The following is a 144179-nucleotide window of genomic DNA, read 5'->3' as shown; positions in this document are numbered from 1 at the left end:
TGCCTACCATGCTAGATTGGCGTGAAAGAGAACACGAAGATGTCGATTTGGCCGCAATAGGTCATCAACCTTCCATTGATGCTTTAAAGGCATGCAGTTTTTACAATTACTGGGCCATACCTGGCATGAGGGTCCAGGTGCCATTCTTAGAGTGGCTGGTTGAAAGGTGGAATATTCAGGATCAATGTTTTTACATCGGAGAACACCAGCTCGAGATAGAGCCCTCCGACATATACTTTCTCACTGGCTTGCCTAACAGGGCGAGCAACTCTCTCTATTCGGGACTAGGCCGGGTGGCCAATCCCTTGCTAGTCTCCGGCTAGAGTGGTGCAACAATCAAAACCAGGATAAGGGGATAGAAATCAAATACATATCCCGACCTGAACTTATGGTAATTGCCTTTACAGTTACCAGACTTTGCGGTGCTGCCGCTTTGCACATAGCCACTGGTTCCCAAATGCGGATGGCTATAGATTGCTTCCGAGGTACCATTTTCAACTGGTGCGATGCTGTGCTGGCCAATATGAAAGGCCAACTGACTAGGGCAAAGAACGGACAATTGAAGACCTTTGGATATGGGCCTTTAGTTGTGAGCTTTGCCCTAGAGAGAGTTCCAATGCTGATCCCCTAGCATCTTACTGTTCCAGTTGGGCCTCCTCGGGAGCCTAAGTTGACGCGATGGGTTTCGGTAATGGCTCGGCATCCTGATGAGGGAGCGGGGGTTGTCCGATTTCCTGCGGGTTACTTTCACTGGTTGGAGGACAAGGTCTTTACGATTTAGGATTTTCCTTATGCCGGAGTAGATTTTCGCAATGATCCGGACATGGTTCTTCCACAGGGAGAACAATGGGACGACAGAGGTACTTCATTTTTCACAAGTTTTTAAATTATCTTTTTTTTTTTTTTTTATATATATCGTCTCAAAACTGACAGCAAAAAATTTTCAAAATGCAGATGTAGACCCACGGCGTCCGGCCAATCTCCGGTCTTTTGAGAGAAGAGTACCAGTTGCACCAGCACCAGCCCCACAGGATGCGGCCGAAGAGACCTTAGCCGAGCTGGAACAGGACCTAGAGCGTCTCACAGCGGACATACCAGAGACGACTATAGACGATATTCCTATCCGACTTCAGCGCTATGTGGTCGCAGTCCCAGGACCTTTCAGGAGGTTCCTGTGTAGGGTAGCGCGGGCAGTGGTCTCATATAGAGAGCACCACCAGTGATTGGTTAGTCACTTTTTGTAGACACATGTGACATTTTTGGTTTTTTGTACTTATCATTTTTGCCGATCATAAGGTTTTTTTCAACCTATGATCGAAGACGATGTATATTTTTGACACACTCCTATCTATATATATCATTATTACCGGCTTATTTTGTTAAACATGTGTGATGAAATGTTTATAAATTTACATTTATGATTGTTACAAATGTTTATTTAACATTCGAGACGCCATTGCATCTGCTAATGTATTTAAAGGCCTTGGAATATGCTGATATTCAATGTAATCAAATTCACGTTCCAAGAGACGCACCCTCAAAAACAATCTTAATAACACTGGATTTCTAATGGCATAGACTCTATTAAGCTATAATACAACGAGTTCAGAAGCTAACCTCACTATCAAACTCCGAATCCCAAATGAAATAGATTCAGATAATAGTTCAATCACTGCACTGTATTCTGCAATGTTGTTTGTTGTTTGACCGAGGCTCACCCCATGCATAGAAACTAACTCGTCAGAGGGCGAATAGATAACCCAAGCTGCGGAAGAGATATTCTGTGTACTACGACAAGCACCATCCGCAAATCCAATGTACGTTTGGAGAGGCGTCGACATCTGCAATATCAAGAGTAAAACCAAGATATGCCAGAATAACGACGAAAAACACACTCTCTAAGCTAAGCACACTGTCTAAACTAAGCAAACATACTAGCTAGAAAGAAAAATTAACCTAACTAAACTAACTGAATCTCCATACCCACCATTTAAGCATAATACCTCCTTAGGTAAAGTCCATTTCTGGGCTTACCCAAAGAGTCCCCATCAAAATCTACCAGCTCATAGGCCCCTTTTGCTAGCTTTCGCTTGACAATGTAGGGCCCATGCCACATAGGGACGAATTTTCCAGCACCTAATTTATCGTTAGCTTGATCATATAATAGCACTAGGTCTCCTTCCGAAAAATTACGAGGGGTCACGTTGCGATCATACTGAGCTTTCATCCTTTTCGCGTGAGTCTCGATTGCCAAAGCAGTGTCACGTCGAGTCTCATCTAATTTAGCTAAGTATAACAGACGCTTCTCCTCTTCGGAAGTAGCTGGGAGTAATTCGATAGCCATTTGAAGTGATGGGATTTCGCATTCAATGGGCAACACTGCTTCCAAACCATAAACTAGTTGGAAAGGAGTGAACCCTGTTGATGTTTTTACTGAGGTTCGGTACGCCCAAAGCGCTGAAAATAACATGTTATGCCAATTCGACTGATGAATACCAATGATTCGTCGGATCATGATAACTAGAACTTTGTTGATGGATTCAACCAAACCGTTTGCTTGAGGATAATAAGGAGTAGAACTATCATGGCGTAAACCAAGCTGGTTTGTAAGTTCTGTCATCATAATGTTTCGAAAATGGCGCCCATGGTCAGTGATTATCGCTTGTGGGACACCAAACCTAGCAATAATATGATTGAATACGAAAATCACGGCTGTCTTGCCATCTGCCTCGAATGTAGGCATCGCCTCGGCCCACTTAGTAAAATAATCAAACGCAAGGATGATATACGCATGCCCCCCGGCCGAGTGAGGGTTACATGTAATAAAATCGATACCCCATTTAGCAAAAGGACCAACGGCAATTATAGGGTGGAGAGGAGCAGGTGGTGCGCGCATCTTGCGATCAAACACTTGACAGTTGTGGCATTTTCAAACTGCAATGATACAATCTTTAAACATGGACGGCCAGAAATAGCCAGCACGCAACACCTTCTGAGCTGTGGCATACCCAGACATATGACCGCCACATGCTCCAAAATGACAGTCATTCAGAACCCTTTCTGCCTCTTCATGAGTTAAGCAACGACGAAAAACCAAGTCCGCCCCACGACGATAAAGAGTATCTCCAATAATTCTGTACTGTTGGGACTGGAATCGAATTTTCCGACGTTCCGACTTTGAAGCTTCGGGCCGAAAGGATTGGGTTTGGAGATAGAAAATTATATCCCCATACCACGGATCTAAAGTGCTGATAAGAAACAAAGATTCGTCCGCAATGGGTTCCTCTGCCACAGTTTTCGTGTCAGCACGCGGGAAGTCACACATCAATTCCGCAAAAACTAAGGATTTCTTAGACTTAGATTTTTCGAACTCCAAATCGAACTCCTGCAGGATAACAATCCATTTGGAGTACTTGCCCCCTAGCAATTGCTTAGTCAAAGTATAGATAATAGGGTTGCAATCCGAAATCACTGTAGTTTTACGGAGAAGAATGTAATGACGAAAACGTTGGACAGCCTGAACAGCTGCCAGGGCCAATTTCTCCACATGCGAATATTTTAGCTCAGTGGGATTTAACGTCCTACTAAGATAATATATCACATGTTCCGTTCCGAATTCGTCTTCCTGAACTAAGACCATTCCAATGGTGGAGTGGGAGGCGGCGAGATACAAAAAGTAGTCCTGGTTGTAGTTGGGAGGATGCAGCAACGGTGCATGGGTCAACGCGTGCTTAAGTTCATCAAAAGATTTCTGAGCTATCTCATCCCAAGAGAATTGTGTGTTTTGTTTCAACACCCGGGTGAAACCCTTTGTAACCTCGGCGTAGTTAGGAATGAATCGACGTAAAAAGTTTGCTTTCCCCTGCAAACTTTGGAGTTGGCGCAAACTCGAAGGAGGAGGCAATTTGATGATAGCTTCAACCTTCGAGGGGTCGACGCGGATGCCGGCTTTTGAAACGACAAATCCTAGCAATCGTCCCACTTCTATGCAGAAGACACATTTGTGTGGGTTCAACCGAATTCGATAATGCCGACACCTCATAAAAATAGTGCGTAAGTGAACAAGGTGATCAGCTCGATGTAAAGAATGAGCAGGCAAATCATCGAGATATGGTTGCACAATGTGTTTGATGTCGTGAAACGCGTAAGACATTGCCCGTTGGAAAGTGGCTCCGGCATTCTTAAGTCCAAAAGGTAATTTGCAATAAGCAAATGTCCCCCAGGGACAAATGAAAGCCGTTTTTGGTTGATCGGCAGGTAGAATATTGATTTGGTTGTAACCGGAAAAACCGTCCATAAAGGAAAATATTTCACTGCCGGCACAATCATCAATTATTTGATCGATATAGGGCGTGGGATGGTTGTCTTTTGGACAAGCACGATTTATATCCCTATAGTCGATGCATATTCTTATTGTTCCTTGTTTCTTGTTAACCGGAACAATATTCAATACCCAATCCGTTAACGGGATCGGATAAATGAAACCTGCTTTCAACAGCTTCTCGACTTCTGCTTTAATCGCAGCCGCTTTCCTAGGGTGTATCTGACGCAGACGTTGCCGAACGGGTTTAGCGTCCGGGTAGGTCTTGATTTCATGAACAACAATGGAGGGTTCAATTCCTGGCATTTCCTCATAGGACCAGGCAAACACGTCGCGGAATTGTTGAAATAGGACCTTGTATGTTTGAATTTCGTCATCTGTACACGAGGCACCTATATGAATGTTTTCAATAACTCCAGTTTTAACTGAGATGTCAATGGCAATAGTTTGGGAAATGTTTCCCAAATTCAACTCTGAATTAGGATGTTTCATGGGATTCTGAGCGTCCTTGACATATTCAGCTGTAAAAATTGATGAAAAATCATTTTCAAAGTCATCACCCTCAGGTAAAAACGAAGATCTATGATGAAGATCTTCCCATGGTAGATCGTCTACACTTAGGATTTCGTGAAGTTGTTCGTCAGATGACACGACTTCAGGAAACGTTATCCGTTCTGACGTTGATGTGAAAAGTGATTCCTCACGGACCACATTCATTTGGTCGATTTGGGTTGAACGCGAGTCGGTAAAAGACTGCACGGCTTCATAAGCAATTTCATATGGACTCAAAGGCATGGCATCACCGAATGAGTCTATCTCAGATTCAGATGGGACAATCCAAGGATCATCGTAAATAATAGTGTCTGAAGTAATCATATGAATGGACGCGAATGAAGGGTCTGCATTGATCGAAGGAAAAGGAAAAGTTCCCAGTAAACCGGAATCTTTAACTAATCCTACACCAACATCCTTGTAAGGGATAATCGTTTTACCGACATGCTGGATACTCTCTGAAGAGGCTGGGTTGGATGAAAAGTAAGCCAGCTGGTCTATCGTTACGATCTTACCATTGTGTGGAAACTTTATAACTCTGAAGACTGATGACACGACCGCTGTCATAGCGTAAGACCAACTGCGACCCAAAAGAAGGTTGTAGTCTAGAGGGGCATCAACCACCTCCACATCCAGACTAACGGTTTTTCCTTCAACCCCTATAGGCAAATCCTGTAGAATGCCAAACGGATGGAACCCACGGCCATCAAAGGCCTTAAGAATCGTCGGGGATTGGTTCAGTGAAGGAGAAACAAGCGATCTCCAACACTGAATCGACATAATACACGTAGAAGCTCCTTCATCAATTACAGTCCGATGAATAGGCCTGTTTTTGACTATCACTGGAATCTGGAAAGCCATCTGATGAGGGAGACGTGGTGTACTATTTTCTAGATCAAAGATTATCAGGTTCGGGTCCTGAATATCAACAGCTCCTATAGCCGACAAGAGTAATTTTCGTTGTGCTGGGCATGATTGCAGCACTTCCAAAGCCGACATTGCTGAGGGTGAAACAGCTAAATCCTCAACAATGTTATAATTCTGAGCTTCTCTCACATGTGGATTGAAAGCAGACTTCTGAAGTATACCCTTGGCGGGCGGTTTGATTACCAAGTCCGGGTTAGGTTTCTCGATCTGTAGTGGATCAGAACCGGGAGCTGAGGTTGATGGATTAGAATGAGAAGATTCTGCTTCTTTACCATCAACGGGACTCTTACTACCATAATCTTGCGATCGAGTCGCAATCCGTACATGAGACATCATCAATATGGGTTCTTCACTGGCACTCGAGGAAGAACCTATCATTTTACTCTCTTGCTTCGGAAATGGATCTTTCAAAACAGCAGGAGTTGGGGAACCTTTAACGATTTTCACAACCTCTGCCCGATGAGGGAAATCTCTTGTAAAATGATCTTCTTCACAAATTAAACAAGGATAGCGAGGTTTGCGCTTTTCGTCGTTAGATTCTGACTTCTCTTTTTTCTCCTTTGGAGCCTTGTCTGCTTTATCCTTCTTCTTGCCTTTCTTCTTACCACCGTTTTTTGATTTAGCCGTAGATGACTCTACAGCGTGAATGTCGGCGGTAATTTCAGGAGAAGACTCTCCTGTGGGGGAGTCTGGTAAGGTTATTATTGGAGAAGAATTCTTTGAGGATTTCTTCTTACTTTTAGTATTCACCGTACCAATCATGCCATCAGCAGCATGAGATCCCGAAGGAGCAACATCGATTTGATTCGACTTAGGAAGATCTGGGATCTTCTCGTGCAACGTACCCGACTGAGTGTAAACTAAGTCAAGGTACTGGGCTTGAGCAATGACTTGCTCCTCAGTAACTACTCCAGCCTTAGCTACATCTTCAGTAATCTTCGGTAATAATGATTTTACAAACCATTCAGCTAAGATTTGGTCCGGGATAAAAACTTTCACTAAACGTCTTCGACGTCTCCATTCATGAATATGATCGGAAATATAAGTAGACGTCGATTGTTTTAATGAAGTTAATAGCTCCGTACCGTTATCGTATTTGACCGGCAACTAAAAATGAGTTAGGAACGAGGTAGCTAACTGACTAAAATTGTAAAAAGAGGCCCGTGGTAACTCAATGTACCACTTGGCCACGAGACCAATGAGCGTACGCTGGAAAAGACGTAAGCGGATTGAATCATCCGAGATGGAATTTGAAGCACACCAGAGGTGGTAAGTCATCACGTGATTGGACGGATCCTCTCCAGACTTACCTTCGAACTTGGGTATATCACTGGGCAACTTATTTGGCATTGGCGGCCAGAACGGAAGATATTGTATTGGATCGTTCGTTAGGCGCGTCAAGTCGGGTAAATCCAAAGTTGCGATAAACGGTAATTGCCGATTAGGATCCCTAAAACTTTGGGTCACAAGACCAGTCCCAGGAGGAGGATATCCAGGATAACTTAGAACAGGAATCTCATTCGGGATATTATATCCTCCTGGAAAACCAGGATTAACCGGACCGTACTGGGGTTGTTGAGGTTGTTGATAAGTGTACCCAGGATACGGTTGATACTGGTAAACTGGTTGTTGGACAGCAGGACTGAATTGGTACTGTCCCTGGTACTGTTGGTAGGTAAATTGAGGTTGACTTGTTACAACAGTACTTAAACCAAGCTGCCCTACAGGCATTTGGACCGTGGTTTGAATCGTAGATCCGGACAACGGTAAAGATGTCTGAGGAGTGGTTGCAGAGACAGTAGAAATCGGAGCTGTCGATACTGATCCAGGTGGATATTGGTGGCCACCTGCCAGGTCCACCTGGACCCCCACCATGGTCTTTCTCAGCATTTTCAGTTTCCTTAATTGTAGCACAGTTTACTATTTTTAGCAGTTTTTCGGGTCCTGAACTTCCGGAGTCGTTTTGAGGCCCTAAACGATGTTTTTTTGGAATTCTGGGGCGACCGAGCCCTATGTTGCCTCCCAAAGTGGTAGTACTCGGATAGATCTTTCTAACGAGCTATCGTACGCGTCAAACGAAGATCGTATGCCAAAGTTACGACCCCGGGAAATTGATGTACCAATTTACCCAAACGGGGCCCACAATTTGGCGTTTCATCTTCTAGGGTTAGGTTTCGGTATGTGAAGGGTTTTCCATTGTTTCTCAACAATAAATAGGCCTTGGAGCCTCATTGTAATACAGTTCAGAACAGTTCAGAGGCATGTAGCCATCACATCTCTTCTCAGAGATAAGCTACCATCGCCCTAGCTAGTTTATTGCCATTTCTGTTTGTAAGCATATGACAGTATTTTCCATTAATGAAATGAAGTATTATTTCCGCTGCATCTTTGTGTATATGGTTATCTCTGTAATTTGTTGCGTTCTTGTTTAAATCTGGATCAGTGGTATCAGAGCGGTCTGCTTTTTCTCTGTTTTTCTTTGCATGTCCCCAACAAGGTCGGGATATAAGGAGTTAGGGCTTGAACTGGTTGAACCTTTGCAAGACCAGCCTCGCAAATCCCGACGGCCTCCCATGGCGGACGAGAAGAAAGACGAGGGGGCAGGAGATCCCATCAAAATCTTGCTCGAAGAAGCGCTCGAGCGACAACGGAACACGATGATGGACAGCTTTGCGCAGATCCTTCTGCGGCTACCCAGAAGCGGCGCATCGGCTTCCAGCAGCTCCTCTGGAAACGCCACACCCTTTAAGGTACAAGTTAATTTTGAAATCCCCATATTCGAGGGTCAGATAGACGCCGATGCCGTAGATAAATGGTTAAATCTGCTAGAGGGTTATTTTTCTGTTCATGAATTTTCGAGTCGGGAAAAGATTGTTTTTGCTCTTCTCAAAGCAGCCCCCCACGTCAAGGACTGGTGGGAAACCTACTGCGAGCAGAAGGATGAAAGTACTGGCTCACTATTTTCAGCCGCACCCACCTGGGATTCGTTCCGGGATGCCATCAAGGAGCAGTACTACCCTGTCGGAAGCTATGAGGATGAATACATAAAGTGGACCACGCTGCGGCAGGGAAGGGACCAAGATGTGCCGGAGTTCACCAATCTTTTCCATACCCTTCGCACAAAGTTGGGTATCAAGGATTCAGAGCAACATTTGATACTCAAATACCGTGGCTGCCTGCACAAGTACATCAAGGAAGAAATACAGTTCCTAAACATCCCCTCGCTCGGCGCAGCATACCGGTATGCCGTCAAAGTCGAGCAGAAGTTTAAACAAAAGAAGCGAGACTTTGGATCTGCGAATCCAAAGCAGGGGAAAGGTGCCCCTAAACCACAGAACAAAGGACAAAGCCAAGGCGGGACAGCCCAAGACAACCAGCTGAAGCTGCAAGCAAAGAGCAACGCCGCGAAGCCGAGAAAGGACACTGGAAAATGGTGCGAGTTCCATAAGAGCTCCACTCACAACACAAGTGAGTGTCGGGCCAAACAGTCACTGGTGGCTGAGCTAAAGGTTTCAGAATCAGATTCATGTTCCGACTCTGAGTCAGAACCCGATAAGGGGTATGAAAAAGGGAAGCAGATCATTGATGCGGATCCCAGCGCCACTGTTGCTACCGCAAAGATCCAGAAAAATGAACCCAAAGATCCAAAGGAGGAGGAGCGTCTCTTCCACTCCCAGATGTGGGTCAAGGGCTCCCCGATACAATTCATTGTTGATAGCGGGAGTCAAAAGAACCTCATTTCGGCAGAGGTCGTGAAGCGGTTGGGCTTACTGACCACAGTACATCCACAACCATACACCATTGGGTGGCTTTACCAAGGGCGAGATCTTCGCGTGAGCCAGCAGTGTCGCCTTCCATACAACATCAAGCCCTTCACGGATGAGGTATTGTGTGACATTGCTCCCCTTGAAGTTTGTGATGTATTACTAGGACAACCATACTTGTGGAAGCGACATGTTGTGTATGAATCAAGGCCCCGTGCTGTTATTATTACATTGGGAAATAAGTTGTTCAGGATACCAGAGGTACCACCACCTGCCGCCATCTCTTTGATTACTGCAAAACAATGCAGTAAGATCATTTCCAAAACCAGGAAATTTGTTTTCCTGATGATACGCCCTCAAGGGAAGAAGAAGACAGTGGCCGCGGCCTCCAAACGAGGTCCCTCTGCACGGCAGCTACAAATGGACAAGATTGTGGAGGAGTACAAAGACATCTTCACCTCCCCGGCAGGGGTTCCTCTGCACTGTCAAGTCAAGCACTCCATTGATCTGACCCCAGGTGCGCCGCTACCCAATGGACCAATTTATCGGCGCTCCGTTCTGGAGAACAATGAAATCAAGAGGCAGATTCAGGAGCTCCTACAGAAAGGTCACATCCGTCCGAGTTCTTCGCCCTGTGGGAGCCCGATAGTGTTGGTACAGAAGAAGGATGGGACGTGGAGACTCTGTATTGACTATCGGGCGCTGAACAAGATCACTGTCCGTAATAGGTACCCGATCCCGCGGATTGATGACCTCCTAGACCAACTAAAGGGGGCGAAATATTTCAGCAAGATCGATCTGAAGTCAGGATATCACCAGGTACCAATTGAACCCTCAGATGTGTGGAAGACTGCCTTCAAATCCAAGGAGGGCCTCTTCAAATGGTTGGTCATGCCTTTCGGATTGACGAATGCTCCTGCTACCTTTATGAGGCTAATGGATGACATCTTGCGGCCATTCACCAACTCCTTTGTAGTAGTATACTTGGATGACATTCTGATCTTCAGCCAGAGTTGGGAAGAGCACCTCCACCACATTCGACAGGTTCTCCAAACACTGCGGCAACACAAGCTATGTGCCAATTTGGAGAAATGCACTTTTGGCATGACCGAGGTCCAGTATCTAGGATACATCATTGATGAACAGGGGGTGCATGTCGATCCAGCCAAGGTCCAAGTCATTCGGGATTGGCCCTCTCCAACCACTCTAACAGAGCTCCGCAGCTTTCTAGGTCTTGCCAACTTCTACCGCAGGTTTGTGTTGGGATTTTCTCATATTTCTTGGCCCTTTAGTCAAGTCACCAAGGGCGGGGCGAAAGCAAAATTCTTTTGGTTTGAATCTCAACAGAAGGCATTCAGGGAGTTGAAGGATCGCCTCTGCACGGCACCAGTGCTCGCGTTACCAGATTTACAACAACCATTTGAGGTCGAGACAGATGCCTCTGACTATGTTATTGGGGCAGTCCTTACTCAACATGGACATCCAGTGGCATATCACAGTGAAACACTTTCAGACACAGTCTGGAAGTACCCCACTTATGATAAAGAGATGTATTCCATTGTACAGGCCTGCCGACAATGGAAGCATTACATTTTGGGGAAGGAAACGGTCATCCACACAGACCACCGACCTCTGCAATTCATACAGACCCAAGGGAAATTGCAGAATGATCGCCATCAAAAGTGGTCTACATACCTGCAACAGTTTCACTTGAATATCAAGTATAAAAAGGGCAGCACCAATAATGTTGCAGATTGCCTCAGTCGACCACCGATCATGGCGCTAACCACCGTGCTCAACTCTTGCGGGAACGAGACTTCTGATTGGCCACTTCTCTACAAAAGCGACCCAAAATTCGGCCACACATACCAGACACTCTTGGAGGGTCGGCAGGTTGCAGATTTTCACCTCCAGGATGCCCTATTATGCCACCTCGGTCACCTTTGTGTTCCTTCAAGCGAGCGTGCCAAGATGATTTGGGAAGCACACTACAGTCGGGGTGCTGGGCATTTCGGGGTCGAGAAAACAGTGGCAGTACTGCAAAACTATTTCTATTGGCCGAATCTTCGACAGGATGTTGGGAAGTACATCCGATCATGTACTGCCTATGCCATTGCCAAACCGACCATTAAGAAGCAAGGCCTCTATACCCCGTTGCCTACCCCTAGTCGACCTTGGGAATCCATCTCCATGGATTACATGTCAGGCCTTCCTTCCACTAAGCATGGAAATGACTGTGTTTTTGTGGTCGTCGACAGGTTCTCAAAGATGGCCATTATGATGGCCTGCAAGAAGAATATCACAGCAGAAGCCACTGCTAAACTCTTATTTGAATGAGTGTGGGTGCACTTTGGGATCCCACAGTCTATCATCTTAGATCGGGACAGTCGGTTTCTCAGCACATTTTGGTCCAGTCTCTGGTCAATGCTGGACACCAAACTCACGAAGTCCACAGCCTTCCATCCTCAAACTGATGGCCAGACAGAGGTTGTCAACAGGATGATTGTGCACATTCTGCGCATGTATAACTCAAAGCATCCACGCACATGGGACGAGAGCCTCCCCTATGTTCAGCACAGCTACAACCGAACTCTTCACAGCTCCACTGGCCATAGCCCTTTTCAGGTGGGTTTAGGATTCCAGCCACTATGCCCCATTGATGTGGCCATGCCACTTGCAGCTACTCACATGAATTCAGCTCATGTCCAGTCCGAAACAGATAAGGCCACCAGCTTCATTGAACGCATCCAACATATTCGCCAGCAGGTCCATGACATTCTTGAGAAATCAAATGCCAAGTACAAGCAGCGACATGATCAACACCGGGTGCCACACAAGTTTCAGGTGGGCGACAAAGTCTGGTTGCATTTGCAAAAGGAACGCCTTACTGGAGCCTATCGGAAATTGAGACCACTTCGATATGGTCCTTACACCATTACTAAGGCTATGGGAGACAATGCATTTGAGCTCAGCATTCCCCCATTCCTTGGCCTGCACCCAGTGTTCAATGTGGACCGCCTTCGGCCATACTTTCCACCATTGCTAGACACATCCGACATTGCAGAACAGCTCAAACCCACAGAATTAAATCCAGATTGCATGGAACAAGCTGCAACTGATCGGATCATGGACACACAGATCAAGAACACTCGCCAACAGCATATCCAACTGTATCGAGTTGTCAAAGCAGGCCAACTCCTTCAGCAGGGCAAGTGGCTCACCAGGGAACAAGTTCAGCAGAGGTTTCCTCATCTCATGGAGGAGCTCAACGCAATGGGGACCATTGCTTCCTAAGGGGGGAGGAATGATCCAGGTGGATATTGGTGGCCACCTGCCAGGTCCACCTGGACCCCCACCATGGTCTTTCTCAGCATTTTCAGTTTCCTTAATTGTAGCACAGTTTACTATTTTTAGCAGTTTTTCGGGTCCTGAACTTCCGGAGCCGTTTTGAGGCCCTAAACGACGTTTTTTTGGAATTCTGGGGCAACTGAGCCCTATGTTGCCTCCCAAAGTGGTAGTACTCGGATAGATCTTTCTAACGAGCTATCGTACGCGTCAAACGGAGATCGTATGCCAAAGTTACGACCCCGGGAAATTGATGTACCAATTTACCCAAACGGGGCCCACAATTTGGCGTTTCATCTTCTAGGGTTAGGTTTCGGTATGTGAAGGGTTTTCCATTGTTTCTCAACAATAAATAGGCCTTGGAGCCTCATTGTAATACAGTTCAGAACAGTTCAGAGGCATGTAGCCATCACATCTCTTCTCAGAGATAAGCTACCATCGCCCTAGCTAGTTTATTGCCATTTCTGTTTGTAAGCATATGACAGTATTTTCCATTAATGAAATGAAGTATTATTTCCGCTGCATCTTTGTGTATATGGTTATCTCTGTAATTTGTTGCGTTCCTGTTTAAATCTGGATCAGATACTCCAGAAGTAAGTGCGGTAGATGTTGTGGTAGTTGCAACAGTCGTTTGAGATGGAGTACTAGGTGCAATTGGCGGCTGAGTAACTACCGAAGTTACAGAATTTTAAACATTTGACTGGACAGGTTGCGGTTGCTGGGGTGAACCAGAAACTACGGGTTGTCCAGTTTGAGGTAACAACTGTATACTTGGCTGCAACACCTGTTGACCTTGTGATGGATCCCACACTATCATTCCGGGGTATTGACCCGTAACAGGTTGAGGATACTGAGATCCATAACCGGATTGAGGATAGGATTGATAACTGAAAGGTACAGTTCCCATACCTTGAACATATGACTGACCTTGAGGTGGTTGATAACCTTGACTCGAGTATTGACCTTGAGGTTGATAACCTTGGGGTAAATACTGATACTGGGGTTGACCTTGACCTTGAGGTTGATACCCTTGAGGTAAATATTGATACTGAGGTTGACCCTGGGGTACATATTGAGGCTGGGGTTGACCTTGAGGCATGTATTGTACTATGGGTACATACTGTCCTTGAGGTTGCCCCCCAGACACGATTTGTGTACCTTGAGGTTGCCCCCCAGGCGTTAATTGAGGCTGCCCCCCAGGCGGTAATTGGCCACCTTGAGGTTGAGAAACGGGAACTGAACTTGACATCATATAAATGTCCCCTACACCCAACGGTTTATTACCATTGTTTCCAGCTAATAACCCATGATCAATGGGTTGAGGAGATGCCCCCGCAAAGGTACCAGAAAGTGACTGATACCCGGCGGGAACAGAAGGACCGCCGTGCAAGAAAGATTCAGGAGATTGAGTGAACACGGACGACTGACCAGACATATTTACAGGAGTATAAATACCTCCAGGTGGGAAAGGAGTACGAGGTGGAGAAAAACTTATCCCTGAGTTGTCTAAATAATTGGTTAACGAAAGGTACCAAGTAGTACTTCTAGGAGGACTGTAAAAGATAGATTCATGCTCCCTTAGATCAATAGTAGGTTGATCTTCAAGGATAGATACGCCTAATTCTTCCTCTGGAGCAAGTTCTTCAATAGCTATCAAACCAGTAGGAAGATTTTCGGTGATGACTCTTTCTACCCTAGGTGAATCTGGTAGACTAGAAGTTGGAGTAACAGGTTCAGATACTTCAGGTTCTTCGCCTATATCACTAGTAGATGAAAAACTACCAGCAAGCTCGGAAACTGCAACTGCTTCAGGATTATAACCTGTTTCTAGACCTTGGTAATCTGGATGGACTACCAATGACGATTCTCCTTCTTCAGGTGAACCTACTTTACTGCCACTAGGAGTAACAAGGACCTTTAAACCTTCGTAATGACTCGAGACGTCTTGAGGAGGTTCACCCCGAAGTCTACGGTATTTCCTCAACAATTCGGCCACAGAAACAACCTTAGGAGACTTGCCCCGAAGTCGACGGGACTGTCTCGGTAATTCCGCCACAGTTAAAAACTTTTAACTACTGCACACGCAAACAAAGTAAAATCTCAAAGAAAACCACCTAAAGTCTCTAAAGAACCAAACAAATTTGAATCACACACCTAAAGAATCTAGGGCGTCAAACCAAGCACAAACAGTATCCTTACAGACCAAAAACGCTAGTTGGAGATGAAACCCAACATCGCCGGATTCAGTACAGAAGTGGCGGGTGGAACAATTACCCCGGCAACCTGCTTAATGAATAGACCGGCACAAGTTCCTCCACTTTAACCGTCTCGATTGAAGTGAACCCCCCGGAAAATCCAAGTGAGTCTAGCCGACGTCTGCTCCAGGTACAGTGGGATCTTCCCTCCACCGTCACCTCAGTAGAATCCTAAAGATAATGGTCACTAAGGTTACCAATAGCAACAAATGCACCTGGGGGAACAGTCTACACTCCGACAGCACGCAAGGGCAGAGTATCAAGCTCAATCCCCTTGCCGGCTCCTTGACAATAATCCAAGGTTTACCGACAAGTGACCCCTCGCTCCTCGACAATGGTTAATCCGAGGTTTACCGTTTGTAATACGTGCATGTCTGGCGTCGTTCCCAACGAGGGAGGATTGATCCCCTCACTGGTTCGGACACGAGCTCGTGCTTCTCCTTTAAGAGGAGCTTTCCCAGAGTACAAATGAAACAATTGGATTTATTCTATCACAAGATAAGCTACTTGTTTGGTTTTGTTGTCTTGGAGAGTTAATTACTCTCCTACTCCAAGACACTAGCCTGATCTAAATTGGTGTTTCAGAGCCCTAGTAAATAAAAGTTACTAAGTTGATTTTACTTTAAGCGTTAATTTTATGGTTTTTTCTTAAAGACAAAAGGTAGTGGAGACGAAACTGGTGGTGTGTAGACTCGACTCGCAACCACTACAAAGATGCACCTAAGATGATTTACACTACTTTTCTTTTTCAATGAATCTCCTAGCTAAGAGAGTTGGAAAATGCAAATTTTATAGAAAACAACTTTCTTGGCAAAGACAATCAAAGAAACAATCTCTTTATCTTTTCAAAACATACAACTCACGACCAACTAATTACTTCACGAAATTTCCTTTTTCTCCCAAAGACTACAAATGCTACCAAAGCAAACTTTTTCCAAAAGAATTTTTTAGTTTTTTCTATATTAATAAAGCATGTAAAACTATTTTATCAAATCAAACTCAACAAATCTAAGACAATCAAATCAAATTCACTCAAAAGCAAATTAAAAGGAAATTTACCTAAAAGCAAAAAATAATGAGGACAAAAGCCTACAAGGATAATTCCCGGATGTTTTACTCAGTCAAAATGTAACTAAGGATCAGTTCATGCAGAATCATAAACTAATCAAAAAACAAAATCGAAATCTTTTTGTTCTTTTTTCTCAAGAATGAAATTCAAGGTTTTAACAAACAAACTTTTCGAGATTCGCAAAGAGAAGACACAAAGGTAGGTCTCTCACAAGGGTGACTTCTATGACAGGCCCGACTCCTAAGAGGACTGACCAAAACCAAGGAGATCCAAAGTTTGACAACCTCTAACGCCAAAGTCACTACAGGACCAGTTAAAAATCAAACCCTAAGGCAAAATCCCTATGAATTCCACCAAAACCCTCGACACTAACGAGACAAGTTCAGGTGAAGATCTCTGACAGTAAACTAATGGATCTGGGTAGTAAAAACAAAGTAAAAACAAAATCTAAAGAGCAAAAAGAGGAAAAATGAAATTTTCTCAAATTTGACAGGGGTACACAGGTGATCTGTTGACACAGGCGCGGGTACGCCCTGTGCGCAAAGACGCAGTGCGTACAAGTACGCACTGTGCCTAACTCAGAGACTGCGTACTGCTGGCAAAGCTAAGAAAAATAAAAATCTAATTTGACTCTAAGCTAACCCACCCAAATACACAGTTAGACAACCAAAAATCAGAAAACAAGCAATTTTTCTCAGACCAAAATATCAAATTAAAAAGAACTCAAACACATTCATGGAGTCCCCAGTGGAGTCGCCATTTTGTCACACGGAAAGAGTCGTTAATGCGGACACAACCGACCTCCCTAGAAGCCTAAGACTTTCTAGTGACAAACAAGACAAATAAGAGCAATCCTTGACTAAATATGCATTTACAATATGAGAAATCAAGTGTTTAGATCCTACCTGTAATCCAACGCTGTTGTAGTAGTCCAACTTCGTTGATCCGGATGAGCTCCTCCTTCCCTTCGAAACCTGCATTCACTAACAATCAAACGATTAAATGGCACCTGAATATCACATAAAATAAAACATATTTAACATATAGACCAAGGAGTATATGAAACAACTCATAAATAACAAATTGTTGAGAAGAATGGACTAATTTGTATTAAAAGGTAACAAAAGGAACCATTACAACCTGAGCCTTGGTGTTGTGCAAGTCCCTCCCAGGGTCCACAAGAGTTCTCCTTTTACTCTGATCAGCTCACCCACTTCCAAATAGAACAAGCAAAGATGGCAATCTCTCCTCACAAGCTTCTACAAGGAAGTCCTAATTCCAACAACATCTACCCTTAGGAATGTTCAGCTTTCAACCTCCCCTCCCTTTGGCCCAATGCCTGTATTTATAGTGCTCTAGAGGAAGTTATTCGGGTCCACCATCAATGGGATAAGCCCCTCTTTGGGTGGGATAGCTCCCCTCTTGATGGGATAAGTTCCTCTTTGGTAGGGATACATGAACCATTTGGAGGCGCTTCATACACGTCAAACAAACTTCTAGAATGCTCTAGAAATGACCACAAGTAACTTTTTTAGAGTGAAACTTGCGCCTTTTGACCTTTACAGGAGTACGCACCCACCCCTTTACATACAGAGCGTACAAGTATGTAGGTATTGTGAACTTGGGTTACGTACACGCAGGTAAGGCTAAGAGAAACTGCGTACCAGAGATAATTGACTTTAAATGACTTTTCTCTCTTTCTTGAAGTTTGACATGAAGAGCAGAGGCATGAGACTTGCCAAGGAGGATAGTATGACAGTGGATGGAGCCATACTAACTGCAAATAGTCATGGTGACATTTTTTAGTGTAACATATCTAGATGGTCGTGCCCATACCATGGATATTTTTATATAGCCTTCATCATCCGAATGGCTGCATCCATGCTGTGGATTCATGTCTTGATCTTAGATATGTATATGTATATGCGTCCTTGATTTGCAAGTCTCCTGACAGTGCGTGTCCAATTCCCTGCAAGAGCTCGTAAAGCATCTCAGCCATCACTCCTCGTTCTGCCTTCATGCTTTAGGGGGCATCTATTACACAATGTTTTGTCACGCCTCTTGCACTTCCCTGTGACATACCCCAAAGTGCCTGAAACATGACCATTATACAATATACTCCTCCATGTATGCAGCTAAGATCCCTCCTAATACTTTGATCGGAAAATACATTGAGTTTTCCCTAAAGAAATAGCTCTTAAAACCCTAAAATAAGAGTCATTGCTATTATGAAGCTTAAAACCGCGATGGTTTCCTGTTGCACTGTACTTGACCAATGACGAAATTGCTTTGTTCCCTTGCATACTCGTGATGGTCCCAAAAATGTAATTTTCCCAAAGGGGATGAGAAGCTTCGTGATCTAGAAGCTTCCAGAGCAACGAGCTGGAGGTTGTTTCACATAGATGAGGTCGAATCCTCTCATATTGGCCTCTTGTTCTTATCCCTATGAGCTACCTCTTTGATATGAGGGCCTAATCCTATCTTTGGAGAAGTCCTAACTCCTTCTCCCAGCCTATAAATTCCTCCTCTCACATTCCCAAATGGTTGGTCTATGTCTATTTTCACCCTTATGCTAAGATTGTGCCTAAGGCTATTCATTTGACTTGGAGAAGGAGCGATTGGAGAGTTCTTGGCTTGGACTTGGATTACCACTCAAGGAGATCCTTTCAACATCAAGGCTTTGGTTGTAAGCTTCCCTTTACTTTCTAATAATATACAATTGCTGGTTCATCTTCCCAAATTATATATGTTCATGTATTCTTTAGCTTGAGATTCCTTGATAAGTTAAGTAGGTTGTTATTGGATTTTCTATTGGTTTTGGCATACTTTGTTGTCTCTTGATCACTTGTGCAGGTACATAAACGCTAAAAGAAGAAGGAACAAGTTTGGGACACAAGCGGTTCGAGGCCCTCAACAAAGGAAATCGGAATAACCTATGAATATGTCTAGTTGATTGTAACTTCAGTTGCTAGACCCACTCATTGGGCTAGAGGGATCATCTATGTCTGCATAGAGGATTAACCTTGTCAATAGGATTCAACATTAGGTTTTATATATTTTTCCTCTATATGTAATCCAAATATTATTGTTTAGAGGCATTACATTAAGCGTTGTAAATCCATAATTTCTTGATCATCTCTTAGAGTTTCCCAAGGTCTTACCCCTTATTCATGGCTCATTTTAGCTATATGTTATTGAAACTATTGGCTAGTGGCATCATATTTTATGGTGCAAATTATGGATTTTGTGGATCATCCTTTTTTAGTAGATTTCTTTAGGGATGCATTTTTTACTATGGGTTTTTATGCCCTAAATAAAAATAACAATATGTTGTATATTTCTTTGAAGTATTGCTATTATTTCCTTCTTTGGTCTACAAAAGGGATTCCTTGAAGAATTTAAGGATACTGCATTTTTGTTAAACCTATAAACCTTAAAATGGTTCTTTACCCTATTAAACATGTTATTTATAGTAGATCTAATATAGAATAATTCTATATGAAATGGTTTTCATATGGCGATATGGATGGGATCAATATAATATTTTTCATCCATATTATTGTTTTTTTAGTGGAAAAATTGGAGGAATCAAGTCATAGAGAATTATTATCGATAGGAACAATTTTGGAAAATTGGGATATGAAAACCTTCTGGGGCCATTTTGAGGCCTTAAATGATGCTTTTTGGGGCTAAAATTGTGTTTCTAGGAACCGTGATATTTCTTCTTTTTTTTTTTTACATTGAAAGATCTTTACAACAATGCAAGAATCACATCAACTAGAGCCATATGCAAATGTTATGCCTCCCATAAGTTGACTTATCGTGATTGATCACCATGATTCAATAGGATGCCATGTCAACCCTTGTTACCTATGGAAAAGTAGTTATCCATGTTGTGGAATATGAAGAAGACTCTAGAAGGGTCAATGTTGTAACACTAGTTGAGAGTTGAAGGAATCAAACTTGACCCCTAGTTATAACTGGGCCACTGGGCTATGTTATAACTAGGCCACTAGGAGGAAAAGGGGTTCCATTCTAATTGTTGGTATCCTGTTCCACATTAGAGAAGAGAAATTAGGAGTGAAAGTGAGAGAATAATAGAGGGATTTAATATTCTATAACATCCTGTCAAGTCACACATCTCAAGTGATTCCCTTGAGAGTTCCTTCTTTGTACTTTTTAATTAATTTGAAAAACAAAAGGGTGTAACTACTTTGGAGATAAATATCAAATCTCTATCCTCACTATGATTAAAAATATTTTGTATATATTGCATGGAGATTACATCCCTACTATCCACCTAATAATTATTGATAATTAAATTAAAATTTTGGAAGCCTTATTCCAAAATAGATGCACCTATAGGCATAATAACAACAACATTTATTCTCCATGTATGTGGTCTTATGGGTATGGGCATGGTGAGTAATAATAACAACATTTATTCTCCATGTATGTGGTCTTATGGGTATAGGCATGGTGAGGAATAATAACAACATTTATTTTTCATATATAGGATTTTTATGTGTATTAAATGGAAGTTACAATGAGAAGGGGAGAACTAAAATTGATTGTAACCTTATTCTCCCTTTAGTAGCATTGGCTTCATATCTTGTTAGGGTTTTACCCATAGTATGTAGAAAGTGTGTTTGTGGTATGCAAAATGAGGAGGTGGTTGTGTTAGGCAAGAAGACTCAAGTCGTGGTACTTCTAGAAAATAGCCAAGCTTCTTGTTACAAGTTTGGTTTCACATTTTTCGGCTTATGGTTATCTATTATGGTCTCATCATTTCATAATGAAGTTTGTTTTGTGGTGTATCTCTTGGTTGTATCTATTCTCAATGGTGTAATTTGTTGTCATGTTTGCAACTACTAGTGTCCATGTGGGAAAGGCCCAACCTTGACTTTCCTTTGTTGGAAAGTATGTTCTTTGTGGTGTTGCTTACAAATGGACAATGAGCTAGTGTGTAATATCTTTGGCCAAAGTTATTACCATATTAATTGGCTTCATGTTAGGGTGTTTTAACATCACTTAGGGCATCTTGTATATGGATTTATGTAGTCTTGGGGTGTGTTCTTCCTTGCATACCTTATTGTCAACATATTGAGGATGATTATTTAGTTTTGATTCCCATGCTCATGTTGTTCACTTGCATTGATACTTAGTCTTTGTCTAGGTATAGTTTTTTTGTAGTCTAATGTTAGCCCAATCTAGGGTTTTGGTCAAACCCTTTTTTATTCTTAAATCTTTCTAAATCCATATGAGGATTGTGGTCATTTTTTTATAACATCTAAATAACGTTTTATCAATTTATTTATACACTAACAAATCAAACTTATGATTTCAATGGAGTGCTTCATTTAACTAAAGTTTGTCATTTGCATTTGAGTTTGTAGGTAATTACAAGATTCATTCCTATTTTCTCCTGAGAAATGTATCTCTTTTTATTTCAAAGAGGAACAAGTAGGGATTCATTAAGAAAATTCATCCTGAATCATCACACTTAAACTCTTGCCAATAATCTTAGCCAAACTATTAGAATTAAACTCCAACCAAGAAAATTACATAGACTAAATTCAAAAATATTTTTTTAATTGTCCATGAATTTACCAACATGGAATCAAATTAAAAACAAAGAAACTATCTCAAGAATGCATACTACTTCCAAAAACTAATGACAAGACTTCCCACATCAAGTAAGGGAGAGGACCAATTCAAAGTTGGATTAAAATATGTCAATGTTGAGGAGTGATACCTCGTGTCTTTGAGATTTGATCATCATCAACATTTCAATTTGTGAGTCAACTACCATTTTAGCAACATTATCAAAGTTTGAGTTGTTTTTTGTAGATATGAATGAATAAAATTGTAGTGAAATAATCCTTGACTTTCTTGGCCATCTTACCTACATATTGGAGGGACAATTTTGTCTATTGAACATGTATTAAGTTATTACACTGTCGACCTTGAGTCTCCAAATTTCTATATTTCCTTTGCATTCCTCTTCCTTGTTGATGCTAGTAGGATGTCAACTACCCTAAGGTTTTCATGATAATTTGTGCCCTATCCAATTCCTAGAGAAAGGAGATCCTGTGATTATTGAAGAGTAAAGGCACCCTCCTAATGAAAAAGAAGAATGTTCATGCACTTATTAAAATTTCATCTTTCAATGGCATTCTAAATCTCCACAGTAGATCGAAACAAGTGCCCTTTACCATTTGTCATGGTTTTGATATAGCCCTATACCACCTTAGATAAATGACAATATAAGGATAGATCATGTACACTTTCTCCATTTTCGTTATGCAACAAACAAATTTTTGGACCCTTCTAGCATCTTCTTTGAATATTATCCCATGCCAAGATTTTGTTACCCAAAACTAGACATAGAAAGATCTCAATTTTTGTTGGTGATTTCAATATCTAAACTTCTTTCCACCGCCATCTATCCTCATCTCTAATATTTAAGTCAAAATCCATGTGTTGTCGCCTTATAGTTATATCTAAAATCTCATAGGATTGTTCTATCCACACCAACTCATCATCTTCTTCCCCAGACTTAAAATAATCATTGGTGAAAGTATGTATGAACACATTCAATTCTTCCACCATCTTCCTTATTAGCTGCAACTCCTACGTGTCTTTCCATATTAAGGATAATAAGTTCCCTTCTGAATGGCCTAATATATATGAAAAAAATAGACATCCTTTTTTAGAAAGAAATATTTGTATGTCCTCCATTAGTGTATAACTTCCTTCTCACCTATCCAAATATCCAAGTGCCACCTTACGATCTTGGCCATTTTCCATCCCAAATAACCTTGTATTAAAGGATATGTCATTACCAATGCCTTCAAAAACTAGATCCGATTGCATAATTTTTTATTAAGTTCCTAGGGTGAGATTTTGTGGACATAGGCTTGATGTAATTTGGTTCATAACTTGTTACCAATATCCCTAATTCAATATTAACATCCATACACTTTTTAATTCTAGTGCTTTTCCATATAATAATGGATTCTTAAGTCCCCATCTCCCTAAATTTTTCATCCTTTCCTAGCTCATCCATTTGACCAATGAAATGGCTCTAGTTTCTTTCAAAGCTTGTTTATGGAAATCATTGAGAGGAAAGCCATCAAAATCTAATACACCATAATCACCTCAAGGAAATATTTCACTTAGATTAATCTCCCACTCAAAGAGAGACACCTATTACACCATATTTTAATTATTTTATTGATCTTGTGATAGATATGCAACCAATATTTGTACCCATGAGCGTTAGATTTAATCCCACATATGTCATACCTAAGTCCCTATTCATCGTTTTCATGGAATATTTTTCCAAATCCCTATTAATGCCATGGTAATGCCTTTTAAAAGAGGTAGAGAGTTGTTAAACATTGATCATCATTCTTATAACTATCAAAAATTGCAAAGGCATGTTCAAAAGATTTAGAATCATTGAATGTTCCATTTTCAAATAAGATGACCTCATCCTTAAATAAGGGGTGATTCAAATTCAATTCCCTATAAAAGTTTATCTTTTTAAAACCCTATATGCTTCTCAAATGAGGAATATAATGACTTATCCCTTATGCTACCAAGAGAAATAAAAGTGGGACAAGGGACATCCTTGTCTCAACCCTCTTGAAGATTTTAAAAAGTTTGATGTGTTTTTATTGATAAGCACATCAAATAAAATATAATAGAGACAAAAAGTTATCCAATTTATGAAGAGAAGTTGAAAATCTATACGAATAATAATTAACATGAGACTAAGTGTGCTTACCCTATCACCTACTTTGGAGAAATCCAATTTGATAATGAAGGTCGACACCTTATTTCTCTTTATCAAATGTAGACCCTCCTAATAAATTCTCACCAAATTCTTTATTTTCCTCCCATTAAGAAACCCAAACTTTTTCTCTAGAGATTTTATCTAACAAGATGAGTTTTATATTCAAATAAATCACTTTATCAATTATCTTGTAGATGGAATTATGTAGATATATTAGCCTAAGGTCCTCAAAGGAATAGGGGCTCTCCTTCTTTGGGATCACTGCCAATATGTTGGATTTAACAACACACAAAATAATCCCACTTACTATTAACTCTTCAATCACTCTGCACATGTGAGATTCCATGAGGTCATGAAATCTAAAATAGGATTCTATTAGCATACTATATCAGTGAAAAGTCTCTTTTCTTGCTAAAATGAGAAAACCACATGTTTGAGCTCCACATTTCTAACTTCCTCAATCAAACTATCACCTCATTCCTAATTTACAAAGTTAGGAAGAAAGAAGAGATTGAAACTATATTCACTATGTTAGTAGTGGAATGTTTTTTAATAGTTCCATAAATTATATTAACCCCTCATTTGCTACATCTTTGAAGAAGAAACTTTTTTACCATTTCATCTCTTCATCTCCCAAATAGCATTATAGTTTCTTCTCATGATCCACGTTAGCAAAGTTGAAAAAGATGGCATCCTTGTCCCCCTTTAATAACCAAACAACCATAATCTTCATTCTCCATCTCTCAACCTCTTCCCATTGTCATTCATTTTTTCTTCTTCTACTACCTTTAGCTCCCTCTACTTATTTTCGGTGGAGATACACCTCCACTATATTGGTATGCAACCTCCAATTTTCCTTCAACTATGAGAAGGCCCTCCTGAGATTCCATGAATTTTTCTTTTAGCCATTCCATGGCCATCCTTTTTATATCTACCAAATTTCCTTGAAACTATTGCATAAAAAATTATTCTTCCTCTTCATTAAAATAATTCCATTCCTAGACCTCCAACTCTCTATAATTATCATATGCAATCCATGAAGGTTATTTTGGAGGTGCAGGTGGCTTTATATCTCCTTTATCAATCTAGAATAAGGTGGGCCTATGATATAGGGACCCCCCCACCCTTATCCAAGATTTGAATTGTCCTACATCCCCCAATGTATTCTCAGAGACCAAAACCTATATAATCATTCCTTCCATATTTTATTATTTCTCCAAGTGAGCATTGACTCAATAAGCTCTACATCACACAATCCTTTCTCTAACAATGTGAAGGTGAGAAATTATAATAATGGATCAGTTCTTTGATCTCCTCCTTACACTTCCCCATTCTTCCTCACAAAATTTAGGTAACCTCCATGGATCATATTGGAAAATGTGGTTGTTGAACTATTTCTCCAAATGTTATTTTCTCTATACACAAGGACTATGAATGTTTACAAGGTTGATTTGCCTTCTTAATTCTTTTCAGAAGAATTTTGTAGAGATGATAGAGATGAAGGAGGTATATTGTTACCTTTCTACAATGTTCTTCCACCCACTTACTAATGCTCTTGACCTTCCAGTTTCCCCCAAAAATTAAAAGTTCTAACGATGAAAAAGGGAATTTAAATACCTCCTAGCTTCTTCCACCCCCATCTTTGTTTCCCATAAAATGAAAATGCATGGACTATTCTTCTTAGCTACCCTCCCAATAGATCATTTTTTGTGGGAAGATCCAAACCCATGAATGTTTAGGAAAATCAAAATCAGTTCTTCACTCTTGAAGAGGCTTTCCATGCTCTAAGGGCCCCAATAATGATACATTCTCAAGTCTCCTTTTCGATTTTTGTTATCTTAGGGTAAGATGAGATCTCGTTCACAACATTGAGTTTGCAAAATATTAACTTGGTCTCTAATCCAAACATCCTCCAATATCATCTTGACCTGTCTTTATTTACCTATATGTTGATTGCATATGACATTTAATCCTCGTGCTTGGAAATCAATATTGATGAGAGTTAAAAGAAGAAGTTTTTGGCTATCTAATCTTAAAAGTTCACCTTCCCTAATCTCATGAAATATAATCCTCCCAGTGAAACAAGTTTTCTTCTCTATCTTATTTTCCTTGTGTAATTCTTCATGTAATTTTCATATTATCTCTATGCTAGGCTCATTTCATAGGTCCTTTCCTTCCTTTTCCTCCTTAGAGAAGTTTTAATATATATATATATATATATATATATATATATATATATATATATATATATATATATATATATATATATATATATTTTTTTTTGCGTTAGGAATTTGTTTTTTCTCTCTCCTTTTTGATTGAATCTTGTTTATTGTCCCTTCAGGGTAACGACCTTAGAGACACATTCTTTTGGGTGTGATGTTTTTACATTAATGGGGTTTTTTTTCCAACTTCTCATTTCCATGCTTACTTCTATTCTGCATTCCATCATACAAATATGCTCTTCTATAGTAGTATATCAACTCAAAGTCCCTACACACTACATCTCATGTGTACTAGGAAATATGACTCATGATGATTTTATTCAATTTGCATGATTTTGTGTGTTGTTTCCTAGGTTAGAAATGGTGTTCATTATTATGAATTATTTGTAAGTGTGGTATGACATTATATATGAACTTTAATCATTTGCAATTAAGTAAAAATGTTACCTTTTGACCTCAACTAATGGTGGGACATAATTATCCTTGAATGATTGTGTCTTAGCCTAGGCCAATAGGTATCACTATGAATCAAGGTAGATAACATAATCATATAATATTCATACTTAACATTTCCACAATTTCCCTTATATTTCCAACACATCCATTAAAAAATTGCATTCATTAATTGTGGATAGTCTATCAAATGTTACTAAAAAGGTTTGAATAAAGAACTCAAAGAAAAATCTATGAAAACTTCAGTGGAATACAACCAAAATAAAAGGCTAAGAGGTAAAGAGCAAACAAAAAAGTTGTACTACTTAAATTAAAAGGCCCAACCCCTGAATTCCTAGAGTTGAATGCCTCTCTAAGGAAGAGAGGGTTGAAAAATTAAAGTAGAATAAAAAAAATGGGAAGAAAAGATGTTGAAGTAGAAAATTTGAATCAAAAAATTCTCCCTCTCAAAGGTTCTGTTGAAGGCTCGAAAATCGTTGCTTCAACATGGGGGAAAACCACGCAGTCCGGACCTTGGTTGGCAGCTCCTTTTCCGTTTGGAGTAGTGGCTCCGACTGGGGATAATGGGACCAATTTCCCAATCTATTTAATGCTTGTGCTAATGGGGTGATATGTGATGTTTTAAAGTAATGTCTAAGCTAAAAGTAATATAATCTAAGCTAACAATCACATGCATTTTATCCTAATTTAAGCACTATCTAATTATAAATATACTGAGGATTAAATTGATATATGCGATATACAATAATATCTAAAAGCAGTTGGTAATAAAGATCATTAAATTGCGACTAGAAGTGAATCCATTTTAACAATAATCATTTCATATAAAAAGTTAGCCAAAACGATTGTGAAAGATATATCACATAAGAAATTATTCATATATTCAACATAAAATATAAATCATCATCATACAGAACTGTAATAATGGTAATCAAGATTCAAACTTTCACACATAAACAATTTGAAAAGAAATCATTGCTTAATACATAAGTAAAAAGGATTAAGAGATAAAAGTACCATTTATAATATGTCCTACTCATGTGTTTCAACAATATTGATCTATCTTCAGTCCATTCAACACCATCTAAGAGTACAAAAGTGCAATTTCAATAGAAGATGCTAAATTAGATAAAAATAAATCTTGTTCCATTATTTCACGAGAACTTCCTCAAAGGGACAAAACTGCATGTTTTGAACACTGTTTCTGATAAAATTCTTGACCCCTCTAAATGCATGAGAGGGGTTTAAATATTTAAACTATAAAACTAAAAATAGATTATTACAAAAATAGTTGAGGAGGTTTAAATGACCTGCCTCAATTTGTGCAAAAATAAAATCAAAATGGAAATAAACAAGGTGACCAACTATCCTGCATTTGGTCCTTTAGATCGCAAATATCCATCATGGGCTTGAGCTGTGTTGGTTGGCCGACTTCAGCTTTCAATTGTCCAGCAAATACGGTATCAGTCAGTGCTGACTCCATTTTCTCCATAGAAGTGGTTAGGCATCGCAGGGTCATCCATTGGCTATGAGGTTTTACCAAATGTTTCCAATATGCCTCCCAGTTTAATCTGGTTGTTTGCCTTATCACTTCTGCTTTATCTTCCGTTGTCTGTTTCCATTGTTGTTCAAGCTGTTTCGCATTACGAAGGAAAGCTAGAATAGACTCTACCACAAGATTGGAAATATGTAAATTCTCATTGATGTTTTCTATGACACTGTTTTTTGCCGCAACTGCGTCTGTTGTTGCCTTTTCTGCTTCTTTATGTGATTCTTCTAGCTTGGGCAGGTCGGCCTTTCTCCCATCTTTTCTATTCTGCCAAGAGATAAAATCGGAGACCTTTTTAAAGATCTCATCGTATTCAAGTCTCATTTCGACGAATTAACTTGTTAGTTTATTGCATGTTTCGCAATAAGATTTCCACTTTGAAATCTTCTGGAAAAATAATTCTTTCTGGTGCATCAGTTGGGAGTTAAGACCGAGTGCTTTGGTAACAAACTGATCAATTTTTGGATCGTATTTGTGTAGATAAATTATTTCCTGTATCTGTGCTTCCTTCTCGGCTAAGTTGGTTCGATGTTTTATTTGCATCTGTTGGAATTCCCATTGTAGCTTGGATAACTATATCTCTGCCTGCTGGTCGAATTTTTCTTGTTGTAATTGTTGCTCAAGCGACGTTATTTTATCTTCCTTTTCTCTAAGCAACATTTGTATTTCTGTTGCTTTGTCCATGGTCGTTGTAGCGTAAGCACCTGCAAAATATGAGAGTCTAGGAAGGTTGGCGGTTGGGTCAACGGGTGAGTCTTTCCATAGAACACCCATTGGTTCATTTTCAAGGGAAGTAGCAGTTGTAGAGTCCAATTTCCTTTCTTTATTTTTCTTTTCACCATTTTCTTCAATTCTCAAAATTATTTCGGAAGTGGGGGTAACAGGGATATGTTCTACCTCTTGTGTATTTGCAGTCTCCTCCTCTGTAATTTCCAGAGTTGTTTTCTATTGTGGATTTTGCAACTTTGGCGCCTATTCCACTGTGTTGTGACTTTTATTAAAATTATCCCACTCTTCCTCTAAATGGATTACTAGGGGTTTTATTGGCTGGGCTGAGGTAGTAGGGATTTTAGCCTGCTTGCTAGTTGAAGTTTCTTCAACTATCTTCTGTGTAGATTGGGTTGTATCCTTTACTGACTCCATGCTTCTGCTTTTCCCATTTTGCGACGACTATTGTGATTCCCTGGTAGATTTATCTCGAGATTCTACTCCAGAGTCGGTCTTGGAATTTTCTTTGGAGTCACCTTCTATAGTCACACTAGGGGTGGGCTCCCTTATTGGTTCAGTCAGTAATTGGTCCAATGGGACCTTTGCTAACCTCCTTTCTCTGTAACTGTAAAAATTTTCCAGATCTTCACGGTGAAAAAGTAGTTGTGCCATATGCTTCACCTTTGTGAAGGTGTTTTTCTGCAAAAAGATGTCATCAAAGGCATCCGCCTCATTGCTAAATACTTTTATTTTCACCAAAGTGGTGAAATTTTCGACAATGCTGAACGGGTCATATTGCTTTCGAGGGAATTTAGGTAATTTCAAAGATAACATGTTCTCTACTTCTTTGAATGCATGCCCTAGGTCATATAATGCAAATGCTCCACACTGTACAGGGAATGTAGGCCAGATGGCATTTTTTGATTCCTTTAATGTCTTGCTCATTCCTCCCTCACTAGCTGTTTGATAGGCTATCTCTCTAGCCATCAATTTATCTAGAACATAGTATGGGAGGACATAGAGGGAGGTGATGTTGCCAAAAACCCTGAAATATGTAAATGTTTCCTCCCCAAACCATTTGGCCACCGGGAGGATGTCTACTTCAGCTTCTTGGGAAAACTTGTGGGCATCTCGATTATAAAGCCGTTTATGAATAGGGAGCATAACTCCATGACAAATCTTGAAAAAATGTGGTTGAAAATTGGATTCCCATATGTCCTTGTGGTATATGTGAATGGGAATTGGATTTCGAACAGTCCATTTCCATCCCATGATAGGGAATTTCAAACTAAAACAAATTGCATCCATAACATAGGCGCTCATAAAAAATGGAGGGTAAACCCTCGAAGCAACACTTCTTTTCCTTCTATACTCGATAATTGTTTTTGCTAAATTGTCAGACAAAATTTGTGCCTAATTCGTTACAGTTGCATTAACAAATGCATCTATTAATGTCAACCTATGGGGAGAACTTAATACTATCATGTCTGCCAAATAGTCTACATAACATGGCCGCTGCAAAACTATGAGGGGGACAAATAGAAAAAGTAGTGTACATATCATTTTTGTTTTTCTTGATTTTTTCCTCATTATTCGACCAGGTCCGGGTGCAGTCTACTGGGTCGTCATTCTCTTTGGAAAACTTCTCCACGAACTGCTTGTTGTAGATGACTTGTGCCTCTGGAAGGTGGTACATAAGTCGTAGGTTGTTTGGGGTAAAAGATCCCATTACCTCTTGGCTTCTTGTCTTGAATTCTCTATCTGAGATATCAACTTCATCAAAAACCCATTTAACCATGTCAGTATAAGGGATTATCTTCGGCCACATGGCTATGCGATGCAAAATTGAGCATGCCATCTCTAACATGGAAGCATCTGAGGAATCTCGTCCGTCAACTATAATTTTTGTTTCCATAATCCTCGGTTGCTCCACCTCTAATATATTATACATAGCCTCCCATGTAGAGGTTCCTCCCTCTCTGTTGTATGTAGTATCTGTAAACAAAGGAGTCATTTTTGACTTCTCAGAGGCAACTGCCTTGCCTTTCTTCACCATTGTTCTCAACGCTTTGCTCTGCAGATTTTCCTGAAAGTGAAGAACAACAGCTATCGGATACACAAAGATGAACATAAAACGAAATAATGTAGATAACTTGTAAAGGTGATAAAAGGAGTTTTATTTGAATGCACGTAAGAAGATGTCATATCACCCTAAATGGATTTTCACACATAAATGCAATCATCTCTTACTAAATGCCCACTAATGATTTGTTATCTCTTAGCTTTAATGCTCATAAATGTTTGCATCGTAAAACGGGAAGAAAGCTTCTAAGGTGATGAGCCTTTGAACTGCGATGATAGCGATTGTGTGATTTGCGAAGCAATATCGAAGATCACAATATCACAATCTACCTTTTTCCTTTCTTACCTCCCACTGTGTTTCTGCGAGATGCAAGATGCGAGCCGCTCGTTAGTTGTTTCAAAAAGTAGCTAATTTCCAGGTTTATCCTATGTAAAAGACCTTTTTTACTGAGTGACAGACCTAAAACATTTTCTTATGATATTTAATGAGTGGCTCCAGGTCTTAATCACATTTTGCAATATCGACTGGTGATAAGTACACGATGTTCGTTTGAATGCCTGAAATGCAATGTGATAAAAGTTACAACACCATTGCAGTTTTGCATCTCGCATGTTTCACAATGACCTTTTTAAAGCGGGCCCTTTATGAATGGTGATATGTGATATGAGACTTAAGCCTAAAAAGCATAAGGACTTAATTTATGTCGTATTTTATTATGATAGTTTTGAGCATAGAGTCCTTACTTAATCATTTTTTCTGATTTTGGAGGTTTAGAAACGTCTTTTGGTGGGTTTTAATCATGCTATATGTGCGAAGGTAAGTTTTTGGTAGTTTTGTAAAAAAAAGGGGTTTTGATTGTTATCTTTGCTTTATTCCAAAAATAAAAGAAATGCCTAGATGCTAAGTTTTGTTTTTTGAATAGATTTTTTGAAGGGTCCCCATTTATTAACGTAATATTAACTACTATCATTAATAAATGGGGGGGTTGTTGAATACCACAACAATTGGCGATTCACTTGGAAGAACCAGTGATATCTGAGAGTTTTTTGAAATTTCTAAAACTTCCAAAATAAAGATAGTTCTGAAAATAAAATAAGTTACATGGAATATAAGGTAAGAAGTACTGCTCTTTATTAATAAAACAACATCTACTTAATTATCATTCTTTTGATTATTCTTTTCTCATAAAAGGTCACTCTGTCTACATGAGTCTTTACTCGGTTTTTTAAAGATAAAAGCAAGAGGTCTCTCCTCATATCAATTTTTGGTATACTTAGTTGTCGTAGGTAGAGCCTCTGCTGCCATCAAGAATTCATAGCCTCGACAGGGTTGCCTTTTAACCAACAATGATCCAGCATCCCATTTAAATCAGAATGCAATTTTAAAGATAAGCTCGTAAGTGTACTTATTGCTTTCTTTATTTTCTGAAGTAATTCATTTTCACTTCAGCTCTTCATTTTTTATTTATTAAAGGATAATGTCTTGGTTTGGTGACCAATATTGACTATTCCATTCACTTGATTTGTAGCTTAACTAAACAAGTTGGCTCGTGATGAGACCCCTTGTCTTTTGATTAATATAATCTTAAGCCATTACCCTATTTTGATATGCAGTATTGGTAATGTTAGTTAGTTATAATCTTATGATCATGGTAAGCCAGCTCTTGATGAGACCTCTTATCCTTTAAATTTAAGTATATTTTAGAATTACACTCTAAAAATGAAAGATGATTAAGTGGGGAGAATCATTGGCTCCTTAAGAATTTCTGGACGACAATTGTAGAGTTTTAAAGATGCCTTTTTGGAGAGGGACTTTGCTTTGTTACAGATACTTTTTTGGACTGATGTAAAGGAGAAGTTTCTTTCTTAAAGCTAAGTTTTCATAAAAAAATCAGATAATTGAGGCAGAAAACAGGTAGTTTAAGAGCAATAGAACTTAACTATATATTTCATATGTGAAGATTACTTTCATAAAAATCTTTAGTTAAACAAGGGAAAAGTCAAAATTAAAAAGAGATTATTCTTTGTGAAACTAAAGGTAAATGCTTTTCAATTGGTATTATTCTTTCTAAAAGAAAATTTTAACTAAAGGCAATAATATACAGTGAACAGAAGAGATCATCTTCTATGGAAAGTATTTCTTTAGAACCTGTCCATTAACAGGTAGAGATTCTCTCTTACCTAATAAATCTTGTAGCAAAAAAGTCGATGGGCCTATTTGTTCCACAATCTGAAATGGGCCAAGCCTCATTTGTTCGAACTTGGCATGCTTACCTTTCTCTTCGTGGGCTTTATCCCATTTTAATACTAGGTCTCTGAGTTGAAAAGACTTTGAAGTTACAAAATTTAAATAAAAGGAGGCTTTGACTAACCGCTGATGATGTGCATGCGTGGTCCTGGCTTTTTCCCTTTCCTCTTCAAGCTTAAGAATGTGTAATTGTCTAACCTGCATAGATGAGGAAGGAGTTTCTCCAATGAATTGAACTAAGGCTAAGGAGGGAATAGCTACATTTTTTGGTAAGACTGCTTCTTTCCCATAGACCAAATTAAAAGGAGAAGTGCCAATAGAGGCTTTCTGAGTTATTCGATCTGCCCACAGAGCAAACACTAAAGAATTATGCCAGTTCTTTTGGCCTTGGTCAACAGTTTGTTTAATAATCCTGATGAGATTTTTGTTTGTGGATTTGGCTAATCCATTTCCTTTTGGATAGTAATTGGCCGAATACTTAAGCTTAAAACCTCTTTTAAGAGAAAATTCTGTCATAGCATTGCCTGAAAAATAAGATGCATTATCAAACATCAAAGCAGATGGTAAGCCAAACATGGTGATGATAAATTGATCTATAAATTCAATAATATTTTCTGAATTGGCTACCTTGAGTGGAATTGCTTCTACCCATTTGGTGAAATAATCAGTGGCTGTAAGGATGTATCTATGCTGCTTAGAAGAATGAGGAACGATCTCACCTATTACGTCCAATCCCCATTGTTCAATGCTGACTGGCTGTAATGGTAGCGCAGGTTTTCTCTGTCTTCTAGTGGCTGTTTGACAAATCTTACATCTCCTTACATAACTGTGTGCATCTTTGAACAACGTTGGACAGTAATAGTCGGCATGCATGATTTTATGTGTTGTAGTATCACCTCCAAAGTGACCACCGGCTGGTCCATCGTGAAGTTCTTGCAACACCTTCTCTACCTCAGATTTTTCAAGACATCTAAGTAAAACAGAATCATAATTCATTCTAAAAAGCACATCATCGATAATTTGATATTGTCTAGCTTTTAATCTCAAGGCTCTTTTCTTTGTGTAATTTAATTGGGTTGGTGCGTATCCATTTTTTAAGTAAAATATGATATCAACATACCTTGATTTCGTGTTGTTAAGGCTTACCTCATAGATTTGTACATCGTCACCTGAATGCTGCAATTCTGATAGATTCTATGCTCCTGCCAACATCTTGCAAAAACCTTGACCTTTTACAATTTTTGTTGGTTTAATTTCTATGTCATATTCTTGCAGGGCTGTCACCCAATTTGCTCTCTTTTCTCCAACATCCCTTTGTATTAAAAGATTTCTCACTGCTGAGAATGGTACTATAACTTTAGTGTGGGTTTTGAGGAAAAAAGGTCTGAAGTGTTTTATAGCTTTGAAATAGCAAAAGCTTGTTTTTCAACATCCGAGTAATTTAATTAAGCTCCTTGCAAATTGGAGCTAAAGAAAGAGATTACGACTTCATCTTTTTCTTGATTTACTTGTGTCAATGTGGCCACATATGATTTCTCAGAAGTGAAAGTATATAGAATGAAATGATTGGAAAAATATAGCGTTGATAAAGATGGGGCGTTTATAATTGCTTGTTTTATCAAGCTAAAAGCTTCATGTTCCAAATGTCCCCATTTAAACAGAAATTTTTTCTTTATCATGGATTGAAAAGGTAAAACAATTCTTAAGAAGTCAGGGACAAATCTTTTAACAAAATTTATTTGACCTAGGAAAGATTGCATTGATTTTTTGTTATGGGGTAAAGGTATTTCAGAAATTTCTCTAATTCTATCAGGGTCAATATGAATTCCTGTTTTGGACACAATGAATCCAAGGAACTTTCCTTCATTTAATGTGAAAAAAGACTTCTTGGGGTTCAGAGAAATTCCATGCCTTTGGCAATGTTCAAAGATTTGTTTTAAATCTCTTAGATGATCACTGCACTTTTTGGAGTATACCGTTATATCATCCAAGTAGATCACTATTGATTTGTTTACCAAACCATTGAAGGCTATATCCATAGCTCTCCAATTGAGTAGGTGTAGTTTGAGTGGATTTTGGTACAGATTCTTACCTGTTGCTTTGTCCCTAGGGGGTGGCATTGAAGCCTTATGTTTCAGATTTTTTTGTGACGATTCGACAGGATTTTTACTTCGGGTAGCAACATGTAATGCTTCTTGAGTTTCTTCATTGGTAAGGATAAAATCCCACATCCCTTGTAACTCTGCTACTTCTTCATCATTCGTTTGTTGAAACTTCGTCCTCCTCTCCATCCGAGTCAACATTTGATATGGAATTTGGGGGTTTAGGATCAACAGAGGAATTCCTTTTGAATGGTCTAAAAGGTTTTTTAGAGGAAGTCTCTACTACCTATTTTTTAATATCAACCATTTCATTAGACATGGTCTTGAGGACTTTCTGTAACCCTTCAAGATCAAAATGATCTTTTGGTGGTTTCTTCTTAGAGTCATCTCTGAAGGTTACCTTCTTAGATTTCTGTTCTTCTAATGCATTTTTCTTTTCACAGCTAAAATGCGTTTTTCCACAACTATTACCTCTTTCATATTTTCTACCAAAGTGGGTTTAGCAGCTCTATCAATGAAGATAGTTGTGTTTGATGGTAGAGCAGAGATGTAGCACTCATTTTGGACCTCATCACTAGGATTAGATGCTGTTGGTATCTTATTCAATAATTTATTGAAGTGAGAGTTGAAGTCCTTAATGGGTTCTTTCAGTTCAACTTTCAAATTGGAGAGATCATTGATTAGGGTAGCCGTAGATCTATCATCTCCAAATTTAGTTAAAAATTTCTCTTGAAAAGCATCCCAACTGTTAATAGAACCTGATGGTAACGAAAAGTACCATGATCCTACTACTCCCTGTAAAGTATATGGGAATAATCTTACAATTGCGTCTTCTTCCACTACTTCATTCAAGTTAATGGACAACATAAAATTATTTATATGTTCCTCAGCTAATAGGCCATTATCAGGATTGAATTTGGGCAACCATTTCTCTGGGTGTGCTGGTAATTGATGTAAAGGTCCAACCATCCTAACAGCCCATGGATTTGTCCATGGCCTTGGAGGATTCTGTGCCATTGCTACTATGTGGGTAGGGGAAGGTGTAGCAGTAGTGTTTGAAGGTGATTGGGTAGAGGAAGATGTAGTTCCTGTACCTTTGTAAATCACGATCTGGAGTGGTGAGGTGGATGATTGATCTTGTGAGGGTATAGATGGATGAATGAAGATTATGATAGAACCTCATTGTGAGATTCGGATGGTGTTTTCTTAGCTTTCTTACAGCTTGGTAGAGGAAATTTGAACAAAGGAATTCCAAACTTTTCGCTCTATGCTCTAGTTATCCATTGAGATGGAGTGAACTGAGAGGTAACACTATCCTGGGATAACTCAGATTCTTCTTGAGATAGCGAAACCCCATATAATTTATGAATCAAAGATTGAACTTCAGGGGCGATCTGGCTTGTTTGGGATTTCAGCAACCGGTTGTATAATATTCTTTGCAACTTCTCACTTAAGATCAAGGGATTTGGAAGACTTTCGAGAAGTTGAAGGTGAGGGTGAGGGAGTTTTACTCTTAGAATGACCTATTAATTTAGATTTACTTGCCATTCATAGTCAGGCCCTCCTTCTACTGCCAAAATGTTGAAGCCTTAAAAATCGTTGCTTCAACATGGGGGAAAATCACCCAGTTCAGACCTTGGTTGGCAGCTTCTTTTCCGTTTGCAATAGTGGCTCCAACTGGGGATAATGGGACCAGTTTCCAAATCTATTTAATGCTTTTTCTAATGGGGTGATATGTGATGTTTTAAAGTAATGTCTAAGCTAAAATTAATTTAATCTAAGCTAACAATCACATGCATTTTATCCTAATTTAAGCACTATCTAATTATAAATATACCCAGGATTAAATTGATGTATGTGATCTACAATAATATCTAAAAGCAATTGGTAATAAAGATCATTCAATTGCGATGAGAAGTGAATCCATTTTAACAATAATTGTTTCGTATAAAAAATTAGCTGAAACGATTGTGAAAGATATATTGCATACGAAATTATTCATATATTCAACATAAAATATAGATCATCATCATACAGAAGTGCAATAATGGTAATTAAGGTTCAGAATTTCATACATAAACAACTTGAAAAGAAATCATTTCTTAATCATAAGTAAAAAGGATTACGAGATAAAAGTACCATTTATAATATGTCATGTAAGTCCTCACAATCTCCTAGGCTGAAAAGGAAATCGACAAGGGTAACCTCAAACCACTTCAGCTCAGTTGCTAGCCCTACTGAGCATGAGAGGGATCTCTCTAAGTCTCTTATGAGTGATATGACTTCAAAGCAAATGAATTTTAGGCTAGATATGTGTATTTGTTTGTTTCTTTGTGAAAATTTGGTTTTTTAAGGATTTGCTAAACTTAGGGTTTGGAGCCACAAGGAGGTCTAGGCTGTGGGAATGCAGGAGAAAACATAAGAAGGAGCTAGATGTCAGAAGCCATGGTGTAATTTGAGTATTTGTTAGTTTATTATATAGGATATAGTGTGGAATAAACTAATGAGCATAAATCAACATGATTTCATTAGCTTAGGAAGACAAAACACATAACTATGAAAACCGGATAACAGAGCTTTAAAATCAAGAATTCTAAGTATTTTATCACAAGGAATTCATAGAAAGAAGAGATATAATGTAGATAAAGATGTTTAGGCCATGAGAAAACAAAAAGAATGAAGTACAAGCACCATGAACTCACTGGGATAGAGTTCCTTGAAAATTGCTGCAATTGTATCTGTATTTGCTGAAAGATGATTACAATGCAAGCCTCCTTCACAAAAAGTTCAACCTCCTTCTCCTGAGGTGATATAGTACTTATAGACTCTCCTAGACCACTTTCCCATCTTCAGGAGTCAAATTCCTTGGTGGAGGAACTAACTCCAAGATTCTCTCAACCAACAGGTGAGAGTGAGAAGGTGCAACTCAAACACTTCATGAAGAGGTTGTTTAGGAGTTTGCTTCTTTTATGAGGCCTAATAAACATCAAAAACAACCTATGATGTAAATTTATTCATGCCTACATCACATAGCCTCGTAATTAATGCCATTACATAGAGAATCTTGACTTTGACCAAGTGAGACTGAAAATTAGAAATTTTACATAGTGAAATTTTCCAAATAAAAAACACAAAAAGTGCATAAGCGCAACGCTGACTTTGAGTTGGTTTTTAGGTGCCTTCCAAGGGTAAAAATGAAAATATGAGAGAATAGTCAACTAGCCCTTCAAGTCTAGTTTCTAGAACAATTTGAATTTCTGAATTTGGAGCATGGGAAGACTTTCAAATATCCATTCTCCCAAGGTCACTCCAGAAGTGCAACACCTGTCAAAAAATGGTCCAGAATGCTAGTTTTTTGCCACTTTTTTGCATTTTTATCCAAAATGAAGCCACCTCTGCAAAATCTGGGAAAATGGGTTTTTAGAGGATATCAAGACCTTTTGTTATGAAACCAGCTCACAGAAAGATAGAAAAGAGAGATCAACGCCTTAGAATTCAACCTCTTCAAGGGGGCAACCTCCTTTACATTACACAAATGAACAATTCTTGGATGATACAAGTGAAAAGACCTCCTTTCTATATATAGGAGTCTAAGGGGTCATAACATAATCAGAGCCCACTCTGTACCTGAGAGACTGCGGTTGCGCCTGAGCGCCCTGTAATCCTGCGCGAGCTAGCTTCAGCGGATCGGCTCTGGCCTGATCCTGCATGCAGAGAATAGGCCGATCTTTGGATCCTTGAAATAATATCTCCTCAGAAGTTCTAGCATTTGGAGGATTGCCTGCGCCTGAGGGACTGCGACTGGCCTAAGTCCTGCAATCGACCTGCACGAGCCTGCTCCAGCGGATCGGCCCTGGTCCTCAGCCCCCCGATCCTGTGACTTGCATGCAGAGAATAGGCCGCCTTATGGACCCTGCCGGGTGTTGATCCTCCAGCCCCTGGGGTTTGATTCAATGGAAGGGTTGGGATCTCCTCCGCCCCCCCCGCCTCCTCCTCCGAGATCGCCTGCTGAGGCCTTCTCCTAGCTCCTGGCTGGCCTTCCAAAGAAGAGAACATCCGATGCAGCAAAGTTCGTCAAAAAACTAGATGAAATCCCGGAGATCTCTCTTCCCCTAGAAACCCCGATCCAAGTTGCACTGTCGTTAGCTGAACAGGCCCTCATCGGCCAGTTTACAGGGCTATGGCCATCACCAAAGTCCACCGAGAGCTGGGTCAATAAGAACTGGGTGCCGCTAATCAAAGAAAATGTCACCTCATACTTTCTGGGGAGAGGATTTTTCCTCTTCGAATTTACTTCAAAGGAAGATAAGGAACTGATCTTCCAAAACGGACCCTACTTCATGGGTCCTCAGGGCCTGTACCTAAACAACTGGACCCCGGACTTTGACCCGACAGTTGATGTACCAAAAGCAGTCCCGGTATGGGTCAGGCTCCCAAATCTTCCGGTTCACTGTTGGAACTGGGACTCACTGAGTCACATCGGAAATGCCCTGGGGAAATTCATAGACCGAGCAAATAACAAGGATCAATATGACTGTGCCAGGATCTGTGTTGAGGTTGACCTGGAAGTGGGATTACCAGAGGCCATCACACTAAAGGTCGGAAGCTGGACGCATCTTCAAAAACTAGATTATGAACAACTACCTTTCAAATGCCAGAAATGTCATGTTTATGGACATTTCGCCAAAGACTGCCCGAACAACAAAGAAACGGTGCGTGGGAGGGAGGAAGGATGGAAACAGGTCAAGAGATCCAAAGCTCAAGCTAAAAACCAAAAATCGGGAGGCCCTACCGGCAAAGAGACTCATCAATCTAATGCCCATCAGATACCGATTAAGGCTGTGCATGCAAATAAATTTGACCCTCTGAGTTCGCAAACAGAGGGCACCCAGGAGATCGAGCTCTAAAAAGAGACAGAAATGGTTCAGGAGACCAAGGTCCACAAAACAGCTCCACCAGAAAAAGGTACCCCCTCAACCTCCTCTAAAGGAGCTGTAGATCCCAACGACAAGAATCCAAAAGCGGCGGAAGAAGAACATGAATCTGAAGAGTCAGAAGAGGAAGGAGAAATAGGAGAGTCCCAATCCTTAGTAAGAAGATCTACAAGAGGACAGAAAACGGACAGAGAAAAAGGGAGCAGGAGACCTACAAAGAAAAACTACAGGGCAGCCAACCAACCTTGGAAAAACTGCTGGTGCCAAAGTCAAAGACGATGAAAAATCAGATCCAAGGCTCCAAAGGAGCCCACCAGAAACACAAATAATGAAGATCATCTCCTGGAACTGTAGAGGTATGGGGAGCAAAGCTAAGGAAGAAGCTATCAGAAGCCTAATCAGAGCCGAATGCCCAGACATACTTCTTGTCCAGGAGACAAATCTAGAAGACACTGTCTTCCTTCAGTTAAGCAAGAAAATTTTGTATAAAAGTGAAGCAAGAGCCATCTCTGCCCGGGGGGCCTTGGGAGGAGTTGGCACTGTTTGGAATATGAGTAAATTTGCAGTTCAATTTGAGGCTAGAAACACCCATTGGTTACTGCTGAAAATGCAGAATCTAGTGACCAAGGAAACCTTCTGTCTATTCAATGTTTACTCTTCAATTAATATTGGGGAAAAAAGGAACTGTTGGGACCCCATAAGGCAACAAGCAGATTTGGAAAACATGGAGAATATAATAATAACCGGAGATCTCAATCTCACCCTTCATTCCTCCGAAAAAAGGGGAGGCAGCATAGTACGAGATCCAACTAAGGAATGGTTGGGGGACATCTTGCAGGACTGGGACATGCTGGACATCAAGCCCTCTTCTGGTAAGTACTCTTGATCTAACAAAAGATTAGGCCCTGGTCATATAGCTGCCAGGCTAGATAGATTCTTTATTCAAAGCTCCTTTTTGCTGCTAGGACTAGAACCAAGAATGCACATTCTGCCTAATAGCACTTCGGACCATAAGCCAATTAAGCTAGAGCTTCTAGCTCAACGGGATCTGGGCCCTATCCCTTTTCATTTTAGCCCGATTTGGATTAAGGAGCCAGGCTTCATGCAAATTGTCAAAGATAGTTGGAATCAGTCGGTCAAAGGCTCGCCTTTCTATGTATGGGAAGAAAAGCTCAGGAGGGTAAAAGGAGCTCTTAAAAGATGGGCCAAGACTCTGTCCAATCTGGCCACTGATAGAAAATCCTTGAAAACCTTGCTCGACTCCCACCAAAAGAGCATGGAGAAGGATGCAATCACTAAGGAAGCGATGGATCAGGAATCTTAACTGCAACAGCGATACCACAAGGCTTGCCTTGCTGAAGAAGAATATTGGAGACTGAAATCCCGCAATCTCTGGCTCAAAGCTGGGGATAGGAACACTACCTTTTTTCACAAACAGACCCAGGCGAGGAAATGTTTCAACATTATCTCAGAGATCAAAGAAGAGAATGACGTCTATAAAGATTTTGAACACATAAATAAATCTGCTTTTTCACACTTCCAAAGTTTGTATAGTGAGGACAAGGATCAGAATCAAAATACAGATCTGCTAGATGTGGTACCCTCAGTAATATCTCAGCAAACAAAGGAAAAGCTTGAGGCTAAAATCACCAAAGAGGAAGTGGAAAAAGCTCTCTTTGACATGGATCCGGATAAGGCCCCGGGACCAGATGGCTTCTCAGCTAGATTTCTCCAAGTATGTTGGCCGATCATAGAAAAGGACTTGCTCAGAATGGTTCAAAAATCTCAGAATACCCAGAAAATAGGAGGTAGCACAAATTCTGCCTTCTTAGCCCTCATCCCAAAGGAAAAAGGGGCCAACACCTTCAACAGATTTCGCCCGATCTCCCTATGTAACAACGGATACAAAATAATCACGAGAATAATTGCTAACAGATTGAAGCCAATCCTCCCCAAAATAATCCCTGAGAATCAAGGAGGCTTCATCCAAGGAAGGCAGATCGTGGTTAACTACTTTCTCGTCCAAGAGGCTATTCACTCAAGTCTGCTTCGAAAAGAGCAAGGTATGGCCATTAAACTTGATTTAGCCAATGCATTTGATAGAGTAAATCATAGTTTTCTGTTGAATGTTATGAGCAAATTTGGGTTTGGAGAAAAGTTCATTAAATGGATCCGGGCATGCATCTCGGAGCCGTGGATCGCCCCTTTAGTGAATGGAAGAGCCACTGATTTCTTCAAAGCATCGAGAGGTCTTAGGCAGGGGTGCCTTCTTTCCCCTCTGCTATTTGTCGTTCAAGCATCCGTCCTTAGCTTCCTCTTAAACAAAAGAATGCAAGATCAAGACATTATAGGATTGTGCATTGCAAGAGGGGCAAAGAACATAAATCATGCTTTGTTTGTGGATGACACACTGCTGTTGGGACCTGCCACAATCTCCTCTGCTTCAAAATTCAAAGTGGTTTTGGATTACTTCAGCAAGGCCACAGGCAGCGCTGTCAACAAGAGCAAATGCCACATATATAGCTGGAACATTACCCCAAGAGTGCTTGCTGATATCTCAAGATGCCTGGGTTACGCAGCCTCCTCCACCTGGTCATCATTTAAGTACTTGGGACTGCTTGTACATCACAAGAAACTCACAAGTAAAGATTGGCTACCTCTGCTGGATAAATTCAAAGCAAAAACTCAAGCCTAGGGCTACTCTTGGTTAGATATTGCTGGTAAATCTGTGTTGATTAAGTCAGTGCTGCAAAGTCTCCCTCTTTTTCAATTCGCTGGCCTCCTTGCTCCAGCAAATATCATTAATAAAATGGAAGAACATATCCGGAGGTTTTTTTGGAAGGGAGGAAAGAACAATGAGAAAAAAATCCCACTCATTAACTGGTAAACCATAACCAGGCCGCTGTGGGAGGGGGGATTAAAGATCAAAAACCTCTGCCATCAGAACGTGGCACTGGCAGCAAAGAACCTCTGGAAAATAACTTCTCCCAATCTGGGCTGGGCCCAAGTCGCCCTCTGGAAGAAATAATTTAGGGGCCCCTGCACCAGGTGTCTAGCTAACATCATCCACAGGCCCAACTCAACATTTCTGAAACTCGATGATAAGGCCGCTCAGTTAATAACAGAACATTCATTTTGGATCCCAGGCAACAGGAAAAAGGTCTGAATATGGAGCGATCAAATTATGAACCAGGAGCCGATAGATAGCAGAGTCTCCCTCATCGATATGCACAGATGGATGGATAGTGAACGACTGCGCACACTGTATGACATTTCGTAGTGGAACGACGACTCCTGGGTAGGATGGAAGCAGTTAGACGTGCCGGATCACTTGCTAAAAGACTATGCCATGCTCATGGATTGTCTGCACGGTTTGGCGCCCACTCATACGAGGCACAAAGATCAGAAAGGGTGGGGCACAAGCGCAAAAGGATACATAGTCGTGCAGGGTTACAAAAAACTAATCGAACGCCCATACGTTCCTCCCAATCCGGCTCCATGGAGAGGCGTATGGCGTATTCCATCACTGCCGAAGGTGGATTTCTTCGCCTGGCAGCTTTGTCATGCTAAAATCATTACCTACGATACCCTCCAGAAAAAAGGCTATTATGGCCCCTCTATCTGCACACTGTGCAGAGATAATGCTGAGACAGTTATTCATCTGTTCCTTGAGTGCAGATTTTCCAAGCAGGTTTGGTCTTCCCTCATATCAAGGCCGAATTTCAAGCTTCCAGGCACCATGGCGGAACTCTTTGCAACCTGGGCGTTCATTTACCCTGGCCCAGCTTCTAAAAATTAGGTAATCAGAACAGCGTGGGCAATACTCCCTAACATCATAAGCTGGCAGATATGGCTTGAACGAAAGAGAAGAATATTCAGGAACACTGAGCATAGTCACAGGATCTTAGAAAATAAAATTAAATGTCAAATTAAGGAGTGCTTGGCAGATACCAAAAATGACTCAAATCTGAGTCAGCATGACATCGATTGGGGATCGACTCTAGGCCTTCGATTCTAGCCAGCTGCCAATTCCACACCAATTATTAAAGACTGGCAGATAAGGAAATATGAAGATGAAATGCAAGGCTGGATTAAAATGCATGAAAGGCATACCCTCTTTTTTGACGGGGCAGCAAAGGGTAATCCGGGCAAAGCTGGGGCAGGAGGAGTCGTTCTAAATCAGATAGGAGAAAAAATTCACTCCTATGCCTGGGGTCTTGGACATGCTTCCAGCGTTCAAGCGGAGGCCTTATCCCTCCTTCAAGGTCTCCAAACCCTCAAGGATCTAAGCATAAAAGAAGCAATCGTCATAGGAGACTCCCAGATAATCATCAGCGCAATGGATACCAAATCCTCAGCTTTGGATCTTAATCTAGCAAGATTGTTAACCAGAATCAAAGGCTTGGAAAGCCATTTCCAGAATTTAAGTTACTACCAAGTGTTGAGAAATCATAATAAAGAGGCGGACAGAGAAGCCAACAAAGCTGTCCTGCTCCCTGTCGAAATCAAGATGAAAGACATAAAAGAAACATGGGAACCCATTCCATAGCCAGTTCAATGTCATGTTCTATTGCTAGTTGTTAAATAAATTCATTTGCATCTTCAAGGGGGGGAATCACTGATCTGGATTTTATGGACCCAACTGTACTCAGGAATTCTGCAAGCCCCAGCTGCACACTCAGTCACTTCAGAGTGTGGCATCAGGGCAATGAGTTCCCCAATGTAACAAGCTTTCCGGCATTCAGGCCAAGATGAATACAATCGTCCCATAACCGTTATTGTTAAAAAAAATAATGTAAGGGCACAATAATAACAATAATGGGCTTATATGGGGCACAATAGTAACAATATGGGCACTACATGGGTACATCAATATAATAAGTGGGTTGTACTAATAACAATAAGGGGTTACACTAGTAGTATAGGGGCCTAACATGCCCCTCTCCTTCAAAAAGCGTTGTCCTCAACGCTTGAGTAGTTCTTGATGCTTCTGTATAAAATTCTTGTCCTCCCATGTGGAATCTTCAGCAGGTAAGTTCCCCACTTGATGAGATACTATGAAATTGATCAATTTCGTAGCTGTTGGGTTCTTGTTTCTGTGACTGCTCCAGGTTCCAATATGATTTTTCCTTCCTCTTCAATTTCTGGAAATATTGTTTCAATTGGGATCTTTTGCAACTTTTGAATAAGTAGCCATACTTCTTCGTCCTTCTTCCATTCATCCCTTGCTTCGTTTATCCAATCTGGTTGGATAATTGAAATAGCACAAAACAATGCTTCCACATCCTCATCCTTGAAGAGTCTTCCCATTCGGTAAGGTAGCCATTTTTTAAGTGCATGTAGTATTGCTAACACTTCCTTCTCATAAATAGTTTTCTTGAGATGTAGCAGTGAAAATACCCAATCACCTACATCAAAACATTTTTCACTACAATGTTGATCTACCCGTTGTTTCGTTTGATTTTGCACCGAAGTGGCGTTATCCTTTAAAAATTGGAGAACTTGTTGTTGATGCTCGATATGATCTTTCACTGCTTGAACCTTTTTCTTCTTGATATGTCCTTCTATCTCTGGAGTTTGAGGAGCGGTAATTTCTTCCAATCCTTTACAAGATATGGTCATATTCATTTCTTAATGCTCGATGTGATCTTTCACTTCTTGATATGTCCTTCTATCTTGATAGTTTGAGGAGTGGTAATTTCAACCAATGAATTACAAGATATGGTTGGATTCATTTCTTCTTTCTCGATGTGATCTTTCACTTCTTGCACCTTTTTCTTCTTGATATGTCCTTCTATATTGAGAGTTTGAGGAGTGGTAATTCTTGCCAATGCTTTACAAGATATGGTCTGATTCATTTCTTCTTTCTCTAGGGTGGGGTCCTGGAGTATATCTTTTTCTTTTGATGTTTCTTGATCCTTTTCTTCCTCCTCTTCACATTCTATGTAAAATAATTTCTTCTCAGCACACTTATGACCTTCAGTGCATTTGCTATCACAATTGTAACAAAGCCCTTTTTTTCTTTTTTCTTCCAATTGTTGTGGTGTAACCCTTGTAGGTTGTGGAAGGCTAGGGAAAAACAACACTTCCATCTTTATAGTTGTGAGGGGTATGCTTCCTGGTTTCCATAATTTTGCTTTCCACTATGTCACAAAGCCCCTTTACTCTTTCCAATTGTTGTGGTGTTGCTCTAAAGAAGGTGTTGCTCTTTGTATCCTCATAATGTGCTATCATTTCCTCCATGAAAATTAACCACGTAACAAGTTGTTTATGAGAACAAAGCCCTTCATACCTTAAAAATTGATCCGATTCTAAATATGAAGATGCAATACATACCTTTCGTAATAGTGGTGCACCATGTAGATCAAAATATTGCTCCATTTGAAGTATCCAATTTATCGGATCCTTGCCATCAAACTTCCTCATCTTACTTTTTCTTGATTTTAGGAGCTCGATCTTGAAACGACTGTAACTCTGTACTTTCGGATCTTTAAGTTATGAAATTGCGACTTGTAGTAGCCCTCTGTGTCCTCTTTCCAATGCCACTAGTCTAATCCAAATTGGATTCTCCAAGAAATAGTTATGCACAATCTCCCAAGATGACCTGATTATAGACCTTTCCAGAAGAGCGAACTTGTATGAAGTGCCACGTGTCACTGTTTCGACCTTTAGCTCTAAACAATATACACAAGAAACTACAGTCCGTCCTCTTTCTGTACCTTCTTACGAAATTTCAATCTGATGCTCAGTGAGAAAGTTATGACGATTTTCCCCAGGTCACCTATTTGGAATGTAATTCAGGATTCTGCAAAAAGACCAAGTTCCTTAGATCATATCTCTGAAAATATATAGAGAAAAGCTCTGAAATTCGGACCCGAGATTCAGCGTGAATTCTTCTCAAATGGGTTTTTTTTAGCCTCTGAAATGTCGCAGAAAAAAAGTTATAGCGAAAATGTCACGATGACCTGTTTGGAGCAGCGAAACCCTAGAATCCAAAGCTCTGATCCCAAATGTTATGAAACCAGCTCACAAAAAGATAGTAAAGAGAGATCAACACCTTAGAATTCAGCTTTTTCGAGGGGGCAACCTCCTTTACGTTACACAAATGAACAATTCTTGGATGATACAAATGAAAAGACCTCCTTTCTATATATAGGAGTCTAAGGGGTCATAACATAATCAGAGTCGACATAACAATAATAATGTAAGGGCACAATAATAACAATAGTGGGCTTCTATGGGGCACAATAGTAACAATATGGGCACTACATGGGTACATCAATATAATAAGTGGGTTGCACTAATAACAATAAGGGGTTACACTATTAGTATAGGGGCCTAACACCTTTCCAAAAATGTTGACCTTTCCTCAAATGGAGACCTGAGGAAAAAGCGTAGCGCCTTTTGGAGCAGCTGAATTTCTGAACTTAGACCAAAAATTCTCAAAAAACTAAAAATGCTCAGAATTTGCTCAAAATTGGAGGGAAGGTGTAAAAATAGGTTTGTTATAGCTTCATGGATGCTTCAGCAAGCATCTCCAAGTTTCCCTCATACTTTTGGTCTTTCTTGGCCTCCTTGAGCTTATCTTCAAGTTGTTTTACCTTGACATTGGCGTTCATGTTTTGAGCTTGATAGTGATGTGCCATGTGTCTAAGTAATTTATTGTTTATGTTTGTCTTCTCAAGGAGCTTCTCCAAGTGTGCATTCACCCTATTAAGCCAATATTCTTTATGTTGATGAACCTCTAGGGAAATCCTTTCTTCTAGGTCAAGGTCTTCATTAAGCAAAATTTGTTCTTGTTCCTCTTGCAAAGCTTTCTTGAGGCCTCTTGTCCTTGGTCTTTTCCTTTTACCTTTCACCTCTGATGTTTCAGTCTCACTTGATGTCATTATCTCTTTACCTTTGTCGACTTTCTGCATTAGCTTAGCTTTTTCCTTTTCTAGGATCAACTCTTTTGCTTTGAGTTGACTGTTTTCTTGTTCGGAGAATGATATAACATACTTTGCCCTTTCTAAATTTATCGCCAGCTCCTTGATTTGGTAGTCTTTGTCCCTGATAGTCTGTATTAGGTTCTGTATCAATTAGCTCAAATTCATGCTCCATTGTATCCTTATCTTTTGCTGTCGATTCCTGCTTTGTCGATGAAGAAGGCTTGGCCCCTTTCTCTTTGTGAGAAGAAAACACAAGCCTCTGCCCTTTCTTATACACTTTGGTCACCTTCGGCTTAGGTAGCTGAGTCTTCTCTGCTGTTTTACTAGACGACCCCATTTCTGTTTATTGTTTTGGTGCACCTGAGGAATGAGACGCTGCATTTTCTTCATGCCATTTTAAAGCTGCTTCTAAAAATGCTTCCCAAGCCATACCTCTCTCTGCCAACTGATGAAGGACAATGGTTTTGATGAGATTGTGATGGAACAAGCTTGGGAAGTGCTCCTTGTCCTTTAATTGTATCTTTTCAGACATTTTTAAAATGCTCCTGAATAGGTAATTACACATGTTGAGTGGCTTTTGAGATGTGAAGTGCATCAAGAGGCGAATATGCTATGCATACAACCTGGAGAATCTACCTTCACAGGTAAAGAACCTCATGATGGTTTTCATTAAAGGGGCATACTTCTCAAGAAAATATCTGAAAGGCATGAGGTGAGTATGTGTATCTCTGTATGGAGTCTCTAAAAAGGGCTTGTAGTTTTCAAGATCTAGACTCATACCCTTGAAGCAATATTCATCATTGTCTGGTAAACTAGTTGCTAGTGAGATGGAGGCCACTAAGAAGCTAAACTCAATACCAGCAATGACAACAATCTCTCCTTTTAGTTGTGTAGCTACCCAATCTATCAGCTGCTCATAAAACCCTACTTCACTTACTCTTTTACAAAACTCCAAATAGTGAACATCCTCAAAGCATTTCTTGATGAAAGGATAGGAGTTGATTTGGTTGCAGTCTGATGGTTCATATCTAAGAATCCTCCCTCCTTTGTGTTGTCCTTTTCTTTCTGGTGAATATTCAACCTCCATAATGACACAAAGTCATGTTTCTCAGCTTTAGAAAGCAATTTGACCGAGCTTGTCAGCAAAAATTTGGAATTCGGGAAAATTTGGGTGAGTTTTGGGTACTCTGTCCTATGCACAGCGCAGTTCTCCTATGCGCAGCGCAGTTCGCCTACGTGAAGCACTTGCTTCCAAACCACTTTTGGAGGTCTTAAACTACTCCAAATTGAGCGCTTGATAGCTCGTTGGAAAGCTCTTGAAGTCTGCCATAAGATGGACACCTCAAGAATGTAATTTGGACACTTCATGAGGGAGAAAAAAATGATTTTCCCAAGGTCACTCCAAAAACTCAGGATTTTTTTGACAAAAGAGAAGCTCCTACTTGCAGAGCACTTTTGGATGCCTTTCACTAATCCAAATCATGATATGAAGGTACCATTAGAAAGCTTAGGATGTCTGCTACACAATAGAGTCCTTAAAAACTGCTAACACCTTCTCCAAACTCCTGAAAATTTGTCTTGAAGTCACGCTGTCCAAAAGTGCATTAACTCTCCCGTAGCAAGTGTATTTTGTGAATTTATTTCAATCATAACACCTGTAGATTAACTGAAGGAGGTTTTTTTCCTTCGACTATAATGGAAACAAACCTATTTCACTTTTATAAAATTATTCTCCATTTGGTCAAAAACATATTTTGGATCAAACATGTCCCTATGAGGAACGATGAGGCAAGGTAGTGTACTGCAACATTGTCTTATTTGAAATTCAATATTACCTTTACCTTTATTTTTCTTTCCCTAAGCTGCTAACTCCCTTTACCCACTGATTCACATGATGGACATGTTTTGTTTTGACATATGGTATCATGACGACACATGGAGTGAAACCCTAGACCATGACCTAAAATGAGAAATTTAACCATTTCATGACCCAAGAAACTTAAATGAAGATATGATACCTCGATGAAGACAATGACCATGATGAATGATGAAGAACATGAGTAAGTGAAGGGAGTAGCAGTTACCTAGACACAACAACCAATGACCAAATTTTTATTTGAAGACTCACTGAAATGAAAAAAATTTGACTTGACACCCTAACAACACCTTGTAAGAGCATATTTGATCACTGGTGACAGGCAGAACTGACTGACACTAACACGTCCTACTCATGTGTTTCAGCAATATTGATCTATCTTCAGTCCATTCAATACCATCTAAGAGTACAAAAGTGCAATTCCAGTAGAAGATGCTAAATCAGATAAAAATAAATCCTATTCCATTAATTTCACCAAAACTTGCTCAAAGGGACAAAAGTGCATGTTTTGAAGACTGTTTCTGATAAAATTCTGGACCCCTCTCTAAATGCATGAGAGGGGTTTAAATACTTAAACTATAAAACTAAAAATAGATTATTACAAAAATAGTTAAGGAGGTTTAAATGACTTGCCTCAATTTGTGCAAAAATAAAATCAAAATGGAAATAAACAAGGTGACTAATTATCCTGCATTTGGTCCTTCAGATCGCAAATATCCATCAGGGGTTTGAGCTGTGTTGGTTGGCCAACTTCAGCTTTCAACTGTCCAACGAATAGTATTAGTCAATGCTGGCTCCATTTTCTTCGTAGAATTGGTTAGGCATCGCAGGGTCATCCATTGGCTGTGAGGTTTTACCAAATGTTGCCAATATGCCTCCTAGTTTAACCTGGTCGTTTGCCTTATCACTTCTGCTTTAGCTTCCGCTGCCTATTTCCATTGTTGTTCAAGCTATTTCACATTAGGAAGGAAACGTGGAATGGACTCTGCCACAAGATTGGCACTATGTAAATTCTCATTGACGTTTTCTATGACACTGTTTGCTGTTACCGTCGCGTCTGCTATTGCCATTTCTGCTTCTTTAAGTAGAGAATCCTATCTCACAAATAGGATTTCATTATGCGATTCTTCTAGCTTGGGCAAGTCGGCCTTTCTCCCATATTATGTATTCTGCTAGGCGATAAAATCAGAGACCTTTTTAAAGATCTCATTGTATTCAAGTCTCATTTCCAAGACTTGACTTGTTAGTTTATCGCTTGTTTCGCAATAAGATTTCCACTGTGAAATCTTCTGGAAGAATAATTCTTTCTGGTGCATCAGCTCGGAGTTAAGATTGAGTGCTTCGGTAACAAACTGATCAATTTTTGGATCGTTTTTTTTCCTCTGGAAAAATCCATAAATATTGCATTAATAAGCCAAAATTTACATGAGAGAATCTGTTTTTTACAAGTATTAGCCGTTGAGCTGTTAAGTTGCACTACCACGCAGGGTATGCAGACTGTTCTATTACAATAGCCTGTTCATCATTTTCAAAATATCCAAAAAAATAGTACGAGTCTATGTAAGTACTACTGTTAAAAAACAGTTCCTATTGTGCTGCTTGCAGACCCAAGGTTGGATATCCCGGGTCTATATACGGTCGGTGGAAAAATTTTTGTTCCTGCTGATCTTTAACCTCTGTGATCTCCCAGATGCCTCTGTCCATCAACGCTGCCTCCTTGGATAATTTGTCGACACCCTTGTTGTGTTCCCTGTAGATGTGAGAGATAGTAATATTGTTAAAAGCTGATTTGAATGACAGTGCTTCATGTAAGATAATGCTGAGTGAGTGCATGTGACAAGTAGCTGTGCCATTTATCCAATTAATGATGATCTGTGAATCCCCATATATATTGATGCTAGTGCAGTGGTGCCTCAATGCAAAGTGAAGTAAGTGGCGGAGAGTGATGAGTTCTGCATAGTTATTAGTTCCAACTCCCAGTCCCGCCTTAATTCTGTAGTGATGATTCTCTGATATATGTAGGATGATGCCTCCACCACATCTTTGCAGGTTTGCCACCGCATCGAAATATGCCCAAGGCGTGCTTGGGTCGATGGTAGGGGGCGGGGCAGGATGTCGAGTTGAGGGAGGGGGAGGGTCGGGTAGTTCCTTCAGGGCAGCTACAATACTAGCCTCTATCAGTGGCCAGTGAATAGGCTTGTTATCGAATATCACGCTGTTTCTTGTTTTCCAAATGGCCCAGTTTACAATGATGGGGAGATTGATAGTTTTTGAACCTCTGTTATTCTTTCCCCAATCAGTCCATGCTTTAATGATATCAGAGCCCGCCCATTCGCCTGCGAAGTTTATGAAAGACTTGAGGTTTTTCCACAGGTTTAATGTCGAACGACAATTTAGGAATAAGTGGTCTGTAGATTCCGAGTCCGCTTTACATAGCATGCACCACGTGGGGCCATGCTGGGCTCTTTTCATAAGCTGGTCTCCGGTGGGAATTTTATTCCGCAGAATGCACCAATTGAAGAGCTTTGATCGAGGGGAAGCGGATAGTTTCCATATACTCTGCCACCAACTAGCATTTACCTCAGGTTTTTTATGTGCAATGAGCTGTATGTATCCATCCTTGGGAGTGTATACCCCGTGTTCTGCCTGGTTCCATACAAGTTCATCCGGGCCCTCTGTGATTCTAATGTGTGATTCTGTTAAGGCATCTCTGTATTCTTCCCATGCTGTGTGCCATCTTCCAGGGAGGTTTAGTTGGTGCGCTGATTTCCAAGCTTGGTGGAAGATATCCGATTGGTCATGGTCCGCAATCTGTGAGATTACCTTTATGTTCCGTGCTGTGAGGTGTGCAACCAGATCTTGAGGTAGTGAATGCCTTCCCCCACTCCCCGTCCAGGGGTCAAGACCTATCCTTGCACTGTTCCCTTCTCTGATACGCCAGACCAGGTTGTCTCTAATGAGAGGCAGTGAATGTAAGAGGGCCTTCCATATCGAAGATATGCCTGTTTTGTTCCACTCAGGGAGCCTTGCCCAGTCATAGATGCTGAGTGGCCATATGTATTTGTGGAATGTAATACTGGTCCATAAACTTTGGGTCGTCAGTAGAGCCCAACCCATTTTTCCTGCTAGTGCTTTTGCGAAGATAGGGAGCTCCTTCAACCCCCAACCTCCCCATTTCTTGGGAATGGCAATCTTGTTCCAGCCAATCCAGGCAAAGATGCGCTTGTCTTGGTTGCCAGCCCATAAGTATCTATTGCATAGCTGCTGTAGTTTAGCCAATATGTTCCGGGGTATCCAAGCTAATGCCATCCAGAATACTGGGGTAGCTTCAAGTACAGATTTTATCAAGGTTAGTCTCCCAGCCCTGGAGAGATATCTGTGACTCCAGCATGTTAACCTTTTTTCTATCTTTGATACTAGCCATACCCAATCAGCTATCTTTTGACATGTCGGCTTTAGCCAATATCCCAGATATTTGAGGCCTCTGTCCAGTGGCTGGGTGGTATAAGGAAACGCCTGTCTGGCCACGAGCGCTTCATTTGCAGTGGTACCCACCGCGGTGATAGTGGACTTTGATCTGTTCACTTCCATGCCCGTAGCTTTTGAGAAGAGATCTAGGATACGAGTGAAAGATGTTGAGTCCTGAACGCTGCCATCCAGTAGAATTAAGACATCATCTACAAATAGAAGGTGAGTGAGGAAACATACTTCAGTGATTTTGAGGCCTCTGATAGTCCCCTCCCTTTTTGCAGAGATGATAAGCCTGCTTAGAGCTTCTATGACCAAAAGAAAGAGTAGTGGCGAGAGGGGACAGCCCTGCCTCAGCCCTCTTTCGGAGTGAAAGAAATGAGAGGCTGATCCATTGATCAAGATACTGAAGGTGGGGGAGGTGATGCACGCCATGATCCAGTTGATTAAGGAGGGGGGAAAACCGATGTGAATAAGGATCATTTTTATATATAGCCAACTGACTCGGTCAAATGCCTTGGATAGATCTATCTTCAGCAGGATACACTTGAGATGTTTAGTCTAGATGGAGTGTATCGCCTGTTGTGCCGAGCCAATGGCTTCATGGATCTGCCTGTTTTCCAGAAATGCAAATTGTTGAGGGGAGATGTGTCTGGAGAGAATGGGCTTGATCCTATTGGCAATGATCTTAGAGATGATCTTATAGAGGACATTCCAGAGGGATATGGGACGAAAGTCATCAAATGAAGATGGGTTGTCTGATTTAGGGATGAGGGTAATGAAAGTGGAATTAATAGCATTGTAGAGACATCCCGAGGTCCTGCTTTCCTCAACAACCTTTAAAATATCTTCTCCCAGCAGATCAAAGAAGGCAATGTAGAACTCTATAGTCCAGCCATCCGGCCCAGGGCTCTTTTCCTTTTGAAACCACTTGATAGTACTTTCCAGTTCAGCCATAGTGACGGGGGCTTCAAGGTCATCAGATTCCTCCTCTTCTACAAATTTGGGGAAGTGTGTGGCCACGTTGATGATTTCTGCCAGATTTGTACCTGCAGGGTTCTTGTATAGGTCTCTGAAGTGTGAGGTACCCAGATTTGAGAGCTTGTTAAAGGAGTCTGCCAGTCCCCCCTCGGGGAGAGGGAGGTTCCATATGGTATTTGCCACTTTCCTTCCTTTGGCAAAGTTGTGGAAGAATCTGGTATTCTCATCTCCGGCTTTAAGCCAAGTAGCTCTACTACGAAGCCTGATAGATTCCTCCCTACCCTTTAGTATATTATTCTTCTGATTTTCCAGCTCCACGAGGCGGGCCTTGTCATCCTGAGTTATGAACCCCATGTTTCTCTCGTCCAGAAGAGCATTCAGGTCTTCTTCTACCTTGATGAGCTGCTCGTCTTCTCGATTCTTCTTCTCCTTGGCCCAATTGATCACTATATGCTTGAGCTCAGTCAGGTTTTTAACAAATCCCCTTGCCATCGAGGATTCTCGATCAATGGGGTGTGCTCTCCAGTATGCTGTAATCAGATTAGAGAAGCTAGGGTCTTGTAGCCACAGATGATTGAACTTGTAAGGTGCTTTTGGTTTCAGATGCGGACCCTGGATTTCCATAGCAATTGGGGAGTGGTCTGAGATACCTCCATTGCTTACCCACTGTTTGTATGTGTGCAGTCGATGAATCAGAGGGCCTTTCATCAGGAATCTATCCAATCTTCGGGCTAGGGCAGCCGATCCTATCCTTCTATTTCTCCATGTAGGATGAGGCTTCTGCAGTGGGATATCAATGAGGTCATGCTGCTCCAATAACCGTCTCATGAAATCTGTGAGGGGATCTATCTGGGCCGATGATCCCCATGACTCACTGAATCCCAGGGAGAAGTTCAGGTCTCCTCCTATGATGATGTGATCAAGTGATAATAGATTACAGCTGAGGAGTTGACTCCAATAATTTTCCCTCTGTTGGCAAGGCCCATATATGTTAACAATGCGGAGGGATAGGCCGAGTTCAATCGAGAATATATCAGCTCCTAGGAATCCCTGACCTCCCCAAGAGGAGTCAAGTCTGATGGAACTGGGATTGTATCCAAACGCCAGACCACCCGATCTGCCCATGGCATCCGAAGCAATGAAGTTCCATCGGGCTCCAACTGAGGCAAGGGCTCGTGTGGTAGACTCTTCAGAACCGAGGGTTTCTTGTAGGAGAATGATATCGGGGAGTTTGACCTCAAAAAGTCATTTTAGGGCTAGCTTTTTTGGGGAGCTAGCCAGGCCCCTACAGTTGAAGGAGATGCACTTCATGGGGGGCCGATCTTTGGGGGTTTTGTTGCTCTAAGGACCCCGTCGATAGTGGCTTGACACCCAGCTGCTACTTCCGTGCCCGCGTGCCTAATGGCTTTATTGAGATATGATTTGCGACCCCGGGTAGTAAGGAACCCATGGCCTAGCGGGACAATACCCAGCCCGGAAAGGGTTTCAGAGACCTCCAGATGTGATGAGCGAGGGCGAAGGGAGTATGGGTGGGATGGGGTCGAACGGGAAGATGATGGCGAGGGGGGCGGAGATGAGAGGGGCAGAGTGGTCGGGGCAGTGGATGACGAAGGAGGGGGAGGGGGGATATCACATTGAACCATAGTGCATGCAGTTGAATTTTCAAGTGCAAATGAGATATCAGATGATTTAGAGAGAGGGATAGGAGAGATACCCGACACTTGCGCGGCCGCTGCTGCTGCCCGAGCCCTGGTCAGCGGGGGCGAAGGCGGGGCAATCTTTCGCTTGTCCAATTTTGCAGGTTCGCCTTGGGGTCCCGCGCTGCTTTGTGGCGAACGAGATATAGATGGGGGGGTTCCGCTGGTGACCGCAGGTGCCGGTTTTGGAGATCCTTCCTGATTGTTGTTCAATGGGCAGTCCTTGAACAAGTGACCGACTTGGTGACATCGGTTGCATCTGAAGGGAACGCCCTCGTAATCCAATATCTGCGATCTGCTGAAATTCCCCCATCTCAGAGTCATCTTTTCTTGTAATCCCTCCCTGGTATCCAGATGGACCAGGATTCTAGCTAGAATTCTTTTGTTGTTCTCCTTGTAGGATCGATCGTGGTCCAAATACGTTCCCAAAGCATTCCCAATCTTGACGAATGCTTCCTCAGACCAGTATTGTAGAGGCAACCCCGACAATCTCACCCAAAGAGGGCCTGCTCCAATCTGTTCGCGTTCCAGATCAAATAGAGGGCTCCACCTTTTCAATAGCACCAGAGCCATTTCTATGTGCCAGTACTGTGCTAGTACAATATTCGTGTGTTCCTCTTCTTTGAAGTGGAGGGAGAACCATCCCCTTGGGAGTTCTTGTACTTCCGACAATTCAGTGAATAGCGCGCCCCAAATTTCTTTCACCCATAGTTTCAATCTCTCCGCCGTGAAGGTACGCCCCCGCACATGTCCAACCAAAATCGTTCGAGCCAGTGCCATGGTCTCCTCGAAGTTTGTGGGATCACCGAATGATACTGTAATGTCTTTGACAGTTGCTCTGATGCACTTCGATCGCTTCTTCGAGCGTGGAGCGGTCGGATGATCTATGAGTGGGTTGGTGACCTCGACCCCAGGGGGGGTTTTGCGGGCTGTGCATTGATGGCCGGCGTGCTGAAGCTGCCCGAGGGTCTAATCCCTTCTTCGCCCAAGGGTTTTTCCGCTGCAGCCCTAGACTCAACAGGGGTGATGGTGTTTTCCAGTGCCTCCTGGAGTTCGGTATGTGTGATGGGGATTTCAGCTGCTGCCCTAATCTCAACAGGGGCAGAGGAAAGTACTCTTCTTGGCGGAGATGGCAAATCGAAGGTTAGAGCGTCGGGTGATAATTGCGATAGGAGGAGGGCAGTACCTGGTGAAAGGGGCGGGGCATCCAGAGCAGGGGATGTGGGAGGAGACGGCAGAGAAACCACAGGAAGGGTGTCCTGGGCGGCGGGGTTTTCAACAGCTGGTGCGGGAGTTTCGTTAGGGTTTCCGAAGATGGCGATCCCTTCTAGTGGGTCCGCGGAGTAGTCCACAAGCTCCGTAGCTTCGAGGCCCTCCATACCGGTCAACCGTAGATACCGCAGTCGCTGTCTGTAGCCGGAAACCAAAACCCTGTTCCCAGTTCTGTGCTGTCCGTTCCGGCGAGCTCCTGTAGCTAGCTTAACCTAAGCCTTTGCGATCGCGACGCGTGAGCTCCATCAGACCCCTCCTATCGGTGTCCATCAATTTTTGGATCATATTTGAGTAGATCAGTTATTTCCTATATCTGTGCTTCCTTCTCGGCTAAGCTGGTTCGATGTTCTATTTGCATTTGCCCGAATTCCCATTGTAGCTTGGCTAATTGTATCTCTGTCTGTTGGTCGAATTTTGCTTGCTGTAATTAATGCTCAAGCGACATTATTTTATCTTCCTTTTCTATAAGAAACATTTGTATTTTTGTTGCTTTGTCCATGGTCACTGTAGCGTAAGCACCTACAAACTGTGAGAGTCTAATATGGTTGGCGGATGGGTCAATAGGTGAGTCTTTCCATAGAACATCCATTGGTTCATTTTCAGGTGTAGTAGCAACTGTAGAGTCCAATTTCCTTTTCTTTCTTTGTCTTTTCACCACAGCCTTATGCTATGGGCTGTAAAAAACATCTAGAGGGGGAATTTCTTCATTTCTCAAAATTATTTCGAAAGTGGGGGTAATAGGGATATGTTCTACCTCTTGTGTATTTGCAGTCTCCTCCTCTGTAATTTCCAGAGTTGTTTTATGTTGTGTATTTTGCAACTCTGGCACCTGTTCCTCTGTGTTGAGACTTTTATTAAAATTGTTCCACTCTTCCTCTAAATCAATTACCATGGGTTTTATTGGTTGTGCAGAGGTAGTAGGGGTATCAGCCTGCTTGCTATCTGAAGTTTCTTCAGCTATCTTCTGTGTAGATTGGGCTGTATCCTTTACTGACTCCATGCTTCTGCTTTTCCCATTTTGCGACGACTGTTGTGATTCCCTGGTATATTTCTCTTGAGATTCTGCTCCAGAGTCAATCTTGGAATTTTCATTGGAGTCACGTTCTATAGTCACACTAGGGGTGGGCTCCCTTATTGGTTCAACCAATAATTGGTCCAATGGGACCTTTGCTAACCTCCTTTCTCTGTAACTGTAAAAAATTTCCAGATCTTCATGGTCAAAAAGTAGTTATGCCATATGCTTCACCTCTGTGAAGGTGTTTTTCTACAAAAAGATGTCATTAAAGGCATCCACGTCATTGCTGAATACTTTTATTTTCACCAGAGTGGTGAAATTTTTGACAGTTCCGAACGAGTCATATTGCCTTCCAGGTAATTTATGTAATCACAGAGATAGCATGTTCTCTGCTTCTTTGAATGCATGCCCTAGGTCATGTAGTGCAAATGCTCCACACTGTATAGGGAATGTAGGCCATATGGCCTTTTTTATTCCTTTAATGTCTTACTCATTCCTCCCTCACTAGCTGTTTGATAGGCTATCTCTCTAGACATCAATTTATCTGGAACATAGTATGGGAGGACATGGGGGGAGGTGACGTTGCCAAAAACCCTGATATATGTAAATGTTTCCTCCCCAAACCATCTGGCCATTGGGAGGATGTCTACTTCAGCTTCTTGGGAAAACCTGGGGGAATCTCGATTATAAATCCATTTGTGAATAGGGAGCATAACTCCATGACAAATCTTGAAAAACTGTGGTTGAAAATTGGATTCCCACATACCTTGTGGTATATGTGAATGGGAAGTCGATTTCGAACAATCCATTTCCATCCCATCATAGGGAATTCGAACTAAAACAAATTGCATGCATAACATAGGCGCTCATAAAAAATGGAGGGTAAACCCTTGAAGCAACACTTCTTTTCCTTCTATACTCGATAATTGTTTTTGCTAAATTTTCAGACAAAATTTGTGCCCAATTCATTACAGTTGCGTTAACAGCTGCATCTATTAACAACAACCACTTTGGGGAGAACTTAGTACTATCAGGTCTGCCAAATAGTCTACATAACATGGCTGCTACAAAAATATGAGGGGGACAAATAGACGAAGTAGTGTACATACCATTTTTGTCTTTCTTGATTTTTTCCTCATTATTCAACCAGGTCTGGGTGTAGTCTGTTGGGTCATCGTTCTCTTTGGAAAACTTCTCCACGAACTGCCTATTGTAGATGACTTGTGGCTTTGGAAGGTGGTACATAAGCCGTAGGTTGTTTGAGGTAAAAGATCTCATAACCTCTTGGCTTCTTGTCTTGAATTCTCTGTCTGAGATGTCGGCTTCATCAATAACCCATTTAACCATGTCAGTATAAGGGATTATCTTTGACCGCACAGCTATGCGATGCAAAAATGAGCCTGTCGTCTCTAACATGGAAGCGTTTGAGGAATCACGTCTGTCAACTGTAATTTTTGTTTCCATAATCCTTGGTTGCTCCTCCTCTAGTATATTATACATAGCCTCCCATGTAGAGGTTCCTCCCTCTCTGTTGCATGTAGTATCCGTAAATAGAGGAGTCATTTCTGACTTCTCAGAGGCAACTGCCTTGCCTTTCTTCACCATTGTTCTCAATGCTTTGCTCTGCGGATTTTTCCTAAAAGTGAAGAACAACAACTATCGAATACACAAAGATGAATGTAAAATGAAATAATGTAGATAGCTTGTAAAGGTGATAAAAGGAGTTTCATTTGAACGCACGTAAGAAGATGTCATATCATGCTAAATGTCTTTTCACACATAAATGCAATTATCTCTTACTAAATTCCCACTAATGATTCGTTATCCCTTAGCTTTAATGCTCATAAATGTTTGCATCGTAAAACAGGAAGAAAGCTTCTAGGGTGACGAGCCTTTGAACTGCGATGATAGCGATTGTGCGACTTGCGAAGCAATATCATAGATCACAGTATCGCAATCTACCTTTTGCCTTTCTTACCTCCCACTATGTTTCTGCAAGATGCAAAATGCCAGCCGCTCGTTAGTTGTTTCAAAATGTAGCTAATTTCCAGGTTTATCCTATGTAAAATACCCTTTTTACTGAGTGGAAAACCTAAAACATTTGCTTATGATATTTAAGGAGTGGGTCCAGGTCTTAATCGCATTTTGCAATATCGGCTGGTGGTAAGTACATGGTGTTCGTTTGAATGCCCGAAATGCAATGCGATAAGAGTTACAATGCCATCGCAGTTTCGTAATGACCTTTTTAAAGCGGTCCCTTTACGAATGGTGATATGCGATACGAGACTTAAGCCTAAAAAGCATAAGGACTTAGTTTTTGTCGGATTTTATTATGATAGTTTTGAGCATAGAGTCCTTACTTAATCATTTTTTCTGATTTTGGAGGTTTAAAAAGGTCTTTTGGTGGGTTTTAATCATGCTATATGTGAGAAGGTAAGTTTTTAGTAGTTTCCTAAAAAAAAGGGGTTTTGATTGTTATCTTTGCTTTATTCCAAAAATAAAAGAAATGTCTAGATGCTAAGTTTTGTTTTTGTATAGATTTTTTGAAGGGTCCCCATTTATTAATGTAATATTAACTACTATCATTAATAAATGGGGGGTTGTTGAATACCACAACAGGTTTGCAACAAACAAAATGAAGAATCGTAGCCAAAAAAGGGGCTATTTAGATTGGAAACAACCATAATACATCACCTCATGACTTTGAAGGTTATTTTATAAGTTTTCCCTAGTCCCCTTTCATAAATTATGTCACTATAGGTATTCCTAACCAAGAAACTTAGTAAATACCTTATGTGCTAGTTAAAGGCACACGTAAAACAGATAAGGTTTTACCACCATGGTTTTGTTTGGTAATTTAGTAATATAACTTAGTTATATGTGATGAATGTAACTATCTATGTCCTGGTGCCTAACAACTTTTTCAAGTTTTGATTCATCATGATAGGTTGGGATGCTACATTGTGATAACCTTGTCTGAACAAAATCCAATTTTTAACAACTACAAATTTAAACAAAAACTCATCAATTAATATACAAATATCTACCTGTTTTTCAAGTTTGAAGTTGATCTCGTGTTGTTGTAGCACTCGATTTGCTCCGGTTACCAAAAGACCAAAATATCCTTGCCAAACTAGGTATAATCTCGATACTCAGCTCCAAAATAAGCTTGCTTATCATTTTGGCTTTAGTTTTTTCTATTTCTATTATACAAATGTTTCATTTTTTCTAAAGGAGAACAAATGGCTTTTGGCATTTTAAATTAGTAAAGGGCGTGGAAAATGGTGGAGATTTCCAAAGGGTATGATTTCTTCTATCTTTTAGCTTTTCTAAGTTTTCTTTAGATAAATTTATGTTTGTATTTTAGAGGAATATCACTTCAAATTTTGTCTTATTAAATCTATGATTGCTTAGAGAAGCCTTTGCTTAATGTAGATTATTTACTTCAACAATATTTAACCCTCTTTATGAGATGCCAACATTTGATTTTAGGTTGATGATCAATAATATATCAAAACATTTATTGTTTCCATAAATACATGTTTCATAGCACGATGAATAATTTATCATTGACATCTAATATGTAGTTGAGGGTATATCTTTTGAACAATATAATTTGCTCACTATATGATAGTTTAAATAACTAACGGTGTATTAAATATTTTGCTTTCAAGCTTATTTTAATAAATATTCAGAGTATGGGGAGTTATAATTCTATGTGGAATGGTATGTACAACTAAATATCTAAAAGGTTTATGGTGGAATAAGAGATTTATAATTCTATGTGGAATGGTAGACAACTACATATCTAAAAGGTTTATGGTGGAATAATTTTTTCTTGACATTTGAGGTAGCATGTTCTCACATACAACATAATGATGTTATGTTTGTTTAACAAAAAGCTTTGATTTTACCAACATTACACATGGAATGTTGAATTATGCCATAGTTTTCTACATTTATCACTTTATGGTTTCATGTTATAACTGGATGATGAATTCCAACAGGGTGCATCTCAATGGTGATTGTCATGTTATGAAGTATTATGTAAATTGTGAGATTCAAGGTTCAAATCCTTGAGGGTGTTTACCTTCCTCTCCCCCGAAAAAAAACCTTGATGATGAATTAGATGTTGGCATTAATGATGCAATTGTTGTTGGATGGCATTCATGTCAACATGGTTTCCTGATGGAAACATGTGTTGAGGGTGTGGTTATGAGATTAGTAATGAGTATTGGTACTGGCATTACCCTAGTATTTGGCACTTGGTACTGGTTTGAGGTTGACTATTATATGTTTGTGTGTGGTCTAGATCGACATTTGGTATTGGAATTACCATGGTATCTACCTATGGTATTGACTTGGAGATTACCATGGTATCTACCTATGTTATTGACTTGGATATTACCATGGTAAAGGAGTTCGTGGTATTGGCATAACCATAGTATTTACTCGTGGTATTGACTTGGAGATTACCATGGTACAAGTGTTTGTGGTATTGGCATAACCATGGTATTTACCTGTGGTATTGACTTGGAGATTACCATGGTACAAGTGTCTGTGGTATTGATATGACCATGGTATTTACTTGTGGTATTGACTTGGAGATTACCATGGTACAAGTGTTTGTGGTATTGGGATAACCATGGTATTTTCCTGTGGTATTCACATGGAGAAATTGTTTAAATAGATGAGAAACTCTATCATTTTTTGGTTACAAAGTGCACATATTGGAGAGCTAAGGTCTGTGTAGAGCCAAGAGGTCAAAATTCTACAATAGGAAAATATTCAGAGACAAATGGTAGTATTAAGAGGATATGAAGATGCATGGAGAGGCCAACATTGGTGATTGAGTGACATAGTTCGATTTGCTAGCAATGACAAAATTTCTAGCAATTGTAGCAAGGATAAATATGAACCTGAATGTGTTGATTAATGCTTGGTAACTGAGAAAAGTTCAAAGCATGTTACTATTGCAAAGTGTTAGAGCTTGATGGCATACAATATGAGGAGAGCATATCTCTTTGGTTCTATGACTGATTTATTTGTGTTTGCAGGGGCAGTGAATTGATATACATGGCTTTAGCAATATTTCATGTTTTATATGGCTATTTTAGATTGCATGATTGAATTTTTGCATCTAGATTATTTACAGCTAATGTATTGTGGCAGTGTGAGTTGAGGATGGTGTTTGGACGTGAGAGAGAGCTATGTATTAAGTTTATTTGCAGCTAATGCATTTGCAATGTTTTTCACGGTCCAGTGATTGATGTTTTGTTTGAGCAGAAAGTGTTTCCTTAAGAGTTTTTGATTATGTTCTATGAAGATATTATTGTTATGATGTTCATGTTGAGCAGCTCTTGGGTTCCAATTTGAAGACGCATGAAAGGTGAACCACATAGAGAGTGGAGTGGGGGCTTCAGAAAAACAAGTATTAAGAACAAATTTCTTCATAAGTCTAATAGGAGTTGGGCAAGGCTCGTTGGTCGTGGAAGCTTCCAGCAGATGGTGTTGCCATTGTAGTGTTGGTATTGATATCAACGGGTTGGAGGTGTTTCTTGTCATGTGTATGTGTGATGAATGCTTGGTTTGATGGTCTTGTATATTTGGAATTGATGTCAACTTAGTTATGACATGACCTAGTGGAGATGATGTTGTGGCTGCTGACTTGGAGATGGATCCACATGTGATGATTGGATTGAGGTTGACATGTTGTGATTGGAGATGTTGTTGTTGTAGGAGGTTGGAGAGTTTCTCATGTTGTGTTGATGGTAGATGTTGTTGCTACAAGTGTTTGGAGTGATACTACATGTATTACATATGCTTATACATGTGATGGAAGCATTGGAGTTGCAGCTACAGGTGATGGAGATGTTGTCGCAGGTGTCAGAAATGTTGAGGTTGTTGCTTCAGGAGCTGAAGGTGTTGGTCTTGGTGTTAAAGTTGGCAGAATAGGTCTAGCATATCACTGACTTGTTCTTAGCATATTTCGTCAGTTGCATACCTATTGCAGAGGTTTGGAGGTGTATTCAGGTGCTGGAGAAGATGATGGAACATGTGGCATAGGTTCAGAGTTGAGAGGTTGATGATTTTATTGAGCTTTGCCCCTAGTCACATGCACAAAGGCCTGTGGGAGCGGTTGGAAGGATCCAGTCTCATGGAGGCTAACCTATGGGAGCGGTTATAGCCCCAGGTGATTTCAGACTATGTCAAAGCTGCGACTAGAGGATTTCTCACGCCGTTGAGCTAATTTTTGGTTTATGGAGACATCCTTGATCTGAAATTTTCGGTTGATGGTCGGAAAAATTCGTGGGGGCCTCGAGAAGTTGATCAAAGTTGAAAATATAAATTAGGCTAATGGTGTTAGTGATTGATTAGGGCGATGAGATGAATCTAGATCTAAATCTAGCATATGAACAAATTTGTGATGCCCAATAGTTTTGAGTAATTATTGAATTGAGCACTTGAGTTCATCTACATATTAGAGAAAGCTCATTGTGAGTTGGTTGATTGTCTAGTTGTGTTGTGTTGTGTGAGAGTGAGCTTGGAGAAGAGCCTACAAACTATTTGAGTTACATTATGAAATTTTTTTGAAGTAATTTGCATTTGTAGTGACAGATAGTTGAAGTTGATTTCAACCATATATTTATGTAGTGAGTGAGGTATTTATGTGTGATATGGATTAGTGTTTGTTGGGTCCCTATAATACTAGTGATTACCCCATTACTATTGTAGTTATACCCCTTATTTATATTGTTGTGCCCCTATTACCCCCATATTGTTATTTCTGTGCCCCATAGAATCCCTCTATTGTTATTTTTGTGGCTTTATATTATTATTGTTAGGTCGGCTGGATTACATGGTGACTCCTTAGACTCCTATATATAGAAAGGAGGTTTTGTCATTTGGATCATCCAAGAATTGTTCATTTATGTAATGTAAAGGAGGTTGCCCCCTCGAAGAGGCTGAATTCTAAGTCGTGGATCTCTCTTTTCTATCTTTTTGTGAGCTGGTTTCATAACATTTGGTATCAGAGCTTTGGATTCTAGGGTTTCGCTGCTCCAAATAGGTCATCGTGGCATTTTCGCTATAACTTTTTTTCTGTAACGTTTCAGAAGTCGAAAAAAAAAACCCATTTGAGAAGAATTGGCGCTGAACTTTGGGTCCAAATTTCAGAGCTTTTAGCGCGATATTTTCAGAGATATGATCTGAGGAATTTGGCCTTTTTGCAGACTCCTGAATTACATTCAAAACAGGTGACCTGGGGAAAATCGTCATAACTCTCTCTCTGAGGATCGGATTGAAATTTCGTAAAACGGTACAGAAAGAGGACGGACTGTAGTTTGTTGTGGGTGAGTTTCAGATTCAAAGGTTGAAACAGTGACTCGTGGCACGTCGTACAAGTTCGCTCTACTGAACCAGTCTAAAAGAAAGTCACTGTGGGAGATTTCACATAACTCTTCCTTGGAGAATCCAATTTGGCTCAGACTTGTGGCATTGGAAAGAGGACGCAGAAGGCTACTACAGATAGCAATTTCAGAACTGGATGATCCGAAATTACAGAGATACATCAGATTCAATATCAGGCTTCTATAAAGTGAAAAAAGGTGTGTAGTTTTTTTTTTAAATTTTTGTGTAAGCTTGGTTTAACGGAATTCAAAGGGCATAGTAAAGCATTATTATCGGTAACTGATGCCCCGAGGAAAGAAAATGCAAACACCTAGTAAGGAACCTGAAAGCTCTAGCATGACTCATGAAGAAGAGGAAAAAATGCTACATGATATATCAAAATTACAAGAACAAGTGCAACAAATGTCACGCTCACAAAAGCTAACAGAAGCTAAGATAAGTGGCGTGGAATCTAAGATAAATGGCGTGGAATCTAAGGTAAATGGCGTGGAATCTAAGATAAAGGGCATGGAAGCTAAGATGGATGGCATGGAAGTTAAGATGGATGGCATGGAAGCTAAGGTGAATGGCATGGACGCTAAAATTGATGGCATGGATGATAAGATGGATGAATTGAAGAAGTTGCTACAAGAAAGGGTCACTAATGGTGAAAAGGTAGTAAAGGAAACTCATGATGAGAACAAAAGAAATGTTAATCATGATTCCATAGACTCTAATGTTGGATCGAAGACTCACCATGTTCCAAAAATCGATATGAGGAATTTTGATGGCAAGGATCCCGCCACATGGATATTACAGATGGAGCAATTCTTCGATCTCAATAATGTGCAAAACCCACAAAAGGTACGTACGACAACTTTATATTTGGAACCAAATCAGTTTGTATGGTATCAATGGCTTTGTTCTCATAAACAATTTATCACTTGGGCAATTTTTACGGAAGAATTGATAGCCCATTATGAGGATACAAAAAGCAACACTTTTTTTAGCCAATTGATAAGTCTCAAACAAAAGGGTTCAATAATGGAGCACATTGAGGAGTTCCAAAAATTGAACATAAGGGTAAAAGATATTCCAGAGGAGCATAGGATTGATGTGTTCATAAGGTCTTTAAAGGATAATATCCAACATGATGTGCGCCTTTGGGAACCTGATTCATTAGAGAAGGCATTCAGATTAGCAAGAAAAATGGAAAGCAAAATTATGGCAACTAGGAAGCATACCGTTCACAACTATAAAGACGGAAGTGTTGTTGCCCATAGTCTTCCACAACCTACAAGGTTGACACCACAACAATTGGAAGAAAAAAGAGCAAAAGGGCTTTGTTACAATTGTGATAGCAAATACACAAAAGGTCATAAGTGTGGTGAGAAGAAATTATTCTACATAGATTGTGAAGAGGAAGAAGAAAAGGAGCAAGAAAGGTCAAAAGAAGAGGATATATTCCAGGAACAAAGCCTAGATGTAGAACAAATAAATCCGACCATATCTTGTAATGCATTGGCGAGAATTACCACTCCTCAAACCATCAAAATAGAAGGACAAATCAAGAAAAAAAAGGTAATAGTGTTGATTGATTCAGGAAGCACCCACAATTTTATTCATTGTAGGGTAGCAAAAGAATTGAATTGCTTCCTATATCCAGCACCAGAGTGTCAAGTGATGATTGCAAATTGAGGAACAATAAATTGCTCTGGAAAGTGCCATAATATCAAGCTATCCATGGGAGAATATGTATTGACTAGCCCAATGCTTTCCATTCCAATGGGAGGTGCGGATGTTGTACTAGGAGTCCAATGGCTACAATCCTTGGGTACAATAGCTTTTAATTTTCAAGAACTTTTCATCAAATTTTCTTCGGAAGGAAAGGAAGTTGAATTAAGGGGTATTGCAGGGAAACCAGGAAAGATAATCAGCTCTCATGGTATGACAAAGCTTCTAAGAAAGGAGCAAAGAGGTGTAATTGCACAATTATGCTCGCTAGATGTTTCCACATTGGAATCATCTATTTCTCCAGATCTCCAAAAAGTCTTGGACAATCATTCCAAGGTATTTGAGACTCCCAAGGGTCTCCCACCTATGCGTGATCATGATCATGCTATTCATCTGATTCCAGGAAGTGTTCCTCCAAACATCAGGCCGTACAAATATCCCTATGTCCAAAAAAGTGAAATTGAGCGTATGGTTGCAGAAATGCTAGAGGCTGGTATAATTCAACCGAGTCAAAGTTCTTTCTCAGCTCCAGTAGTATTGGTGCACAAGAAGGATGGATCATGGCGCATGTGTCCAGATTATAGGGAGCTCAACAAGCTCACTATTAAAGATAAGTTCCCCATTCCTGTTATTGATGAATTACTAGATGAATTGCATGGATCAATTTACTTCACCAAGTTGGATCTTCGTTCGGGATATCATCAAATCAGAATGAAGGTTGAAGACATTCCAAAAACGACATTTAGAACTCATGAGGGTCATTATGAATTTTTGGTCATGCCTTTTGGCCTTACCAATGCACCTTCAACATTTCAAGGTCTGATGAATTCAATTTTCAAACCATTCCTTAGAAAATTTGTGTTAGTATTTTTTGATGATATACTAATCTACAACAAGTCTTGGAAGGATCATGTTGAACATGTTGAGAGGGTGCTACAACTATTGGAGGAGAAACAATTATATGCAAAAAGATCCAAATGTTTCTTTGGAGTCCAGGAGGTGGAATATTTGGGTCATATTGTATCTCATGAAGGAGTTAAGGTAGACCCTAGCAAAATTAAAGCCATTAAGGAATGGAAAATCCCCACATCCATAAAGCATCTGCGAGGATTTCTTGGGTTGACAGGGTATTATCGCAAGTTTGTTAAGAATTATGGGAGAATAGCAGCACCTCTAACAACATTATTGAAGAAAGATTCATTTTCATGGACTCCGGAAGCAACAAAGGCCTTTGAAAATCTTAAAGAGGCAATGTGCCAAGCACCGGTCTTAGCTACACTGGACTTCACAAAAACCTTTATTGTGGAATGTGATGCTTCAGGAAATGGAATTGGTGCTGTTCTAATGCAAGATGAAAGACCCATTGCTTTTGAAAGTCGTCCAATCAAGGGAAAGTTTTTAAGCAAAGCTATTTATGAGAAGGAAATGTTGGCAATACTCCATGCACTTAAGAAATGGCGACCCTACCTAATGGGAAGACACTTCAAGGTAAAAACGGATCATGATAGCCTTAAATACTTTTTAGAACAAAGATTATCCTCTGAAGAGCAACAAAAGTGGGTCACAAAGATGTTGGGTTATGACTTTGAAATCATCTACAAAAAAGGGAAGCAAAATGTGGTGGCAGATGCACTCTCAAGAAAGGATGAGGATGTGGAAGCATTGTTGTGTGCCATTTCTATTATCCAACCAGATTGGATAAACGAAGCAAGGGAGGAATGGAAGAATGACGAAGAAGTATGGGCACTTATTCGAAAGATTCAACAAGATTCTAGTACTTCTGATACATTTAGCTGGAAAAATGATTCGTTATGGTACAAAGATCGCTTATACCTCTATAAGAATTCCCAGCTAAAACAAAAGATTCTTATGGAATTGCACACTTCTCCCTTAGGAGGGCACCTCAGGATTTTTAAAAACTTACCACAGGGTTAAGAAGGAATTTTTTTGGGATGGCCTTAAATCAGATATTCAAAAGTTTGTGGCAGAATGTTTGGTTTGCCAGCAAAATAAAGTTGAAACAATTAAGACACCGGGTCTATTACAACCTTTATCCATTCCAGGCCAACGTTGGGAGGAGGTTTCAATGGATTTTATCACAGGTTTACCCAAGTCTGAGGGAAAGAGTGTCATCATGGTGGTAGTTGACAGACTTACCAAGTATGCACACATTTGTGCATTATCACATCCATTTAAAGCCAGTACAGTTTCTACTGCATTTATGGAAACAGTTCAAAAGCTGCATGGAAACCCAAAGATTATTGTAAGTGACAGAGATCCCATTTTCACTGGAAATTTTTGGACAGAATTATTTTCTTGTCTTGGTACTCAGTTAGCTCATAGCTCATCTTATCATCCTCAATCTGATGGGCAAACTGAGATAGTAAACAAATGTTTGGAAGGATATCTTCGTTGCTTTGTATCTGATAAATAGACACAATGGGTCAAATGGTTGCCTCTGGCTGAATGGTGGTATAACACTTCCTTCCATACAGCAACAAAAATGACCCCATTTATGGCACTTTATGGGTATCAACCACCATCCATCACATCATATTTAAGAGAAAATTCTAAGGTTCAGGCAGTGGAACATCACATCGAACATCAACAACAAGTCCTCCAACTCTTAAAGGATAACCTCATGTTGGCACAAAATAGAATGAAACAACAGGCAGATCAACATCGCAGTGAAAGAAGTTTTGAAGTAGGTGATTGGGTATTCCTACGGCTACAACCATATAAGCAAATGTCACTAAAGCAAGCTAAGAAGGATAATAAATTGTCACCAAAGTATTATGGTCCATACAAGGTGTTGCAAAATATTGGTACTATGGCATACAAATTGGAGCTTCCTGCAGCTTCTCGATTGCACCCAGTCTTCCATGTTTCATGTTTAAAGAAGGTTATAGGTGACAAGCTTCCAATTCAAACAATATTGCCAGAACTTGATGAGGAAGGAAAAATTATATTGGAACCAGAAGCAGTCACAGAAACAAGAACTCGACAGCTACGAAATCGATCAATTTCAGAGTATCTTATCAAGTGGAAGAACTTATCCGCTGAAGATTCCACATGGGAGGATGAGAATTTTATGCAGAAGTATCCAGAACTACTCAAGCGTTGAGGACAACACTTTTTTGAAGGAGAGGGGCATGTTGGGTCCCTATAATACTAGTGATTACCCCATTACTATTGTAGTTATACCCCTTATTTATATTGTTGTGCCCCTATTACCCCCATATTGTTATTTCTGTGCCCCATAGAATCCCTCTATTGTTATTTTTGTGGCTTTATATTATTATTGTCAGGTCGGCTGGATTACATGGTGACTCCTTAGACTCCTATATATAGAAAGGAGGTTTTGTCATTTGGATCATCCAAGAATTGTTCATTTATGTAATGTAAAGGAGGTTGCCCCCTCGAAGAGGCTGAATTCTAAGTCGTGGATCTCTCTTTTCTATCTTTTTGTGAGCTGGTTTCATAACAGTGTTTTAAGGTGATTGTGTTGGAGCTTGTGTGGAGATTTTGTATGGAGTTTTTGATGGAAACTACTATTGTAAATTTGATGAGCTTTGATGATATGTTGTTGCAGTGCTCATGTTGAGCAAGTTTTAGGAGTCTAGTCTAAAAATATATGAAACGAGTCTCACATGGAGGAAGTGAAGGCGTGGAGGCTTTGAGTAGACAATGACTTGGCGAATTTAGTAGAAGGAAGAATTTTCTCAATCCAATGGTGGTTGGATAGTCCAATGGTGGTTGGGCGAGGATCGATTGATCGTGGGAGCCTTCAGCGGATGGTAGTCCGTAGATCCAAGAGAGAAACAATTTCCTGTTTGATAGTGCTAGCATAATGTGAAAGAAGTCGAGTCTTCCGAGTCATAGGAGTGAACTGATCCATGTATAATTTGTTCAAAAATTAATAAAATAATTGAGCACTGTAATAGTAACAAGGTGGTTTTTTGCCTAGGGAAGGGTTTTCCAGCAAACATCTTAGGTCCATTGTGTGTTTTCTTTTTATGGTTGCAAGGTTATTTGTGGTGCTCTAATCTCTGATTATGTGTTTTAGTTTATGCATGTTTGAAGATTAAATAATTGGAGAAATAATATAAAAGTGCCACACTAGTGATTCACTACCCCAAGTAGTGATCTAGGTTCCAATAGACGGTGGTCCGTAGAGTCATGAGATGGAAACCAAATTTCCTTTTAGATAGTTGGAATTTTGTATTTTCTATGTGATGATTTGCTTGACATATAATAAAATATATTAAGCAACGCAACAACATCAAGGGTGGTTTTTAACCTTGGGGGGGGGGGGGGGTTTCCACCAGATATCCTATGTTCCTATGTGATGTGATGATTTATGTCTCATTATGCATGCTTATTTCATATGTTATGGCTCTCATTCGTTGATTTTTGTTGAAGTTTCATGTTCAAATATACCGCTTATTTGTTAATTTATGAATTGATTTATATATTGGAGAAAGAATTTTAAATTTTTGTAATTGTTATCACTACTGATTCACACACCCCCCCTAGTAGTGACCCTAGTTCCAACATTAGATTTCTTAAAATTATAACAATTAGTATCATGTTTTTGATTTCTTTTGAATCATCATGCATGCAATAAAAAATAATGTAACCCTTGATATCTTTCACTCATATCAGGTTGAATAAACTAATCACATCTAAAGCCATTATTTGGGTTTGGACATTACCTTTCCAACAAGTTATAGGATCATCAACATTAAGTAAGTTAGTTGAGTTAAGCTCTTGTCCTATATAAATTTATCCTCTATATCAATGATAAGACTAGGATTAAGGCATGGATTTCCCCCTTTGGTTTGGATTTTTCTAAAACTTGAGAGTGGAATAAGTTGCTAAATGACAAGAAATGACTAGTTGATAACTTGATTAGGCTTCCCCACGAGCAATGTTAGACTTTTCTTTTAGGGAGCGTTTGAGTGATAACATTGTTTGTGGAGATTTTTTTTCTAATTCTTCTAGTTGCATATATTGATTCTCCTTATAACCAAATACCATCTTGATTTTATAATATAATTGAAATCCTTCAAGGTTTTCGAAGAGGGGCCTCTATTCTCTTACTAAGGCTATAAACTAAAGAATTTCATCTAGCATTTTTTTTATGATGACTCCACTGCACCTTCCTATTGAGAATGTTCTAATCATCTCATGTGGCCACAAACATTTCATAATATGTCATTATTGCATTTTGTTAAGCATTAGTTATGGATAAAAATCACTTATTGCAATATTAGGTTATGGTTAAGACCAACTTAGTTAACTTTTTTATGTAGCCTCAATAACCCTCTTGGAGAGTGTGACCTACTTACGTGGTCCTATAACCCCTCTTCAGAGGATGCCTACTTGAGTTGTGTATAAATAAACATCTTATACCTCACTTATAAAATATAATCATCTTGTGTGATCATCTGATCATTCTTTAGCATACAAACATCATTCCTTTATATGAGTAACTAAGCATATATGACTTATATCTTTGACATTTTCTTGTTTTATGGCTATGTTATAGTGCACCATTTAAATATTTTTAGCACACTTTTTCACGCCATTTTGCAGCATAAGTTTTGAGTCAATTGTTAGGTTCTTATTGTGTTATGATATCAACATAGTATTGTTGGTTTTAGTCCCCTATATAGTTAATTACTACAAATAGATTTAAAAAAAAATATAAAAGATGTAATGGCACACACACACACACACACATTTAACACATATATTTTACCCAGTAAAACTAGAAATATTTTTAATATATTATCTCTTTACAATGTTACAATACAATATGTATATCTTGTGACACCCATAAATCACCAACCCATTAATTCTGGATTAAAATACAACCATAGTTCTGTTGACGGTGCTGGACCCACCAACATTAAGGGGATCTCCCCAATATGAAGTCCCAACTAGAACTCAACCCATTTGGAGTAGGATTCCGAACAATGGGTGGCAGTGTAATGCCTTGACCGTGGTAGTGCACAGAGGTAAGTAAGATAAATTTGGGTGAGAGCAAGTGTGTGACCCTGCAGAGAGTCAAGTGCGATGCATGAAGGTTCTAACACAAGGAGGGGAAAGGGAAGTGCACCCCTTAGAAGCCTGTAATAACAAACAACTTGAAAGGAACACATGAGCATAATCACATCACAAGCTAAATGTAGAATAGTCTACAAATTAAAGTGATGAACATGATTCTTACAATTGCATACAAAGTAGTTCATAATAAAATGCGTAAGTTAAACAACATACATTGCTAAAGCAACTAGAATAGTCCAAATACAATAACAACATATGCATGAAAGCATACTGGCTCTCATATTATTATTATAAGTGAAAGTTCCATCCATATGTACACCATTGACAACCACTAGCCCTACTAGTGGAACATTACAGTAAAGAACACCTACTCCTCCAAAGAATATACTCACTCTACGTTGTCGAGAAGCCAAGGCTCATCACAATACTCCCAAGCCTTTTTTAATCCTAAGCCTAGCCAAAATCTTGGCTCCCAAAAGCCCGTTCTATGAGTTACGAGGTTCTATTTATAACAAAGGGTGGGGTGACCCTTGACATTCCCCTTTATGACTCTTTGACTACCTCATGACTCTTCAACTTCTTTATAAATAATTCATTACATAACATGATGACATTTCACATTCCAATAATGACACTTGGAATTTCACTTACAACATATTTACAAATAATATTACATTTTCCACATGTACTCATGTAAGACAAAATAGGCTAGAGACAACTTAACAAGACAAAACACTATGACTCCAAAGTTTGGGGAAAGACCAACTTGGAAACCTCCTCTTGGTGCTTCTCGGTCACATATTGATGCCAAGCTTGGTACTGTGTGATGATGTCCCCAAACTGCTTGATGGTGTCTTTCTGATAGCGAACTCTTGCCTCCATTGCATCCAAGTATATGGTTTTGGAACTTGTATCCAACTCGTTCTGAAGCATGTGCAACATGGTGTTGACAATTATAGGACCACCAATGTACTTCTACTTGTTATGTGCGCTCAACTCCAAGTCTTCCTGGGTGGCCTCTCAGCTTAGCTTTTATGTTACCTGAGAATACAACGTATCGGATCTTTGCATTTATGAATTGATTTGAGTTGGATACAATCTCTGCGTGTAGCGAAGGATGAAAGAATCAAATTCCTAATAAGTTCTCACAATTTGTATTATGTTGTGGTGGATTAATTTTCCAGTGTTGCTCTCTTAAATTACAAACCATTCCAAAATTTGTTACAAACCCTGAATTTGTAAAATGATAACCCCAACAAAACAATTCTAGATCTATTGTGCACTGTTGGATATTTTGAATGATTGGTGTAGAATTGCTTGAACATTCCATTCCCAACCAAACCACACAAACAGTTCTCAAGCATTGGCTTGAAGAGATCAATAGCAATTGAAACTTACTTTGGCAACTACTAATAAATAGTATTAAGTTTCTTTTGGAAGTCAACTGTAGCATTTGGTTTAATGTTGTGGTGTTTGTTTATGCATGCTTTCAACCTTAGTGGAATTTGGCCAATATTTGGAGAGTCTGCCAATTTATAACCAAAGTTTGCACTGTTATTTTAAGTGGAGAAGAATATATCTTTCGCCTACACCATTTGTGGTATCAGAGCAAGAAAAACATCGTGTATTCAGATATAGAAGTGATACTTTGTGTTGATTCATGGCCTATAGAGTCAATAGAGGAGGTTGAGATGGTCAGAGAGGAATACCAATAGAAAATGCAAGGCCATAAGAAGAAATAAGAAGACTACAAGCTAGGTTGGAGGCCATTGAAAGTGATAAACAGAGATATCCTAAAGTTGGAGATGTGAGTGAGTCAGACGAGGAGTCTCCAAAAGAAGTAGAAGTAGCAGAAGAACCAGTTGAACTCAAAATATTGAGAGTGGCCCTTGGATCTACTTCAAGGCCCAAGCCCGAAGTGTCAACTTACAGTGCCAACCTAAATCTGAAAGAGCTTATGAATTGGATTAATGACATGGATAATTTTTTGGATACGAAGAGATGGATGATGAAAAGAAGGTAAAGTTTGTTGTCACCAAGTTGAATGAACATGCAGCTTTATGGCGGGATGGTGTGCAGGCTGAAATAAAAAGAAAGAACAAGGAGAAGATCAAGAGTTGGGATAAAATGATTGCAAAACTCCAATGTAAGTTTTTGCCTAAAGACTACCAGTTTTCCTTATTTAGAAAAATCCAGAATCTTAGGCAAAGATTATTGTTTGTAAGAGAATACATAATAGAGTTTTATAAGGTGAATATAAGGGCAGGTTATATAAAAGGCATTGCAGAAAAAGACAACTAAGTATATGAATGGCCTTTAGGTTGGACATTCGGGATGAAATAAACATGTTTTCTCCTAAAACTATAGAAGAAGCTTACCAACTTGCCCTAAAAGCTGAGGAGAAGCTCATGAGGAAGCAATATAGCAGGAGAAAGAGTTCAGTCAAAGGAAGAGGACCACAATTTAGCAGAAGAAGATCTACAACACAGAGATGGAGCTAGTATCTCAAGTCAACAAGAACAATTAGGACGTGACTCCATGTTATAGAAATTTTTGGGCACTGCAACCCCAATCATACATGTCCATAAACCAAGGGCTCCTAAGTCCCTAAAAGTGTTGCTTCACACCCTAAAAGGACAAGGTCAACTGATTACATCATCTCCCAGAAGTTCTCCACAGAAAACTGCTCAGAACTGGTCAAAGCTGGACCATACAGACTGCCCAGTGTAGAGGGTGAGATGCATCTCACCTACCCAGTGTAAAGGTTGCGATGCATACTAGAAAGCCCTTCTGTAGGGTGCGATGGATGAGAGTAGACAAATGGCAGAGACAGTTTGCAAGGTGGATCGTCATGGAATCTTCCAGAAACTTCTCCTGTGACACTTGCCTCTCTGAATTTGCCCAGGGATGAGTAAGAGACCATCAATCTCCAAGTGGAATCAAGAACTATCAGAGAGAGGACACTAATCAAAATCCCAAAAGCGGAATCACCCCCCTGCAATCATCTATATATGGATCCCTCATCCCAGAGATCGAGAGGCTGGAATTTTGTATATTGTAAGGAAGTGCTGTTGGTTTCTTGGTGGAACATCATAGTGTTGGGTGATCTAAGCTTTTCATGAGGTGAAGAAGGGCTTTCATGCTGGGAGGATGACATTGGGTCAGAACAATTGGTTGTAATCCTCTTTGCTATTCTTGATATTAATAAAGCTATCCAAGTTTTCCTCCACATTCTTGTATGTTTGATGACATATGCATTTGTGTGGTCAATATATATCTGGTCCTATATTGTTTATGATTGTAGATCTCTGTTCTTCGATAGTATTATGCTGCTTTGATTCCACAGGTTCTCTTCGAAGCTGGGTAGACGAAGGCAAAGCGGCAAGGATCTATCAGAAGGGAGAGGAACTAAGCAAGGAACCAAGCGCAAGACTGAGGTTGGTGTCCTTTGTTCCCCTCTTATCTACTTCTCATAAAGGAAAGCGAAAGTAGTTTTAGTTTGTTTGTTTCTAAGATAGCAACCAGTCTTAGTGGGACTAGCAGCTCCGAGTGGACACTAGATTTCCCGATAACACTCCAGGGGTAGAAGATGCTCTTCTAGAGGAAGAAGTAGAGGTATAGGAAGATATTTTAGATGTTAGAAGTGTGGCAAGATGAGACATAGATCATTTGAGTGCCTAGAGAATGAAGGTACAATTCAAAGAAATGTTATTATTTCTCAAATATAAAAATGATATGTGAAGGCATAAGAAGCAGAGAATGTACCTGTGACAAGCGAGTCCCTACTATTGAAGAAGGTGTTGTTGAAGTTTCAAAAGGAAGTGATTGATATAGATTAAAGGAAAGCTTTATATAGGACTATTTGTAAAGTCAAAGGGAAGTGTTGTAGGTTGGTTATTGACAACAATAATACAAATAAATTAGTGTCCATGAAAGTGGTGGAAAAACTGAATTTGAAGAAAATCAAACACATGACACCCTATAAGGTGTCTTGGCTTAAAAAAGGCCATCAATTGTTAGTGAATGAGCAATGTGAAGTGGAGTTGCAGGTGGGTAGCTAGAGAGACAAAAAATTGTGGATGTCATGCCAATAGATGTGTGCCACATACTATTGAGTAAGCCATGGTAGTTTGACAAAAATGTCATGCATGATGGAAAGAGGAATAGCTACAAGTTTCAGAAAGACGGGACAAATCACACTAGTACCACTAAGGAGGGAGGTACAATAGAAAATAACGACCCAAAGGCATTGTTGCTAAATGGAAAGGAGTTTTTGTAGTAGGTTGAGGACAATGAGGTAGATTTTGTTTTAGTCTGCAAACCTAGAGTAATACTTACAACTACTACAATTGCAGATTTACCTATTGAAATCCAAGAATTGTTGAATGAGTGTAGTGATATTATTTTGAATGACTTACTTAATGGATTTCCACCTGTCAGAAGCATAAATCATTTTATTGATTTGATCCTTGGGGCAAGTTTAGCAAACAAGGGTACATATAGAGTGACTCCTTGGGAAAATGAAAAAATTAGAAAGCAAGTTTAAGAGCTATTAGATAAGGGATTGATTAGAGAGAGTTGGATTCCATGTGGCGTGCCAACAATGTTGAGCCCAAAAAAAGATGGTGGATGGAGAATGTGCAAAAACTCAAGAGTTGTTAATATTATCACAAGCGGGTACAAGTTTCCTTTACCTCGTATATGTGATTTATTAGATTGTTTAAGTGGTGTTAAATATTTCTCCAAGATAGATCTAAAAAGTGGATACCATCAGATCAGGATTAGAGAAGGAGATGGGTGGAAGAAAACCTTTAAAACTAATGATGGTTTGTATGAGTGGCTAGTTATGCCATTTGGTCTATCTAAAACACCTAACACCTTTATGAGATAATGAATGAAGTGTTAAAGGAATTCATAGGAAAGTTTGTGATTGTGTTTCTAGATGATATTTTGGTGTATAGTCAATCTAGAGAGGAGAATTTGAGGCATTTGGGGTATGTCTTGGAAACGTTGCAAGAGGAAAAGTTATTAATTAACTTGTTTTTTTGGGCTTTGTTATATTTGGATATGGTTTAAAAATGGATCCCGAGAAGGTAAGGGAAATCATAGAGTGGCCTTCTCCCAAGAATATATTTGAAGTTAGAAGTTTCTATGGACTGACTAGTTTCTATAGAAAATGCATTAGGAATTTTAGTAGGATAAATGCTCAAATCATAGAAACTATAAAAAAGGACAAACAACCATTATATTGCACTGCAGAAGCAAAGAAATGATTCTAGTTGTTGGCGAAAAATATTACAAAGCAACCTATATTAGTGTTTCCATATTTCAATAAACCCTTCTAGAAAAAATGTGATGCAAGTGGTGAAGCAATTGGGGTTGTATTAAGTTGGGAGGAGAAACCCATAGCATATTTCAGTGAAAAGATGAGTGAGGCAAGGAAGAAGTACTCATGTCATGAAAAAGAATTCTATGTTGTCATACAAGCATTAAAAAATGGAGACATTATTTAATGTCTAGAAAATTTGTTTTCTATTTAGATAATCATCCTTTACAATGCATAGTGAACAAACCAAAATTGAGTCAAAAGCATATTAAATGGATAGAATTCTTAGAAGGTTTCACTTTTGTATTAAAACACATCATTGGCTAAGCTAATAAAATTGTAGATGCTTTAAGTAGAATAAGTCTGATAACACAAGACAGAGTAATACAGGTAATGGGTTTTGATTTTCTAAAAGAAATGTATGAGGATGATGCATATTTTAAAGAGGCTTATAAGGCATGTAAAAATCCAATAATCAGGGATAGGAATAAGTGGATTGAGTATATGTTGCAGGATGGTTTACTTTTCAAAAAAAGACAACTTTGTATTCCAAGGTGTTCTATGAGGGAAAACTTAATTAAGAAGAAACATAGTGGAGGACTAATTGGACATTGTGGGCATGATAGGCTTATGAGCAGCTAATTTTTTTTTACTTTCTACTAAAGTGAGGATTGATATTAAAAAAATTGTGAATAAATGCAGAATTTGTCCACATGCAAAAGGGAAGAGTCGAAACACGGGTTTGTATAACTCATTACCTGTCCCAAACAAATCTTGGGATTCAGTAAGCATGGAGTTTGTGTTGGGTTTGCCAAAGACACAAAAAGGTAATGACTATATATTTTTAGTGGTTGATAGACTTTTAAAGATGGCTGATTTTATTCCTTGTTTAAAACTAGTGATGCTACAAATGTTGCTAACCCACTTTTTAAAGAAGTGGTGAGACTACATGGGTTACCCAAGAGTACCATCTCGGACAAAGACACTAGGTTCTTGGGACTTTTTTAGAGAACCTTATGGAAGAAGTTGGGCACAACATTGATTTATAGCTCAACTTACATCCACGGACAGATGGACAAACTAAGGTCGTCAACAGAAGTTTGGGGAATATTTTGAGGAGTTTGGTTGGAGAACATTCCAAACAGTGGCATAATGTACTTGTTCAAGAAAATTTTGCCTACAATGACTCTCCAAATAGAAGTACATTTTTTATACCTTTTCAAATTATGCATGATATGCATCCAAGAGGAGTTCATGAACTTAGAGATTTGGGAAAAGTTGGGAAGAGAAGTGCAGATGGTGAATACTTTGTTATAGTTATGCATAAGTTGCATGAACAAGTGATTCAAAAGTTATAAGAAATGAACAAGTGAATCAAAAGCTACAACAAAGTTATCTTAAATATAAAGGGAGAGTTGATTTGAAGAGAAGAGAAGTAAACTTTGAAGTAGGAGATCCAGTGTTTACTCATTTAAGAAAGGAGAGATTTCCTAAAGGCAAGTATAAGAAACTAAAACTGAAGAAGGTAGGACCTTTTATAATCTTTAGAAATTTTTCATAAATGCATATGAAATTGAATAGCCAATTGATGTAGAAATATCTCTTATCTTTAATATTGTAGATTTATATCCCTACCATGCAAGTGAAACAGAACATTCATTAGAGAACAAAGAAGAAGAAGAACAAATTCAATGGAAGAATTAGTTACCAGTAATAAAGCCTTTAGAACCTGAGAGAATTTTGGAAAATAGAGTGAGCAAAAAGAGAAGGAGCGGGGAGTAGTTTAAATACTTAGTCAAATGGAATGATCGTCCAATTAAAGATGCAACTTGGATGACTGCCACAATGATACAGAAAAGTGGTGGTACCATTGAAGACCTCATGGATAGGAGTTTATGGGTATTTTTTCCTTGGGAGTATGATGTAGGAATATCATCCAAATTCTACAAATCAACTTCTAGGAAATCAAATTAGTTTTACCAATGGGGGTTGGTTCCTTGAATCTAGGAATTAGATTTATATTGATACTAATAGGTCGTAGTTTCTTGAAGCTTTAATTGAATAAAAAGATTTGATCTCTTTCGAATCATATAGATAATTAGTAATTATGAGGTGGATGTGGATAGATGGGGTTTTACTATATTTGAATGGAAAATCCTATTTCCATGGATCCATATATGTAGAGAGTCTTTTTATATATTTGTAAATGTTTGTTGAAAAAACATTAGGAAAAATTGTAGATGGGGAGAACGAATGCATTGATCAATAAAAACTCAGATTGCTTTGTTTCCCAATGAAGTATTATCTTGTCTTTAGAATATTTTCATCCTATAGAAATTTAAAAAGCTTATGTGTTACTTAAGGGTACAACATATCAAATCTTATCATTTATGCATCGATTTGAGTTGGATACAATATATGCATGCAATGAAGGATGAAAGAATCAAATTCCTAGTACGTTCTCAAAATATGTATTAAGTTATGGTGTATTGATTTTCTAGTGATGATCTCTTGAATTACAAAACCATTCGAAACTCTATTACAAACCTTGAATTTGTAAAATGATAACCCCAAGAAAAAAATTCCAAATCTAGTATGCTTCATTGGATACTTTAAATGAATGGTGTAGATTTGATTGAACATTCCATTCCCATCCAAACCACACAAATAGATCTCAAGTATTGATTTGAAGAGATCAATAGTGATGAAACTTATTTTGGCAATTGTTAATAAAAAATGCTAAGTTTGTTTTGGAATTCAATTGTAGCATTGGGTTAAAAGTTGTGGTGTTCGCTTATGCTTGCTTCAACCTTAGTGGAATTTGGCCAATACTTGGAGATTCCACCAATTTATAATCAAATTTTGTACCACTATTTTATGTGGAGAAGAATATATTTTTTGCTTGCACCAATTGAGTTAAGCTCTTATCCTAGGCAAAATTTTCCTCTATATCAATGATGGGACTAGGATTAATGCAAGGATTTTCCCCTTGATTTGGAAATTTTAAGACCTTAAGAGTGGACTCAGTCACTGAGCGATAGGAAATGACTAATTGATAATTTCCTTAAGCTTCCACATGATGAGGTTAGACTTTTCCTTTAGAGAGTGTTTGAGCGATAACATTGTCCATGGATATTTTTTTTCTTCTAGTTACATATATCGATTCTCCTTATACCCAAATACCACATTGATTTTCAGATCTAAGTGAAAACCATAAATGTTTTTGAAAAGGGGTCTCCTTTCTCTTACCAAGGCTAACAACTAAGGAATTTCATCTAACATTTTCTGTGATGATGACTCCATTGCTCCTTCCTATTGAGAATGGTCTAATCTTCTCATGTGGCCATGACCATCTCATATTGTGTCATTAATGCATTTTGTTAAGAATTATTTATGGAAAAGAATCATTTACTGCAATACTAAGTTATGGTTAAGCCCAACCTAGTTAACTTTGTTATGTAGGCTCAATAACAGGGCCACTGGGCTATGTTATAACTAGGCCACTAGGAGGAAAAGGGGATCCATTCTAATTGTTGGTATCCTGTTCCACATTAGAGAAGAGAAATTAGGAGTGCAAGTGAGAGAATAATAGAGGGATTTAATATTCTATAACATCCTGTCAAGTCACACATCTCAAGTGATTCCCTTGAGAGTTCCTTCTTTGTACTTTTTAATTAATTTGAAAAACAAAAGGGTGTAACTACTTTGGAGATAAATATCAAATCTCTATCCTCACTGCGATTAAAAATATTTTGTATATATTGCATGGAGATTACATCCCTACTATCCACCTAATAATTATTGATAATTAAATTAAAATTTTGGAAGCCTTATTCCAAAATAGATGCACCTATAGGCATAATAACAACAACATTTATTCTCCATGTATGTGGTCTTATGGGTATGGGCATGGTGAGTAATAATAACAACATTTATTCTCCATGTATGTGGTCTTATGGGTATAGGCATGGTGAGGAATAATAACAACATTTATTTTTCATATATAGGATTTCTATGTGTATTAAATGGAAGTTACAATGAGAAGGGGAGAACTAAAATTGATTGTAACCTTATTCTCCCTTTAGTAGCATTGGCTTCATATCTTGTTAGGGTTTTACCCATAGTATGTAGAAAGTGTGTTTGTGGTATGCAAAATGAGGAGGTGGTTGTGTTAGGCAAGAAGACTCAAGTCGTGGTACTTCTAGAAAATAGCCAAGCTTCTTGTTACAAGTTTGGTTTCACATTTTTCGGCTTATGGTTATCTATTATGGTCTCATCATTTCATAATGAAGTTTGTTTTGTGGTGTATCTCTTGGTTGTATCTATTCTCAATGGTGTAATTTGTTGTCATGTTTGCAACTACTAGTGTCCATGTGGGAAAGGCCCAACCTTGACTTTCCTTTGCTGGAAAGTATGTTCTTTGTGGTGTTGCTTACAAATGGACAATGAGCTAGTGTGTAATATCTTTGGCCAAAGTTATTACCATATTAATTGGCTTCATGTTAGGGTGTTTTAACATCACTTAGGGCATCTTGTATATGGATTTATGTAGTCTTGGGGTGTGTTCTTCCTTGCATACCTTATTGTCAACATATTGAGGATGATTATTTAGTTTTGATTCCCATGCTCATGTTGTTCACTTGCATTGATACTTAGTCTTTGTCTAGGTATAGTTTTTTTGTAGTATAATGTTAGCCCAATCTAGGGTTTTGGTCAAACCCTTTTTTATTCTTAAATCTTTCTAAATCCATATGAGGATTGTGGTCATTTTTTTATAACATCTAAATAACGTTTTATCAATTTATTTATACACTAACAAATCAAACTTGTGATTTCAATGGAGTGCTTCATTTAACTAAAGTTTGTCATTTGCATTTGAGTTTGTAGGTAATTACAAGATTCATTCCTATTTTCTCCTGAGAAATGTATCTCTTTTTATTTCAAAGAGGAACAAGTAGGGATTCATTAAGAAAATTCATCCTGAATCATCACACTTAAACTCTTGCCAATAATCTTAGCCAAACTATCAGAATTAAACTCCAACCAAGAAACTTACATAGACTAAATTCAAAAATAATTTTTTAATTGTCCATGAATTTACCAACATGGAATCAAATTAAAAACAAAGAAACTATCTCAAGAATGCATACTACTTCCAAAAACTAATGACAAGACTTCCCACATCAAGTAAGGGAGAGGACCAATTCAAAGTTGGATTAAAATATGTCAATGTTGAGGAGTGATACCTCGTGTCTTTGAGATTTGATCATCATCAACATTTCAATTTGTGAGTCAACTACCATTTTAGCAACATTATCAAAGTTTGAGTTGTTTTTTGTAGATATGAATGAATAAAATTGTAGTGAAATAATCCTTGACTTTCTTGGCCATCTTACCTACATATTGGAGGGACAATTTTGTCTATTGAACATGTATTAAGTTATTACACTGCCGACCTTGAGTCTCCAAATTTCTATATTTCCTTTGCATTCCTATTCCTTGTTGATGCTAGTAGGATGTCAACTACCCTAAGGTTTTCATGACAATTTGTGCCCTATCCAATTCCTAGAGAAAGGAGATCCTATGATTATTGAAGAGTAAAGGCACCCTCCTAATGAAAAAGAAGAATGTTCATGCACTTATTAAAATTTCATCTTTCAATGGCATTCTAAATCTCCACAATAGATCGAAACTAGTGCCCTTTACCATTTGTCATGGTTTTGATATAGCCCTATACCACCTTAGATAAATGACAACATAAGAATAGATCATGTACACTTTCTCCATTTTCGTTACGCAGCAAACAAATTTTTGGACCCTTCTAGCATCTTCTTTGAATATTATCCCATGCCAAGATTTTGTTACCCAAAACTAGACATAGAAAGATCTCAATTTTTGTTGGTGATTTAAATATCTAAACTTCTTTCCACCACCATCTATCCTCATCTCTAATATTTAAGTCAAAATCCATGTGTTGTCGTCTTATAGTTATATCTAAAATCTCATAGGATTCTTCTATCCACACCAACTCATCATCTTCTTCCCCAGAATTAAAATAATCATTGGTGAAAGTATGTCTAAACACATTCGATTCTTCCACCATCTTCCTTATTAGCTGCAACTCCTACGTGTCTTTCCATATTAAGGATAATAAGTTCCCTTCTGAATGGCCTAATATATATGAAAAAAATAGACATCCTTTTTTAGAAAGAAATATTTGTATGTCCTCCATTAGTGTATAACTTCCTTCTCACCTATCCAAATATCCAAGTGCCACCTTACGATCTTGGCCATTTTCCATCCCAAATAACCTTGTATTAAAGGATATGTCATTACCAATGCCTTCAAAAACTAGATCCGATTGCATAATTTTTTATTAAGTTCCTAGGGTGAGATTTTGTGGACATAGGCTTGATGTAATTTGGTTCATAACTTGTTACCAATATCCCTAATTCAATATTAACATCCATACACTTTTTAATTATAGTGCTTTTCCATATAATAATGGATTCTTAAGTCCCCATCTCCCTAAATTTTTCATCCTTTCCTAGCTCATCCATTTGACCAATGAAATGGCTCTAGTTTCTTTCAAAGCTTGTTTATGGAAATCATTGAGAGGAAAGCCATCAAAATCTAATACACCATAATCACCTCAAGGAAATATTTCACTTAGATTAATCTCCCACTCAAAGAGAGACACCTATTACACCATATTTTAATTATTTTATTGATCTTGTGATAGATATGCAACCAATATTTGTACCCATGAGCGTTAGATTTAATCCCACATATGTCATACCTAAGTCCCTATTCATCGTTTTCATGGAATATTTTCCAAATCCCTATTAATGCCATGGTAATGCCTTTTAAAAGAGGTAGAGAGTTGTTAAACATTGATCATCATTCTTATAACTATCAAAAATTGCAAAGGCATGTTCAAAAGATTTAGAACCATTGAATGTTCCATTTTCAAATAAGATGACCTCATCCTTAAATAAGGGGTGATTCAAATTCAATTCCCTATAAAAGTTTATCTTTGTAAAACCCTATATGCTTCTCAAATGAGGAATATAATGACTTATCCCTTATGCTACCAAGAGAAATAAAAGGGGGACAAGGGACATCCTTGTCTCAACCCTCTTGAAGATTTTAAAAAGTTTGATGTGTTTTTATTGATAAGCACATCAAATAAAATATAATAGAGACAAAAAGTTATCCAATTTATGAAGAGAAGTTGAAAATCTATACGAATAATAATTAACATGAGACTAAGTGTGCTTACCCTATCACCTACTTTGGAGAAATCCAATTTGATAATGAAGGTCGACACCTTATTTCTCTTTATCAAATGTAGACCCTCCTAATAAATTCTCACCAAATTCTTTATTTTCCTCCCATTAAGAAACCCAAACTTTTTCTCTAGAGATTTTATCTAACAAGATGAGTTTTATATTCAAATAAATCACTTTATCAATTATCTTGTAGATGGAATTATGTAGATATATTAGCCTAAGGTCCTCAAAGGAATAGGGGCTCTCCTTCTTTGGGATCACTGCCAATATGTTGGATTTAACAACACACAAAATAATCCCACTTACTCTTAACTCTTCAATCACTCTGCACATGTGAGATTCCATGAGGTCATGAAATCTAAAATAGGATTCTATTAGCATACTATATCAGTGAAAAGTCTCTTTTCTTGCTAAAATGAGCAAACCACATGTTTGAGCTCCACATTTCTAACTTCCTCAATCAAACTATCACCTCATTCCTAATTTACAAAGTTAGGAAGAAAGAAGAGATTGAAACTATATTCACTATGTTAGTTGTGGAATGTTTTTTAATAGTTCCATAAATTATATTAACCCCTCATTTGCTACATCTTTGAAGAAGAAACTTTTTTACCATTTCATCTCTTCATCTCCCAAATAGCATTATAGTTTCTTCTCATGATCCACGTTAGCAAAGTTGAAAAAGATGGCATCCTTGTCCCCCTTTAATAACCAAACAACCATAATCTTCATTCTCCATCTCTCAACCTCTTCCCATTGCCTGAAGTGGAGAAGCATGATCGCGCGCTGGAGAATGGAGCTCTCCCGCCCCTGGACGCCCTGATCGCCTTCGTCCGAGCTTGGCAGCTCTGCTGCCGGGCTGCAGCCCCCGCTGCGGGCTTCCTCCGCTGGTGCCTCTCTTCTCTGCTTCCCGGGCCTTCTGCCCCGCCTCTGGGTGAACGCGCTGCCCCTGAGGGCAGCCCTCTGCTGCATCTCTCTCTCTCCCGGGCCTCCTGCCCCTCCCTCCCTCCCCTTGCTGTTCGATGAGCGCCCCAGGCTCGATGGACTCTCCCGCCTCGGAACAGAATGATCTAGAGAAAGCCTTTGCTACTCTCATCCCAGAGAATAACTCTGAAAGGATCCGACCTTCTGCCTCAAAATTTATCAAGAAGCTTGACGAAATCCCGGAAATCCCTCTTCCTCCAACTCTGCCAAGGAGATCCGTTGTAGCCTTGGCTGAACGCGGCCTGGTTGGACAGTTCACGGGGTTATGGCCCTCCCCTCGAACTGTTCAATGTTGGGTGGAAAGAAACTGGAACGCCATGGTCCAGGGGAAAATTGCGATAAGGTTTTGTGGAAGAGGCTTCTTCACCTTCCTCTTCGAAACAGTGGAGGATCGCAATCTAATTTTCAGGAATGGACCATACTTCATGGATACTAGAGGCCTTTATCTCAATCGCTGGACCCCGGACTTCGACCCCGAAATGGATGTTCCCAATGCAGTCCCTGTATGGGTTCGCCTTCCGCATCTTCCGCTTCACTGCTGGGCCGATGAATCTGTTCGAGCAATTGGAAACGCAATAGGTAAATACGTGGATAGATCAGAGCCAAAAGAAAATATGCATGCATGTGCGAGGATCTGTGTGGAAGTAGATTTGGGCAAAGGTCTACCAGAGGCAGTCAAGCTCAGAGTGGACCAGTGGACGCATATTCAACAGGTGGACTATGAGCAACTCCCTTTCAAGTGTAAGGTATGTCATGAGTATGGTCATTTTGCAAATAGGTGCTCTAAATCTAGACCAGAAGTTAATAACATCTCTGAATCCCCTGAGGAAGCATGGGAAATAGTGAAGAAAAAGAAGAAGTCAAACCCCCCCCCTGAGCCAGAGGAGCCCCACTCCACCGTTCCAGCAAGCATGGGTCAATCTATCCCCTCATCCTCCAACCCCTTTGGATCCCTTGCCTCTGAGGATCTCCCATCCCCCCCTCTTTCCCCCAAAGGCCCCAGAATCTCCCCCTCCTCCCCCCTCCAGGCTTCCCCTCCTCAATCAGTGGAGAGGACCTTAACAAGAAACAAAACAAAGGAACCCTCTGTTGATCCTCAGGCTGATCAGCCATCTTTGAATCTGATTGAGCCCCCCTTGATTTCTTCGACCCCCTCCCAGCCCGTCATTAATCCTCCCCCCCTCAGAACCACCAGAAGCTCCTCCAAAGACTTTGGCTCCTCCGGTGATATCCACAAGAAACCTGGACCAGGCAGAAAGTCAGCCAAGCAGCATCGGGAAGAAAGCACGCAAAAGGACATAGCCCTAGGGATCCAAACTCCTATGGAATCTTTCATTACAGGTTCACAAGAGAAAGAAACAGCAGGTAAAGAACATGAGAGGCGAGCACCTCCTCGCTCGAACGCCTCATGATGAAGCTTTTATCTTGGAACAGCAGGGGTATGGGGCACCCCTCCAAATCAGCTGCCCTTCGAGATCTTCTTCAAACAGAAAGACCTGAAATTGCTCTGATACAGGAAACCAAGCAAAGTCAGAGCGAAATGCAAATAATTATAGAAGCCCAAAAAACCTTCTCAGGGGCCAGTAGCAACTCCAGAGGAGCCTCTGGAGGAATCACAACCATGTGGAATAAGCAGTACTGGGACTGCAAATCCTCTGTCCTCAATCAAAACTGGATTAGGACCAACCTTATCAACAAGGAAGAGAGCTGTGACTTAATCATTTATAATGTCTATATCCCCAACCACTTCCGGGAAAAGGAACAATGTTGGAAGGATTTGAAGGAAGAGATAGACAAGGAGCAGAACCCAAATGTTATTCTTGCTGGAGACTTCAATTTAATTCTTCATGCGAATGAGAAAAGGGGGGGCACCTTCACCCCCGATCCCTCCAGAAGACAGCTGGAAACGATAATGGCTGAGCATGAACTGATGGATATCATACCAAAAAATAGGAAATATACTTGGAATAACAGAAGACTGGGGCCAGGCAACATTATGGAAAGGTTGGACAGAGTAATGGTCAATGTTTCCCTTCTCTCCTCCTTTGCCGCAGGCCACACCAAAATTCTCAGTACCACAGCCTCAGATCACTTCCCCATTCTCTTAACGTTGGACTCCCACGCTCCTTTGGGACCAATTCCGTTCAGGTACAATCCCTTGTGGAGAGACAGTGCTGAGGCCGAGGCTATCATAGAAGAAACTTGGAAGCAACACGTCGAAGGTTCCCCAAATCATATTTGGGAAACAAAACTTCGAAACATAAGGAAGGCACTCAAGGATTGGGCAAAAGCCAGCTACCAAGAGCCAGAAAAAATAAGGAAAAAAATACAGCAGGAATTGGAAGAGATCCACAAACAAATAGAGGACCATGGATTCACTAATCAGCTGAAAAGTAAGGAATGGGAGGTTCAGGGGCAGCTAATTCAAATAAAGAGAGCGGAAGAGATCAAATGGAGGATCAAGTCAAGAGAATTATGGTTAAAGGAAGGTGATAAAAATACGGCATACTTCCATAAACAGGCCACAGCAAAAAAAACAAGAAACAATGTTACCACTATCACTGATAGTCAAGGCAGCCAGCATAATGACCAAGAATCTATAAAAAGAGCAGCCTTCCTCCATTACAATTGTCTCCTCACTGAAAATCAAGGAGACGCTGACTACTCGGCCTTCCTTAAGTATCTTCCGGGAAAAATCTCTGCTGAGGAGAATGACAGGTTAAACAGTGAAATAACAGAGGAAGAGATCAGAAAAGCCATCTGGACATTACAACCAGACAAGTCTCCAGGTCCAGACGGTTTCCCAATAAATTTTTACAGGGACCATTGGCACTTGATAAAAAAAGATCTCGTTAAAATGATGAAAGGAATCCAAAGGAAAAAGAAAATGGGGGGCTTCACAAATTCAACTTTTCTCGCCCTCATTCCTAAGGAAAACCGCCCCACTTCTTTCTCCAGATTTAGACCTATTTCTTTGTGTAACACTTCTTACAAGATCTTTGCAAAAATTATAGCAGCCAGGCTCCAACCTCTTCTCCCTTCCCTTATATCTGAAAATCAGGGAGGCTTCATGTCCAACAGGCAAATTCATGACTCCATCACTCTGGTTCAAGAAGCTATCCACTCCAGCACATCTAGGCAGGAGAAAGGCTTCGTTCTTAAGCTAGATTTAGCCAACGCATTTGATCGAGTAAGACACTCCTTCTTGTTCGCTGTCTTGAGGAAAATGGGATTTAATTTTGACTTCATTAGTACCATTGCTGCTTGCATCTCTGGCCCCTGGATCTCGCCGCTCATAAACGGCCGCCCTTGCGATGCTTTTCAATCCTCAAGAGGGCTAAGGCAAGGTTGTCCTCTTTCCCCCTATCTTTTCATCTTGATGGCTGAATCCTTTAGCAGCATCCTTGAACACAACAGAAGAGTTGGCCTCATCTCTGGTATCAAGTTTGGAAACGGAGTGAAGAATATCAATCACTCACAATTTGCTGACGACACTCTGCTTATTGGTGGGGCATCCACAACAATAGCAAGGCGCTTTAAAAGCCTCCTCGATCAATTTATGGCGTGCTCAGGAGGAGAAGTTAACTTCCAAAAAAGTTGCATCTATGGATGGAACATCTCCAATCAAACAACCCACAGTATTGCTAACATCTTTGGAGTTGCCTTCAAAGCAACCTGGGACCACTTTACCTACCTTGGGATGCCGGTCACCATGGGCTCTCTAAAAGCCACCACCTGGAATGAAATAATTGACAAAGTCAAAAGGAAGGTTCAGCAATGGGGAACTCAATGGCTTAACCCAGCTGGCAGATTAATTCTGCTTAAATTAGGTATATCCTCCTTACCTTTATACCGATTCACTCTTTATCAAGCTCCTGCTTCTTTTCACTATAAGCTGGAAGCCGCCCTCCGCAATTTTTTATGGCAAGGAAGGAAAAAAGAAAAAAATAGATTCAATTTGGTCAATTGGAAAAGTGTAATTCAATCTCCAGATAGAGGTGGGTTGGGAATCAGAGCCCCTAAAATTCTAAATCTCGCATTTGGGATTAAAATGGCTTGGAGGCTAATTAATGAACCAAAAGCCTGGTGGAAACAGGTCATTGAATGCAAATATCTCTCTGACAATAGACAAAGACTCCTTGAAACTGATATTCCCAACAGAGATTCAACCAAAATCTGGCACCTCTGTAAGAAAGCAATCCCCACTCTCATTCAAAACACCTCAAAGATTCCGGGGGAAGGGAGCAGTATAAACTATGCCACTGATAAAATTATGGGTTTCCAACCTCTAAATACTGTTGAAGAAGCCATTCCCTTCATCCTCTATCTTAACAGCAAAGGCATTCAGAGGCTGGACCAAATTTCTAAATGGGAAGCTGATACTGGAGCTTGGACTAGCTGGGACTTTCCAGTTATTCCCCCACACTTGGAATCAAGCTATCAAGCCCTCCTTAAAAATCTTCAGAACAGAGCCCCCATAAAAAAAGGAGCAGCAGATGGGTTTAGATGGGACCCCACGGGCTCAAGTTATACCATCAAATCTGGCTATCAATTCATTTGCAACAACACTTATCAGACCCCTGTCTGGAATCAATGGAGAACAATATGGAAATCTGAGGCCATCCCCAAGGTCAAATTTTTCATCTGGTTGCTGTTAAAGGGCAGAATCCTCACCTCGGAAAACCTAAGAAAGAGAGGGATACATGGACCTTCAATCTGCCCTAATTGTTACTCTGAGGAGGAAACCATTCACCATCTATTCCTTGATTGCATCTTCGCGAAGAAATGCTGGACCATCATGTCCAACTTGGGCAATATAACATGGCAGCCTCAGCAAGACATTGCAGAGACAATCCAAGATTGGAGAAGGAATTGCCCTTGGAAAGATAAAAGGAGCAAGATAGTCAAAAGAACTTGGGATATCATACCTCACAATCTTCTTTGGAAAATCTGGCTCACAAGAAACAAGAGAATATTTCAAAACAAAGAGGGCAATGTATGGAAGACATGCAGCAATGCTCACCTCTTGGCGCAGGAGACGATGGCAGCCAAATGCTCAGGAACAATTAAAGCAACAGACTATTCAGTTGAGGAGAGGCTCATGATCAAGCATATTCTAATTTGTTCAGGTCATCAACAGAGTATTCAGAGAACTGACAGACAGCATCAACATCAGACCAGGGATTGGGAAATTAGACTTCCAACCCAGGAATTCAAGAGGTGGATCCTGAGTAACAATTGCCCAATTCTATACTTTGATGGCGCCTCAAAGTCCAACCCAGGACCAGCAGGCGCAGGAGGTGTTATTATTGATGAATTAGGAGAAGAAATCTGCAACTACGAATGGAGTTTGGGGGAAAAAACAAATAATAATGCAGAGGCTCTCGCTCTGTATCAAGGGTTGTTGCAATTAAAAAACATGGGGATTAGAAAAGCTCTTGTCTTAGGAGACTCCTCCATAGTCATTGGCCTCATGAACCATCACCGGAGATCCCCAAACTGTAATCTACAGCAACATATCCAACGCATCAATCTCCTCACCAATACTTTGAAAAAATTAGATTCTGCCACATCCTCCGCACGCTCAATGGGGAAGCGGATAAACATGTGAATAATGCAGTTGGACATCCGGAAGGTGCATTGAGGCACAGTCACAGAGATTTTTTCAAGCCTCTGCCATGAAGCAGGCCTCCCCTGACATTGCCCAGGCACGCAGATCTTGCAAGCGTGTGACGGGCATGGCTACAATAGTCCCAGGACACCTGACAGAGAGTATAAAGCGCATAAACAGTCTCATTCAGGCCTTGATACAAAGAATAGCTGACATCTCGAGAAAAATCAATCACCTCAGCGAAGGACGGAAGAGCGATTGCACTGCTTCAGCGAATCGTCTTAGAGATTTAGGAAAAAATCTTAATAATACTGAGGATCCGATTTCTGCTATGCATTCAGGCCATGGTTGGTTCCGTTCCATAAATACAGGCAGAGGAAAGCAAAGACTTGTCATACATTACTATGAGCAAGAGCAGCTCCGCTGGAACGAAGAAGGCGCACCTGTCCAGAGTCGAAGACGAACTCAACCTCTGGTATCGCCACTCCTTGCTTTGATTATCTCTTCTCTAATCCTTATCGTGGTGTTTTTCAGGAATAGGTTCAGTGGGAAGGTGAGAACTACAGTGCCATTTTTTCAACAACCTCTGTTATATTCACTGCATCTCTGCTGGCCTTCCCTCATCCTTCCAACTTGCCCCTTTAGCACGCCCTTCTCTGGGTCCTTCTCTATAATCTCCAGCAACTCCCCTTCAAGTTTGTGCACCATCATCCAGTCTCTTTTTTACTGCCCTTCTCTCACCTAGAACGCGAGAGCTGTTAGCTCGAACCCCTTTTGTTTACTCTCCCTAACCTTCAGCATTCTTCCTTCAACCCTGCGCATCACCATCCGGCCCTTCTTATTCTTCTCCCGCAGCAAAGAGGAGCTAGCTGCCCACCACAGTGAAATCGGCCCTCAGAGAACCCAAGCCCAGGAAGTGATGGATCGTAATGAGCAATGCTTTCATTGCCGTGACCTTCAGGCCGAATTCGAAGAGGTCAGAGCTCAACAAAGGATATTGGAAGATCAAGTTCGGAACATGGAAGCCAGGCACGCTGAACAGATCCGGAGCCTGGAAGCCAAATTTGACGAGCAGTTCAGAATTTTACACAGCAAATACCGCACAGAAATGAACCTGTTTCTCCACCGAGTTCACTCACTTCATGAGCAGTTCAACGCACTCAGCAATAGATGCATTCACGCTGAGGAATCGCTGGCAATCCTAAGGGAAATCATGGAAGAAAAGCAGAAAGATAAATCAACATCCTCAAGTGCAAAGCCAATGGAAGCAGACCAGAACCCAGAGGATTCCACAGCGAGAAAGATCAGTCGTATTGACATTGATTAACTATGTGCTGTAAATGCAAGTTTTGGTGCCACCAGTATGTCCGGATTTATAGTAGCAATAGATGTTTTTTAGCTAGAAGTTATAGAAATCAATTCAAGGACAGGAACCTCATGCTTTCTCCTTGGATTTGTAATGCTTTCGAAGCAACCTATGTATGGCTTCATGCCTTATCCCTTTTTTCAATCAATATATAGCAGCCGATCTTGTCAAAAAAAAAAAAAAAAGGAATAATCTCATTTTTGAAAACAAGCAACCTAATTTGATTCATGCCACCTCCAAAGTGTTAGCCTTCTTGAAACAATATCCTACTAAGTTAAAGGCTTACCACAGAAGAAAAGCGATCAACCCAAGTTTCAATCTCCAGTACCTTGTTTCCTTCTTTGACGATGTAGCCCAAAAAGAAAAATGTGCAGGTGGATATATTATCATGCTAGACAGAAAGCATTTTATCAAATGAAGTTTGGGATTCGACCAGGGTACTAATACAAAGGTAGAGTTGTTGGTTGCATGGGGTCTGATGCACTTAGCAACTTCTTTAAACATTTATTTTTTAACAATTGGTGGTGATTCAAAAATCAGTAAAGATTGACTCTCTAGAAAGATCGACTTGCAGCTTTTGAATTTGGCTTACTGGAAGTCCAAAATAAAGAACTTGATCAGTGGTTTTCACAACACTTCCTTCTTTCACATTTACAGAGAATTCAACCTTCAAGCCGACACGATGTCAAAAAAAGGTCTCTTGCTCCAACCGGGGACTTTCCACTTAGAAGAATGGCTTGATGGAGTAAGGATCCATGATGGTCTATATCAATTGTTCTAGTTTTTTCTCAATCGTTGTCTTATGGGTTCCTTATCCTTGTTTACATGGCATCGCAGGCTCTATGTCTCATTTTTGTGAAGTTTTTTGTTGTAATTCCTTAAGCAAATGTTTAGCTCAGTTCTAATGTAATTAAGACATATCAAAGTCTGATTTTAGTTATGAAACCAATGTTGGTTGCCTGGTCAGATGTTGTAATCACCCCTATCGGGGCTGTCAGTGCTTCTTAGTCGCTCCGAGGATCATATATAACTATATTTTTTGGCTTAGTTGAGCTCTCAAGAGAGCACACGGTTTGGAAATATCTTTGATTCTAAATCGAATAGCAAGATATTTTTTTTTTCTCAGTAAAATTAAACTATTTCTATTGAGTAAAATATAGTACAATCCAGAGTGACAAGAAACCGGGCGACCGGAAATGATGAAACTATCAACCTCGGTCCCGGAGAAGGGGTGAACCGATCACGGAGCTACAACAATTAACTTGAGAGAAAAAACTGACAATTACCCCACAGGGGCAGAATTCTCAACACGATGTTTTTTCCCTTTCTTTTTATTGACTTTTATCCAACCATCCTGGGGAGTATGAGCTAAAACAACTTGAAGGCTGGAGTTCTCCAACAGGGGGATATCCTTATCTGATTTAGAAGAGGAGGTCTCATGGACGCGTTTCTGGGCGACTGCTGTGACAGTGGTGTGCGCAGGAGTATCAGTGGACGGATCCATCGTCTGAGGCGCTTGGTCCGGTTCTGCATCGCTCTCCTCATCTTCCGAGCTTGAGGAATCAGAACTCACTACTGGCGGCGGAGGACAAGGGGTCCATCGTTTGGGTTTGGTCTTTGCAAAGTTGCCCTTTTTCGATTTTGCAGGCAGCAATGGGCAAGAATTCTGCAGGTGCCCTGTTAGGTGACAGTGGCGGCAGCGGAAGGTAGTGTTTTCGTAATCCAGATTCTGGGTCCAGACAAAGTCATTGATCTTGAGAATGATTTGGTCTGGAAGTCCTTTGCTTAAATCCAGCTCCACACATATTCTGGCATATGTGTGGAGACCTTTGGTTTCCCGCCAGAAATCTCCACTGATGAAACTGCCCAAGGTGTTGCCTATGGCTCTATATACAATAGTATGCCATAAGTGGGCAGGTAAATTTGGAAGCCTGATCCATACAGGTGTCCTGGTAATGACAGCAGTTGCTGGATCAAAATTTGGGAACCAAGGGGTCAAGAAGAGCCCTGCCGTTCCCATGAACCAAGGGCCTTCTTCTAAAGCCTTTTTATAATGCTTACTGTTATCAAATAGAACAATGAAGTAACCTTTTGAACAGAAACTGATCTTACAATGATGAGTCTAGTTTGCATGGATCCATGCATAGAGATCCTGAGATCGTGGCCATAGTCCGTTAAATCTGCAAATGATGGCTCTTTCCGCAAATTCTTGAAGTTGGGTTGCAAGATCATCATGGGTGATTTCAACAGAGGGGACTTCGTCTATCTTATCAACCAAAAATGGCTTAGATTTATGGACCTCCGGGGGTTTGGGGTTCTCAGAGTGTACTGCTTCTTTGTATGAGAAAGGAGGAGCAGAGGATGATTGTCCCGCTGCACCTCCTCTCAGACGAAGGGTAACCACCAAAGAGCTGTTCCTGGAAATGCTATAAGAAGAGAGGGGAAGAAGGTCTTCAAGTTGCTTGCCTTGAAAGAGGAGTCTCTGAAGGCTTGAAGGGATCCCAATTCGCCGTTCTAGCTCCAGTTTGAGATCCACCACCAGATCTGAAGAACTGACCCAATGCAGGATGGTTCTGCCTGTAGGCTGAGAAATTTGGATCTGAAAGGAGTCTAAGAAGAGCCTAGACCCAGTGTCAGGGCTTCTTGTGCTTCCGGGAGCAGATCTGCCATGGCGACTTTCCATCTGGGGTGTCAGACCTGCAGGAACTTGGCCAATCTGTCTAATGTGAGCCCAATCTGAAGGAGACTTTTTGTTATCTGGAATCCAGAGTAGGGTTTGGTGCGGACTGTTCTGCTTATTGGGCATCATGGCGGATCTGAGTGTCTGACCACCTTCCGTGGTCCAGATACCCGATCCAGCTCTATAAATCGGCCCTGCAGACGCCTCTTGTACTAGATCTGGTATAGAGGGAGGATAAATAAAGAATGGAGTTACCCTTACCGCAGATACGTTGCCTTGAGGTCAACTTGCTTTGGCTTCGTCCACGATCAATATTTCCTCCCACCTCACATCTGCCCCAAGGGTCTGGAAACTCTGATCTGGGCTATGGTTCTGGCCGATCTCCTTAACGTCTGTAGTCCTTTGCATGCAGGAGGCAAAGACGGTTTTTCCAAGGTCGATGGGGTGCGCGGCTTTGGGCCTGATCCAGGTGAGACCAACAGTAATGAACTCGCCTTGCCCATGGCCAGATCGGGCGTCATAGCCATCAGATGACAGAACCTTGCCCTGGACAGGTTGCGTACAGTCAATCAGACTCTGCTGAGGGTTTTCTTGGGTCCCAAGGTCCTTTGCTGGGTCGCTCTGGAAGATCGACTTGTCCGGGGTCGTGCCTATGGGATCCGGCAAGGAGGCACAGTCAGTACCTGCGCCTGTGTGCCCCTTCCTCGTGTCGCTTCGAACCAGGGTTTCCGCCATCGCCGTCCGCTCCATTCGTCTGCTCCAAATTGAATAGCAAGATATTATCTTCCAATTAGAAAAAAAATGTATCCTACAAATGAGAGTTTTAATCTAAAATAAAATCTTAATCATGAAATATGAAATTGTTATGAATATTAAAAAGACAACAATTACAAGTGTAAGATTTGTAAATTTGTGAACATTATTTAAACAACAACCAAAAATTAAAAGGACTCATAAAAATCACATCAATTTCTTGCCAATGTTACTAGTGAAATGAAAAAGATATCATCACATCAACTTGGGACATACACCTCAAAATTTACTAAACTTCTTCAACATTTTTATATTTTATTCTTTTAAATAAAAAATTCTCATATTTTTAATTAAATATATATATATATATATATATATTAAAAAAAATACAATATCAAAATGTTAAGTAAAACTCTCATCGATTTATTATCAAACCACAATGCAATCGAGACAAATTTTTCATAAAAATATGAAAATACAATTCTATTTAAATTTAACATTTTTATTTTTCAAGAAAGATGAATATGTCATTAAATTTCTCTTTTTATATTTTATCTTAATAAAATTAGAAATTAATCATTATATATATATATATATATATATATATATTTTTTTTTTTTCTATTATGTTTTTAGGGAAGTAGTTTAATTGACAATAGTCATGACGTGAAGTATTATATAGGATATGAAATTTAAGGTTTAAATATCTTTTAATTACTTGTGAGCTATATAAGGGGCATTTATAGTAGTGGTCAAAATTGTGTGGTTCACTGAGAGGCTATAATGTTAGTGGTTAAAATTGACCCCGTATCATCGTGTATGAACCCAAAAAAAAAAATCTTAATATAACTTTCTTATTACAATATTAACATCCTTTAAAATGCAACAAATATTAATAGTATTTAATCTTCTTTTTTTTAATTAGGGGAGGCAGGAGCAGGAGGGGTTATCTATTGCCCCGGTGAAAAAATAGAGATTTAATATGCTTGGGGCTCGGGGAGTGCTACAAAGAACCAAGCAGAGTATTTGGCATTATGGCAGGGGCTATAATTGGCCATTTTGAGGAAAATTCGACACTTGATAGTATTTGGGGACTCCACGATTGATCTGAAAATGAGATCTTAGATTAATATTAAGGTATTACAGACTCATGTGCAGGATTTGCCTATATTACTTAGTGCAACGGATCGAAAAGATTGTAAATAATATAGACAATGAGCAGTTAGAGAAACACAATAGACACACACACATAACACAACAAATAATCAAGGACCAACCGGGATCCATCATCAGGACAGTGGATTCTCTGGTAATTTCAAAAGATATAAACCACAGATGTCTTAAATCCAAATAATCAAGGAGTTCACCCAAAACTCTTAGGCTACGTCTCCTGGTCCAGCTTTCAATGGTGACCTCTATATTATGTCATCAAGAGCAGAGTTTTTACAAATGTGAGCTCAAATTGAGTCTCAACACAATAGAAACAAACAACAGGGTTTTGCTTGAATCCCTCAAGCCTTTCTGAGTACACAGACTCTCCCTCTTGCTCTCTATCTATGTTTTCTCTCTGTCTCAGCACTGTCTGCCTCTGTCTCTGTCATTCATGGCTTTTAAGCCAATCGGCGCTTGTCTGTTCGTTTTCCCTTTTGGGCTCTCTGGCTCCCGGCCTCTGTCCTTTCAAATCCCCTCTGAGCATTAAACAATCATTGTTAAATGTCTCCAGGTATGGTGGCCACCTGTTATGAAACGGAAAGGACCACTGGTTCGTTGAAATCCCCAAAAATATCGTTTCTTTGTTTACACATAGAAATACACAGAAAACGTTGTAAAATCCGCCAAACTGCCTTTTATCGGACTTCAAACATCATCAATTCTGCCCTAAACTCCATTGGGTTCACCTTTATATTGCTATCGCAAGTCGCTAGTCGTGGTTTCCTTCGTATTTGGGTTTATAGCGAAAAACCCCCAAATGCACAGAAAACCCAACAAAATGGCTTCATATCAGACTTCAAATGTTATCGTATCGCATTCATAAACACTTTCGGGTCCGGCCATATCGCATTCATAAACCCTTTCAGGTCTGGCCATATTGCATGTTGCATATCCCTTTTGAATTTCGATTGTCGATTGCACCGATCGGCCTTATCGTCTATCGGTGCATCACTATCACATGGTCGCTGGCCTCTCGTCATAACCCCTTACACAATTGCGATGCGATATATCGCAATCGCATATCGCCAATCCTTCAAACCATGGGCAAGTCCTTCTGTATGTATATTAGCGATGCGATAGCGCGGGTAAATCTGGGCCTTTGATCTGCGCGCTTGATCAACGACTCTCATTTAATAGCGCTAGTCGCTATTGCGATTCCCATAAGGCCTCCTTCGATTGACTCTGCTTGCTGCATCCGATTGCGATACGTCGATTATATCTGGACCGTTGATCGGCTAGATCCGATGGTTCTTGTTCAACATTGCTTTAGCGTTCGATAGCCTCTGTTTTCACCATTTCTTCATAAGTTTCCTGTGCGATAGTGTTTTCCGCCTTTTGTGAAGGTTTTTCCCATGCGATAGAGTTTAAGTTTTCGAAGAATTAGAGGGTTTTTAGGATCATTTTTGGATCACACCTTCCCACTGAAAAGCTTTTGGACCACCAAAAGTTGGTTTTTAAGCATCGATCAAGCGGGGATACAACTTCTTCACTTGCCCAATTTATATCCATCGTGCACTGCTTGGTTTTGAACCTTTGAGTCTGATTCTCAGGTACTCAACATCCCCTTTGTGTGTAGTTCTCACCTTCCTGTCCAGAACTGTGTCTTCCTACAACTCATTGAGATATTCAGGCAACAGATCATCAATATAAGGCAACTAACTTTGCTCTTTGGGATCTTTAACCATTGAAGGATCATATAGTCTCAAGTTCTCTGCATTAACGACTGAATAGATATGCATGTAAGCTGGCAAATCAAGGCGAAAATTGTTTTCACCAATTTTCTCAAGTATCTTGAAAGGCCCATACCTTATTGGTTTCAGCTTCTTGCCTTCACCTTGTATTTTGTCTTCGCTGATGTACAACCAGACTTGATCATCAACTTGGAAACTATGCTCAATTCAATGCTTGTCATGCCTTGCCTTGTATTTGGCCTGGCTTCTTTCCAGCTGTTCCTGCACTGCCTGGTGAGTTTCCTGGATCTATTCAATGAACTTGGTTGCTTTGTCCACATCACTGTGTCCATCAACTGCTATGTCTTTACAAAGACAAAATCTAAGGGAGACTTTGGTATAAAACCAATACAAGTCTCAAAAGGAGATCTCTGAGTAGAAGAGTGCTTGGCACGGTTGTAAGCATGTTGCACATAACACAAATGTTCATCCCAAAGCTTGGGATGCTTGCTGCAATAGCCTTTGAGCAACCGGGTCACTGTCTTGTTGACCACCTCTATTTGACCATTTGTTTGTGGATGAAATGTTGTGCTCTTCTTCAATCTAGTGTCCATCAACTCCCATAGACTTGACCAAAACTTCCCAACAAATCGGGAATCTTGATCATATACAATAGAAGTGGGTAACCCAAAATGAACCCATAGCTATAACCTGCTTGTTACAAGGTATCAAAAGACACATTTTGTTGAACCTATCCACAATAACATATAAATTGTTGGGTCCCTATAATACTACTGATTACCCCATTACTATTGTAGTTATACCCCTTATTAATATTGTTGTGCCCCTATTTCCCCCATATTGTTATTATTGTACCCCATAGAATCCCTCTATTGTTATTTTTGTGGCTTTATATTATTATTGTTAGGTCAGTTGGGTTATATTGTGACTCCTTAGACTCCTATATATAGAAAGGAGGTTTTGTCATTTGTATCATCCGAGAATTGTTCATTTATGTAATGTAAAGGAGGTTGCCCCCTCGAAGAGGCTGAATTCTAAGGCGTTGATCTATCTTTTCTATATTTTCGTGAGCTGGTTTCAAAACATTTGGTATCAGAGCTTTGGATTCTAGGGTTTCACTGCTCCAAATAGGTCATCGTGGAATTTTCGCTATAACTTTTTTTTCTGCGACGTTTCAAAAGCTAAAAAAAAACCCATTTGAGAAGACATCGTGCTAAATCTTGGGTCCGAATTTCAGAGCTTTTTGCACTATATTTGCGGAGATATGATCTAAGGAAGTTGGTCTTCTTGCAGACTCCTGAATTACATTCCAAACAGGTGACCTGGGGAAAATCATCATAAATTTTTCCCTGAGCATTGGATTGAAATTTCGTAAGAAGGTGTAAAAAGATGACGGATTTTAGTTTCTTTTATATATTTTTCAGATCCAAAGGACGAAATAGTGACTCGTGGCACGTCGTACAAGTTCGCTCTACTGAACTAGTCTACAATCAGGTCACTGTGGGAGATTTCGCATAACTCTTCCTTGGAGAATCCAAATTGGATCAAACTGGTGGCATTGGAAAGAGGACACAGAGGGCTACCACAGGTTGAAATTTCAGAACTAGATGATCTGAAAGTATAGAGATACATCAGAGGCAATATCGAGCTCCTACAAAGTGAAAAAAAAAAGTGTGTAGATTCTTTTAAATTTTTGCTTAAGTGTGGTTTGAAAATTTATTTTGAAGGAATTCAAAGGGCTAGTAGAGCATTATTATCGGTAACTGATGCCCCGAGGAAAGAAAATGCAAACACCTAGTAAGGAACCTGAAAGCTCTAGCATGACTCATGAAGAAGAAGAAGAAATGCTATATGATATATCAAAATTACAAGAACAAGTGCAACAAGTGTCACTTGCACAAAAAGCAACAGAATCTAAGATGGATGGTTTAAGGAAAGATGTAGAAGCTAAGATGGATGGTTTAAAGAAAGGTGTAGAAGCTAAGATGGATTGTTTAAAGAAAGGTGTAGAAGCTAAGGTGGATGGCATGGAAGCTAAGGTGAATGGCATGGACGCTAAAATTGATGGCATGGATGATAAGATGGAAGAATTGAAGATAAATATGAATAAGTTGCTACAAGAAATGATCACTAATGGTGAAAGGGTACTAAAGGAAACTCATGATGAGAACAAAAGAAATGTTAATCATGATTCCATAGACTCTAATGTTGGATCGAAGACTCACCATATTCCAAAAATCGATATGAGGAAGTTTGATGGCAAGGATCCCACCACATGGATATTACAGATTGAGCAATTCTTCGATCTCAATAATGTGCAAAACACACAAAAGGTACGTATGGCAACTTTATATTTGGAACCAAATTAGTTTGTATGGTATCAATGGCTTTGCTCTCGTAAACAATTTATCACTTGGGCAATTTTTACGGAAGAATTGATAGCACATTATGAGGATACAAAAAGCAACACTTTTTTTAGCCAATTGATAAGTCTCAAACAAAAGGGTTCAATAATGGAGCACATTGAGGAGTTCCAAAAATTGAACATAAGGGTAAAAGATATTCCAGAGGAGCATAGGATTGATGTGTTCATAGGGTATTTAAAGGATAATATCCAACATGATGTTCGCCTTTGGGAACCTGATTCATTAGAGAAGGCATTCAGGTTAGCAAGAAAAATGGAAAGCAAAATTATGGCAACCAGGAAGCATACCACTCACAACTATAAAGACGGAAGTGTTGTTGCCCCTAGTCTTCCACAACCTATAAGGTTGACACCTCAACAATTGGAAGAAAAAAGAGCAAAAGGGCTTTGTTACAATTGTGATAGAAAATACACTAGAGGTCATAAGTGTGCTGAGAAGAAATTATTCTACATAGATTGTGAAGAGGAAGAAGAAAAGGAGCAAGAAAGGTCAAAAGAAGAGGATATACTCCAGGAACAAAGCCTAGATGAAGAACAAATAAATCCGACCATATCTTGTAATGCATTGGCGGGAATTACCACTCCTCAAACCATCAAGATAGAAGGACAAATCAAGAAGAAAAAGGTAATAGTGTTGATTGATTCAGGAAGCACCCACAATTTTATTCATTGTAAGGTAGCAAAAGAATTGAATTGTTTCCTATATCAAGCACCAGAGTGTCAAGTGATGATTGCAAATGGAGGAACAATAAATTGCTTTGGAAAGTGCCATAATATCAAGCTATCCATGGGAGAATATGTATTGACTAGCACAATGCTTTCCATTCCAATGGGAGGTGCTGATGTTGTACTAGGATTCCAATGGCTACAATCCTTGGGTACAATAGCTTTTAATTTTCAAGAACTCTTCATCAAATTTTCTACGGAAGGAAAGGAAGTTGAATTAAGGGGTATTGCAGGGAAACCAGGAAAGATAATCAGCTCTAATGGTATGACAAAGCTTCTAAAAAAGGAACAAAGAGGTTTAATTGCACAATTATGTTCGCTAGATGTTTCCACATCGAAATCATCTATTTCTCCAGATCTCCAAAAAGTCATGGACAATCATTCCAAGGTATTTGAGACTCCCAAAGGTCTCCCACCTATGAGTGATCATGATCATGCTATTTATCTGATTCCAGGAAGTGTTCCTCCAAACATCAGGCCGTACAGATATCCCTATGTCCAAAAGAGTGAAATTGAATGTATGGTTGCAGAAATGCTAGAGGCTGGTATAATTCAACCAAGTCAAAGTTCTTTCTCTGCTCCAGTAGTATTGGTGCAAAAGAAGGATGGATCATGGCGCATGTGTCTGGATTATAGGGAGCTCAACAAGCTCATTATTTAAGATAAGTTCCCCATTCCTGTCATTGATGAATTACTGGATGAATTGCATGGATAAATTTACTTCACCAAGTTGGATCTTCGTTCAAGATATCATCAAATCAGAATGAAGACTGAAGACATTCCGAAAACAGCATTTAGAAGTCATGAGGGTCATTATGAATTTTTGGTCATGCCTTTTGGCCTTACCAATGCACCTTCAACATTTCAAGGTTTGATGAATTCAATTTTCAAACCATTCCTTAGAAAATTTGTGTTAGTATTTTTTGATGATATACTAATCTACAGCAAGTCTTGGAAGGATCATGTTGAACATGTTGACAGGGTGCTACTACTATTGGAGGAGAAACAATTATATGCAAAAAGATCCAAATGTTTCTTTGGAGTCCAGGAGGTGGAATATCTGGGTCATATTGTATCTCATGAAGGAGTTAAGGTAGACCCTAGCAAAATTAAAGCCATTAAGGAATGGAAAATCCCCACATCCATAAAGCATCTGCGAGGATTTCTTGGGTTGACAAGGTATTATAGCAAGTTTGTTAAGAATTATGGGAGAATAGCAGCACCTCTAACAACATTATTGAAGAAAGATGCATTTTCATGGACTCCGGAAGCAACAAAGGCCTTTGAACATCTTAAAGAGGCAATGTGCCAAGCACCAGTCTTAGCTACACTAGACTTCACAAAAACCTTTATTGTGGAATGTAATGCTTCAGGAAATGGAATTGGTGCTGTTCTATTGCAAGATGAAAGACCCATTGCTTTTGAAAGTCGTCCAATCAAGGGAAAGTTTTTAAGCAAAGCTATTTATGAGAAGGAAATGTTGGCAATACTCCATGCACTTAAGAAATGGCGACCCTACCTAATGGGAAGACACTTCAAGGTAAAAACAGATCATGATAGCCTTAAATACTTTTTAGAACAAAGATTATCCTCTGAAGAGCAACAAAAGTGGGTCACAAAGATGTTAGGTTATGACTTTGAAATCACCTACAAAAAAGGGAAGCAAAATGTGGTGGCAGATGCACTCTCAAGAAAGGATGAGGATGTGGAAGCATTGTTGTGCGCCATTTCTATTATCCAACCAGATTGGATAAACGAAGCAAGGGAGGAATGGAAGAATGACGAAGAAGTGTGGGCACTTATTCGAAAGTTACAACAAGATTCCAGTACGTCTGATACATTTAGCTGGAAAAATGATTTGTTATGGTACAAAGATCGCTTATACCTCTGTAAGAATTCCCAACTAAAACAAAAGATTCTTATGGAATTGCACACTTCTCCCCTAGGAGGGCACTCAGGATTTTTAAAAACTTACCACAGGGTTAAGAAGGAATTTTTTTGGGATGACATTAAATCAGATATTCAAAATTTTGTGGCGGAATGTTTGGTTTGCCAACAAAATAAAGTTGAAACAATTAAGACACCGGGTCTATTACAACCTTTATCCATTCCAAGCCAACGTTGGGAGGAGGTTTCAATGGATTTTATCACAGGTTTACCCAAGTCTGAGGGAAAGAGTGTCATCATGGTGGTAGTTGAAAGACTTACCAAGTATGCACACTTTTGTGCATTATCACATCCATTTAAGGCCAGTACAGTTTCTACTGCATTTATGGAAACAATTCAAAAGCTACATGGAAACCCAAAGATTATTGTAAGTGACAGAGATCCCATTTTCACTGGAAATTTTTGGACAGAATTATTTTCTTGTCTTGGTACTCAATTAGCTGCTCATCTTATCATCCTCAATCTGATGGGCAAACTGAGATAGTAAAGAAATGTTTGGAAGGATATCTTCGTTGCTCTATATCTGATAAACAGACACAATGGGTCAAATGGTTGCCTCTCGCTGAATGGTGGTATAACACTTCCTTCCATACAACAACAAAAATGACCCTATTTATGGCACTTTATGGGTATCAACCACCATCCATCACATCATATTTAAGAGAAAATTCTAAGGTTCAGGCAGTGGAACATCACATCGAACATCAACAACAAGTCCTCCAACTCTTAAAGGATAACCTCGTGTTGGCACATAATAGAATGAAACAACACGCAGATCAACATCGCAGTGAAAGAAGTTTTGATGTAGGTGATTGGGTATTCCTACGACTACAACCATATAAGAAAATGTCCCTCAAGCAAGCTAAGAAGGATAATAAATTATCACCAAACTATTATGGTCCGTACAAGGTGTCGCAAAAGATTGGTACTATGGCATACAAATTGGAGCTTCCTGTAGCTTCTCGATTGCACCCAGTTTTCCATGTTTCATGTTTAAAGAAGGTTACAGGCGACAAGCTCCCAATTCAAACAATATTGCCAGAACTTGATGAGGAAGGAAAAATTATATTGGAACCGGAAGCAGTCACAAAAACAAGAACTCGACAGCTACGAAATCGATCAATTTCGGAGTATCTTATCAAGTGGAAGAACTTATCTGCTGAAGATTCCACATGGGAGGATGAGAATTTTTAAACAGAAGTATCCAGAACTACTCAAGCGTTGAGGCATTGTTGCTAAATGGAAAGGAGTTTTTGTAGTAGGTTGAGGACAATGAGGTAGATTTTGTTTTAGTCTGCAAACCTAGAGTAATACTTACAACTACTACAATTGCAGATTTACCTATTGAAATCCAAGAATTGTTGAATGAGTGTAGTGATATTATTTTGAATGACTTACTTAATGGATTTCCACCTGTCAGAAGCATAAATCATTTTATTGATTTGATCCTTGGGGCAAGTTTAGCAAACAAGGGTACATATAGAGTGACTCCTTGGGAAAATGAAAAAATTAGAAAGCAAGTTTAAGAGCTATTAGATAAGGGATTGATTAGAGAGAGTTGGATTCCATGTGGCGTGCCAACAATGTTGAGCCCAAAAAAAGATGGTGGATGGAGAATGTGCAAAAACTCAAGAGTTGTTAATATTATCACAAGCGGGTACAAGTTTCCTTTACCTCGTATATGTGATTTATTAGATTGTTTAAGTGGTGTTAAATATTTCTCCAAGATAGATCTAAAAAGTGGATACCATTAGATCAGGATTAGAGAAGGAGATGGGTGGAAGAAAACCTTTAAAACTAATGATGGTTTGTATGAGTGGCTAGTTATGCCATTTGGTCTATCTAACACACCTAACACCTTTATGAGATAATGAATGAAGTGTTAAAGGAATTCATAGGAAAGTTTGTGATTGTGTTTCTAGATGATATTTTGGTGTATAGTCAATCTAGAGAGGAGAATTTGAGGCATTTGGGGTATGTCTTGGAAACGTTGCAAGAGGAAAAGTTATTAATTAACTTGTTTTTTTGGGCTTTGTTATATTTGGATATGGTTTAAAAATGGATCCCGAGAAGGTAAGGGAAATCATAGAGTGGCCTTCTCCCAAGAATATATTTGAAGTTAGAAGTTTCTATGGACTGACTAGTTTCTATAGAAAATGCATTAGGAATTTTAGTAGGATAAATGCTCAAATCATAGAAACTATAAAAAAGGACAAACAACCATTATATTGCACTGCAGAAGCAAAGAAATGATTCTAGTTGTTGGCGAAAAATATTACAAAGCAACCTATATTAGTGTTTCCATATTTCAATAAACCCTTCTAGAAAAAATGTGATGCAAGTGGTGAAGCAATTGGGGTTGTATTAAGTTGGGAGGAGAAACCCATAGCATATTTCAGTGAAAAGATGAGTGAGGCAAGGAAGAAGTACTCATGTCATGAAAAAGAATTCTATGTTGTCATACAAGCATTAAAAAATGGAGACATTATTTAATGTCTAGAAAATTTGTTTTCTATTTAGATAATCATCCTTTACAATGCATAGTGAACAAACCAAAATTGAGTCAAAAGCATATTAAATGGATAGAATTCTTAGAAGGTTTCACTTTTGTATTAAAACACATCATTGGCTAAGCTAATAAAATTGTAGATGCTTTAAGTAGAATAAGTCTGATAACACAAGACAGAGTAATACAGGTAATGGGTTTTGATTTTCTAAAAGAAATGTATGAGGATGATGCATATTTTAAAGAGGCTTATAAGGCATGTAAAAATCCAATAATCAGGGATAGGAATAAGTGGATTGAGTATATGTTGCAGGATGGTTTACTTTTCAAAAAAAGACAACTTTGTATTCCAAGGTGTTCTATGAGGGAAAACTTAATTAAGAAGAAACATAGTGGAGGACTAATTGGACATTGTGGGCATGATAGGCTTATGAGCAGCTAATTTTTTTTTACTTTCTACTAAAGTGAGGATTGATATTAAAAAAATTGTGAATAAATGCAGAATTTGTCCACATGCAAAAGGGAAGAGTCGAAACACGGGTTTGTATAACTCATTACCTGTCCCAAACAAATCTTGGGATTCAGTAAGCATGGAGTTTGTGTTGGGTTTGCCAAAGACACAAAAAGGTAATGACTATATATTTTTAGTGGTTGATAGACTTTTAAAGATGGCTGATTTTATTCCTTGTTTAAAACTAGTGATGCTACAAATGTTGCTAACCCACTTTTTAAAGAAGTGGTGAGACTACATGGGTTACCCAAGAGTACCATCTCGGACAAAGACACTAGGTTCTTGGGACTTTTTTAGAGAACCTTATGGAAGAAGTTGGGCACAACATTGATTTATAGCTCAACTTACATCCACGGACAGATGGACAAACTAAGGTCGTCAACAGAAGTTTGGGGAATATTTTGAGGAGTTTGGTTGGAGAACATTCCAAACAGTGGCATAATGTACTTGTTCAAGAAAATTTTGCCTACAATGACTCTCCAAATAGAAGTACATTTTTTATACCTTTTCAAATTATGCATGATATGCATCCAAGAGGAGTTCATGAACTTAGAGATTTGGGAAAAGTTGGGAAGAGAAGTGCAGATGGTGAATACTTTGTTATAGTTATGCATAAGTTGCATGAACAAGTGATTCAAAAGTTATAAGAAATGAACAAGTGAATCAAAAGCTACAACAAAGTTATCTTAAATATAAAGGGAGAGTTGATTTGAAGAGAAGAGAAGTAAACTTTGAAGTAGGAGATCCAGTGTTTACTCATTTAAGAAAGGAGAGATTTCCTAAAGGCAAGTATAAGAAACTAAAACTGAAGAAGGTAGGACCTTTTATAATCTTTAGAAATTTTTCATAAATGCATATGAAATTGAATAGCCAATTGATGTAGAAATATCTCTTATCTTTAATATTGTAGATTTATATCCCTACCATGCAAGTGAAACAGAACATTCATTAGAGAACAAAGAAGAAGAAGAACAAATTCAATGGAAGAATTAGTTACCAGTAATAAAGCCTTTAGAACCTGAGAGAATTTTGGAAAATAGAGTGAGCAAAAAGAGAAGGAGCGGGGAGTAGTTTAAATACTTAGTCAAATGGAATGATCGTCCAATTAAAGATGCAACTTGGATGACTGCCACAATGATACAGAAAAGTGGTGGTACCATTGAAGACCTCATGGATAGGAGTTTATGGGTATTTTTTCCTTGGGAGTATGATGTAGGAATATCATCCAAATTCTACAAATCAACTTCTAGGAAATCAAATTAGTTTTACCAATGGGGGTTGGTTCCTTGAATCTAGGAATTAGATTTATATTGATACTAATAGGTCGTAGTTTCTTGAAGCTTTAATTGAATAAAAAGATTTGATCTCTTTCGAATCATATAGATAATTAGTAATTATGAGGTGGATGTGGATAGATGGGGTTTTACTATATTTGAATGGAAAATCCTATTTCCATGGATCCATATATGTAGAGAGTCTTTTTATATATTTGTAAATGTTTGTTGAAAAAACATTAGGAAAAATTGTAGATGGGGAGAACGAATGCATTGATCAATAAAAACTCAGATTGCTTTGTTTCCCAATGAAGTATTATCTTGTCTTTAGAATATTTTCATCCTATAGAAATTTAAAAAGCTTATGTGTTACTTAAGGGTACAACATATCAAATCTTATCATTTATGCATCGATTTGAGTTGGATACAATATATGCATGCAATGAAGGATGAAAGAATCAAATTCCTAGTACGTTCTCAAAATATGTATTAAGTTATGGTGTATTGATTTTCTAGTGATGATCTCTTGAATTACAAAACCATTCGAAACTCTATTACAAACCTTGAATTTGTAAAATGATAACCCCAAGAAAAAAATTCCAAATCTAGTATGCTTCATTGGATACTTTAAATGAATGGTGTAGATTTGATTGAACATTCCATTCCCATCCAAACCACACAAATAGATCTCAAGTATTGATTTGAAGAGATCAATAGTGATGAAACTTATTTTGGCAATTGTTAATAAAAAATGCTAAGTTTGTTTTGGAATTCAATTGTAGCATTGGGTTAAAAGTTGTGGTGTTCGCTTATGCTTGCTTCAACCTTAGTGGAATTTGGCCAATACTTGGAGATTCCACCAATTTTTAATCAAATTTTGTACCACTATTTTATGTGGAGAAGAATATATTTTTTGCTTGCACCAATTGAGTTAAGCTCTTATCCTAGGCAAAATTTTCCTCTATATCAATGATGGGACTAGGATTAATGCAAGGATTTTCCCCTTGATTTGGAAATTTTAAGACCTTAAGAGTGGACTCAGTCACTGAGCGATAGGAAATGACTAATTGATAATTTCCTTAAGCTTCCACATGATGAGGTTAGACTTTTCCTTTAGAGAGTGTTTGAGCGATAACATTGTCCATGGATATTTTTTTTCTTCTAGTTACATATATTGATTCTCCTTATACCCAAATACCACATTGATTTTCAGATCTAAGTGAAAACCATAAATGTTTTTGAAAAGGGGTCTCCTTTCTCTTACCAAGGCTAACAACTAAGGAATTTCATCTAACATTTTCTGTGATGATGACTCCATTGCTCCTTCCTATTGAGAATGGTCTAATCTTCTCATGTGGCCATGACCATCTCATATTGTGTCATTAATGCATTTTGTTAAGAATTATTTATGGAAAAGAATCATTTACTGCAATACTAAGTTATGGTTAAGCCCAACCTAGTTAACTTTGTTATGTAGGCTCAATAACAGGGCCACTGGGCTATGTTATAACTAGGCCACTAGGAGGAAAAGGGGATCCATTCTAATTGTTGGTATCCTGTTCCACATTAGAGAAGAGAAATTAGGAGTGCAAGTGAGAGAATAATAGAGGGATTTAATATTCTATAACATCCTGTCAAGTCACACATCTCAAGTGATTCCCTTGAGAGTTCCTTCTTTGTACTTTTTAATTAATTTGAAAAACAAAAGGGTGTAACTACTTTGGAGATAAATATCAAATCTCTATCCTCACTGCGATTAAAAATATTTTGTATATATTGCATGGAGATTACATCCCTACTATCCACCTAATAATTATTGATAATTAAATTAAAATTTTGGAAGCCTTATTCCAAAATAGATGCACCTATAGGCATAATAACAACAACATTTATTCTCCATGTATGTGGTCTTATGGGTATGGGCATGGTGAGTAATAATAACAACATTTATTCTCCATGTATGTGGTCTTATGGGTATAGGCATGGTGAGGAATAATAACAACATTTATTTTTCATATATAGGATTTCTATGTGTATTAAATGGAAGTTACAATGAGAAGGGGAGAACTAAAATTGATTGTAACCTTATTCTCCCTTTAGTAGCATTGGCTTCATATCTTGTTAGGGTTTTACCCATAGTATGTAGAAAGTGTGTTTGTGGTATGCAAAATGAGGAGGTGGTTGTGTTAGGCAAGAAGACTCAAGTCGTGGTACTTCTAGAAAATAGCCAAGCTTCTTGTTACAAGTTTGGTTTCACATTTTTCGGCTTATGGTTATCTATTATGGTCTCATCATTTCATAATGAAGTTTGTTTTGTGGTGTATCTCTTGGTTGTATCTATTCTCAATGGTGTAATTTGTTGTCATGTTTGCAACTACTAGTGTCCATGTGGGAAAGGCCCAACCTTGACTTTCCTTTGCTGGAAAGTATGTTCTTTGTGGTGTTGCTTACAAATGGACAATGAGCTAGTGTGTAATATCTTTGGCCAAAGTTATTACCATATTAATTGGCTTCATGTTAGGGTGTTTTAACATCACTTAGGGCATCTTGTATATGGATTTATGTAGTCTTGGGGTGTGTTCTTCCTTGCATACCTTATTGTCAACATATTGAGGATGATTATTTAGTTTTGATTCCCATGCTCATGTTGTTCACTTGCATTGATACTTAGTCTTTGTCTAGGTATAGTTTTTTTGTAGTATAATGTTAGCCCAATCTAGGGTTTTGGTCAAACCCTTTTTTATTCTTAAATCTTTCTAAATCCATATGAGGATTGTGGTCATTTTTTTATAACATCTAAATAACATTTTATCAATTTATTTATACACTAACAAATCAAACTTATGATTTCAATGGAGTGCTTCATTTAACTAAAGTTTGTCATTTGCATTTGAGTTTGTAGGTAATTACAAGATTCATTCCTATTTTCTCCTGAGAAATGTATCTCTTTTTATTTCAAAGAGGAACAAGTAGGGATTCATTAAGAAAATTCATCCTGAATCATCACACTTAAACTCTTGCCAATAATCTTAGCCAAACTATCAGAATTAAACTCCAACCAAGAAACTTACATAGACTAAATTCAAAAATAATTTTTTAATTGTCCATGAATTTACCAACATGGAATCAAATTAAAAACAAAGAAACTATCTCAAGAATGCATACTACTTCCAAAAACTAATGACAAGACTTCCCACATCAAGTAAGGGAGAGGACCAATTCAAAGTTGGATTAAAATATGTCAATGTTGAGGAGTGATACCTCGTGTCTTTGAGATTTGATCATCATCAACATTTCAATTTGTGAGTCAACTACCATTTTAGCAACATTATCAAAGTTTGAGTTGTTTTTTGTAGATATGAATGAATAAAATTGTAGTGAAATAATCCTTGACTTTCTTGGCCATCTTACCTACATATTGGAGGGACAATTTTGTCTATTGAACATGTATTAAGTTATTACACTGCCGACCTTGAGTCTCCAAATTTCTATATTTCCTTTGCATTCCTATTCCTTGTTGATGCTAGTAGGATGTCAACTACCCTAAGGTTTTCATGACAATTTGTGCCCTATCCAATTCCTAGAGAAAGGAGATCCTATGATTATTGAAGAGTAAAGGCACCCTCCTAATGAAAAAGAAGAATGTTCATGCACTTATTAAAATTTCATCTTTCAATGGCATTCTAAATCTCCACAGTAGATCGAAACTAGTGCCCTTTACCATTTGTCATGGTTTTGATATAGCCCTATACCACCTTAGATAAATGACAACATAAGAATAGATCATGTACACTTTCTCCATTTTCGTTACGCAGCAAACAAATTTTTGGACCCTTCTAGCATCTTCTTTGAATATTATCCCATGCCAAGATTTTGTTACCCAAAACTAGACATAGAAAGATCTCAATTTTTGTTGGTGATTTAAATATCTAAACTTCTTTCCACCACCATCTATCCTCATCTCTAATATTTAAGTCAAAATCCATGTGTTGTCGTCTTATAGTTATATCTAAAATCTCATAGGATTCTTCTATCCACACCAACTCATCATCTTCTTCCCCAGAATTAAAATAATCATTGGTGAAAGTATGTCTAAACACATTCGATTCTTCCACCATCTTCCTTATTAGCTGCAACTCCTACGTGTCTTTCCATATTAAGGATAATAAGTTCCCTTCTGAATGGCCTAATATATATGAAAAAAATAGACATCCTTTTTTAGAAAGAAATATTTGTATGTCCTCCATTAGTGTATAACTTCCTTCTCACCTATCCAAATATCCAAGTGCCACCTTACGATCTTGGCCATTTTCCATCCCAAATAACCTTGTATTAAAGGATATGTCATTACCAATGCCTTCAAAAACTAGATCCGATTGCATAATTTTTTATTAAGTTCCTAGGGTGAGATTTTGTGGACATAGGCTTGATGTAATTTGGTTCATAACTTGTTACCAATATCCCTAATTCAATATTAACATCCATACACTTTTTAATTATAGTGCTTTTCCATATAATAATGGATTCTTAAGTCCCCATCTCCCTAAATTTTTCATCCTTTCCTAGCTCATCCATTTGACCAATGAAATGGCTCTAGTTTCTTTCAAAGCTTGTTTATGGAAATCATTGAGAGGAAAGCCATCAAAATCTAATACACCATAATCACCTCAAGGAAATATTTCACTTAGATTAATCTCCCACTCAAAGAGAGACACCTATTACACCATATTTTAATTATTTTATTGATCTTGTGATAGATATGCAACCAATATTTGTACCCATGAGCGTTAGATTTAATCCCACATATGTCATACCTAAGTCCCTATTCATCGTTTTCATGGAATATTTTCCAAATCCCTATTAATGCCATGGTAATGCCTTTTAAAAGAGGTAGAGAGTTGTTAAACATTGATCATCATTCTTATAACTATCAAAAATTGCAAAGGCATGTTCAAAAGATTTAGAACCATTGAATGTTCCATTTTCAAATAAGATGACCTCATCCTTAAATAAGGGGTGATTCAAATTCAATTCCCTATAAAAGTTTATCTTTGTAAAACCCTATATGCTTCTCAAATGAGGAATATAATGACTTATCCCTTATGCTACCAAGAGAAATAAAAGGGGGACAAGGGACATCCTTGTCTCAACCCTCTTGAAGATTTTAAAAAGTTTGATGTGTTTTTATTGATAAGCACATCAAATAAAATATAATAGAGACAAAAAGTTATCCAATTTATGAAGAGAAGTTGAAAATCTATACGAATAATAATTAACATGAGACTAAGTGTGCTTACCCTATCACCTACTTTGGAGAAATCCAATTTGATAATGAAGGTCGACACCTTATTTCTCTTTATCAAATGTAGACCCTCCTAATAAATTCTCACCAAATTCTTTATTTTCCTCCCATTAAGAAACCCAAACTTTTTCTCTAGAGATTTTATCTAACAAGATGAGTTTTATATTCAAATAAATCACTTTATCAATTATCTTGTAGATGGAATTATGTAGATATATTAGCCTAAGGTCCTCAAAGGAATAGGGGCTCTCCTTCTTTGGGATCACTGCCAATATGTTGGATTTAACAACACACAAAATAATCCCACTTACTCTTAACTCTTCAATCACTCTGCACATGTGAGATTCCATGAGGTCATGAAATCTAAAATAGGATTCTATTAGCATACTATATCAGTGAAAAGTCTATTTTCTTGCTAAAATGAGCAAACCACATGTTTGAGCTCCACATTTCTAACTTCCTCAATCAAACTATCACCTCATTCCTAATTTACAAAGTTAGGAAGAAAGAAGAGATTGAAACTATATTCACTATGTTAGTTGTGGAATGTTTTTTAATAGTTCCATAAATTATATTAACCCCTCATTTGCTACATCTTTGAAGAAGAAACTTTTTTACCATTTCATCTCTTCATCTCCCAAATAGCATTATAGTTTCTTCTCATGATCCACGTTAGCAAAGTTGAAAAAGATGGCATCCTTGTCCCCCTTTAATAACCAAACAACCATAATCTTCATTCTCCATCTCTCAACCTCTTCCCATTGTCATTCATTTTTTCTTCTTCTACTACCTTTAGCTCCCTCTACTTATTTTCGGTGGAGATACACCTCCACTATATTGGTATGCAACCTCCAATTTTCCTTCAACTATGAGAAGGCCCTCCTGAGATTCCATGAATTTTTCTTTTAGCCATTCCATGGCCATCCTTTTTATATCTACCAAATTTCCTTGAAACTATCGCATAAAAAATTATTCTTCCTCTTCATTAAAATAATTCCATTCCTAGACCTCCAACTCTCTATAATTATCATATGCAATCCATGAAGGTTATTTTGGAGGTGCAGGTGGCTTTATATCTCCTTTATAAATCTAGAATAAGGTGGGCCTATGATATAGGGACCCCCCCACCCTTATCCAAGATTTGAATTGTCCTACATCCCCCAATCTATTCTCAGAGACCAAAACCTATATAATCATTCCTTCCATATTTTATTATTTCTCCAAGTGAGCATTGACTCAATAAGCTCTACATCACACAATCCTTTCTCTAACAATGTGAAGGTGAGAAATTATAATAATGGATCATTTCTTTTATCTCCTCCTTACACTTCCCCATTCTTCCTCACAAAATTTAGGTAACCTCCATGGATCATATTGGAAAATGTGGTTGTTGAACTATTTCTCCAAATGTTATTTTCTCTATACACAAGGACTATGAATGTTTACAAGGTTGATTTGCCTTCTTAATTCTTTTCAGAAGAATTTTGTAGAGATGATAGAGATGAAGGAGGTATATTGTTACCTTTCTACAATGTTCTTCCACCCACTTACTAATGCTCTTGACCTTCCAGTTTCCCCCAAAAATTAAAAGTTCTAACGATGAAAAAGGGAATTTAAATACCTCCTAGCTTCTTCCACCCCCATCTTTGTTTCCCATAAAATGAAAATGCATGGACTATTCTTCTTAGCTACCCTCCCAATAGATCATTTTTTGTGGGAAGATCCAAACCCATGAATGTTTAGGAAAAGCAAAATCAGTTCTTCACTCTTGAAGAGGCTTTCCATGCTCTAAGGGCCCCAATAATGATACATTATCAAGTCTCCTTTTCGATTTTTGTTATCTTAGGGTAAGATGAGATCTCGTTCACAACATTGAGTTTGCAAAATATTAACTTGGTCTCTAATCCAAACATCCTCCAATATCATCTTGACCTGTCTTTATTTACCTATATGTTGATTGCATATGACATTTAATCCTCGTTCTTGGAAATCAATATTGATGAGAGTTAAAAGAAGAAGTTTTTGGCTATCTAATCTTAAAAGTTCACCTTCCCTAATCTCATGAAATATAATCCTCCCAGTGAAACAAGTTTTCTTCTCTATCTTATTTTCCTTGTGTAATTCTTCATGTAATTTTCATATTATCTCTATGCTAGGCTCATTTCATAGGTCCTTTCCTTCCTTTTGCTCCTTAGAGAAGTTTTAATATATATATATATATATATATATATATATATATATATATATATATATATATATATATATATATATATATATATATATATATATATATATATATATAGATATATATATATTTTTGCGTTAGGAATTTGTTTTTTCTCTCTCCTTTTTGCTTGAATCTTGTTTATTGTCCCTTCAGGGTAACCACCTTAGAGACACATTCTTTTGGGTGTGATGTTTTTACATTAATGGGGTTTTTTTTCCAACTTCTCATTTCCATGCTTACTTCTATTCTGCATTCCATCATACAAATATGCTCTTCTATAGTAGTATATCAACTCAAAGTCCCTACACACTACATCTCATGTGTACTAGGAAATATGACTCATGATGATTTTATTCAATTTGCATGATTTTGTGTGTTGTTTCCTAGGTTAGAAATGGTGTTCATTATTATGAATTATTTGTAAGTGTGGTATGACATTATATATGAACTTTAATCATTTGCAATTAAGTAAAAATGTTACCTTTTGACCTCAACTAATGGTGGGACATAATTATCCTTGAATGATTGTGTCTTAGCCTAGGCCAATAGGTATCACTATGAATCAAGGTAGATAACATAATCATATAATATTCATACTTAACATTTCCACAATTTCCCTTATATTTCCAACACATCCATTAAAAAATTGCATTCATTAATTGTGGATAGTTATCAAATGTTACTAAAAAGGTTTGAATAAAGAACTCAAAGAAAAATCTATGAAAACTTCAGTGGAATAAAACCAAAATGAAAGGCTAAGAGGTAAAGAGCAAACAAAAAAGTTGTACTACTTAAATTAAAAGGCCCAACCCCTGAATTCCTAGAGTTGAATGCCTCTCTAAGGAAGAGAGGGTTGAAAAATTAAAGCAAAATAAAAAAAATGGGAAGAAAAGATGTTGAAGTAGAAAATTTGAATCAAAAAATGCTCCCTCTCAAAGGTTCTGTTGAAGCCTCGAAAATCGTTGCTTCAACATGGGGGAAAACCACGCGGTCCAGACCTTGGTTGGCAGCTCCTTTTCCGTTTGGAGTAGTGGCTCCGACTAGGGATAATGGGACCAATTTCCCAATCTATTTAATGCTTGTGCTAATGGGGTGATATGTGATGTTTTAAAGTAATGTCTAAGCTAAAAGTAATATAATCTAAGCTAAAAATCACATGCATTTTATCCTAATTTAAGCACTATCTAATTATAAATATACTGAGGATTAAATTGATATATGCGATATACAATAATATCTAAAAGCAGTTGGTAATAAAGATCATTCAATTGTGACTAGAAGTGAATCCATTTTAACAATAATCATTTCATATAAAAAGTTAGCCAAAACGATTGTGAAAGATATATCACATAAGAAATTATTCATATATTCAACATAAAATATAAATCATCATCATACAAAACTGTAATAATGGTAATCAAGATTCAAACTTTCACACATAAAAAATTTGAAAAGAAATCATTGCTTAATACATAAGTAAAAAGGATTAAGAGATAAAAGTACCATTTATAATACATCCTACTCATGTGTTTCAACAATATTGATCTATCTTCAGTCCATTCAACACCATCTAAGAGTACAAAAGTGCAATTTCAATAGAAGATGCTAAATTAGATAAAAATAAATCTTGTTCCATTAATTTCACGAGAACTTCCTCAAAGGGACAAAAGTGCATGTTTTGAACACTGTTTCTGATAAAATTCTTGACCCCTCTAAATGCATGAGAGGGGTTTAAATATTTATACTATAAAACTAAAAATAGATTATTACAAAAATAGTTGAGGAGGTTTAAATGACCTGCCTCAATTTGTGCAAAAATAAAATCAAAATGGAAATAAACAAGGTGACCAACTATCTTGCATTTGGTCCTTTAGATCGCAAATATCCGTCATGGGCTTGAGCTGTGTTGGTTGGCCGACTTCAGCTTTCAATTGTCCAGCAAATACGGTATCAGTCAGTGCTGACTCAATTTTCTCCATAGAAGTGGTTAGGCATCGTAGGGTCATCCATTGGCTATGAGGTTTTACCAAATGTTTCCAATATGCCTCCCAGTTTAATCTGGTCGTTTGCCTTATCACTTCTGCTTTATCTTCCGTTATCTGTTTCCATTGTTGTTCAAGATGTTTCGCATTACGAAGGAAAGCTAGAATAGACTCTACCACAAGATTGGCAATATGTAAATTCTCATTGATGTTTTCTATGACACTGTTTTTTGCCGCCGCTGCGTCTGTTGTTGCCTTTTCTGCTTCTTTATGTGATTCTTCTAGCTTGGGCATGTCGGCCTTTCTCCCATCTTTTGTATTCTGCCAAGAGATAAAATCGGAGACCTTTTTAAAGATCTCATCGTATTCAAGTCTCATTTCGACGAATTAACTTGTTAGTTTATTGCATGTTTCGCAATAAGATTTCCACTTTGAAATCTTCTGGAAAAATAATTCTTTCTGGTGCATCAGTTGGGATTTAAGACCGAGTGCTTTGGTAACAAACTGATCAATTTTTGGATTGTATTTGTGTAGATAAATTATTTCCTGTATCTGTGCTTCCTTCTCGGCTAAGTTGGTTCGATGTTTTATTTGCATCTGTTGGAATTCCCATTGTAGCTTGGATAACTATATCTCTGCCTGCTGGTCGAATTTTTCTTGTTGTAATTGTTGCTCAAGCGACGTTATTTTATCTTCCTTTTCTCTAAGCAACATTTGTATTTCTGTTGCTTTTTCCATGGTCGTTGTAGCGTAAGCACCTGCAAACTATGAGAGTCTAGGAAGGTTGGCGGTTGGGTCAACGGGTGAGTATTTCCATAGAACACCCATTGGTTCATTTTCAGGGGAAGTAGCAGTTGTAGAGTCCAATTTCCTTTCTTTATTTTTCTTTTCACCATGGCCTTATGCTATGGGCTATAAAACACATCTATAGGGGGAATTTCTTCAATTCTAAAAATTATTTCGGAAGTGGGGGTAACAGGGATATGTTCTACCTCTTGTGTATTTGCAGTCTCCTCCTCTGTAATTTCCAGAGTTGTTTTCTATTGTGGATTTTGCAACTTTGGCGCCTATTCCACTGTGTTGAGACTTTTATTAAAATTATCCCACTCTTCCTCTAAATCGATTACTAGGGGTTTTATTGGCTGGGCTGAGGTAGTAGGGATTTTAGCCTGCTTGCTAGTTGAAGTTTCTTCAACTATCTTCTGTGTAGATTGGGTTGTATCCTTTACTGACTCCATGCTTCTGCTTTTCCCATTTTGCGACGACTATTGTGATTCCCTGGTAGATTTCTCTCGAGATTCTGCTCCAGAGTCGGTCTTGGAATTTTCTTTGGAGTCACCTTCTATAGTCACACTAGGGGTGGGCTCCCTTATTGGTTCAGTCAGTAATTGGTCCAATGGGACCTTTGCTAACCTCCTTTCTCTGTAACTGTAAAAATTTTCCAGATCTTCACGATGAAAAAGTAGTTGTGCCATATGCTTCACCTTTGTGAAGGTGTTTTTCTGCAAAAAGATGTCATCAAAGGCATCTGCCTCATTGCTAATTACTTTTATTTTCACCAAAGTGGTGAAATTTTCGACAATGCTGAATGGGTCATATTGCTTTCGAGGGAATTTAGGTAATCGCAAAGATAACATGTTCTCTACTTCTTTGAATGCATGCCCTAGGTCATATAATGCAAATGCTTCACACTGTATTTTTGATTCCTTTAATGTCTTGCTCATTCCTCCCTCACTAGCTGTTTGATAGGCTATCTCTCTTGCCATCAATTTATCTAGAACATAGTATGGGAGGACATAGAGGGAGGTGATGCTGCCAAAAACCCTGAAATATGTAAATGTTTCCTCCCCAAACCATTTGGCCACCGGGAGGATGTCTACTTCAGCTTCTTGAGAAAACTTGTGGGCATCTCGATTATAAAGCCGTTTATGAATAAGAAGCATAACTCCATGACAAATCTTGAAAAAATGTGGTTGAAAATTGGATTCCCATATGTCCTTGTGGTATATGTGAATGGGAATTGGATTTCGAACAGTCCATTTCCATCCCATGATAGGGAATTTCGAACTAAAACAAATTGCATCCATGACATAGGCGCTCATAAAAAATGGAGGGTAAACCCTCGAAGCAACACTTCTTTTCCTTCTATACTCGATAATTGTTTTTGCTAAATTGTCAGACAAAATTTGTGCCTAATTCATTACAGTTGCATTAACAAATGCATCTATTAACGTCAACCTATGGGGAGAACTTAATACTATCATGTCTGCCAAATAGTCTACATAACATGGCCGCTGCAAAACTATGAGGGGGACAAATAGACAAAGTAGTGTACATATCATTTTTGTCTTTCTTGATTTTTTCCTCATTATTCGACCAGGTCCGGGTGCAGTCTACTGGGTCGTCATTCTCTTTGGAAAACTTCTCCACGAACTGCTTGTTGTAGATGACTTGTGGCTCTGGAAGGTGGTACATAAGTCGTAGGTTGTCTGGGGTAAAAGATCCCATAACCTCTTGGCTTCTTGTCTTGAATTCTCTATCTGAGATATCAACTTCATCAATAACCCATTTAACCATGTCAGTATAAGGGATTATCTTCGGCCGCATGGCTATGCGATGCAAAATTGAGCATGCCATCTCTAACATGGAAGCATCTGAGGAATCTCGTCCGTCAACTATAATTTTTGTTTCCATAATCCTCAGTTGCTCCTCCTCTAATATGTTATACATAGCCTCCCATGTAGAGGTTCCTCCCTCTCTGTTGTATGTAGTATCTGTAAACAAAGGAGTCATTTTTGACTTCTCAGAGGCAACTGCCTTGCCTTTCTTCACCATTGTTCTCAACGCTTTTCTCTGCAGATTTTCCTGAAAGTGAAGAACAACAGCTATCGGATACACAAAGATGAACATAAAACGAAATAATGCAGATAGCTTGTAAAGGTGATAAAAGGAGTTTTATTTGGATGCACGTAAGAAGATGTCATATCACCCTAAATGGATTTTCACACATAAATGCAATCATCTCTTACTAAATGCCCACTAATGATTTGTTATCTCTTAGCTTTAATGCTCATAAATGTTTGCATCGTAAAATGGGAAGAAAGCTTCTAAGGTGATGAGCCTTTAAACTGCGATGACAGCGATTGTGTGATTTGCGAAGCAATATCGAAGATCACAATATCACAATCTACCTTTTTCCTTTCTTACCTCCCACTGTGTTTCTGCGAGATGCAAGATGCGAGCCGCTCGTTAGTTGTTTCAAAAAGTAGCTAATTTCCAGGTTTATCCTATGTAAAAGACCTTTTTTACTGAGTGACAGACCTAAAACATTTTCTTATGATATTTAATGAGTGGCTCCAGGTCTTAATCACATTTTGCAATATCGACTGGTGATAAGTACACGATGTTCGTTTGAATGCCTGAAATGCAATGTGATAAAAGTTACAACACCATTGCAGTTTCGCATCTCGCATGTTTCACAATGACCTTTTTAAAGCGGGCCCTTTATGAATGGTGATATGTGATATGAGACTTAAGCCTAAAAAGCATAAGGACTTAATTTATGTCGTATTTTATTATGATAGTTTTGAGCATAGAGTCCTTACTTAATCATTTTTTCTGATTTTGGAGGTTTAGAAACGTCTTTTGGTGGGTTTTAATCATGCTATATGTGCGAAGGTAAGTTTTTGGTAGTTTTGTAAAAAAAAGGGGTTTTTATTGTTATCTTTGCTTTATTCCAAAAATAAAAGAAATGCCTAGATGCTAAGTTTTGTTTTTTGAATAGATTTTTTGCAGGGTCCCCATTTATTAACGTAATATTAACTACTATCATTAATAAATGGGGGGGTTGTTGAATACCACAACAATTGGCGATTCACTTGAAAGAACCAGTGATATCTGAGAGTTTTTTGAAATTTCTAAAACTTCCAAAATAAAGATAGTTCTGAAAATAAAATAAGTTACATGGAATATAAGGTAAGAAGTACTGCTCTTTATTAATAAAACAACATCTACTTAATTATCATTCTTTTCTCATAAAAAGTCACTCTGTCTACATGAGTCTTTACTCGGTTTTTTAAAGATAAAAGCAAGAGGTCTCTCCTCATATCAATTTTTGGTATACTTAGTTGTCGTAGGTAGAGCCTCTGCTGCCATCAAGCATTCATAGCCTCGACAGGGTTGCCTTTTAACCAACAATGATCCAGCATCCCATTTAAATCATAATGCAATTTTAAAGATAAGCTCGTAAGTGTACTTATTGCTTTCTTTATTTTCTGAAGTAATTCATTTTCACTTCAGCTCTTCATTTTTTATTTATTAAAGGATAATGTCTTGGTTTGGTGACCAATATTGACTATTCCATTCACTTGATTTGTAGCTTAACTAAACAAGTTGGCTCGTGATGAGATCCCTTGTCTTTTGATTAATATAATCTTAAGCCATTACCCTATTTTGATATGCAGTATTGGTAATGTTAGTTAGTTATAATCTTATGATCATGGTAAGCCAGCTCTTGATGAGACCTCTTATCCTTTAAATTTAAGTATATTTTAGAATTACACTCTAAAAATGAAAGATGATTAAGTGGGGAGAATCATTGGCTCCTTAAGAATTTCTGGACGACAATTGTAGAGTTTTAAAGAGGCCTTTCTGGAGAGGGACTTTCCTTTGTTACAGATACTTTTTTGGACTGATGTAAAGGAGAAGTTTCTTTCTTAAAGCTAAGTTTTCATAAAAAAATCAGATAATTGAGGCAGAAAACAGGTAGTTTAAGAGCAATAGAACTTAACTATATATTTCATATGTGAAGATTACTTTCATAACAATCTTTAGTTAAACAAGGGAAAAGTCAAAATTAAAAAGAGATTATTCTTTGTGAAACTAAAGGTAAATGCTTTTCAATTGGTATTATTCTTTCTAAAAGAAAATTTTAACTAAAGGCAATAATATACAGTGAACAGAAGAGATCATCTTCTATGGAAAGTATTTCTTTAGAACCTGTCCATTAACAGGTAGAGATTCTCTCTTACCTAATAAATCTTGTAGCAAAAAAGTCGATGGGCCTATTTGTTCCACAATCTGAAATGGGCCAAGCCTCATTTGTTCGAACTTGGCATGCTTACCTTTCTCTTCATGGGCTTTATTCCATTTTAATACTAGGTCTCTGAGTTGAAAAGACTTTGAAGTTACAAAATTTAAATAAAAGGAGGCTTTGACTAACCGCTGATGATGTGCATGCGTGGTCCTGGCTTTTTCCCTTTCCTCTTCAAGCTTAAGAATTTGTAATTGTCTAACCTGCATAGATGAGGAAGGAGTTTCTCCAATGAATTGAACTAAGGCTAAGGAGGGAATAGCTACGTTTTTTGGTAAGACTGCTTCTTTCCCATAGACCAAATTAAAAGGAGAAGTGCCAATAGAGGCTTTCTGAGTTATTCGATCTGCCCACAGAGCAAACACTAAAGAATTATGCCAGTTCTTTTGGCCTTGGTCAACAGTTTGTTTAATAATCCTAATGAGATTTTGGTTTGTGGATTTGGCTAATCCATTTCCTTATGGATAGTAATTGGCTGAATACTTAAGCTTAAAACCTCTTTTAAGAGTAAATTCTGTCATAGAATTGCCTGAAAAATAAGATGCATTATCAAACATGAGAGCAGATGGTAAGCCAAACATGGTGATGATAAATTGATATAAATTCAATAATATTTTCTGAATTGGCTACCTTGAGTGGAATTGCTTCTACCCATTTGGTGAAATAATCAGTGGCTGTAAGGATGTATCTATGCTGCTTAGAAGAATGAGGAACGATCTCACCTATTACGTCCAATCCCCATTGTTCAATGCTGACTGGCTGTAATGGTAGCACAGGTTTTCTCTGTCTTCCTGTGGCTGTTTGACAAATCTTACATCTCCTTACATAACTGTGTGCATCTTTGAACAACGTTGGACAGTAATAGTCGGCATGCATGATTTTATGTGTTGTAGTATCACCTCCAAAGTGACCACCGGCTGGTCCATCGTGAAGTTCTTGCAACACCTTCTCTACCTCAGATTTTTCAAGACATCGAAGTAAAACAGAATCATAATTCATTCTAAAAAGCACATCATCGATAATTTGATATTGTCTAGCTTTTAATCTCAAGGCTCTTTTCTTTGTGTAATTTAATTGGGTTGGTGCGTATCCATTTTTTAAGTAAAATATGATATCAACATACCTTGATTTCGTGTTGTTAAGGCTTACCTCATAGATTTGTACATCGTCACCTGAATGCTGCAATTCTGATAGATTCGATGCTCCTGCCAACATCCTGCAAAAACCTTGACCTTTTACAATTTTTGTTGGTTTAATTTCTATGTCATATTCTTGCAGGGCTGTCACCCAATTTGCTCTCTTTTCTCCTACATCCCTTTGTATTAAAAGATTTCTCACTGCTGAGAATGGTACTATTACTTTAGTGTGGGTTTTGAGGAAAAAAGGTCTGAAGTGTTTTATAGCTTTGAAATAGCAAAAGCTTGTTTTTCAACATCCGAGTAATTTAATTCAGCTCCTTGCAAATTGGAGCTAAAGAAAGAGATTGCGGCTTCATCTTTTTCTTGATTTACTTGTGTCAATGTGGCTGCATAAAATTTCTCAGAAGTGAAAGTATATAGAATGAAATGATTGGAAAAATATAGCGTTGATAAAGATGGGGCGTTTATAATTGCTTGTTTTATCAAGCTAAAAGCTTCATGTTCCAAATGTCCCCATTTAAACAGAAATTTTTTCTTTATCATGGATTGAAAAGGTAAAACAATTCTTAAGAAGTCAGCGACAAATCTTTTAACAAAATTTATTTGACCTAGGAAAGATTGCATTGATTTTTTGTTATGGGGTAAAGGTATTTCAGAAATTTCTCTAATTCTATCAGGGTCAATATGAATTCCTGTTTTGGACACAATGAATCCAAGGAACTTTCATTCATTTAATGTGAAAAAAGACTTCTTGGGGTTCAGAGAAATTCCATACCTTTGGCAATGTTCAAAGATTTGTTTTAAATCTCTTAGATGATCACTGCACTTTTTGGAGTATACCGTTATATCATCCAAGTAGATCACTATTGATTTGTTTACCAAACCATTGAAGGCTATATCCATAGCTCTCCAATTGAGTAGGTGTACTTTGAGTGGATTTTGGTACAGATTTCTTACCTGTTGCTTTGTCCCTAGGGGGTGGCATTGAAGCCTTATGTTTCAGATTTTTTTGTGACGATTCGACAGGATTTTTACTTCGGGTAGCAACATGTAATGCTTCTTGAGTTTCTTCATTGGGAAGGATAAAATCCCACATCCCTTGTAACTCTGCTACTTCTTCATCATTCGTTTGTTGAAACTTCGTCCTCCTCTCCATCCGAGTCAACATTTGATATGGAATTTGGGGGTTTAGGATCAACAGAGGAATTCCTTTTGAATGGTCTAAAAGGTTTTTTAGAGGAAGTCTCTACTACCTATTTTTTAATATCAACCATTTCATTAGACATGGTCTTGAGGACTTTCTGTAACCCTTCAAGATCAAAAGGATCTTTTGGTGGTTTCTTCTTAGAGTCATCTCTGAAGGTTACCTTCTTAGATTTCTGTTCTTCTAATGCATTTTTCTTTTCCACAGCTAAAATGCGTTTTTCCACAACTATTGCCTCTTTCATATTTTCTACCAAAGTGGGTTTGGCAGCTCTATCAATGAAGATAGTTGTGTTTGATGGTAGAGCAGAGATGTAGCACTCATTTTGGACCTCATCACTAGGATTAGATGCTGTTGGTATCTTATTCAATAATTTATTGAAGTGAGAGTTGAAGTCCTTAATGGGTTCTTTCAGTTCAATTTTCAAATTGGAGAGATCATTGATTAGGGTAGCCGTAGATCTATCATCTCCAAATTTAGTTAAAAATTTCTCTTGAAAAGCATCCAACTGTTAATAGAACCTGATGGTAACGAAAAGTACCATGATCCTACTACTCCTTGTAAAGTATATGGGAATAATCTTACAATTGCGTCTTCTTCCACTACTTCATTCAAGTTAATGGACAACATAAAATTATTTATATGTTCCTCAACTAATAGGCCATTATTAGGATTGAATTTGGGCAACCATTTCTCTGGGTGTGCTGGTAATTGATGTAAAGGTCCAACCATCCTAACAGCCCATGGATTTGTCCATGGCCTTGGAGGATTCTGTGCCATTGCTACTATGTGGGTAGGGGAAGGTGTAGCAGTAGTGTTTGAAGGTGATTGGGTAGAGGAAGATGTAGTTCCTGTACCTTTGTAAATCACGATCTGGAGTGGTGAGGTGGATGATTGATCTTGTGAGGGTATAGATGGATGAATGAAGATGATGATAGAACCTCATTGTGAGATTCGGATGGTGTTTTCTTAGCTTTCTTACAGCTTGGTAGAGGAAATTTGAACAAAGGAATTCCAAACTTTTCGCTCTATGCTCTAGTTATCCATTGAGATAGAGTGAACTGAGAGGTAACACTATACTGGGATAACTCAGATTCTTCATGAGATAGCGAAACCCCATATAATTTATGAATCAAATATTGAACTTCAGGGGCGATCTGGCTTGTTTGGGATTTCAGCAACCGGTTGTATAATATTCTTTGCAACTTCTCACTTAGGATCAGGGGATTTGGAAGACTTTCGAGAAGTTGAAGGTGAGGGTGAGGGAGTTTTACTCTTAGAATGACCTATTAATTTAGATTTACTTGCCATTCACAGTCAGGCCCTCCTTCTACTGCCAAAATGTTGAAGCCTTAAAAATCGTTGCTTCAACATGGGGGAAAATCACCCAGTTCGGACCTTGCTTGGCAGCTTCTTTTCCATTTGTAATAGTGGCTCCAACTGGGGATAATGGGACCAGTTTCCAAATCTATTTAATGCTTTTTATAATGGGGTGATATGTGATGTTTTAAAGTAATGTCTAAGCTAAAATTAATTTAATCTAAGCTAACAATCACATGCATTTTATCCTAATTTAAGCACTATCTAATTATAAATATACCCAGGATTAAATTGATGTATGTGATCTACAATAATATCTAAAAGCAATTGGTAATAAAGATCATTCAATTGCGATGAGAAGTGAATCCATTTTAACAATAATTGTTTCGTATAAAAAGTTAGCTGAAACGATTGTGAAAGATATATTGCATACGGAATTATTCATATATTCAACATAAAATATAGATCATCATCATACAGAAGTGCAATAATGGTAATTAAGGTTCAGAATTTCATACATAAACAATTTGAAAAGAAATCATTTCTTAATCATAAGTAAAAAGGATTACGAGATAAAAGTACCATTTATAATATGTCATGTAAGTCCTCACAATCTCCTAGGCTGAAAAGGAAATCGACAAGGGTAACCTCAAACCACTTCAGCTCAGTAGCTAGCCCTACTGAGCATGAGAGGGATCTCTCTAAGTCTCTTATGAGTGATATGACTTCAAAGAAAATGAATTTTAGGCTAGATATGTGTATTTGTTTGTTTCTTTGTGAAAATTTGGTTTTTTAAGGATTTGCTAAACTTAGGGTTTAGAGCCACAAGGAGGTCTAGGTTGTGGGAATGCAGGAGAAAACATAAGAAGGAGCTAGATGTCAGAAGCCATGGTGTAATTTGAGTATTTGTCAGTTTATTATAGAGGATATAGTGTGGAATAAACTAATGAGCATAAATCAACATGATTTCATTAGCTTAGGAAGACAAAACACATAACTATGAAAACCGGATAACAGAGCTTTAAAATCAAGAATTCTAAGTATTTTATCACAAGGAATTCATAGAAAGAAGAGATATAATGTAGATAAAGATGTTTAGACCATGAGAAAACAAAAAGAATGAAGTACAAGCACCATGAACTCACTGGGATAGAGTTCCTTGAAAATTGCTGCACTTGTATCTGTATTTGCTGAAAGATGATTACAATGCAAGCCTCCTTCACAAAAAGTTCAACCTCCTTCTCCTGAGGTGAAATAGTACTTATAGACTCTCCTAGACCACTTTCCCATCTTCAGGAGTCAAATTCCTTGGTGGAGGAACTGACTCCAAGATTCTCTCAACCAACAGGTGAGAGTGAGAAGGTGCAACTCAAACACTTCATGAAGAGTTTGTTTAGGAGTTTGCTTCTTTTATGAGGCCTAATAAACATCAAAAACAACCTATGATGTAAATTTATTCATGCCTACATCACATAGCCTCGTAATTAATGCCATTACATAGAGAATCTTGACTTTGACCAAGTGAGATTGAAAATTAGAAATTTTACATAGTGAAATTTTCCAAATAAAAAACACAAAAAGTGCATAAGCGCAACGCTGACTTTGAGTTGGTTTTTAGGTGCCTTCCAAGGGTAAAAATGAAAATATGAGAGAATATTCAACTAGCCCTTCAAGTCTAGTTTCTAGAACAATTTGAATTTCTGAATTTGGAGCATGGGAAGAGTTTCAAATATCCATTCTCCCAAGGTCACTCCAGAAGTGCAACACTTGTCAAAAAATCGTCCAAAATGCTAGTTTTTTGCCACTTTTTTGCATTTTTCTCCAAAATGAAGCCACCTCTGCAAAATCTGGGAAAATGGGTTTTTAGAGGATATCAAGACCTTTTGTTATGAAACCAGCTCACAGAAAGATAGAAAAGAGAGATCAACGCCTTAGAATTCAGCCTCTTCAAGGGGGCAACCTCCTTTACATTACACAAATGAAAAATTCTTGGATGATACAAATGAAAAGACCTCCTTTCTATATATAGGAGTCTAAGGGGTCATAACATAATCAGAGCCCACTCTGCACCTGAGAGACTGCGGTTGCGCCTAAGCGCCTTGTAATCCTACACGAGCTAGCTTCAGCGGATCGACTTTGGCCTGATCCTGCATGCAGAGAATATGCCGATCTTTGGATCCTTGAAAGAATATCTCCTCAGAAGTTCTAGCATTTGGAGGATCACCTGCGCCTGAGGGACTGCGACTGGCCTAAGTCCTGCAATCGACCTACACGAGCCTGCTCCAGCGGATCGGCCCTGGTCCTCAGCCCCCCGATCCTGTGACTTGCATGCAGAGAATAGGCCGCCTTATGGACCCTGCTGGGTGCTGATCCTCCAGCCCCTGGGGTTTGATTCAATGGAAGGGCTGGGCTCTCCTCCGCCCCCCCCCCTCCTCCTCCGAGATCGCCTGCTGAGGCCTTCTCCTAGCTCTTGGCTGTCCTTCCAAAGAAGAGAACATCCGATGCAGCGAAGTTCGTAAAAAAACTAGATGAAATCCCAGAGATCTCTCTTCCCCCAGAAACCCCGATCCAAGTTGCACTGTCATTAGCTGAACAGCCCCTCATCGGCCAGTTTACAGGGCTATGGCCATCACCAAAGTCCACCGAGAGCTGGGTCAATAAGTACTGGGTGTCGCTAATCAAAGAAAATGTCACCTCATACTTTCTGGGGAGAGGATTTTTCCTCTTCGAATTTACTTCAAAGGAAGATAAGGAACTGATCTTCCAAAACGGACCCTACTTCATGGGTCCTCAGGGCCTGTACCTAAACAACTGGACCCCAGACTTTGATCCGACAGTTGATGTACCAAAAGCAGTCTCGGTATGGGTCAGGCTTCCAAATCTTTCGGTTCACTGTTGGAACTGGGACTCACTGAGTCACAACGGAAACGCCCTGGGGAAATTCATAGACCGAGCAAATAACAAGGATCAATATGACTGTGCCAGGATCTGTGTTGAGGTTGACCTGGAAGTGGGATTACCAGAGGCCATCACACTAAAGGTCGGAAGCTAGACGCATCTTCAGAAACTAGATTATGAACAACTACCTTTCAAATGCCGGAAATGTCATGTTTATGGACATTTCGCCAGAGACTGCCCGAACAACAAAGAAACGGTGCGTGGGAGGGAGGAAGGATGGAACCAGGTCAAGAGATCCAAAGCTCAAGCTAAAAACCAGAAATCGGGAGGCCCTACCGGCAAAGAGACTCATCAATCTAATGCCCATCAGATACCGATTAAGGCTGTGCATGCAAATAAATTTGACCCTCTGAGTTCGCAAACAGAGGGCACCCAGGAGATCGAGCTCCAAAAAGAGACAGAAATGGTTCAGGAGACCGAGGTCCACAAAACAGCTCCACCAGAAAAAGGTACCCCCTCAACCTCCTCTAAAGGAGCTGTAGATCCCAACGACAAGAATCCAAAAGCGGCGGAAGAAGAACATGAATCTGAAGAGTCAGAAGAGGAAGGAGAAATAGGAGAGTCCCAATCCTTAGTAAGAAGATCTACAAGAGGACGGAAAACGGACAGAGAAAAAGGGAGCAGGAGACCTACAAAGAAAAACTACAGGGCAGCCAACCAACCTTGGAAAAACTGCTGGTGCCAAAGTCAAAGACGATGAAAAATCAGATCCAAGGCTCCAAGGGAGCCCACCAGAAACACAAATAATGAAGATCATCTCCTGGAACTGTAGAGGTATGGGGAGCAAAGCTAAGGAAGAAGCTATCAGAAGCCTAATCAGAGCCGAAGGCCCAGACATACTTCTTGTCCAGGAGACAAAGCTAGAAGACACTGTCTTCCTTCAGTTAATCAAGAAAATTTTGTATAAAAGTGAAGCAAGAGCCATCTCCGCCCGGGGGGCCTCGGGAGGAGTTGGCACTGTTTGGAATATGAGTAAATTTGCAGTTCAATTTGAGGCTAGAAACACCCATTGGTTACTGCTGAAAATGCAGAATCTAGTCACCAAGGAAACCTTCTGTCTATTCAATGTTTACTCTCCAATTAATATTGGGGAAAAAAGGAACTGTTGGGACTCCATAAGGCAACAAGCAGATCTGGCAACCATGGAGAATATAATAATAACCGGAGATCTCAATCTCACCCTTCATTCCTCCGAAAAAAGGGGAGGCAGCATAGTACGAGATCCAGCTAGGGAATGGGTGGAGGACATCTTGCAGGACTGGGACATGCTGGACATCAAGCCCTCTTCCGGTAAGTACTCTTGATCTAACAAAAGATTAGGCCCTGGTCATATAGCTGCCAGGCTAGATAGATTCTTTATTCAAAGCTCCTTTTTGCTGCTAGGACTAGAACCAAGAATGCACATTCTGCCTAATAGCACTTCGGACCATAAGCCAATTAAGCTAGAGCTTCTAGCTCAACGGGATCTGGGCCCTATCCCTTTTCATTTTAGCCCGATTTGGATTAAGGAGCCAGGCTTCATGCAAATTGTCAAAGATAGTTGGAATCAGTCGGTCAAAGGCTCGCCTTTCTATGTATGGGAAGAAAAGCTCAGGAGGGTAAAAGGAGCTCTTAAAAGATGGGCCAAGACTCTGTCCAATCCGGCCACTGATAGAAAATCCTTGAAAACCTTGCTCGACTCCCACCAAAAGAGCATGGAGAAGGATGCAATCACTAAGGAAGCGATGGATCAGGAATCTCAACTGCAGCAGCGATACCACAAGGCTTGCCTTGCTGAAGAAGAATATTGGAGACTGAAATCCCGCAATCTCTGGCTCAAAGCTGGGGATAGGAACACTGCCTTTTTTCACAAACAGACCCAGGTGAGGAAATGTTTCAACATTATCTCAGAGATCAAAGAAGAGAATGACGTCTATAAAGATTTTAAACACATAAAGAAATCTGTTTTTTCACACTTCCAAAGTTTGTATAGTGAGGACAAGGATCAGAATCAAAATACAGATCTGCTAGATGTGGTACCCTCAGTAATATCTCAGCAAACAAAGGAAAAGCTTGAGGCTAAAATCACCAAAGAGGAAGTGGAAAAAGCTCTCTTTGACATGGATCCGGATAAGGCCCCGGGACCAGATGGCTTCTCAGCTAGATTTCTCCAAGTATGTTGGCCGATCATAGAAAAGGACTTGCTCAGAATGGTTCAAAAATCTCAGAATACCCAGAAAATAGGAGGTAGCACAAATTCTGCCTTCTTAGCCCTCATCCCAAAGGAAAAAGGGGCCAACACCTTCAACAGATTTCGCCCGATCTCCCTATGTAACACCGGATACAAAATAATCACGAGAATAATTGCTAACAGATTGAAGCCAATCCTCCCCAAAATAATCCCTGAGAATCAAGGAGGCTTCATCCAAGGAAGGCAGATCATGGATAACTACTTTCTCGTCCAAGAGGCTATTCACTCAAGTTTGCTTCGAAAAGAGCAAGGTATGGCCATTAAACTTGATTTAGCCAATGCATTTGATAGAGTAAATCATAGTTTTCTGTTGAATGTTATGAGCAAATTTGGGTTTGGAGAAAAGTTCATTAAATGGATCCGGGCATGCATCTCGGAGCCGTGGATCGCGCCTTTAGTGAATGGAAGAGCCACTGATTTCTTCAAAGCATCGAGAGGTCTTAGGCAGGGGTGCCTTCTTTCCCCTCTGCTATTTGTCATTCAAGCATCCGTCCTTAGCTTCCTCTTAAACAAAAGAATGCAAGATCAAGACATTATAGGATTGTGCATTGCAAGAGGGGAAAAGAACATAAATCATGCTTTGTTTGCGGATGACACACTGCTGCTGGGACCTGCCACAATCTCCTCTACTTCAAAATTCAAAGTGGTTTTGGATTACTTCAGCAAGGCCACAGGCAGCGCTATCAACAAGAGCAAATGCCACATATATAGCTGGAACATTACCCCAAGAGTGCTTGCTGATATCTCAAGATGCCTGGGTTACGCAGCCTCCTCCACCTGGTCATCATTTAAGTACTTGGGACTGCTTGTACATCACAAGAAACTCACAAGTAAAGATTGGCTACCTCTGCTGGATAAATTCAAAGCAAAAACTCAAGCCTGGGGCTACTCTTGGTTAGATATTGCTGGTAAATCTGTGTTGATTAAGTCAGTGCTGCAAAGTCTCCCTCTTTTTCAATTCGCTGGCCTCCTTGCTCCAACAAATATCATTAATAAAATGGAAGAACATATCCGGAGGTTTTTCTGGAAGGGAGGAAATAACAATGAGAAAAAAATCCCACTCATTAACTGGGAAACCATAACCAGGCCGCTGTGGGAGGGGGGCTTAAAGATCAAAAACCTCTGCCATCAGAACGTGGCACTGGCAGTAAAGAACCTCTGGAAAATAACTTCTCCCAATCTGGGCTCGGCCCAAGTCGCCCTCTGGAAGAAATAATTCAGGGGCCCCTGCACCAGGTGTCTAGCTAACATCATCCACAGGCCCAACTCAACATTTCTGAAACTCCATGATAAGGCTGCTCAGTTAATAACATAACATTCATTTTGGATCCCAGGCAACAGGAAAAAGGTCCGAATATGGAGCGATCAAATTATGAACCAGGAGCCGATAGACAGCAGAGTCTCCCTCATCGATCTGCACAGATGGATGGATAGTGAACGACTGCGCACACTGTATGACATTTCGCAGTGGAACGACGACTCCTGGGTAGGATGGAAGCAGTTAGATGTGCCGTATCACTTGCTAAAAGACTGCGCCACGCTCATGGATTGTCTGCACGGTTTGGCGCCCACTCATACGAGGCACAAAGATCAGAAAGGGTGGGGCACAAGCGCAAAAGGATACACAGTCGTGCAGGGTTACAAAAAACTAATTGAACGCCCATACGTTCCTCCCAATCTGGCTCCATGGAGAGGCGTATGGCGTATTCCATCACTGTCGAAGGTGGATTTCTTCACCTGGCAGCTTTGTCATGCTAAAATCCTTACCTGCGATACCCTCCAGAAAAAAGGCTATTATGGCCCCTCTATTTGCGCACTGTGCAGAGATAATGCTGAGACAGTTATTCATCTGTTCCTTGAGTGCAGATTTTCCAAGCAGGTTTGGTCTTCCCTCATATCAAGGCCGAATTTCGAGCTTCCAGGCACCATGGCGGAACTCTTTGCAACCTGGGCATTCATTTACCCTGGCCCAGCTTCTAAAAATTTGGTAATCAGAACAGCGTGGGCAATACTCCCTAAAATCATAAGCTGGCAGATATGGCTTGAACGAAAGAGAAGAATATTCAGGAACACTGAGCATAGTCACAGGATCTTAGAAAATGAAATTAAATGTCAAATTAAGGAGTGCTTGGCAGATACCAAAGATGACTCAAATCTTTGTCAGCATGACATCGATTGGGGATCGACTCTAGGCCTTCGATTCCAGCCAGCTGCCAATTCCACACCAATTATTAAAGACTGGCAGATAAGGAAATATGAAGATAAAATGCAAGGCTGGATTAAAATGCATGAAAGGCATACCCTCTTTTTTGACGGGGCAGCAAAGGGTAATCCGGGCAAAGCTGGCGTAGGAGGAGTCGTTCTAAATCAGATAGGAGAAAAAATTCACTCCTATGCCTGGGGTCTTGGACATGCTTCCAGCGTTCAAGCGGAGGCCTTATCCCTCCTTCAAGGTCTCCAAACTCTCAAGGATCTAAACATAAAAGAAGCAATCGTCATAGGAGACTCCCAGATCATCATCAACGCAATGGCTACCAAATCCTCAGCTTTGGATCTTAATCTAGCAAGATTGTTAACCAGAATCAAAGGCTTGGAAAGCCATTTCCAGAATTTAAGTTACTACCAAGTGTTGAGAAATCATAATAAAGAGGCGGACAAAGAAGCCAACAAAGCTGTCCTCCTCTCTGTCGAAATCAAGATGAAAGACGGAAAAGAAACATGGGAACCCATTCCATAGCCAGTTCAACGTCATGTTCTATTGCTAGTTGTTAAATAAATTCATTTGCATCTTCAAGGGGGGGAATCACTGATCTGGATTTTATGGACCCAACTGTACTCAGGAATTCTGCAAGCCCCAGCTGCACACTCAGTCACTTCAGAGTGTGGCATCAGGGCAATGAGTTCCCCAATGTAACAAGCTTTCCGACATTCAAGCCAAGATGAATACAATCGTCCCATAACCGTTATTGTTAAAAAAAAATAATGTAAGGGCACAATAATAACAATAATGGGCTTCTATGGGGCACAATAGTAACAATATGGGCACTACATGGGTACATCAATATAATAAGTGGGTTGTACTAATAACAATAAGGGGTTACACTAGTAGTATAGGGGCCTAACATGCCCCTCTCCTTCAAAAAGCGTTGTCCTCAACGCTTGAGTAGTTCTTGATGCTTCTGTATAAAATTCTTGTCCTCCCATGTGGAATCTTCAGCGGGTAAGTTCCCCACTTGATGAGATACTATGAAATTGATCAATTTCGTAGCTGTTGGGTTCTTGTTTCTGTGACTGCTCCAGCTTCCAATATGATTTTTCCTTCCTCTTCAATTTCTGGAAATATTGTTTCAATTGGGATCTTTTGCAACTTTTGAATAAGTAGCCATACTTCTTCGTCCTTCTTCCATTCATCCCTTGCTTCGTTTATCCAATCTGGTTGGATAATAGAAATAGCACAAAACAATGCTTCCACATCCTCATCCTTGAAGAGTCTTCCCATTCGGTAAGGTAGCCATTTTTTAAGTGCATGTAGTATTGCTAACACTTCCTTCTCATAAATAGTTTTCTTGAGATGTAGCAGTGAAAATACCCAATCACCTACATCAAAACATTTTTCACTACAATGTTGATCTACCCGTTGTTTCGTTTGATTTTGCACCGAAGTGGCGTTATCCTTTAAAAATTGGAGAACTTGTTGTTGATGCTCGATATGATCTTTCACTGCTTGAACCTTTTTCTTCTTGATATGTCCTTCTATCTCTGGAGTTTGAGGAGCGGTAATTTCTTCCAATCCTTTACAAGATATGGTCATATTCATTTCTTAATGCTCGATGTGATCTTTCACTTCTTGATATGTCCTTCTATCTTGATAGTTTGAGGAGTGGTAATTTCAACCAATGAATTACAAGATATGGTTGGATTCATTTCTTCTTTCTCGATGTGATCTTTCACTTCTTGCACCTTTTTCTTCTTGATATGTCCTTCTATCTTGAGAGTTTGAGGAGTGGTAATTCTTGCCAATGCTTTACAAGATATGGTCTGATTCATTTCTTCTTTCTCTAGGTTGGGGTCCTGGAGTATATCTTTTTCTTTTGATGTTTCTTGATCCTTTTCTTCCTCCTCTTCACATTCTATGTAAAATAATTTCTTCTCAGCACACTTATGACCTTTAGTGCATTTGCTATCACAATTGTAACAAAGCCCTTTTTTTCTTTTTTCTTCCAATTGTTGTGGTGTAACCCTTGTAGGTTGTGGAAGGCTAGGGAAAAACAACACTTCCATCTTTATAGTTGTGAGGGGTATGCTTCCTGGTTTCCATAATTTTGCTTTCCACTATGTCACAAAGCCCCTTTACTCTTTCCAATTGTTGTGGTGTTGCTCTAAAGAAGGTGTTGCTCTTTGTATCCTCATAATGTGCTATCATTTCCTCCATGAAAATTAACCACGTAACAAGTTGTTTATGAGAACAAAGCCCTTCATACCTTAAAAATTGATCAGATTCTAAATATGAAGATGCAATACATACCTTTCGTAATAGTGGTGCACCATGTAGATCAAAATATTGCTCCATCTGAAGTATCCAATTTATCGGATCCTTGCCATCAAACTTCCTCATCTTGCTTTTTCTTGATTTTAGGAGCTCGATCTTGAAACGACTGTAACTCTGTACTTTCGGATCTTTAAGTTCTGAAATTGCGACTTGTAGTAGCCCTCTGTGTCCTTTTTCCAATGCCACTAGTCTAATCCAAATTGGATTCTCCAAGAAAGAGTTATGCACAATCTCCCAAGATGACCTGATTATAGACCTTTCCAGAAGAGCGAACTTGTATGAAGTGCCACGTGTCACTGTTTCGACCTTTGGCTCTAAAAAATATACACAAGAAACTACAGTCCGTCCTCTTTCTGTACTTTCTTACTAAATTTCAATCTGATGCTCAGAGAGAAAGTTATGATGATTTTCCCCAGGTCACCTGTTTGGAATGTAATTCAGGATTCTGCAAAAAGACAAAGTTCCTCAGATCATATCTCTGAAAATATAGAGAGAAAAGCTCTGAAATTCGGACCTGAGATTCAGCGTGAATTCTTCTCAAATGGGTTTTTTTTAGCCTCTGAAACGTCGCAGAAAAAAAGTTATAGCGAAAATGTCACGATGACCTGTTTGGAGCAGCGAAACCCTAGAATCCAAAGCTCTGATCCCAAATGTTATGAAACCAGCTCACAAAAAGATAGAAAAGAGAGATCAACACCTTAGAATTCAGCCTTTTCGAGGGGGCAACCTCCTTTACATTACACAAATGAACAATTCTTGGATGATACAAATGAAAAGACCTCCTTTCTATATATAGGAGTCTAAGGGGTCATAACATAATCAGAGTCGACATAACAATAATAATGTAAGGGAACAATAATAACAATAGTGGGCTTCTATGGGGCACAATAGTAACAATATGGGCACTACATGGGTACATCAATATAATAAGTGCGTTGCACTAATAACAATAAGGGGTTACACTATTAGTATAGGGGCCTAACACCTTTCCAAAAATGTTGACCTTTCCTCAAATGGAGGCCTGAGGAAAAAGCGCAGCACCTTTTGGAGCAGCCGAATTTCTGAACTTAGACCAAAAATTCTCAAAAAACTCAAAATGCTCAGAATTTGCTCAAAATTGGAGGGAAGGTGTAAAAATAGGTTTGTTATAGCTTCATGGATGCTTCAGCAAGCATCTCCAAGTTTCCCTCATACTTTTGGTCTTTCTTGGCCTCCTTGAGCTTATCTTCAAGTTGTTTTACCTTGACATTGGCATTCATGTTTTGAGCTTGATAGTGATGTGCCATGTGTCTAAGTAATTTATTGTTTATGTTTGTCTTCTCAAGGAGCTTCTCCAAGTGTTCATTCACCCTATTAAGCCAATATTCTTTATGTTGATGAAACTCTAGGGAAATCCTTTCTTCTAGGTCAAGGTCTTCATTAAGCAAAATTTGTTCTTGTTCCTCTTGCAAAGCTTTCTTGAGGCCTCTTGTCCTTGGTCTTTTCCTTTTTCCTTTCACCTCTGATGTTTCAGTCTCGCTTGATGTCATTATCTCTTTACCTTTGTCGATTTTCTGCATTAGCTTAGCTTTTTCCTTTTCTAGGATCAACTCTTTTGCTTTGAGTTGACTGTTTTCTTGTTCGGGGAATGATATAACATACTTTGCCCTTTCTAAATTTATCGCCAGATCCTTGATTTGGTAGTCTTTGTCCCTGATAGTCTGTATTAGGCTCTGTATCAATTAGCTCAAATTCATGCTCCATTGTATCCTTATCTTTTGCTGTCGATTCCTGCTTTGTCGATGAAGAAGGCTTGGCCCCTTTCTCTTTGTGAGAAGAAAACACAAGCCTCTGCCCTTTCTTATACACTTTGGTCACCTTCAGCTTAGGTAGCTGAGTCTTCTCTGCTGTTTTACTAGATGACCCCATTTCTATTTATTGTTTTGGTGCACCTGGGGACTGAGATGCTGCATTTTCTTCATGCCATTTTAAAGCTGCTTCTAAAAATGCTTCCCAAGCCATACCTCTCTCTGCCAACTGATGAAGGACAATGGTTTTGATGAGATTATGATGGAACAATCTTGGGAAGTGCTCCTTGTCCTTTAATTGTATCTTTTCAGACATTTTTAAAATGCTCCTGAATAGGTAATTACACATGTTGAGTGGCTTTTGAGATGTGAAGTGCATCAAGAGGCGAATATGCTATGCATACAACCTGGAGAATCTACCTTCACAGGTAAAGAACCTCATGATGGTTTTCATTAAAGGGGCATATTTCTCAAGCAAATATCTGAAAGGCATGAGGTGAGTATGTGTATCTCTGTATGGAGTCTCTAAAAAGGGCTTGTAGTTTTCAAGATCTAGACTCATACCCTTGAAGCAATATTCATCATTGTCTGGTAAACTAGTTGCTAGTGAGATGGAGGCCACTAAGAAGCTAAACTCAATACCAGCAATGACAACAATCTCTCCTTTTAGTTGTGTAGCTACCCAATCTATCAGCTGCTCATAAAACCCTACTTCACTTACTCTTTTACAAAACTCCAAACAGTGAACATCCTCAAAGCATTTCTTGATGAAAGGATAGGAGTTGATTTGGTTGCAGTCTGATGGTTCATATCTAAGAATCCTCCCTCCTTTGTGTTGTCCTTTTCTTTCTGGTGAATATTCAACCTCCATAATGACACAAAGTCATGTTTCTCAGCTTTAGAAAGCAATTTGACTGAGCTTGTCAGCAAAAATTTGGAATTCGGGAAAATTTGGGTGAGTTTCGAGTACTCTGTCCTATGCATAGCGCAGTTCTCCTATGCGCAGCGCAGTTCGCCTACGTGAAGCGCTTGCTTCCAAACCACTTTTGGAGGTCTTAAACTACTCCAAATTGAGCGCTTGATAGCTCGTTGGAAAGCTCTTGAAGTCTGTCATAAGATGGACACCTCAAGAATGTAATTTGGACACTTCATAAGGGAGAAAAAAATGATTTTCCCAAGGTCACTCCAAAAACTCAGGATTTCTTTGACAAAAGAGAAGCTCCTACTTGCAGAGCACTTTTGGATGCCTTTCACTAATCCAAATCATGATATGAAGGTACCATTAGAAAGCTTAGGATGTCTGCTACACAATAGAGTCCTTAAAAACTGCTAACACCTTCTCCAAACCCCTGAAAATTTGTCTTGAAGTCACGCTGTCCAAAAGTGCATTAACTCTCCCGTAGCAAGTGTATTTTGTGAATTTATTTCAATCATAACACCTGTAGATTAACTGAAGGAGGTTTTTTTCCTTGGACTATAATGGAAACAAACCTATTTCACTTTTATAAAATTATTCTCCATTTGGTCAAAAACATATTTTGGATCAAACATGTCCCTATGAGGAACGATGAGGCAAGGTAGTGTACTGCAACATTGTCTTATTTGAAATTCAATATTACCTTTACCTTTATTTTTCTTTCCCTAAGCTGCTAACTCCCTTTACCCACTGATTCACATGATGGACATGTTTTGTTTTGACATATGGTATCATGACGACACATGGAGTGAAACCCTAGACCATGACCTAAAATGAGAAATTTAACCATTTCATGACCCAAGAAACTTAAATGAAGATATGATACCTCGATGAAGACAATGACCATGATGAATGATGAAGACCATGAGTAAGCGAAGGGAGTAGTAGTTACCTAGACACAACAACCAGTGACCAAATTTTTATTTGAAGACTCACTGAAATGAAAAAAATTTGACTTGACACCCTAACAACACCTTGTAAGAGCATATTTGATCACTGGTGACAGGCAAAACTGACTGACACTAACACGTCCTACTCATGTGTTTCAGCAATATTGATCTATCTTCAGTCCATTCAATACCATCTAAGAGTACAAGAGTGCAATTCCAGTAGAAGATGCTAAATCAGATAAAAATAAATCCTATTCCATTAATTTCACCAAAACTTGCTCAAAGGGACAAAAGTGCATGTTTTGAAGACTGTTTCTGATAAAATTCTGGACCCCTCTCTAAATACATGAGAGGGGTTTAAATACTTAAACTATAAAACTAAAAATAGATTATTACAAAAATAGTTAAGGAGGTTTAAATGACTTGCCTCAATTTGTGCAAAAATAAAATCAAAATGGAAATAAACAAGGTGACTAATTATCCTGCATTTGGTCCTTCAGATCGCAAATATCCATCATGGGCTTGAGTTGTGTTGGTTGGCCAACTTCAGCTTTCAACTGTCCAACAAATAGTATTAGTCAATGCTGGCTCCATTTTCTTCGTAGAATTGGTTAGGCATCGCAGGGTCATCCATTGGCTGTGAGGTTTTACCAAATGTTGCCAATATGCCTCCCAGTTTAACCTGGTCATTTGCCTTATCACTTCTGCTTTAGATTCCGCTGCCTATTTCCATTGTTGTTCAAGCTGTTTCACATTAGGAAGGAAACGTGGAATGGACTCTGCCACAAGATTGGCACTATGTAAATTCTCATTGACGTTTTCTATGACACTGTTTGCTGTTACCGTCGCGTCTGCTATTGCCATTTCTGCTTCTTTAAGTCGAGAATCCTATCTCACAAATAGGATTTCATTATGCGATTCTTCTAGCTTGGGCAGGTCGGCCTTTCTCCCATATTATGTATTCTGCTAGGCGATAAAATCAGAGACCTTTTTAAAGATCTCATTGTATTCAAGTCTCATTTCCAAGACTTGACTTGTTAGTTTATCGCTTGTTTCGCAATAAGATTTCCACTGTGAAATCTTCTGGAAGAATAATTATTTCTGGTGCATCAGCTCGGAGTTAAGATTGAGTGCTTCGGTAACAAACTGATCAATTTTTGGATCGTTTTTTTTCCTCTGGAAAAATCCATAAATATTGCATTAATAAGCCAAAATTTACATGAGAGAATCTGTTTTTTACAAGTATTAGCCGTTGAGCTGTTAAGTTGCACTACCACGCAGGGTATGCGGACTGTTCTATTACAGTAGCCTGTTCATCATTTTCAAAATATCCAAAAAAACAGTATGAGTCTATGTAAGTACTGCTGTTAAAAAACGGTTCCTATTGTGCTGCTTGCAGACCCAAGGTTGGATATCCCGGGTCTATATACGGTCGGTGGAAAAATTTTTGTTCCTGCTGATCTTTAACCTCTGTGATCTCCCAGATGCCTCTGTCCATCAACGCTGCCTCCTTGGATAATTTGTCGGCACCCTTGTTGTGTTCCCTGTAGATGTGAGAGATAGTAATATTGTTAAAAGCTGATTTGAATGTCAGTGCTTCATGTAATATAATGCTGAGTGAGTGCATGTGACAAGTAGCTGTGCCATTTATCCAGTTAATGATGATCTGTGAATCCCCAAATATATTGATGCTAGTGCAGTGGTGCCTCAATGCAAAGTGAAGTAAGTGGCGGAGAGTGATGAGTTCTGCATAGTTATTGGTTCCAGCTCCCAGTCCAGCCTTAATTCTGTAGTGATGATTCTCTGATATATGTAGGATGATGCCTCCACCACATCTTTGCAGGTTTGCCGCCCCATCGAAATATGCCCAAGGCGTGCTTGGGTCGATGGGAGGGGGCGGGGCAGGTTGTCGAGTTGAGGGAGGGGGAGGGTCGGGTAGTTCCCTCAGGGCAGCTACAATACTAGCCTCTAGCAGTGGCCAGTGAATTGGCTTGTTTTCGAATATCACGCTGTTTCTTGTTTTCCAAATGGCCCAGTTTACAATGATGGGGAGATTGATAGATTTTGAACCTCTGTTATTCTTTTCCCAATCAGTCCATGCGCTAATGATATCAGTACCAGCCCATTCGCCCGCGAAGTTTATGAAAGACTTGAGGTTTTTCCACAGGTTCAATGTCGAACGACAATTTAGGAATAAGTGGTCTGTAGATTCCGAGTCCGCTTTACATAGCACGCACCACGTGGGGCCATGCTGGGCTCTTTTCATAAGCTGGTCTCCGGTGGGAATTTTATTCCGCAGAATGCACCAATTGAAGAGCTTTGATCGAGGGGAAGCGGATAGTTTCCATATTCTCTGCCACCAACTAGCAATTGCCTCAGGTTTTTTATGTGCAATGAGCTGTATGTATCCATCCTTGGGAGTGTATACCCCGTGTTCTGCCTGGTTCCAC

The sequence above is a fragment of the Pinus tabuliformis genome, chromosome 2_2, assembly GCF_031772625.1.
Source record: "Pinus tabuliformis cultivar Carrire ecotype Pingquan chromosome 2_2, CPIR1, whole genome shotgun sequence".
Classification (NCBI taxonomy): Eukaryota; Viridiplantae; Streptophyta; class Pinopsida; order Pinales; family Pinaceae; genus Pinus; species Pinus tabuliformis.
The sequence above is the reverse complement of the archived record's forward strand: the minus strand, read 5'-3'. Positions refer to the sequence as shown.